General features: G+C 38.2%; 5 protein-coding genes across 15 annotated transcripts; 4 read left to right on the forward strand and 1 right to left on the reverse strand.

The window, feature by feature from the left end:
* The first annotated feature begins 4,539 nt into the window (after window positions 1-4,539).
* On the forward strand, window positions 4,540-34,580 carry POLI (DNA polymerase iota). Of its 5 annotated transcripts, none has more exons than XM_027576589.2 (10): window positions 4,540-4,765; window positions 6,335-6,445; window positions 8,833-8,997; window positions 12,005-12,157; window positions 14,407-14,643; window positions 15,795-15,973; window positions 17,541-17,632; window positions 19,839-19,969; window positions 25,859-26,064; window positions 28,087-34,580. In XM_027576589.2, exons 1-10 carry the CDS (start codon window positions 4,657-4,659, stop codon window positions 28,903-28,905), a joined length of 2,202 nt encoding a protein of 733 aa, XP_027432390.1. In that variant the 5' UTR covers window positions 4,540-4,656; the 3' UTR covers window positions 28,906-34,580. The 5 variants fall into 5 exon arrangements, with proteins under 5 accessions (XP_027432390.1, XP_027432389.1, XP_027432394.1 ...); XM_027576588.2 differs by having other exon boundaries at window positions 4,540-4,695; XM_035723944.1 differs by lacking the exon at window positions 4,540-4,765 and adding an exon at window positions 4,827-4,976.
* Window positions 34,581-43,599: 9,019 nt separating this feature from the next.
* On the reverse strand, window positions 43,600-62,777 carry STARD6 (StAR related lipid transfer domain containing 6). Its single transcript, XM_027575382.1, is given in 10 exon segments — window positions 43,600-43,666; window positions 43,668-43,796; window positions 47,939-47,999; window positions 50,102-50,124; window positions 50,692-50,813; window positions 53,482-53,514; window positions 53,725-53,815; window positions 60,145-60,194; window positions 60,365-60,454; window positions 62,739-62,777. Coding segments are annotated over 10 exon segments (705 nt in total).
* A 700-nt stretch (window positions 62,778-63,477) lies between these two features.
* C14H18orf54 (chromosome 14 C18orf54 homolog) lies at window positions 63,478-89,681 on the forward strand. 5 transcript variants are annotated; one of them, XR_003517025.2, is made up of 10 exons: window positions 63,478-63,684; window positions 64,338-64,434; window positions 66,304-66,629; window positions 67,685-68,470; window positions 68,792-68,942; window positions 72,143-72,245; window positions 78,179-78,310; window positions 80,201-80,271; window positions 86,101-86,224; window positions 88,953-89,681. XR_003517025.2 is itself a non-coding variant. In XM_027576716.2 (9 exons), the coding sequence occupies exons 3-9, from the start codon at window positions 66,347-66,349 to the stop codon at window positions 86,171-86,173; spliced, it is 1,599 nt and encodes a 532-aa protein (XP_027432517.2). In that variant the 5' UTR covers window positions 63,478-63,684; window positions 64,338-64,434; window positions 66,304-66,346; the 3' UTR covers window positions 86,174-89,681. The 5 variants fall into 5 exon arrangements, 4 of the variants coding, with proteins under 4 accessions (XP_027432517.2, XP_027432518.2, XP_027432520.2 ...); XM_027576716.2 differs by having other exon boundaries at window positions 86,101-89,681; XM_027576717.2 differs by lacking the exon at window positions 86,101-86,224.
* A 19,576-nt stretch (window positions 89,682-109,257) lies between these two features.
* LOC113912782 lies at window positions 109,258-122,098 on the forward strand. Of its 3 annotated transcripts, XM_027576501.1 has the most exons (9): window positions 109,258-109,411; window positions 110,612-110,845; window positions 111,347-111,553; window positions 114,650-114,880; window positions 115,976-116,129; window positions 118,254-118,363; window positions 119,155-119,268; window positions 120,708-120,854; window positions 121,719-122,098. In XM_027576501.1, exons 1-9 carry the CDS (start codon window positions 109,328-109,330, stop codon window positions 121,851-121,853), a joined length of 1,416 nt encoding a protein of 471 aa, XP_027432302.1. In that variant the 5' UTR covers window positions 109,258-109,327; the 3' UTR covers window positions 121,854-122,098. The 3 variants fall into 3 exon arrangements, with proteins under 3 accessions (XP_027432302.1, XP_027432303.1, XP_027432304.1); XM_027576502.1 differs by lacking the exon at window positions 119,155-119,268; XM_027576503.1 differs by lacking the exon at window positions 110,612-110,845.
* A 4,848-nt stretch (window positions 122,099-126,946) lies between these two features.
* LOC113912746 (L-lactate dehydrogenase A chain-like) lies at window positions 126,947-137,198 on the forward strand. Its single transcript, XM_027576408.2, has 3 exons — window positions 126,947-127,006; window positions 128,876-128,939; window positions 135,958-137,198. The coding sequence occupies exon 3, from the start codon at window positions 136,072-136,074 to the stop codon at window positions 137,068-137,070; it is 999 nt and encodes a 332-aa protein (XP_027432209.1). The 5' UTR covers window positions 126,947-127,006; window positions 128,876-128,939; window positions 135,958-136,071; the 3' UTR covers window positions 137,071-137,198.
* The last annotated feature ends 6,981 nt before the right edge of the window (window positions 137,199-144,179 follow it).

The following is a 144,179-nucleotide window of genomic DNA, read 5'->3' on the forward strand; positions in this document are numbered from 1 at the left end:
CCCTCTTTAATACCCATCACCAGGCTAACCCATCCCCTCACCCCCCTCCCCTCTAGAACCCTCAGTTTGTTTTTCAGAGTCCATCGTCTCCCCCTCCGACTTACTCCCCTTCATTCTTCCCCTCATGCTATCTTCTTTTTTTTTTTATTATAAAGGTTTTTCTGTGTCATTTGTTCTGACAATGCATCTCACAATGGTTTTTGTGGTTTGGTAAAGAAATAGATGCAGAAATATATTTGTGAAATAAAAAAATAGCCTAAGTTGTGCTTTATGAAAAGACTATTAAGGCATGGTTATCTCTGAGCACCCAAATTATGAATTATTATGGATTATTTCCATTTTCTTCTTACCTCCTTTCTATAGTTTATAATAATCCTGAATACCTTATAATAATCCTGAATTACCTTTGCAATCAGAAAAAGGGTTTCTTTTTTTAAAAAAATTGTTACATGAAAGTTATGTGTCTATAAATATAGCATAGTAAACCTGATCTATTTCAATCTGCTTGCACTTTCTATATGACATCCAGTAGTTCTCTTTCCCTCAGTGGCTGAAATTTGCAGACTTTATTTACAAGCTGGAACCCAATGACTTGTAGTGTGATCACATTGGTCCCCATCTGTCTCCAAAATGACAAAGCAAGGTCCATTGAGCACAACCTGACAAGCAATGTTTTAAATGTCATTACTAAAACAACTATGCAGGCTTTTCATCAGACTTCTACAGAACCACAAAGAAAGGTCAAAGCAAAGAGAAGCTGACTGTTAGAAAAACTCCAGCCTCTTACACCTCTCATAGCCACAGTCACATGGTATGAAGCAAATATTTTTAGGTTACACGGAGAAAATTTGAAACTGCAACTTTGGTGTGCAATGGGATATGCAAAGAGAGACAGAGAGAGAAGAGGGTTTCTTCATGATGAGTAAAGTTTTCGTGCAAAGGGTTTGAGATCCTTGGATGAAAGTTGTTAAGTAAATACTGCATGACATGCACATTGTACAACAGCGTGTCATAATTATAGTTTTCTTTCAACCATCTGAAGCCTTTCTGTGTTTTCTGGTTTTAGCTTCTAAGCCTTATGAATTATTTCTGACTCATCAGCCTTTCACCCTAGGGGCAACTACCAAGCTCCATAAAAATATGGATATTTTTCTTAAATCTCTTTTCTGGCAAATGCATTTGTTTTTAGCCTCAGAATGTAAATTCCCAAAATGAAAAGCGACTAAGTAATACTTCTCTCCCTCTCTTATATCTTCCTTTCTCTAAAAATGTCGATTTGTAATTAAAAGCACATATCTGAAGACCAGTTCTTCATTATAATTGGGGACCTGAAGCTGAAGAGACAGTTGGGAGCAGGATGGTATGAAAGCTACTACTAGGTCAGCGTGCCCACCTCTGGTCAGCCCAACTGACACTTTGGGCTGGATAATTCTTTATTGTGAAAGGCTGCCCTGTGCATTGTAGGATGTTCAACAATATCGCTGGCCTCTACACAACAGATGCCAGTAGAGCAGAGCTCCAACTCCCCAGACGTGGTCACCAAAAGTATGTCCAAGATATTACCAAATATCTCCTAGCAGACAAAATCAGTCCCAATTGAGAACCACTGCACTGGGCCAAAAACCCTACAAAACCAAACCCTTAGTGCTTTTTCCAATTCAAAGTGCTCCTTTGACCTCAGAGTCAACCTCTACCTACCTAGCTACCTACCAACATAAAATACAGACACTCAAACACCTTCACACTTTTCATGTCAAAGCCCTTGAACGTTGTCTAGAGTTTTTCCTCTGAGCCTTACGTGACTAATTTGGCTAGGAGAAGAGAAGCACTGGTAACTTTCCCACCCTTCACTGACATGGGTGTTCACGCTTTTAATGTTCATGGTGTTTTTAAGTGACATGGGTGTTCATGTCACTTTTAATGTTCATGGTGTCTTGACTACTGAAGCTGTAAATGTCCGCAGATTGTTTTTTTAATCTGCTAGTCACACTGCAACCCCATGCTCCCCCCATGAATATTGTTTCAACCATAATTTTATTTAATTGTTTATTTTGCCTTGTAATTCTCTCATTTCATCCTTAAATATGCAATTATGATCTAGGCTCAATATATTTATTTCCTGAAATTATCCTAGATTAGAATGGGTTAATTAAAACCAAAGAAGGGATTTATAGAATTAAAAAAAGGACTTCCTAATTCATTCCACAACAAAGCAACACATAGTACTCATATAAACTGTATTTTTACGCCTCTTAGTATATTCAAGGGATGTTTATTCTCCCTACTTCAAGTTATCTGATGCTTGAAGCACCAAGGAAAAGGGACAGAGGGAGTGATTTCCTCTATGGAAGAAACATTAATAAATTCTTCTCTATGGAAAACTCTTGATAAGTGGATTTACCATCACTGGATTCATAATCATGAGTAAGCACCTTAGTCTCTGCTGGCCTGTTTCATTTTTAGTAAAATGAGAATGATGATACCTACCCTCCAGGGCATGTTGAATGAGATCATCTATTTTAAGCTTTTAAAGACTTTTTATTTTTTTAAATTATTTATTTATTTATCTATCTATTTATTTATTTATTTATGCATTTATGCATTTATGCATTTATTTGACAGAGAGACACAGGGAGAGAAGCAACACAAGCAGGGGTACTGGGAGAGGGAGAAGCAGGCTTCCCACGGAGCAGGGAGCCCGATGCCGGGCTTGATCCCAGGACCCTGGGACCATGACCCAAGCCAAAGGCAGACTGAGTCACCCAGGCGCCCCTGTTTTAAGCTTTTAGCCCTGTGCCTGACATACAGGTGTTTTATTGTCATTTCTGTGCTACTTCCCTCCTTTGTTCCTAGCACCAGCTAAATAATTTATGAGATTCAGTGCAAAATAAAAAATGAGTGCTCCCTTGCTCAAAAATTAAGAATTTCAAGATGACCACAGCAAAACATTAAACCAAGTGAGGGGCCCTTCCAAGAGAGGGGCTTTCTTTGTTACTGCGTCAGCTGTACACTCATAGAGCCAGCCTTGCTTGCTCCCCTAGGGTTTTCAAGTTCCGTTTGTCTATTCTTTTAAATTAAAAGCCCCTCTTCAATTTGACAATTGACAGGGAAATAAATGTAACTAACCAAATAGGGCTTGACTGTGTGTGTTGTTTTTCAATGCTTGCTCACTTTTACTCAAGCTGTTGAATGTTAGTGGGCCTCGAGCTGTTACAAAGGAGCTATTAATCTGCCATGGCATTTCAGGCGTTTGTACCATTCTCAAAATGGAGGAATTAAAAAAAAATACCTTAGTTGTCTATAAGAAATTCGACCCTTGATGATAGCCCAAGAGGCACTTAGTGTCCAAAGAAGCCACTTAGTTGAAAAGCTCTTTATCCAGAGTTATCAAATAGCATTCACAAAGAAAGCAGCATAGCTCTAAATATTTTAGATCCTAGCCTGGAGACTTTTAGAGACCTGGTCCAGATGTCTAAGAGTAAAATACCCAAAGAGGAAGACTTGGTCTCCAAACTGTGCCCCAGTTCTGCAGGTTATTCCTTCTTTAAGGATGCAGCAGCATGTCCTATAAAGGGTTTGTCAAGGTTTTCACATCCTACTTGTAAGAACAGATTCCTGTATAAAGAAAAAATATGTGTGTGACTGTGTATAAATACATAGATACACCGAGAAATGTCCAAATTTCCTCTATTGGAACACACACACATACACACACACACACAGGCACACAAGCATCTTAACAGAAGGCAAAGAGAATTAACATTTACTGAGCACCTTCTATGTGCCAGGTGTTTTACGTAAATGAGAACACTAAAGTATATGTTAGTTCTCATTCTTTCATTCAATCTCAGGACACTGAAAACAACTCCCTCCCCGCCCCCCACCCCCCGTGTGGAAACTGAAGCTTAGAGCAGTTTTGCAACCTGCCCAAAGTCATACAGTTAGCAAGTTGGAGGGTCTGGACTGGAAATTTTATCTGATTCCAAAACGCATATATCACATCCCTCTTGACCTTAGATGATTAAGAATTCAGGGGTCTAATCTGTCACAGTGTCTTTTAATCAAACAACAAATGAAATGCAACATATTTTAACATACTTGCTAATCATATTAGTTTACATGGCCGCCTTGCTCTTACCATAATTCCCACTCTTTCTCCCACCCTCCATCACCATAAATCGTTCAGTGTCTAAGGGTTACCAATTTCGCTAACAGTTATCGGGAGAACAGGCTGGCCTCTTTGTAAAGATAAAAAGTTAAAATTTGTGGTCTGGGACTAACTCCAAAGATCTAAAAAAAAAAAGAAAAGAAGAAAAAGAAAGCTGTCTGGGACTCCAGTCCCTCACTTCCGGCCTTGACAGGGCGAGAATGAACCCCAGCACGTGAGACCAGAGGATTCCTAGCAGGCGCGACCCTCCGAGCAACTGCCTGGTCGGCCCGGACTGCGCAGGCGTGAAGGCCGAAGGGGCTGGGGGCGGTCGGCTCGCGGTTTCCCTGGAGACCGGGCGGAAGCGGCCGGAAGCTGCGCTGCGGTTGGCCACGGCGGAATGGAGCAGCTGGGGGTGGAGCCCGCGGAGGAAGCTGGCCGCGACGAGGAAGAGGACGCAGCTCAGGCCATGGAGCGGGTGGAGGCGGGGGAGGCAGGCTGCTCGCCTGATGCGCCCGGGCCTGAGGAGCCCGGCGGCCTCACTTGGTGTAAATGAGAAGGGCGGGGCGGACGGAGGCCAGGGGCGGACGGAGGCCAGGGGCGGCGGCGGCCTTCGGGGTGCGACTGTCCCCGCCTCGCTCTGTTCTTTCGTTTTTTCCGGCTTGGTAGAGAGAGCTGGCCTCCGCTACCGGGTGTTTTATTGCCAAGATCCCGAAAGGGTTGGCTTTGCTTAATAGGACTAGGGTGGGTGTGTCAGTTAATGATAGTCGAAGGTGCATTTGTGCGACCCCAAACCGTCCGGTGAAGGCGGAAGAGGCGCCCGGGCGGTGTAAGGTTGCAGAAGTAGAGAACCTTGTCGCCCACTTGGCAGAGGTTGGGACTCAGGCTGGGCTCGCAACCGGACGAGGCACATCTGTAGTGGCCGCCTCTCCGTGACCCTGTTTCAGCCTCTGGGCTCTACCTTGTACCGCCCAAACCCAGGGCCTGGGGCCAAGGCTCCAATTCCGGGCCTCCCCTTCCCCCTTTAACTTGTAAATTTTGGAATAATTTTAGACTTACAGAAGTTGCAGAAACGCCTTTCCCTAATATTAATGTCTTCTATGATTGTAGTACAGGTCGAAACTGAGAAGTGAACACTGGCATAATGCTATTTTTTTAAAGATTTTATTTATTTATTTGAGAGAGAGAGAATGAGAGATAGCACGAGAGGGAAGAGGGTCAGAGGGAGAAGCTGACTCCCTGCTGAGCCGGGAGCCCGATGCGGGACTCGATCCCGGGACTCCAGGATCATGACCCGAGCCGAAGGCAGTCGCCCAACCAACTGAGCCACCCAGGCGCCCTGGCATAATGCTATTAACTAAAGTAAAAACGTTACTCAGATTTTACCAGTATTTTCCATTAAAATTTTTGTTCCAGTATCCAGACCAGAATACCACATTGCATTTATCCTTCCTTGGTTTTGACTGGTTATGAGCTGGAATCTCCTCTTATCCCCCTTCCCTCCCCACCCCTGACGAGCTACTTTTTTAAAATTCAAGAAATATTTACTCGTTCTTCTAATTTAGTGAGTATTTATTGGTAGTCTGTGATATGCCAGGCACTCTTCTAGGTATTTGGGATTCAGTACAGAACTAGATAATCCTTTTCTCATATGGGCACTAAATACAGTCCACTGGGACCCACAGGTCTGGCTTCTGCCCTTTTGTGTTTACGATTATTATTATTTTTTAATTTAAGAACATGCCACTTAGAATAATTTTTAGTTGGTTGAAATCAGTGTTTAAACTTTCCTACCCCCCTTTCCTACCCCCTAGTGTTTAAACTTTCCTACCCCCTTAGATGTTCTAAGAACATCTAAATGTTCTTAGAAACTTCCAAGTGATAGGATTACCTTTTGCATCTTCCATTATTGATCAAGATTTTTTGCCTCAAAGTTATTACTAGCCTGAGAAAAATAGAGTGCACAAAGAAATACTAAGTAAACAGGACTGAGGACCCTACTGTAGATGGAGTTTCTCTCATGTCTATAACTTTTAGATGCCTTGACACATGAATCCAGGAAAAAAAAAATCTATTCTTCTTTCTCAGTTACCATATTTTAAGGAACTGCCAATTGCTCAGAGATGATAAGCAGTCTGAATGTATTTTTCTGTTTCTTTGCATATTTTGCATTGGTTCATGGTCAAGTGGTTCCAGAAGGAAGTTCTTCATCCAGAGTCATAGTACACGTGGATCTGGATTGCTTTTATGCACAGGTAGAAATGATTTCAAATCCGGAACTGAAGGGCAAACCTTTAGGTAATTTTGGACATTAATAATAAATTTTCATTTTGTATAAGAGTATTAGCTATTCCTTTATGTTGATTATATTCTGATTTATTAACCATATTTAAGATTTTGGAAGCAGTTCTCAAGGTACTTTATAGACAGTAAACTTTGCTTCACTACCAGGTGTAAAACTTATAAGCCTTATTTAATAAATGGTGAATTTTATACAACTAGTATAGCCAGCGAACACATGAACGGAAAGACCATAATAAACTTTTAATCTTGTTCTCAGTGGTTGAAATTTTATAATCCTCTTATCACAAAAAAAAGTCATTACATTCTAATGGAAGTTTTCATCTGTCCTCTCCACTTTTGAAATTAACTCTTGGATTGTGTAACATATGACAAAAAGGTTGGATTTTGAATAGACCCCTAAATACTTAAGGCATATTGAGTGTAAGTTTTCCATAAATAATAAGTATCTTTTTAAATAAAAGGCAAAGAGAAATTTTATGTTGAAGATTTACTTATTAATATGTTGGCTTATTTTAACATTTTTATTATATGTATATCTTAAATTGGAAAAGTCATTTAAATTTCCAAATTTTCTTTTATGCACGTAGTGAGAGTTTATCTTTTTTTTTTTTTAAAGATTTTATTTATTTATTTGAGAGAGAATGAGAGAGAGAGAGCATGAGAGGGGGGAGGGTCAAAGGGAGAAGCAGACTCTCTGTCGAGCAGGGAGCCCTATGCGGGACTCATCCCGGGGGATCATGACCTGAGCCGAAGGCAGTCGCTTAACCAACTGAGCCACCCAGGCACCCAAGAGTTTATCTTTTAGTATAAGCATAAAGAGCAACTCTGGTTCACCTGCTGCTAACCTCTTGTGCCTCATTTGGTTTTGATAAATCCCAGTTCAACCCAGCCTAGTTGATTTACTGAAGAAGAACAAAGGGATGACTAGTTTTTGGTATGCCAATATCAGTCTAGGATCTTTAGATTTCCCATGGGTGTCAAGGAGTTAGGATTAGAGGATATAAGTTTTCTCCTAAAGGCATTTGTAATTAGTAGCACTATAACACAAGATGCTATGTAGATAATGCTCAATAAAAAAGTATTGTATAATTAAGACACAGGAATGAATGATTATCTGGAAGGGAGAAATGTGATGTTGAAAGTTTCTGGGAGAAAGCAGAAGTAGTCTTTCAGTTATGCTTAACAAATGTGTGAGTGTTTAAGTTGGGCTGGTGACATATAATGGTGAGTCCATATAATTTAATTCTGTATTAAAAGACTGCTTTTTTAGTTGAGGAAGTTACCAATCCTATTTTCTATATAGTTCACTGATTAATCTTAAATTACGACTTTTGACCTAGAGATTCTATTTTGGGGCATAATCTGATATATCACAAATCTTTATGTGAAATAACATTACTTTGCCGTGTTTATAATATCAACATTTTAGAAACCTATGTCTTACATTGGTGGAATGGACATAATCCTTTTTTTTCTTCTATATGTTTGTATTTTACATTTAGATGACCATTACTTTTATAGTGATAAGTGGTCAACTTGTGTAAAGAGAAAATTAATTTCAGCAATCTTAAGCCACCACTAGTAAGCTAGAGTTTTCAGTCTGTAGATGATCATAATTTAATCATTTTTGATAAGGAGGAGGCTCACTAATGATGGCTGACTAATATTTTCTACAAATTACTGTGAAGAACAGTTCAATAATTACATTTATCGGGGGGAGATCTTTAATAATAACTATAGGTTAGCACTTGTAACAGAACATTGCTTTATATTCATTGGAAAGTTTTTCTAGCAGAAACCAGTAATTAATTGTACTCAGTTATTTTCATCTGCTTTATTTTTCTGGTGAAACATGGCCTAGACTTTATACAGAGAGAGTTAATTCAACATAAATTAATCTGGTTTGTATTGTCTGAAAAAAAAATCCTAGAAGTATCTTTTCACTGAAGACTCCAGAGAATATACTGATTTATAATAATTTTTGTTAAATTTCATAGAACCTTGATGAATGGAGGCTGTGCTTTTTTTTTTTTTTAAAGATTTTATTTATTTATTTGACAGAGACTCAGTAAGAGAGGGAACACAAGCAGGGGGAGTGGGAGAGGGAGAAGCAGGCTTCCCGCAGAGCAGGGAACCCGATGCAGGGCGGGGCTCGATCCCAGGACCCTGGGATCATGACCTGAGCCGAAGGCAGACGCTTAATGACGGAGCCACCCAGGCGCCCCTGGAGGCTATGCTTTTCAAATGAATAGAGCTTTTTATTCTTAATCAAAATAGATAGCATTACAATTTACAATTATAATATGGAATTAGTAAATTTTATTTTAAAATGTTTCTTTAATCTTGCTCACTTTTCTCATAAAATATTTGCTATTTTATAGGAGTTCAGCAGAAATATTTGGTGGTTACCTGTAACTATGAAGCTAGGAAACTTGGAGTTAAGAAACTTATGAATGTCAGAGATGCAAAAGAAAAATGTCCACAGCTGGTATTAGTTAATGGAGAAGATTTGACTCGTTACAGAGAGATGTCATATAAGGTTACAGGTACAGATCATGGACAATATACTTTCATCATTAATTTGTATATAGGATGCTCATTTACTACATGAAACTTTTAATTAGTAAAATGCCATAAATCACACCCTTTTTGCTAATAACTTTTATTTTGGATCTTGCCTGCTTTTAAAAACATCTTATATAAGAGGATGGCTTTATATGAGTAATGTTGACCAAAAAAACGTATAGTTGGAAGAAATTTGAAGTCTCTTGTGACTGGTGTTTATATGTGAGAAAAATGTGTTAAATGTGAGAAAAAATGTAAACAAGATTTGGAAGCAAAATGGAAAGATATACAAGAGATAAATGCAAGAAAGTAAACGATTTTTTTTATTTTATTTTAAATTTAAACAACAAGTTTAAATGAATTATGAGGAAATATCTGTACTCTGATGCACTAGTAGTTGGGAGAGGCTTCTGTAATGTTTGATTAACATAATTAAAAACTAGATTTGTTAAGAACTATTAGCAGAAATAATGGGTATATTAAATTTTTCTTGGATTGTGTATGTGTGTGTGTATATATGTATATGTATATATATATACATGTATGTATATATATACAATTAAAAACTAGATTTGTTAAGAACTATCAGCAGAAATAATGGGTATATTAAATTTTTCTTGGATTGTGTATGTGTATATATATATGTATATGTATATATATATGTGTGTGTATACATACATATACACACACACACAGACTAAATATTATAGTATAGATAAACTCTTCCCTATTAAGGTTTGGGTTTGAATCTTAGAGTTTTAGTAAATTACAGGAAAAATGAAAACACATTTATACTGGTATATTGCAAATATATATAATTAAAAAAGTATAAGAATCAAAGAATCAACTGTTTATCTTTTCTGCTTTGTTTTTGCTTCTTTTTTAATTGTAGCAGTTTTCAGATGAAAGTGTTAAATATAATACCCAAAGCCCTTACAAGTTTACAAGAAAAAGATACTTAAGAAAAATGGATGAAAGATATGAATAGGCAGTTGACAAAAAGAACAAACCCAGTGTCCACAATTATGTGGAAAAAGAATACTCAAATTAATCAATAGCTAAGGAAATTTGAAGTAGATATTATTTTATGTCCATCATACTTGCAAAAAATAATGTGAAAGTAGGAACAAAATATACATTTACAAAAGTGATATAGAAACATTTTTTGAAATTAGAGATAGTATATTTTTTAACCCTGTGATACTACTGCTGGGAATTTATTCAATAGGAATAAAATAATGAGAACATATGTACAAAAATATTTCTTGTGGCATGGTTCATAAATGATAAAAATATGAAATAAAAACAAGTGTTCATCAGGATGAGAATGGCTAAATAAGACTTCTCTGTGATGGAATATTATATAGCCATTAAAAAGAATGCATTGGTGCTATACTGTTTGACTCAGAGAGATATGCCTTGTTGAGTAAAAGGCAAGATGCAAAAACATGTCATATTGTTCCATATGTGTAAAACAATGGCCCAAACCCCTTCCTTTACACATATATATATGCCTGTATATAAATAGGAAGGGAAACATGAAAGTATGTATACTAGGTTTTTAACATTAATTAACTTCTGGAGAGAGCATGGTGAAATGGGAGAAGGGAGAAGAAGGGGTAGCCAAGCAAAGATAAGACTATACTCTGAAAATATCACTTGTGCATACATGCAAAATTGTATGTGTCTGAATATTAAGAAGTTAATCTTTACACAGAAGAGGTTATACATACAGTTGTTCCTCTTGGTGATCTCTCATATCCTTCATACCAGCTCTTCCTCATTCTTTTTAATGCCTGCATAGTACTACATTGTATTTTGTTCCATACTCATTTAACCAGTCCTTTAGTGATATGAAGACAGTGTGTCCCACTTTATTCCTGTTATCCCTACATAATTATTAAAGCACTTTTCATTCAAAAAATGTCTTATGTTGGATGATAAATTACATGGTTTCCTGATAGTGATGGATTAATTTGGCTATTACTTACTTTTTGCTCTTCCAAATATATGCTTCAGTAGACATTTTCATATAGAAATTTTGGCATACTTTTATGAAGATATCCATGACATAAGTTCTTAGAGCTTAATTTCTAGGTCAAAGTGACTTTTCTTTTTGATTTAGTAATAATTGGAAGTTTGTGGGGTTTTTGTTTTTTTTTTAAGATTTTATTTATTTATTTGACAGAGAGAGACACAGCGAGAGAGGAAACACAAGCAGGGGGAGTGAGAGAGGGAGAAGCAGGCTTCCTGCTGAGCAGGGAGCCCGATGCGCGGCTCGATCCAGGACCCTGGAATCATGACCTGCCGAAGGCAGACGCTTAATGACTGAGCCACCCAGGTGCCCCAATAATTGGAAGTTCTGTTTATATTTTTGAGAGAGAGAGAGCACATGCACGCAGTAGTGGGGGGAACGGCAGAGGGAGAGGCAGACTAGACTCCCTGTTGAATGTGGAGACTGACGCTGGATCCCAGGACCCTGAGATCATGACCCGAGCCAGAGTCAGATGCTTAATCCACTGAGCCACCCAGATGCCCCGGAAGTTTTACATTTTATTTGTTTTGTCTTTTTAAGACTTGTGGAAAATACAGGTAGAGTGTATTATTACTTGTCTCTGCTTTTCTAGGCTGATTGTAATTTACTCTTTGGAACCACTGTTTCAAAATCATAATGAACTATAAGCATTGATATATAATGTACTACAGGTATAGAAATTATAGGTATAGGAGATTGAGCTAAATATATTGCTATAAGCATCTGTCCAGGGAATGTCATTTTGGACTTATTTTGTTGGAAAATATTGCCTTTACTCAAAATGTGGTATAGGAAAAAAATCCGGTTAATGGGGGACTTTATTAAAGATATTGTGGAACTGAATATATGTAAAGCCTTTAACATATGTGACATATTTTTCAGCATAAAATAGTTAAATCCACTTCAGTTATGACTTTAGTTAACATCTGTGTGCCAATATTATTTCAATTTAGAGTTGCTGGAAGAATTTAGTCCAGTTGTTGAGAGACTTGGATTTGATGAAAATTTTGTGGATCTAACAGAAATGGTTGAGAAGAGACTACAGCAGCTTCAAAGTGATGAACTTTCAGCACTGACTGGGTCGGGTCATGTATATAATAATCAGTGTAAGTGTATTCTTACTTTATTTAGTAACTCAAAGTACCAACATTTTTTAATGTTCCCTGAATTCAATGAGTTCAACGAGTTGACTTTATCTTTCTGAAAATTTTATGGCTTTTGTTGGAGGTATAGCCATATTTCAGTGACCTGTCTCAAATGACTAAAATTAGGTATTGCTGTTCCATATTAAGTAGGGAGAAAGTGAGATTTTGATGACATGTGTATGTAGCTCAGTGGTCCATGCACTTTTCATTTCTCTGACACAGTTTGTGTGTTACCATTTTTGAGAGCCATACTTCCTTAGGTCATCCTTTAGTTATAAGAGTTGCCTTAATAATATACTTTTTAGAATAATTTTTGCTTCTTCCAAAGCTGTCTTTAAGCAAAATTTTGAGGTAAACTAAATTTGTCCTTTGTTGCATCTTTTGCTTGTTCCTTTCTATTCCCCCAGGCATCACTCATGTTGCTCTTTAAGTTCCTGAGTTACCTCTGTGGAAGCTTGTCCAGGCCTACCTGCCATCTTTTGCAAACTCATATTCAGTCAGTTTGATAATCTTTGCCAACTATTAGCAAGAAAACAGAATGGTCCATCTCCTTCACATATTAAAATATAAATGACTGATGGAATTTCCAGAGATATTTGCTTTTGAAAATAAGCTTCAATAAGCCCCAGTGAATATCTTTTAGACTTTAAAACCTCTTGTAACTCTGCTGGTGACTTTCATATCATACCACATGGAAGACATGCTAGTCTGCTTTAGTATAAGATCTGCCCTGACCTTATTGGCCTAGGTCTCAGCATATGTGTCCTCTTAGCCTCCTTTTTTGAGAGCTAGTGATCGATCTCCAGTCTAGTTCTCTGCCATCCTGATGCTGAAGAAGAAAAGGGGTAGAGCTACAGTTCTCTTCTAGAAGAGGACACGAAGCTTTTCATGTGTCCTTTGGATCTGCTCTTTTGTCACTTATAGGGACTGACTAGAAGAAGGTTCTGTTTCTTTATAATTTTTAAAGCAAATTCAGTATTTGTTAGAACATAATACAGAGATCTAGGTTTTATATTCTAAAAAGAAAATGTCTGATTCTTCATGAATCCTTCCTCACAAGATAATGTTAAACAATTTTTTCAAACCTACAAAAAAGTTGAGTAGTACAGTGAGAACACTTATTATGCCATTCCTTGTAGATACACCCATTGTTATTTTCCTACATTTACTTTATCTTGCTTCCTCTTGATTGATTGGTTGGTTGATGAGCCATTTAAAAGTAAATTGCAGACATCATGACACTTCATCTGTAAATACTCCTGAGGATAAGGACAGTCTTATATAATTCTTTTTTTTTAAAGATTTTTATTTATTTGTCAGAGAGAGAGAGCATAAGCAGGGGGAGCAGCAGAGGGAGAGGGAGAAGCAGGCTCCTCACTGAGCAAGGAGCCCAATGGGGGACTTGATCCCAGGACCCTGGGATCATGACCTGAGCCGAAGGCAGACGCTTAACTGACTGAGCCACCCAGGCGTCCCAAGTCTCATATAATTCTAATACCATTTTCACCCCTAAGAAAATTTGTTTCTGTATAATTTCCCTACACTTTTCATAGAAGATCTCTTAAACTATGTACAGACTCAGAATTATTTACAGTAGCACATATAGCTAGTGTGTGTAAAGTTTAGATTCAGATCTTTAAAGCTGTAATGTTAGCTCTGTTATTAGCATAATACTTCTACTTTTATGCTTGCTTACAGTTAAACACAAGTAAAAGTTTTACTAGTGTCAGTAGGAATTTTTTTTATGAGACATCAGTTTTCATAATCTGTTAATCATTAAGCACTCCCAGGATGCATTCACTATCACAGGCACTTGGAATTCACTTTTGGAAGTTATTTACTTTACAGGATTCCTATGAAAAATGAGAGAGATGAATTAAATGGGTGACAGTATGGTGGTGGTCGCGGGGGGGTTGGATATAGGTTAAGCCCTGTGCCCTTTTTATTTATTTATTTATTTATTTAAAGATTTTTATTTATTTGACAGAGAGCAAGAAAGGGAACACAAGCAGGGGGAGTGGGAGAGGGAGAAGCAGGCCTCCCGATGCAGGGCTCGATCCTAGGACCCTGGGATCATGACCCGAGCTGAAGGCAGACATGTAACTACTGAGCCACCCAGGCGCCCCAGCCCTGTGCCCTTTTTAAACTCATTTGTAAAAAAGAAAATTAAAATTTTTGTGGTGACTTAATGATATTGGCTGTTTTTATAGATATAAACCTGCATGACATCGTGCACATCAGACTACTTGTTGGATCTCAGATTGCAGCAGAGATGCGGGAAGCCATGTATAATCAACTGGGTCTCACTGGCTGTGCTGGAGTGGCTTCTAATAAATTACTGGCAAAATTAGTTTCTGGTATTTTTAAACCAAATCAGCAAACAGTGTTATTACCCGAAAGTTCTCAAGTTCTCATTCAGAGCTTGAGCCATGTAAAGGAAATGCCTGGTAAGACGTTTATAGTTGAAAAATATACATTAGTTTTATTGTATTTCTTTAATTTTAAAAATTATAGATACATGTTATTAATTCTTAGAGTCTGTATACTTGGCTCTTGGAGAAAACCCAAAACCCTGATGTTCTCTAGAGGGAATCTGGATTAGGAAATCTATGAAAGTACTTTTCTAGTTTCACCTACTTTTTGTATAGTTTGACTATGATCGTGAAAGTTATAACCTGGAATCACAGTCCTTTATTTCCAATCCCTGCCTCATATTCTTTTTTTTTTTTTAAGATTTTATTTATTTATTTGACAGAGAGAGTGAGACAGTGAGTACAAGCAGGGGGAATGGCAGGCAGGGGAGAAGCAGGCTTCTCGCTGAGCGAGGAGCCCGATGTAGGGCTCGATCCTAGGACCCCGGGATCATGACCTGAGCCGAAGGCAGACGCTTAACCAAATGAGCCACCCAGGTGCCCCAATAAATAAATCTTAAAAAAAAAACATTTCTCCTCCCCATCCATTGCCTTTGATTTACTTCTTTTACTATACAGGAAGATCAAAATACTGTAAAATTAAATTTTTTTTAAATGAGAGAAATAAAGGGGCACTAAATTACCTGATCATCTCAGGTAAGGTGATAAAGTATGACTGAGTTTTAGTGCAAGAACTTTTGATAGTTTTGTTAATGAGTAGGTTTTTTTGTTTGTTTGCTTTCTGGTTCTTATATTTGGGATAGTAAATATTGCCAAATATGACTTGTGGATAAATGTGTGATATTATAGGTAGGAGTCAGGTTAGCTGATTAGCACATGCTAATTAATTTTGTTGCTGTAGTGACAGTCTTTCTTTGCATGAATAGTAACCCTTATTCTTGAATACTTCCAGAGTATTATGTAACAGGTGGTAAACATTTCATTTTATCAAGACAGCATTTATTGGTTGTCTCCATATTCATTATGTTGTACTAGGGTTGTGAGGTTTCCAAAGTGGTTCATTTAAGAGGCCCTGAGCAGAAGAAGGACAGCCTAATTTTCAATAAAATTTAGTCCTAGCAAAATATTCATCATGGAATTTAAGGATGTTTTTGGTATATCTCTATAATATTTTAATTAGCTTTAAGGAGAAAAACTACTGTAACACTGTATTTCTTTTTGTCTAGGTATTGGCTATAAAACTGCCAAACGTCTTGAAGCGCTGGGTATCAGTAGTGTGCTTGATCTTCAAACCTTTTCACCCAAAATATTAGAAAAGGAGTTAGGAATTTCAGTTGCTCAGCGTATCCAGAAGCTCAGTTTTGGAGAAGATAACTCACCTGTGACGCCCTCAGGACCACCTCAGGTACATGATAATGATATTTATTTTAATTGAGTACTGTTTGTCACTATTTGAGATAAAAATTTCTGGTTTTAGTATTATGTTCTTTTCTGATTTGCTTACTAGGTTAGTATATGATCTCTTTCCTATGAGAAGGCTAATTTATTAAGTTAGTAAATTTTTTTTTTAAGATTTTATTTTATTTATTTGACAGAGGGATAGAGAGAGCACAAGTAGGCAGAGCAGCAGGCAGAGGGAGAGGGAGAAGCAGGCTCTCCACTGAGCAGGGAGCCTGACATGCGGCTCGATCCCAGGACTCTGGGATCATGACCTGAGCCGAAGGCAGCTGCTTAACCATCTGAGCCACCCAGGTGCCCCAGGTTAGTAAATTTTTTTTAAGTAGGCTCCATGCTGGAGCTTGAACTCATGATTCTGAGATCAAGACCTGAGCTGAAATCAAGAGTTGGATGCTGGGGTGCCTGGGTGGCTCAGTCGTTAAGCATCTGCCTTTAGCTCGGGTCATGATCTCAGGGTCCTGGGATCGAGCCCCGCATTGGGCTCCCTGCTCTGCTAGGAGCGTGCTTTTTCCCTCTCCCACTCTCCCTGCTGGTATTCCCTCTCTCGCTGTGTCTCTCTCTGTCAAATAAATAAATCTTTAAAAAAAAGAGAGTTGGATGCGTAACTGACTGAGCCACCCAGCCGTCCCTAGATTAGTAAATATTTTTAAATTGGATCTAAGAAATAGTATTTCTGTCTCAAGTTAGCTACCTTGATTAAATATCATTTAATTTTAACAGCCTATATTGCATACATTTGGCAAAATATTTTAATTTTTAAGAAATATTGTTTGCCAATTAGTCTGATGATTTAGGAAATGGGGACAGGTATAATCACCTAGTCAACACTGATTGATTTTTTTTTCCTATGTGACAGGCACTTTACTAAGTGCTTTATATACCTTAGTCCATTTATCTTCACAACAAAGCTTCAAGGTAGCTATTTTTTGTTCTATTATTTGTTCATACCTTTTTCCCTCTCTCCTGTTCTTTTCTTAAAGATAAGATACTGTACTTTAGAAAGGTTAAATAATGTGTCCAAGGTTAAACTCAATTTCAAGTGCTAGGAGATTAAGAACCTCACTGTAATCGTAGAATAAAGCTTGGAGTTGGTACTAGAACTTTATAGTTTTGACTTTCAAATCTTTTTTTTTTCTAAAGATTTTATGTATTTATTTGAGAGAGAGAGAATGAGAGATAGAGAGCACGAGAGGGAAGAGGGTCAGAGGGAGAAGCAGACTCCCTGCTGAGCAGGGAGCCCGACATGGGACTCGATCCCGGGACTCCAGGATCATGACCTGAGCCAAAGGCAGTCGCTTAACCAACTGAGCCACCCAGGCGCCCCTAGTTTTGACTTTCTAGTGGAGTACAATAACTTGCAGATAAAAAAGAGTTAATATAAAAGTGAACTAAACGGCTCAAATTAAGCACGAGAGGGAAGTTAGTAAAGAATGTTTGAATATTTGGCATGCACACTCATAACTGGATATGCTTGTTTGGGTTTACAATAATACCTATTTGTGCTTCTTTGGTAGTCCTTTAGTGAGGAAGATTCATTTAAGAAATGTTCATCAGAAGTTGAAGCTAAAAATAAGATTGAAGAACTACTTGCCAGTCTTTTGAACAGGTGATTTTCCATTTTGCCATATCATTCTATACTGTATGAAATATATGGAAAGTATAGTTGATGTTCTGTCTTGGAACTTACAGACTAACTGGAGACTGAACAGTGTAAAGAGAGATCATTTATCATTGAGTTTCTCTACATTATAAACTATTGCAAAGATAGTAACAGGTGCTCTTAACTAAATTTAATTCATTTGTTCCCATTAGTCTTAATTTTGGTAACATTGTGGTTATACTGTGGCTCTTAAGCTGCTCATAGTTACCTAAGAGGGTGTTAAGGATATCTAGAATCTCTACACCTATAGATTTGTGATGATTGAGGATAGGAAATTATGAAGACACCAGTGATGGAGAAAGTAGAAGAACCTCATTATCTCCTTTGCCTCAGACTATGTAAAAGAAAATGGACTCAGACAAAGGAATAGGTCAGTGGGGCTGTGTGTGAGCAGTCAGAGTGTGGTGTGTGCAGGGCACTGGTCTGTAAGTACATGAACACGTCAGCTGGGATTATGAGTGTATGAATAGCATAGCGTAAACTGAGCAAGATGTTTAGTTTTCTGATGCTCCTTTACTGTCCTATATCTATTTCTCAGTGTTCCATAGAAGAGTATTATCTCTTTTCCTCCCATTTCTTTGATTACTCAAAATAAGGTGTCAAGGGTCTAACAGTTTTGAGTAGCTGTACTTCTGTAAATGAGTGTAAGATGGCTATGACTAGAGAAAAAGATTTTTAGATGACTAAGTCTCAGTAAACCGATGAGGTAAAATTTCCTACAGCTTTGCTCTCACATGCTCTGTGGTTCTCATGTCTTGCGCAGAGCCGTGCAGCTCATCGTTTGCTGTGTGCAACGGGGGCTTGCTGAATGACCCAGCTCCAGTGATGTAACTCAGGCTGGGCCTGTGAGTGTGCTTCTGAAACTGGGTCATCTGCTCTGCTTCAGCTAAATGTGAGACTACTATGAAATGCCTGGCCATTGGAAAGAGTTCTGCATGCAGAGAAACCACAATTTCATAGACTCTTATATTTGAAGCATCAACCCAGAAATGAGGCTAGGTGCTCTAAACCTGTAAATGACCAACTATGAACCATTTATCCTCATCTCTGCTTTCCATTCCCTTTCTACACCATGGCCCCTTATTTCAGTGACTGAGGTATAATACCATCAAAGTGACTGGCAAAAAGAAGATTGTGTTTGTGTGAATGTGTTTTCCCTCTAGTTTAAGCTTGCTTAGAATATAACCTTTTCCTAATATCTCTTAATTAGTTATAGGAACCAAGTAATACTCTTTAAATTGTATAATGACTTAATAGAGAAAGGTTAACTGGAAGATATTTAAACTAATAACATGTTTACAGGAACCACGTAAGATATTATCTTAGGCAGCAATCAAGACGTTTTGTGATAAAGCAATAAAGAAAAAAATCATTTATAAAAACCCAAATTTTCCAGTTCAAAATCTTCAATATGTTTAACAATGTACAATATTTTTATTTTGTGTTTGTGATTTTTTAATGCATTGCCATACATATAAAAAATAAAATATTACTTTAATGACATTCTAGTAATTAGATTTTCTGCTTTTTAAGTGAATTTTCTATCTTGTTAAAACTTTTGTTTTCAACACTGAAACCAAGACCATTTGAATGGAACACTTTTTAAGATGCCTGTACATGTACTACTTAAATATAGTGTATAATTGATCGTTCAAGCTATTACTCTTATTTGCCATATAATGGTGATATTACTGTTCTTTAGGTCTATTCAGGGAGTGCTTGTGGACAAAAGTTACCTCATTTAAAATTTTTTTTTCTTTTTGTAATCTTATTTTTTTTCCTGTGTAAAAAGAATCTGTCATTTTTCATGTTTTTGCCTCTGCCGGTGAAGGAGTCCCTTAGTTTCTTTAATTTCCTGCCGATTTTATATGTTGCTTTTAGTTATGTTTGGACTTGGATTATAAAATGACTTGTTATAATTATATCTTATTTCTGTTCTTTTCCTGATTGCACTCAATTCTGAATTTTACCTGAGACCTTACATTTAAGATTTTAGCACTTTGGTGCATAGATGTGGTGAAATTTCTTTGGGCTATTCAGAGACTTTTATTGCTTACTGCCTAGTCATCAACCATATTTATAATTGTTATGGTTACTAAATCTGATACCTCTATAGATAAAAAAAAAATCTCTCCTTTCTCTTTCCTTTTAGAGTATGCCAAGATGGAAGGAAGCCACATACAATCAGATTAATAATCCGTCGGTATTCATCTGAGAATCACTGTAGCCGTGAGAGTCGTCAGTGCCCTATTCCATCTCATGTGATTCAGAAGTTAGGGACAGGTATGGGCTAATTTTCTAATAAATTGAACTCTTTGACCTCTTTTTTTTTTTTTAATTTTTAAGATTTTATTTATTTGGGAGAGAGAAAGAGTGAGAGAGAGCATGAGAGGGGAGAGGGTCAGAGGGAGAAGCAGACTCCCCGCTGAGCTGGGAGCCCGATGGGGGACTTGATCCTGGGACTCCCGGATCATGACCTGAGCCAGAGGCAGTGGCCTAACCAGCTGAGCCACCCAGGTGCCTGACAGGTTGAACTCTTAAAAAAACAAACTTTGAATTAGAAATATGATCCAAAGATGGAGGATCTTCACAGGGAGTTAGTGAGCTATTAAATACCTTCATTCTATCAGGAATTTTTACAGGAAAACTTTGTTGTTGTTTAATAGAGAATGTATTTTATGGCACAAGATAACTTCTCTATGGGCATTTAGATTGTTTCCATTTTTTGGCTATTATGAAAAATGGTGCTATGAATATTTGTATGCAAGTCATTGGGCAGATATATGTTTTTGTTTATCTTGGGTGGATTACAAAAAGTGGAATTGCTGGGTTATATGGTAAGTTGAACTTTAAGAAACTACCAAACTTTTTCCCAAAGTGAGTATAACCATTTACATTCTTACCAAGAATGTATGAGGGTTCCGGGCTTTCATATTCTCTTTCACACTTAATATTGTCAGTTTACTTTATTATCGTCATTCTTGTGGCCTTGCAGTGGTATTTCATTGTGTTTGTGTTTTTTTTTTCTCTTTTATGGATAATGCTTTTGGTGTCTTATTTAAAAATTCTTTGCCTAACTCAAAGGTCACAGATATTTCCTCCTGTGTTTTCTTTTAGAAATTTATAGTTTTAAGCTTTACACTTGATCTAATTTGAGTAAATTTTTGTGTATGGTGTAAGATAAGAGGCTTAGTTCATTCTTTTGTATGTGGATATCCAGTTGTTCCAACAGAATTTGTTAAACAGATTATTCTTTCTTGAATTGTCATGGCACCTTTGTCAAAAACTAATTGACTCTAAAGAAGTTTACTTCTTGATTTTCTTATTTCATTGATTTATGTGGTTATCCTTATATCAGTTCCACCCTATCTGATACTTTGTTATAAGTTTTGAAATTAAATAGTGTAAGTTCTCCAGCTTTGTTCTATTTTGAATTTGTTTGGCTATTCATGGTCCTGGGCTTTTGTTTATAGGAAGATTTTAAAATAGGAATTTGATTTTTTATTTATTGTAAGTTTATTCAAATTTTCTATTTATTTTGAATCAGTTTTGGTAACTTTTATCTTCTAGGAATGTATCCATTTCATTCAAGTTGTCTAGTTTGGTGGCATGAAGTTGTCAATATTGCCTTATTATCTTTCTAATTTTTGTAGGATCTATAGTGATGTCTCCTCTTTCATTCCTGATTTTGGTAATGCATGTATTCTCGTTTTTTCTTTATCATTCTAGCAAAGGTTTATCTGAGTGAGGCCTCACTCAAAGGTTTTATTGATCTTTTTCTAAGAGCCAACTTTTGGTGTCATTGATTTTTCTGTTGTTTTTCTACTTTCTATTTCATTTATTTCTGCTCTGTCTTTAATTTATTTCTGCTTGCTTTAGTTTAATTTGTCCTTTTCCCTCTGGTTTGTTAAGATGGAAGCTTATATTATTTGTTTTATACTTATTTTCTAATAATTCAAGTTTAAAGTGATACATTTCCTTTTATTGGTGCTTTAGCTGTATTCCATAGCATTTGTTGTTATTTCCTTTTCATTAAGGTCAAAATCGTTTCTAATATCCCTTGTGATTTCTTCTTTGACCCCTAAGCTCATTTAGAAATTTGTTGTTTAATTTCCAAATATTTGATGATTTCCCAAATTTCATTCTGTTGTTGATTTCTACTTTAATTTCATGTTGATCAGAGAACATATTTTGAGTAATTTCAGGCTGTCTAGATTTATTGAGTGTAATTTTATTGTCTAGCATATGGTCTATCCTGGAAAATGCACCAGTTATGTTTGAAAAGAAGAGTTGAGCATCACTATCACACCATTCTACCTAACTAAAATTTATGAAAGACTCCAATATAGCATTTTTGAATGGCACTTTGTCTGGATATAGAATTCTTGACTGTAGGGGCACCTGGCTGGCTCTGTCATTAAGCGTCTGCCTTCGGCTCAGGTCATGATCCCAGGGTCCTGGGATTGAGCCCCGCATTGGGCTCCCTGCTCCGCAGGAAGCCTACTTCTCCCTCTCCCACTCCCCCTGCTTGTGTTCCCTCTCTCGCTGTGTCTCTCTCTGTCAAGTAAATAAATAAAATCTTTAAAAAAAAAAAAAGAATTCTTGACTCTTTTTCTTTCCCTACTTTGAATATACCATTCTGTTGTCTTCTGGTTTCCATTATTTATGATGAGGAGTCAGCTCTTAATAGTTTTATCAGTCTCCTACCAATCAGGAGAGAATAACCACACAAAAATTTAAATAGAGAAAGTTCCACAGAATTATTAAACCATGTTAGAGGAGTGACTATAAAAGTATAAAGAGGACTCTTAAGGGGTACCCAACGGCTGAGGAAAAGCACCCAAGGAAGGACAAACTTAGAAAGGAGATTCCCTCTACCCCTTAAGGAGAAGGTGTGGTTGTAGAACAGTGGGTGGTGGAGAAATCTTTTGAATTACCTGGCCCAGAGCTGGTCCATAGTTATTGGACAAAGAGAAAAACCATCCTCTGATCTGTGGGTGAGCTGAGGCTGGTTGGTGGGCACACAGAAGGAGTTGGGATGTTGGGAACTTGCTCATTGTTGAGGCAGTGTATGGGTTGGAGCATGCAGTGTTCGTATTGGGAAGACTTCTGTTAACAACCCTTTAGGATGCAGGTAAGCTGAGGCTGGTGGGTGGTTGTGCTGAAGGTATCTGTATTCTGCTAGTGTAAAGGTGGAAAGTATGGTGCCTGCATAGGAAGACCTGGAGGAAACAACCTCGTGAGATAGAGGCAAGTCAAGGCTATTAGGTGGGTGTGCAGAATGAGTGGGGTCACTGTCCTGGTATGTATGGTGTTTAAGTTGGTAGTGCCATGGTACAGAGTCACTAAGCTCAAGCTGGGGCTCGAGGTTGCTGAGGGACTGAGTGTTCCACATGTATGTGGTATAGAAAGTACTCTTAGGTGTCCCCACACATGTACTACAAACAAACCATGTAATGGGAGAAAGCAAAATTAAATAACTGTACATTGGAAATTAATGGAACCAGGAACCAGGTTCCTGGACCAGGAAGAGAATCTTCCTGGTCTTCCAGTGTTCTTTAATGACAAGGTGTAACGTCATATTCAATGTGAAAAATTTTAGAGTGCAATGCATTATCACAGAGCAGGTACTGAAGGGTGAATTTGGAGCTGAGTTGTACTGCACTATAATGATAGTTGTATTGTTATTCTCTTTTATTGATGAGTCATTTGTCTCTGTCTTTGTCTTTCATCAGTTTGACCATGATGTGTCTAAGTGTGGAATCTTTGTGTTTATCTTTCTCTGGATTTATTGAAGTTCTTGATTCTGTAGATTAATTTTTTAATGAAATTTGGGGAGTTTTAGGCTCTTATTTCTTCAAATAGTCTTTCTTGCCCCTTTTTTCCCCTCATCTCCTCTGGGATCTCATTTCACATATGTTGGTATGCTTGATAATAACCTAAAGGTGTGTGCAATTCTGTTCATTTTTCTTCAGTCTTTTTTCTCTTCTTTTTAGATTGGATAATTTTTTTTAAAGGATTTTTTTTTTTTAAATAATCTTTACACCCAACATGGGGCTTGAACTTACAACCCTGAAATCAAGAGTCGCATGTTCTACCGACTGAGCCGGCTAGGCACCCAAAGATTGGATAATTTCTATTGAGCTGTCTTCAAGTTCTCTTGATTCAGCTGTCATCTCAAAGCTGGCATTGCCCATCTAGTGATTTTATTTGTTTATTTTGTTTACTGTACTTTTTAACTCTAGACTTTCCATTTGGTTTGTTTGTATGAGTCTGTTTCCTTACGAGATTCTTCTCTTTTGGTAGTTGTTACCATTTCAGTTATTTTTTATTTTTACTTTTTCTAAGATTTATTTATTTATTTATTTGAGGTATAAATAAATATAGAAACAGGAAGCCTGCTTCTCCCTGTGCTTGAGAGAGAGAGGGAGTGAGATGGGGAGAGGGGCAGAGGGAATCTTCAAGCAGACTCCCTGGTGAGTGTGGAGCCGAATGCAGGCTTGATCCCACCACCCATAAGATCATGACCTGAGCCAAAACCAAGTCAGATGCTTAACTGACTGAACCACTTACGCACCCCTCATATTTTACTTTAATTATTTAAAATGGTTTTCTTTAATTCTTTTTTTTTTTAAGATTTTGTTTTTTATTTGAGAGAGAGAGACAGAGCACACATGCATGAGTGGGGAAAGGGACAGAGGGAGAGAGAGAGAAGCAGACTCCCTGCTGAGTGTGGAGCCTGACTCAGGTCTCAATCTCAGGATCCTGAGATCACGACCTGTACTGAAATCAAGAGTTGGAGGCTTAACCCACTGAGCCACCAAGGTGTCCTGTTAATTTTTTGAACATATCTATAGTAGCAACTTTGAAGTCTGCTAAATCCAACTCAAAGTCAATTTCTATTGACTGCTGTTTCCTCCTCACTAGACTCACACTCCTGTTTCTTCATGTATTATAATATTTTATTGAAAAGTGGACATTTTAGATAATGTATTTTAGCAACTCTGGATTTGAATTTTCTTCTTGTGGGCTTTTTTTTTTCTTTCTTTTCCTTTTCTAACCTGCCTGAACTTAAGCTGCAGAATCTACGTCCCCTGTGATGTGTAGCCTCTGATTTCTCTGCTTAGCTTTCTTTTTTTTTTTAATTTTAATTTAAATTTTTTATTTTGGCTTCCTTACCCCTGTGTCTGCATAGTTTAGTGGTTAGCCGATGACTGGTCAAAGCTTTTGCTCAAATGCTAGAGCCTGAAAGGCTTGTGCCTTCTGTCAATAGATAAGTGCATGGGTTGGAGAGTGCTTTCAGAATTTAGGCCATTTTCAACTCTGCCTTGGCTTTTATTTTCTGTAGCCTTCTTGCATCGTCCATGTATGCTTGCTGCCATTCCCGTCCGCGATGTGTAGAGAGCTTGGGCCTTCTATCCCCTCCCCTCCATGTGTGTGCAGTCTCCCAGTCAGCTGGGGTTGTGAGGAGAGCTTATCCAGTCCCTCTATGGTTCTCTCATTTCCAGATCTCCTGCTTAAATTTATGGCTCATCCACTGATTTTTTACTCACTCCAGCCACAACTGCAACCTCAGACTAGAGAGCTGTGTGATTTCTCCAGTTGTTTCCTACCAAGTTTATTCACTTTACTGCAAACACTGCTGGGTATGGGCTTTTGCCCTCTGCCTCAAATCAAGTCTGTCCTTTCTGACAGCAAAGCTACTGGCTCTCACAGCCAGCCTCACCCTGGCAGGACTACTGCATAGAGCAAGATATGAACAACCCCAGCGAGTAAGGCTGCTGTCTCCTCTTTTCTCATCTAAGTTCTACTAGCTGTTACAAATCAATGCTTCTCAATTTATTTGCCTTTGGTCCATTTTCAGATCCTCAAAATGGTTGTTCTTGACAATGTTTTCCAGTTTTATTATAGTTTTATGGGGAGATTTTCTGACCTGATCACACTCCCATAACTGGAAGCCCCATATTTCAAATCATTTGAAAACTTTACCTTATTTGGCATTTAGTATTAGTGTTGAGATTGTCATAGTGTAGTATATACTGTCAGGATGTCCCAGTGATATCTGTTGAGGATTTTAACTTCTTAATCTAAGCAATATAAATTAGATTAAGCTTTTAATATTAATTATGACATAATGTGCTTAGATACAGTCTTCTCAAACATTTTGTTTAGGAAATTGCGATGTGATGACCCCAATGGTTGATATACTTATGAAACTTTTTCGAAATATGGTGAATGTGAAGATGCCGTTTCATCTTACCCTTTTAAGTGTGTGCCTCTGCAACCTTAAAGCATTAAATACTGCTAAGAAAGGAACTATTGATTATTATTTAACACCATCATTATCAACAACTTCACGGTCTGGCAAGCGCAGTTTTGTAAGTACACTCTTGTTGGATTTATGTGGTTAAATTACAAATCTAAGTTTGTGTTTCATTGATATAATTTAGAGAGTCTTTTGGATGATATTGTTTGAATGACTTACTTGTGTATATTACCTCTCATGTTATGGTTGCTAGCCACAAGTGTACTGTACTGTGATCTAAGAAGAAAACAAGCATCACTGGATAAAAGAGAAAACCATTATGGAGGTTCCTTGTTTTGGAAGTGTTAAAGCATTTTATAGCAACAGGAATATGATGATTACCTAATAAATATGAAAATATTTCTAGATACTGGAAATAAAATCTTTTTGTCTTTTAATTTATATATAAGCTACCAGCATCCCCCCAATGTTTTTGTTAAAGTATTTAAATTTTCAGGGCGCCTGGGTGGCTCAGTTGGTTAAGCGTCTGCCTTCGGCTCAGGTCATGGGCCCAGGGTCCTGGGATTGAGCCCCGCATCAGGCTTCTTGCTCAGCAGGAAGCCTGCTTCTCCCTCTGCCTGCTGCTCCCCCTGCTTGTGCACCCTCGCTCTGTCGAATAAATAAATAAAATCTAAAAAAACAAAAAAAGTAAATTTTCTTGGTTTTGAAATTACATTGAATTTTGATAACAAGATTGATATATGACTACTCATTCTACAATTGTAGAAATTAAGAGTGTGGCAGTAAAGAAGCAGAGGCCGGTCATATTTCCAAGTGACTAAAACAAAACCTTATATTTATGGCCATCTAGCAAAACTCTAGTTACTAAATATGGGATGCTTTAAAAAAATAATCATATTTTACTAAATTGTGCTTGCCTACAATTAACTCTTAATTCAAAATGTTTTTATTATTTTCTTTGTTTTAATGTTTAATCAGTATAATTTCAGTAATATTTTCATTTACATTTCAGTTTAAAATGAGAACAGGATCCTGTTACAGAAATAGTGAATCAGTGCCCTCTTCAAATTACTTTTTTTCCTGTGGCCCTTTTTATTCCCTTTATTAACTGAAATTTAAAAAGGAGTTTACTTTTTACCTCTTATTTGGTAGAATCAGAATTATAAGTCTTTATAGTGGTATTAGAGAGGTAAACATAAGCGAAAGTACCTTGTACATGTCTGGCATACAGTAAATATAGTGTCCCAGATCTCTTCTCCTTTTACTTTTTTTTGCAGTTACTGTTGTGTTGATGTTTCCTGAGTTATATTTGATTGTGTATACATTTTCATGGTGCTTAAAACTAGAGGGGAAATTTAAGTGAAAAATTTACATAGAGGGTGCCTGGGTGGCTCAGTTGGTTAAGCGACTGCCTTCGTCTCAGGTCATGATCCTGGAGTCCCAGGATCGAGTCCCACATCAGGCTCCCTGCTCAGCAGGGAGTCTGCCTCTCCCTCTGACCTTCTTCCCTCTCATGTTCTTTCTCTACCATTCTCTCTCCTCTCAATAAAAATAAATAAAAATCTTAAAAAAAATTACATAGAAAAATTATGCAAATTAGAACTGAAGGTGTTTTTAAATTTTTATTTTATGTAGATATAAACAATATTATATCTTCATTTTGATGTTGAGATTTTACCATAGAAATATATTTTTTTCTTTCTGTTAAATGTTACACTTCAGAATAGGGATTTTGAGAAAACCAGCCCTTGATGCTCTAACATACATATTTTTTAGATACCCGTAGGTGAATCATTTACTTTTCTAGGTTACCATTCCTTTATTCACAGAACTGTAAATTTGAAAACACAATTGCTAAGGTACTTTCTAAGTTTCCAAACACTTATCTATCTTCTGGCTCAGTGCTAAGATGGAAGGAAATTTCTCCCTAGAATTGTGAATAAAGATGCACACAATAGTGTGACTAATTGTGGTGGGTTTATCATCTCTAGTTGTTTGGAACTGACCAAAAGGAATGAAATTATTGAGTAGGTTAGAAACATGTTGGTCAGATAATGGCTATAATACTCTTCATCAGCATGAATATTTAAAAGTAGCAGATATCTTAAATTACTCTGTTATTCTTGTGTTCTAGAAAATGAAAGACAGTCATATGGAGGATTTTTCCAAAGACAAAGAAACAAATTGGGATTTTCTACCATCTGGAAGAATTGAAAGTACAAGAACTGGGGAGGCTCCACTAGATACTCATTTTTCTAAAGACAAAGACAGTGATGAATTCCCACTCTGCTCACTTCCTGAAGGTATTGACCAAGAAGTCTTTAAGCAGCTTCCAGTAGATATTCAAGAAGAAATCCTTTCTGGAAAATCTGGAGAAAAAGTTCAAGGCAAAGGAAGTTTGAGTTGTCCATTACATGCCTCTAGGGGAGTATTATCTTTCTTTACTACAAAACAAATGCAAGATAGTCCCTTAAATCCTACAGATCATTTATCCAATAGTAAACAGATATCATCTGTGTCTCCCTGTGAACCAGGAACATCAGGTTTAAATAGCAGTAGTTCCTCTTCTCCGTCTAGCCAAAAGGATTATTCACATTATGTAGACAGTAGATTAAAAGATGAACGAATGAATCAAGGACCTAAACAATCTCAAGGATTTCATTTTTCAAATACAAACCCTGCCGTATCTATTTTCCATTCATTTCCAAATTTGCAGAGTGAGCGACTGTTCTCCAAAAACCGCACTACAGATAGCCATAAGGAATCAACAGTGACAGTCTCTCATCATGAAAGACTTACAGAAAATAAAGAGCAAGATTCTAGTGATGAGAAAATTACTTTTCCTTCTGACATTGATCCTGAAGTTTTCTATGAACTACCAGAAGAGGTACAAAAAGAGCTGTTGGCCGACTGGAAGAGAGCAGGGTCAGATTTGCCCACTGTGCAGAAATAAGCATGGTCAGAAAAAAGGTCTAGAAAGCAAAGGAAAAGCCATTGTTCTCAGATTTAGCAGTTTATTAAGCTCCTCTAAATTAAACACTAATAGATATTCAATAATGTAGAAATCCAATATAAAATGTTCTCGATAAAAGCAAGTGTAGTTATGGGAAGTAAATTCTGGCACAAAGCATAAAAATATTCATAACAGAAGAAATAATGTAAAATTATCTTCTTATTTCTAAAGCTATTTTGTATTGCTTTTCAATAAAAAGAATATCATGGTTAGTATTAGTACATTTCCCATAAATTGGGGAGGGGGGAAGGGGGAGAGATATACACCTATGTGTAAAAAATAGACTAGCCAAATCATTGCTATGACATAGCAAAGAATTTTTTTTCTGTGAAATATGGAATGGCCCAAGAAATTCAGCCCATTAGGAAACTTCCAAAAAAGAAATTCTACTGCCAACTACAAAATATTCAGGTATCTTTGACTGATGTACTATGTACCATTTAATAAGATGATTTTTAAATACCGAAGCAATGTATATCCAGTTCATGCTTCTGAGTACACGAGAATCTACTACAGTGTCTACATAGAAGGCACTCAGTAAATATTGAATGAATGGTGTGGCAGGGGCCAGGTGGGAAGTTGAGCAGGGGAGTGTACATGTTGTAGAAAACTAGAAGGAGCTCTCCATCCAGGTAGATTAAGGGAAGGATGGACACCAGAAAGGCAATGTGATAGGTTTTTAAGAATGCTAGATAATGGAAGAAGTCCATTTCCTTCTGGCTCATCTGTGTAGGGTTTTAAACTAATGATTAGATGTTTTTGCATCTTCTTATTTTTGGAGATGAGATTAAGGATGTCATATCCACAACAAATATGCACAATTACTAAATCAATAGGTGTTCTCTTTTTCCCATTGTTAATTGCCTTCCCCTTTTGCCTGCAAGGTTAAAAATTGGGTATAAGATTGTGGACATCTTATAATTTGCAAGACATAAGTTTCTAGAACACATCAAAGTATACCTCAGCACTGATTCGGAAGAGTCCTGTTCTCGAGTTTATGACCTTTGCAGATATAATCTAAAGAAAAAATGATAAAAATAAAATATACAAATGTGAATAAAGAGTAACGGAAAGATGCTTTCTTTTAGGTAAGAAGTTTTAACTTAGTTTTAGATTTTTTGAAATTTGAAAATTTCCTAACCAAGGATTTTTAACAGGGAGTTTGGGGTTATCAAAAACAATAACTTAGAGCAAGAACCTCAAAAGTTATTCATATGCAAATATTTAGTATTCTGGATCAAGGACTATGGAATTTTCTACATGTAGTATACTGGTAAGATTGTTAACCTGATAAAAAGGATATATTACTTTTTTAGATAATACATTTAAAAAATTTTTCAAATAATCCTTGTATTATTTTAGCCAGAAATTATTAAGCAACTAGAAAGGTTTTAAAAAAAAAAGTTAAGAGTAAAACAGTTTTTGCCAGTTTAAAAAGAGAATAAAATAGTAGTTAAAGTACACTCTCTGAAGTGAGAATGCTGTGGGGATTATCGAAGCATTGTTACTCATTCTGTGGCTTTAAGTTAGCCTTTCAATATCTTAGTGCCTCTGCATTCTGACTTTCTAGTTTATCTTTTATTTCTGTCTCCTTTTAATCCTTGTTTTTGTTTTTCCTTTGGTGTTCTACAGATTTACTATGATGTTTGGAGATGTGAATTTCCTTTTTATCCTCAATATATGCTGGCTTCCCATTTCTTTCAATTTATGTTAGTTCTGTAAAACATTTGGCCACTAGTTCTTCAAATATTGCTTTTGTATTCTTTTAGGACTCTGCACAAATTATGGACTTTCCCTTAATCTCATGGTTTTTGTCATCTTGTTTATCTGCTGCATTTTGGTTATTTTCATCAGCTCTGTCTCTTGTTCATTAATTTGTTTTTCAGCATTGTCTGATCTACTGTTTAAAACACTAATGATGGTTTTAATTTTAATAATTATATTTTTCATTTGATTCTTTTTCTAATCTTCCCATTTATTCATTATAGCCTTTTATAAGTCCGTTTCTAATTTTTAAAAACTCATGTTATATTCTATTTTTGATCATTTCAATATTTTAATTCTTTATAAGTAAGTTTTTGGATATTGTCATGTACCTGTCGATTAGCCTGTTTCCTTGAGTGTGTAGCTGAGTTTAGTCTGTGGGAAGACAAAGCACCAAAATTGTGCATACTTCCCTTCAGATATGATTTGCATTTGCTTCCAGTGAGTCAGTATGAACCCATTTGGTATCACTGTAGCCCCCTGAAGGGTCCTTCATGAATGCAGTTGTCTTAGTTTGTCTTATTTTCAGCTCCCTGACCTTGCTACTGTCCCAAGGTTTTGTCTCCAAAAGTGATTTGCAGGCATTTGCTGTCAGGGTGAATCCCACCTTTCAAGAAAGTTTGCTTTTTGCCTGATGCTTCCTGATCCTTTCCTGCTTTTGTTTCAGCTCAGTTTTTTCCCCCTGTGATTGTAGGGGATTTGGGCCTGGAGATTTCCCTTATATAGTTCAACCGACAATGAATTAAAAAATCTGTTTTCTACGGAATCTAGTATTTTGTATTGAAGGAACTCTTAAGAGTATTTGTCCCTTCATAGTGCAGAAGTGCAAATCTATTTGGATTTATTTTTTCCATATTGTTTGTGCTTTCTGTTTTTCTCTTTTTCTATGCTATGCTTCTTTCCCATCTTTTTTCTCATCTTGTTTTTGTATTACTTGAATTTTTAAAATATATTTTCCTTTGATTTGAAATGTAAACATTCTAAGTATTCTTGATTACCCTTAGAAATTAAACATGCCTAACATCCAAAAATGGTAAATATATGTACCTTCTTCCAAACAACATAAAGATATTAAAATATGTTAAACTTTTTTAAAAGATTTTATTTATTTGAGAGAGAGAGAGAGAGCACATGAGAGGGGGGAGGGTCAGAGGGAGAAACAGACTCCCCGCGCAGCAGGGAGCCCGATGCGGGACTCGATCTTGGGACTCTAGGATCATGACCTGAGCCGAAGGCCGTCACTTAACCAACTGAGCCACCCAGGCGCCCTAAAATATGTTAATTTTAATTCCTCTAGTTCTTTATTAACCTCCAAATTGGATATTATTAGTATTTTATAGAGTTAATGTTTAGATTTATGAGCATGATTATCTTTTTTTCCCGCTCACCTTCTTTACTTGCATCTCATACATTCATTCCTTCAAAGTAGAATTCACTTTCTGAAATTATGTCTTTAAAACTGTGGATTTTGAGCTGACTTCTTTGGACTGTTTTAAGATATTCCCTTTTATCTTTGGAGATCTGCAATTTTTATTATATGTCTAGCTACAGACTTCTTTTTATCATGGTTGGGATTTAGGTGTTTTGTGAATCTGCAGGTATATGCCTTCATCAAATCTGGATTAATTTCAATATTTAAAAATATTTTTTTGTGAAATTTATATGCAGAAAAGTGCATAAGTAAGTTAATGGATGATTATAAGCAACAACTATGTAACTCGGTCAAGAAATAAAACATATCAAGTGATCGGGAAAGTCCAGAGGTTTTTTTGTTTGTTTGTTTTTGGTTATGTAACAACTCAAGGGGTTCACTGTTGGGGGTTGAACATCACATTGAACACAACCCAAGGAAATGTTGAAAGCAAAGAACTTTTTATTGCTTGTTACAAGTAAGAAGACAGGAAGGTAGCTCCCCAAGAACTGTCTCACCATGTGGTTGTGCGGGAAGCTCTTATTCAGTGTGAAGGTGGGAGCAGGGAGCTTGCACAGGCACTTTGGTTCAATTGCTCATGCCTAGCCTGTCGAGGGGCTAGTGCATACACGGTATGTTCAAAAAATGTCAGAAAACTCCACCCATAGAAGGAGATCTTGGTAGTATAATGAGCTAAATGTAACAACTCAGGGGGGCTTCTGCCCTGGTCCTCGGCTCTGGTCCAGCTCAATAGCTCAGATATGGGGCTCTCAGGTGAGACACACCTAGCAAGGGGCTATCAGGTGAAACAGTTGAGCTTCTACTTGGCTGGAACTGTTGGTTCTGCAAAATGAAATACATTCCTTCCCTGCTTTTGTCCCTTCCCCCACCTCCCTTCTGAGAGCTTTCAGCTCTCTTTGAGTAACTTTCTGTTGCATCCTAGGTAACAGTTGTTTTTAAATTTAGATATAATTGACATACTATCTCAGGGGTACAATATAATCATTCGATATTTGTATATATTGTAAAATGATCACCACAGTAAGTCTAGGATCTGTCACCATTCTTAGTTACAAAAATTTTTTTTCCTTGTGATGAGAACTTTTAAAGATCTAAGGAAGTCCAGAGTTTTTCTTAGGGTATCATCATGTTGGGAGGGTTTAGTAAATCATTGACCTTGTGGTTAAACTCAGTCTCCAATTCCCCAGGGCTCCTACCCTCCCAGGATGTCAGGATGGCTCAAAGTTTCAACATTCTAATCATGTGGTGGTCTTTTTGGTGTGGGCTCTTGCCATCCTAAGCCTTCCTGTTGGCATAAACTAGGCCCCCACACCCCCCCCCCCGCCCCATGAGTCACCTCATTAGCATATACCATGATGAATAAAAAACACACGTTGGGAAATTCTAAGGGTTTTAGGAGCTCCATGCCAGGACAAAGACCAGATAAATTCTGCAGAATATTTTGAAATAAGTCTTGAGATATTTTATGACCCCAAAAGTGCCCTATCTTAGTAAATGTAATGTGTGCACTTGAATGTGTGTTTTGCTGTTGGATAGGATATTGTATAAATGTCAATTAGCTTTATTTAGTTCGTGTTCAAGTCTTCTGTATCCTTACTGATATTTTTGTATATTAATTTTTGAGAGGAGAATATTCAAATCTCCAACTATGATTATAAAGGTATCTTTTTCTCCTTGCAGTTTTTTATCAAGTTTTGCTTCATGTTATTTGAAGACACATTCAGGGCTATTATGTTTTGTGGAATTGACCCCTTTTCATTCTGAAATGACCTGCTCTGAAAACCAGTTTCTTCATAAGACCCACTATAGCTTTTGTAAAAAGTAATGTTAGACTAGTATCTTCCCCCATCCTTTTAACCTATTTGTATGTTTATGTAAAAAATGATGTTTTGGGGGGGTTATACAACAAATAGTTGGGTCTTGCTTTTTCGCTCAGTCTGATATCTTTGCCTTTTAATTGAGGTTTTTGACCATTCATATTAACATGGTGACTGATACAGTTTATTTAAATCTACCAGTCTGCTATTTATTTTCTATTTTTCCCCGTGTGTTCTTTGTCCCCCCCCCTTTTTTTCCCCTCTTCAGACTTTTACTGGGATTGAGTTTTTTTTTTTTATCGTTCTTTCATCTCCTTTATTGGCTTGTTACCTATAAACTCTTTGCTTTGCTATCTTAATGGTTGCTTTAGGGTTGATATTATATATCTCTAACTACTACTTTATGTTTAGGGGCCTTAAACCCCTTATGTACTTACTTCCATTTCTCCCCAACTGGCCTTTGTGCTATCGTTGCTATACATTTTACTCCTCCATACATTGTAACCTCATATATATTTTTTATTATTTTTATTTTTGCTTTATATAATCAAATTTTAAAGATTTTTTTTCTTTGTCTTAGAGCATGCATGTGGGCGGAGAGAGGGAAGAGGGACAGAGGGGGGGAGGGAGAAGGAAAGGGAGAGAATCTCAAGCAGACTCCACACTGAGCATGGAGCCCAAAATGGGGCACAGTCTCATAACCCTAAGCTCATGACCTGAGCTGAAACCAAGAGTTGGACACTTAACTGACTGAGCCACCCAGGCACCCCTATACAATCAAATTTTAAAAAAAGATTTAAAAATAGGGGGAAAATGCTGTTAAATATACCCACATTTCTGGTGCTCCTCATTTCTTTGTAGATCCATATTTCCATCTTGTATCTTTTTTTTCCCTGCCTGTTAGACTTTCTTTAACATATTTTTGTAGTGCAAGTTTGCTGGACACGAATTCTTTCAGCATTCTTATAGCTTATGTCTTATGTTTTTATTTTACCTTTATTTTTTTGAAGATAGTTTTGCTGGGTATAGAATTCTAAGTTGTATGTGTTTTTTTGTTTTGTTTTTTTTTTTATGGGGGAAGGTGGGGTCTGGTTGCCTTTAAGGTTTTCTCTTTATTACTGGTTTTAAGAAATTTGATTACGATATTCTTTGGTATAGTTTTATTCATGTTTGTTGTGCTAAGTATTTGTCAAGTCTTTGGAATCTGTTCGTTTATAGTTTTTGCCAAATTTGGAAAAATTTCAACTATTGTTCATTCAGATATTTTTATGCCTCCCACTCTCTTCTTTGGGGACTTGAATGAGATATTTCCATTCAAGTTGTTCAATAGCCCACCGATACTCAGTTAATTATTTTTTTCAGTCTTTTTTCTCTCTCTCTTAACTTTTGATTAGTTTTCATTGCTCTGTCAAGTTCACTAATTATTTCTTACATAGTTTGTCAGCTGTTACTTCTATTCACTATGGTTTTCATGTCAGACATTTTATTTCTTTGGATATCTGATTTGGATTGTTTTTGTATCTTCCATGTCTGTACTTTTAATATCCTCAGTTTTTCCTCTACCCTCTTGAATATGTGGAATATTAATATTAACTTAATTGTTTTAAGGTCTTTTCCTACTAATTGATACCTGTGTCATATTTGCAACTATTTCTGTTCATTTGCTTTTCTCCTCATTATGGCTCATACTTTTCTGCTATATGTATGCTTGGTAATTTTTTTTAAATGAAGTATTTTTTTAAGATTTTTAAAATTTGAGAGAGAGCACAAGCTGGGGGGGAGGGGGAGAGGGAGAGGCAGACTCCCTGCTGAGCAGGGAGCCCCACGTGGGGCTTGATCCCAGGACCCTGAGATCATGACCTGAGCCACCCAGGCACCCCATAAATTGTTTTGCAGTAGTTGTGAATTTTGCCATGTTGAGTAATTGGTGTTTTTGCTTTTCTGTAAATATTCATGAGTTTGGTTCTTGGTTACTTTAATGGGCTATTTTATTAGGTGCAACCAGAGCAGCAATTAGTCTAGGGACAATGTAGGGATAAGATAGGGATATGTTTTTCAGTTAGTTTTTACCCACTTCTCTACCAAGTGATGTTAGCATCACATTGGTAATGTAGCACAAGTCCTTTGGGGGAAAATTAGATTTTATCAGTTAGATGTAGTCCCGTGATTTTTGAAAGGTGAAAAATGTAACAAAATTTACACAGTGAAGGTGAGATGGAGTCCTGCCTATTTTGACTATTGTCTGCTGACAAGTAAGGCTGTGCAAACATGAGTCATTTTTGTAATGATATCGCTCAGTTTGTTCTCCAGTTTTCTGGAGATAGAATTGTTATGGAGATGGTGACTGGACTCTTTGTTCCAATGCCCAGTCACCAATTCATAGATGTCAAGAAGTATTTGCGGAAGTAAAAGTAATGATTTCCTGATGTTTGAATTACAGCTGTAATATATGTTCTTACACATCATATTTCCAATGTAGACTTAGAGATAGTAGCTGTTCTGGTAGGATGCCTCCCTAGTATTCTGGGAGACATCCCTTGGCCGAGAACCTCCCCTTCCAACTTTTCCAACAATGATCTAGGTAGCAATTTAGCTGTATTAAATCCAACCCTTTCTACTTAAAATACCTAGATTGTTTCTTTATTGTTTCTAGAATGATAAAGTTCTATTTCATTTTTTAAAATTTATTTATTTTGATAGGGAGAGACACAGCGAGAGAGGGAACACAGGCAGGGGGAGTGGGAGAGGAAGAAGCAGGCTTCCCACGGAGCCGGAGGCCTGAGGCGGAGCTCAATCCCAGGACCCTGGGATCATGACATGAGCCGAAGGCAGACGCTTAACAACTGAGCCACCCAGGTGCCCCTCTATTTCGTTTTCTTAAAAACTACTTAAACCTTTTCTTATACTCTGTATTAAACCAGTTTATTAGTCCTGTCTTTATTTTACTTGTTTTAAACATAGTCATGTTAATTCTGTATTAGGTAAAACAAATGTTTGAATTCTTTGGTGGAGGACTCTTAATTCTTTGTCTTATTATTTCTTCTGACAATTTATTCATGCTGGTCTTTTTTCTCAGGTATTCTATGATTTTGGATTATGGGCTTATACTTGTTGGACTTTATTTGTGGGACTCCTATAAGGTCTGGATACCGATGTGCCCCTCCAAAAAATATATACACTTGTTTCTGCCAGCCCTTTGGGAAACCATAATTTTGGACCATTTTAATTTCTCATCTGTACAATTTAACCCTAGATCTGGACAGACTGTGGGCATGATTTTGCAGGCAGAGGATACTTCTACCTTTTCCCCTAAACCCATTCATTTGTCTTTTATTTTATGGTTGGATTATTTTTCCTAATTCACCATTTTACTGAGAGGGTAGTCCTGTGAGGTTCCTGGGCTATCTCATCCCAGTTACCTGCCTTGCATGGGTCCAAGTTTTTGTCCTTTGTCTATAAACTTAGATTTATTTTGTTTTCTTATTTGCCACATTTCTCTCTTTTGCATACTATTTCCACTTGTAAATAAATGATTGAGTTGTGTGGAATTCACTCTCATTTGTTATCTCACAGTGTTACCTGTACTGTCTTTTTTTTTTTTTTTTTGGAACAGATAGATATAATCTCCATACATAACCTTGTTCTATAAAGTTGATTGACATTAACAACAATGTCTTAAAAGAGTTCTGCTTTTGATATATAAAGGTGAAGCTCTCATAATTTGGTGATATTTGGGTATCCTTTCTTTCCTAAATTGTATTTATTATATATTAGGTATATTAAAAATTTAAGATATTGAAAAAATATTTTTAAAATATGCTACAATACTTTGGGATAACTGTAAACTTCTTTCAAATGTTTTGGTCAGGAAGATGGAACTTCTGTAGATATTTTAGGCAAGAAGATTTAATATAGTAAGACGCTTACAAAATCATTGCATTGCTAAAGGAGTGGGTTCTGGGCTTGGCCTCTAGAATCACATCTGAGAACTAGACAGAACCAGTCCACCAGGTAAGCTGTCTCGTTTGAAGCCATTGGCAAAACTATGAATTCAAGGAGCTGAAATAAATAGGCTGTCACCACTGCCACTGCTTGACATCTGGAAGGCTGGAGAATAGTTACCTACAATTGTGTCCCAGTGATCAGGAACAAGAAATCAAGAAGATGCTGCTGCCTCTGTCACTGACACACCCACCTTTTGGCACAGAAGAATCTGGCAGGTGGACACTGGAACACAGAAGAAAAGTCTCACTTGTCAGTTGTCCTTGCTGGCCAGCAGAAACAACAACAACAAAAAAAATAGGAAAAATGGCCTCTGCCTAACTCAACTCTCACAAGACTTCATCCAATGGGTGTAACCTAATTTGCAACCAAAGACTAGGTGCAGTCAACTCCTGGGATGCCTGGTTTTTTTTAGCTTTCCATCCTCTTTAATTAGAAGCAAGGTAGAATGAAGGTGAGCAAGCCAATATACAGAATCTGTCAGTTATGTGTGTGTGTCTGTGTGTTCATGTGCATATATATGTATATAATATATATGTACAGAATAGCAATTTATATATAAATTATATATATTATATAATTACTATTGAATATACAATTATAATATATAATTTATAGTATATACATATGTAATAAATTGTATAGTTATATAAATTATTTTATGTATAATTATATAAATTATATGTATAATTATATGCATATTTTATGTACATGTAATTATACATGCCAATGTATGTAAATATAATGCAATAATTATATATGTGTATATAATATATATTATAAAATATATAATATAAATTACTATTGAATTTTTAAAAAGTGGTTACTACAATATGTTTGTGTCATAGTGGTAATTTTTTTATATCATATTACAAACCTGAACTGTGATAAAATTCATCCTGCAGTTGATTTATCTGAACCAAACTTATGTGGATACAGATATATTGAAGTAGAAAAACCTGAGAAGTTGATAGAATATTTAGACTTAGCCAGATTATAGTATTCTAATTAAGTGTCATCAGCTTTTTTGATATAACACTCTAGCAGTAAAAAGAATGGGGAGCCATACACTTCCAGTTTCTGTATTATTTAACTAGGGATACCAAAGTTTAGCTTTAGTCTTGGTATTTGGCCAAATTCATTTATTTGGTTTTTGGGCAGTTGAATAATCAACTACTTTAGCATCATTTGTGGCTTTACTGAAATTGTGCATGAAATTACCGTATGATTATATAGGTTGCCATCATATCTAATCATAACATGTTAATGATTCTAGTCATAAAAATAAGTCATATTTAGATTTATTTTTAGCATCTGAGTATTGAATTTCAAATATAAAGTAAGCTTTCCAGATATAACCAAAAAAAATCTCGTGAGCTTCCTCTTGCAATTCCATCAGAGTATAAATTTGTAATTGTTATTGCAAAGTAAAATGTTGCAGTAAATGATGAGTATGAAAACTGCTAATTTTACATAGAAAACAATTTTCAAATTATTGAATAGGGAAAGAGATTGATAATTAGAAGATGGGGGGTGTGTATGTATACAGTATACACACTGGTTTATTACTTAGCCATAAAAAAAGCACTAAATCTTGCCATTTGTGAAAACATGGACAGACCTAGAGGGTATTATGCTAAGTGAAATGAGTCAGGCAGAGAAAGACTAGTACCATATGATTTCATTTATAGTGGAAACTGAAAAATAAAACGAAGAAAACAGACTCATAGATATAGAGAACAAACTGGTGGTTGCCAGAGGGGAGGGAGTTGGGGAATGAGTGAAATAGGTGAAGGGGCTTAAGAGGTACCAACTTCCAGTTAGAAAATAAGTCACAGAGAAGAAAAGTACAGCATAGGGAATATAGTCAATAATATTGTAATAATGTAAGGTGACAGATGGTGACTACACTTATGGTGGGCACTGAGTAATGTATAGAATTGTTGAATCACTATATTGCATTACCTGAAACTTATATAACCTCATATGTCAACTGTACTTCAATAATAAATATTTTAAAAGATTGAATTAATGTGGATATTGAGAGGTGCAATTATTCAATAACTTTATGATGAACATATATTCTTTTTTTTTTTTAAAGATTTTATTTATTTATTTGAGAGAGAGAATGAGAGATAGAAAGCACGAGAAGGAAGAGGGTCAGAGGGAGAAGCAGACTCCCTGCCGAGCAGGGAGCCCGATGCGGGACTCGATCCTGGGACTCCAGGATCATGACCTGAGCCGAAGGCAGTCGCTTAACCAACTGAGCCACCCAGGCGCCCAACATATATTCTTTTTTAAAAAAGATTTTATTTATTTGATAGAGACAGCGAGAGCAGCCATCTAGGTGCCCCTAACCACACATTTTTTTGTTGACTCAAAAAGAATGTATGTTCAGGCGCCTGGGTGGCTCAGTCGTTGAGCGTCTGCCTTCGGCTCTGGTCATGGTCCCAGGATCCTGGGATCGAGCCCTGCATCGGGCTCCCTGCTTGGTGGGAAGCCTGCTTCTCGCTCTCCCGTTCCCCCTGCTTGTGTTCCCTCTCTCGCTGTGTCTCTGTCAAATAAATAAATAAAATCTTTTAAAAAATGTGGTTATTTGTGTTGTGGCATTATTTGAGTAATAGATTACAGCTACCCAAGTTGGTACTGAAGGTCGGGAGCTGTACAACAAAAACCTGAAGTATATGCTGTTGGCTTTTGGACAGTAGCAAGGTGAGAAAACTGTTCACTGAGGCTGGAGTAATGGTGAGGAAACTGCTTTATTAAGAAGCTGTTATGATGCATTTGATAAAACAGCTCTTTTTGCTATCTTAGAAAACAGAAAATCTAATGAACTTTGGCTTTGGGCAAGGACGTCTCCAGGAAAAATGAAGAAAGTGCCACCTGGTGGTTTTCAGCTGCATAGGCTAAAGTACTCCTACAAGAAGAGCTGAGCGAAGGAGGAAGGAGAAAGGGAGGAAACTGTTGTCTTATTTCCAGCCAGCTCCGCTAGCTAAGTCTCAAAGTAAGACATGGGCACACATCAAACATCAAATCAAGATTGTGACCATCAGATATTTTGATAAGACCTCTGAGTTAAGGTGGTACTGAGTAGATCTTCTCAGGTGGACAAAAGCCAAGGGCGTGGTCCCACAGAAGCCAGATCCAAAAGTAGCAGTAAGAAAATCTAAAGAAGCATATATTGCTACCAATTATAGGTACGGCTTTTGGGTGTGTGATGGACCACAACCAGACAAGAAAGCTCAAAAATTTTAAAGAAAGTGGTACTAGCAAAAACAGCAACTGCTTGGGCTAAACTAAAAGGTGATCCCGCTATAAAGATGTCTCTTGGCCCTTGGCTGTCTTTGGCAGGAAGCAGCTTGAGAAAGTCACTCAGCTGCTACCAAGGCTGGGAAAGAGGGACATGACATCTCAGATAGTATAACCAAAAGCTGTGGAGAGCAGTGAGTCAGGGAGCAACTCCCAGGATGCAATTAGAGATTAGGCTCCAATCAGGAAACATTTCCCCGTTGCCAGAGAGGTGGGCCCGGGAGGTGATCAGAATTGTTAGGAACCAGCGACTATATGCTTCCATTTCTTCCCCCTGTCCAGCGAACTATTTATTGTGGTTATTCTATTCTCTTTTAATTATTATAGTGTGTGTGTGTGTGTGTGTGTGTGTGTGTGTGTGTGTGTAGGCAGATGGGCATTGTCATCTTGTCATTTTATTTCATAGATCTCTGGATCAAGAGGAGCTGCATCTGGACCTGACATATATCATGAAATCCTAGGCTTGAGGGCTGATGCTGTGATTGTATGAGAACTTCGGGGTTCCTGGGATGAGTGAATGTATTTTGCATGTGGAAGGGATGTGGTTATGGCCAGAGAGTGAGTGAACTGTCCTAGAACAGTTTCGTTAACGGTCTCACTTCTCCACCTCTCGTATTCATACTCTGTTACCATCTGCCTCTACAGTTTCACTAAAAGGTCAGATTTAATTTCTTTGCTTATTGATTACAAGTTTGGCCATGTGACTTGCTTTGCCAATGGGATGTTAGACTTGAAAAAACACAATGTTTCCACTTCCTCCCTTTGCCTTCATCATTAGAACATGCCTGGGCTAGGCTGCTGGAGGATGAGAGGAAGCACAGCCCAGCTTTCCAGTTGTCCATCCTTTTTCAGAAGACTTAAAATCAATTGCTGGGCCTGTGAGGCAGCCCAGCTGATACCAGCCTAAATTACCCACAGACTTAACAGATAAATAAAGGTAACAGTTATATGCCCCTGAGGTTTTGTGATTGTCTATTATACATTATTATTGTGGTAATTGGTAGTCATAATAATTTCTTATAATATACTTGATGAATCCTCTTCATCACAAAATATACAAAGAAAGTGTTAGGGAAAAAAGTGGTAGTGAAAACATACTTTCTTCTGACCCATTAAATCCCAAAACAACCTTTAAATGGAGGATAAAATTTAAAACAACTTATTAAAATGATTATTATAGACTGCCACTTGAACTTGTGTGTTTTATAGTATCAAATATGTATAGTGTCTGCAGGTTTAGTCTAGTAGCTGACAACACTGAGAAATTATTTTTCCCTGCACTCTATCAAACTTTAAAGTGTTGACTTCTAAATTCTTAAAACAAAATTGTAATATTTTTGGATAAACCTCAGATTTATCCTTATATCCCAGTTCATTTTATGATGGTGATAATAGAAACTGGTCAAAAAATTATTTTTTTATTGAAGAATAATTGACATATAATATTGTGTTAGTTTCAGATGTGTAACAGTGATTTGACATTTATATACATTATGAAATACCACAATAAGTCTAGTTACTACCTGTCACCATACAAAGTTGTTACAATATTATTGACTATATTCCCTATGCTGTACATTACATCTCCATGTCTTATTTTATAATTGGGAGATTATACATACTCTTAATTCCCTTAATGTATTTTGTCCATTCCTCCATGTCCTCTGCTCTGGCAAGCATCAATTTGTTCTCTGTATCTATGCATCCGTTTCTGTTTTGTTTGTTCATTTGTTTTTTTCCCCTTAGATTCCACATATAAGTGAAATCATATGGCATTTGTCTTTGTCTGACTTATTTCACTTAGCATATTACCCTCTAGGTCCATCCATGTTGTTACAAAAGTCAGGATTTCATGCCCCCCCTTTTTTTGGCTGAGTAATATTCCATTGTATATATACATACCACATCTTCTTTTTTTTAATATTTTATTTATTTATTTGAGAGAGAGAATGAGATAGAGCACGAGAGGGGGGAGGGTCAGAGGGAGAAGCAGACTCCCTGTGGGACTCGATCCCGGGACTCCAGGATCATGACCTGAGCCGAAGGCAGTCACTTAACCAACTGAGCCACCCAGGCGCCCAAATAAATAAATATCTTAAAAAAAAAAAGAACATTTGTTATTAACATCATCCTTATATGAGATTAAAAACTATATTTAATGCTGTTCTCTTGTACAACTATGAGTTCTTACTTCCACAGAATGCCTTCAGTAATTTGTACAAGGATACAGTCTAGAATAGTGTAACAGTATTTATGCATACTGACTTGGAAGTAAACTGCAGTAACTGCCACACATGCTCTTCTATGGCCTCACTCCTTTAGGAATGATGAGTGACCACTATGATGGTATCCACGTCCTACTGGAGCTGAGTGGCTGCATTCCATCCTTTGCATTGAGGACGAAGCTTACTAAGTTGGAAGGCATGGTTGCTTCAATTATTGATGGGGACAATTTTCCTCTCATTTCTGTCTGGATAAACATCACTAGTTTGGAATGTGCTGGGTTCCTGTAAACAAAGGAAGAGTTAAAAAATATAAAGATTTTTAGATTTATCTATTGAATTTATAACTTTATAGAAAGCAGGATTCTTGTCTCATTCACCATGGATTCCCTCCAAAGTGCTGATGATAGACAAACAGTTACTGAAGGAAGGGGGGAAGGAAGGGTACAAAAAAAGGGCAGAGTGATTTGCACTCATAAACATTTTACATAGAAATATTAAGTAGTCAGACTATACGTTACAGTCTTCAGTCAGCTTTTCCTTTTTGCCATTTTGTTAACTTTTTTAAATTACAAAAGTAATGTATGCTTATAAAAATTTAAACAATACAGAATTTTCATAATTATCCTGTTCCCCAGAGCTAATCACTATTTACACTTTCGTCTGTATCTTCTCAGACTATTGTCTATGTATATACAAAGATAGCATACATATATGTATACCTACCCCACACGTTTTTTAAAAAATAAGATAACCTTTTTCTGCAACTAGCTTTCTTTTCCCTCTTAGAAGAATATCATGCACTTCTTTCTGTTGATACATACATATCTGCTTGTTTTTCATGACTGTATTATAATTATAGTATTTCATTCTCTATGTAATCAATCCTTTATTGATTATCATTTGGGTTTTTTCCTCACTTTTTGCTACTATAAATAAAGCTGCAATAAAACATCTTTGTAATGTATCCATTTGCACTTCTACAAATACATGGAATTTCTAGGTCAAAGGTTTTGTGCATTTAATATTTTGAAATATTCTTTCCAAATGACATTAGGAGGACTGTAGCATTTTATATTCTAACCCAGTAATCTTCAAACTGGAGTATGTGAAGACTTTCCAAAGGGTATGAGAGAATGAATAACATTTAAAGGAATAAATTTACAAATCTCTAACTTCCATATGTACCTTTTCCCTAGACTGATCTGAGTCCATCTCTGATGGAAATGTAGGCTTCTCCTTTTCCACTAGCCTGTTCATATCATCCTTCTGTTGCTTTACAGAACAAAGGTACTGTCATCTTCCCTGAATACTATGGTACTTTAGCATACTGGCATATAAAAAAGTGGTACTCTGGCATATAAAAAAGTGAATGACAGAAAGTGAATGACTAGTGATTGGGTAATAAATCCTTACCAAGTCATGTCGTCAATTCTTTGCTTTCAATAGAATTTAAGGATCTAACTTAGTTGTCAGCTGATAGGTCATTAAAAATAGTTTTTGAGGGGCGCCTGGGTGGCTCAGTTGGTTAAGCGACTGCCTTCGGCTCAGGTCATGATCCTGGAGTCCCAGGATCGAGTCCCGCATCGGGCTCCCTGCTCGGCAGGGAGTCTGCTTCTCCCTCTGACCCTATCCCCTCTGATGTGCTCTCTCTCTCTCATTCTCTCTCTCTCTCAAATAAATAAATAAAATCTTAAAAAAAATAAATAAATAAAAATAGTTTTTGATTATAGGTCACTATGTAATTTATGGTACATAACACAAAAGAATTCAAGGCATTTAATGAAAGTCCTGGAATTACACTCTTTTCATTTTAACCCATTTATTTATGCAAACATTTTCTCAGTGCTTACATTCATAAAAATGCAAAGTAGAGTAGACAATAGTAAGTGCTATCTCATTTTATTAGTGTTATCAATACACAGTTAAATGAGTTGTAATTGTTAGAAGCATGGACTCTGGAACCAGTTTGCACTGGTTTGAAGCTGAGCTTTGCTATTACCTATGTTTAACCTCGAGAAAATTACTTAATCTCTCTGGACTTCCATTTTCTTTCTGCAAAATGGAGATAGTAGTACCTACTTCACGAGGTTATTGGGAGGACCAAATGAATCAATATATGTAAATTGTTTATAAAGTTCCTGGCACAAAGTAAGTGCTATTTAAGTTTTGCTAATAATAAAAGGTGTGTTTTCATTAAGTTTGCTTTTATATTTAGTAGTTATGTAACATTTGGTAATATATTTTTTATTTTGATCATGTAATAATAATTTAATCTAGTACACACATATATTTTGTAACATTTAGATACTTAAGGTCACAGGAAATAAAATGGATTTTTAAAATTAAACACTTAATTTTTCAAAGAAGAATGACAGGGTGATTAATAAAAGAATAAAAGAATTCAAACCATAAAATATATTCTATTAGGACTAAATTATATGGGGGAAAAAGTAAGAACGTGGGAGCAAGGAGAAAATCAATGACGTAAATTTCTGACTGTTAGAGGTTGTATGTATTTTGAAATTGATAGTTATGGTAGGTTTCCAGTTATTATGGTATTCAGAGTTTATTGGATATGTTTACAAGAATGATACAACACTTTTTTTAGAGTGTCAATATTTAGAGTGCTGAAAATTGCACCCTCTTAATCCTATGAAAAATTTTAATATTAATTTAAAAATGTGCAAGGCAAAGTACAGTTTTACAAAATTCTTTTGGGGGGTATGAAGACCACTCTTCCAACAAACCCTGTGTCCATTTTCTTATACTCTTGTCTATGGAGTTTAGACTATTTTCACAGTGCCTCAGGCAGCTAGATTGAGAATATTCACTAGCTTTTGAAAAGGTCTTAAAGTTTGCTAGGGCTTTAAATGCTTCAGAAGACCTTTCCAGTATTTACTAAACAGTACCTTTACTACTGATAATAAATTTTATAAGTTTACTATATGACTTGTTTACAAATGTTGGCTGCCCAAAAATGTTGTGCTGCATGGAAAGAGAAGATACAAAAGAGTCACTTTTTTGTCAGTACCTTTCTCTGAGACTATGGATGAGACTGTATCTTTTCCTCTAACAGGATGCTAAGCAGAGTTCCCACCCTAGATGGGATGTCTAGATCAGAGCTTTTGTCCCATGTTTTTTGCAGTGGAAAGGGAAAGTTGACAAGATGCAGGAAGGAGACTTAGCCTGTGAAACACACATCAGAATGTGTGGCTTCCCAACTACGTCCCTGCCAACCATTGATTTATCCAACTGATCTGAAGCAGTAATCCTTCCCTTGTTTTGATTTCTCCTGCTGTGGAGAATAAAGTCTTGACCATAGATTCAAAATTGACAGGTGGGTGGAAAGACCACCATTGTTACCATCTGCACCAATGATCCTGTCCATTAATGTACATAATTGTGAATTTCAGTTCTCTAATTCAGTAGAGAAAACATTAAGGAATACAGTCTAAAATGTAATTTTATTTTGACTTTCTTCACGTTTTTTTTTTTCCTCCTCTGATTGAGAGGTTTTTATCTGGCCAATATAAAATTTTACATGTTTTTATGTGCCAATATCTTTTACTTGTATAATATCATTTAGCAAAAACTAAAACTTAAAGAATTTGTGAAATGATATACATTGAATTAATGTACATACACTTACAAAATATGTGTATTTTATGTTACCATTTATCCCTAGGCTGGTTACTTATAGGCAGTGACTACTCTGATTTCTCTAGCTCTTTCCAAATGTACCTATTGTAGGTCTCATTCTGCAGGTATTTGTAGGTAGTCCGCTGGAAAGAATTCATTTAGGGTAAAGCATTCATTGCTGATAAATGTGAGCGTATTATAATTCTAGGGAAATGTATTTTTAATTTACAAAAAGTCCTTAATAATTCACAGAAGTAACTCAAATGGAGAAATAGAAATCATCAGGTTCAGACCCACTGGGGATGAGGGGATGGAGGGAATGTGTATGTGTGACTAGCCCCAGAGACCTCAAAGCATACTTTTTAGGGGATTGTCCATTCTGATGATGAAAATACTTATAAAATTTTTTTTAAAGGTTTCTTTTTTCTTTTCTTTTTTTTTAAAGATTTTATTTATTTTATTTGAGAGAGAGAGAGAGCACATGGGGGAGGAGGGTCAGAGGGAGAAGCAGACTCCCTGCTGAGCAGGGAGCCCGATGCGGGACTCGATCCCGGGACTCCAGGATCATGACCTGAGCTGAAGGCAGTCGCTTAACCAACTGAGCCACCCAGGCACCCAATACTTATAAAATTTTTTAAATTGCATTTAGGTTAGGGGCAATTTTTTTCCCCTAACAGTACGCTAGCACACACTCCTACCAGTGAGTTAGGAACCCTTTAGTAGAAATGACAAATTGAACTAAAAAACTTGTTAAAATAAAATAAACAAAAGCAAGTAACACTTACTCTTGCAGAGGAGAACATATATAGCCACAAATTTTGAAAATTTGAAAATTTGAAAATTCCTCTCAAATTTTCTCATGCTATTATCTCTAAAGATGCTGTTACCCTTTACATACAAGAAAAAGTATTAAAAGTATCATTTAATTACTTTCTGAGATTTCGAGCAAAAGAAGAAATCACAAAGGAAAAGACTATTTCATTAGGATAGTGGGTTTATAAGATTTTTTTTGGTTAATCATTTATTATTTCTTAGAGATTAGATCCTTTTTAATCTACTTATTTTTTAAGTTTTTATTTGAATTCCAGTTAGTTAACATACAGTGGATTATTAGTTTCAGGTGTACAATATATGTGATTCAACATTTACGTACAACATGTTCATCATTTTTTTTAAAGGTTTCTTTTTTTTAAGATTTTATTTATTTGAGAGAGAGAATGAGATAGAGAGCATGAGAGGGGAGAGGGTCAGAGGGAGAAGCAGACTCCCTGCTGAGCAGGGAGCCCAATGCGGGACTCGATCCCTGGACTCCAGGATCATGACCTGAGCCGAAGGCAGCCGCTCAACCAACTGAGCCACCCAGGCACCCAACATGTTCATCATTTTCTAAATAAAATATTTGACATGGTTATTTTGTCTATCAATAAAGATAGTTTTTTTTTTAAAAGATTTTATTTATTTGACACAGAGAGACATAGCACGAGAGAAAACACAAGCAGGGAGAGCGGGAGACGGAGAAGCAGGCTTCCCGAGGAGCAGGGAGCCCGACGTGGGGCTCGATCCCAGGATCCTGGGATCCTGACCTGAGCTGAAGGCAGACGCTTAACGACTGAGCCACCCAGGCACCCCAATAAAGATAGTTTAAATGCTCTTTTCTGCCAGAGCACCTGGTGGCCTAGCTGGTTAAGCATCCAGCTCAGGTCGTGATCTCAGGTCCTGGGATCGAGCCCTGGGTCGGGCTCCATGTCCAGCGTGGAGGCAGCTTGGGATTTTCTCTCCCCTCCCCCTGCCCTCTCTCTGTAACATAAATAAATAAATCTTAAAAAAAAAAAGCTCTCTTCTGCCAATTCACTGTACCTAATTCAAAGTATAATTACAAATCAGTAGAGTTTGTTTTAGGAATTATGCAGCATAACTATATTGTATGTGAATGTAAAAGGGAAGTGATTTGATTATGATTGTTTATGATAATTATATAGACTCTAAAAATATTTTTTTAAATATATTTGTTTTTTCTGTGCAACAGAGCCTAATGTGTTGGCATAGAGGTACTGCCAGAGGTGATTTTAAGACATTTTTTCTCTGTTTAAAATATGGAGATTATCCTTGTCTTTCTTTAAAATCTTTTGTTGTTGTTATATTCCACAAACAGGTTTGGGTCTTTTGTGAGGCATATGGTATGATAGCACAGATTTTGGAAACTCAGAAGACTTGAGTTTTAATTCTGGTTCAGGTGCATATTAGCTATGTAACTTAATTTCTGTGAACTTTAGTTTCCTCATTGGTGAAATAATGCACACAAAATACTTAGCTCAAAGCAAGCTGCGTAGTAAGTTAAACAACAAAGGGAACATTAAGAAGAAAACTCAGTATTCATCAAAAATTCATTTAAAGAAAACTGCTTAAAGCAGATTTAGTATTGATCACTGGGTGATTGAGTACTACTACTATTTGTTGATTTTAACTTCGATAATTCTTTTTTACTTTCCCTCTGACCACTAAAAATGAGGTTGAAGTGGTCTGCTTCAAAATACAGAAAATAACAGACCTATAATCCAGACATGCAGTATTTTGTGCTGTAGATGGTGAATAAAATTTTATGTACTCTCATTTAAGAAGGAGACAACTGTATGAAACTGTAAGAGACGCCTACAGAGAAGCACTGAATCTCAGGCCTTGGTGGCATGCTGCAACAGAACTGTGTTTAAGTGAGTGCTGTTAGCAGAACGATGACGCAGTCTGGACTCTGAAACTTGAGTCCTACAGGCAAAGCAGAGCAAATGAAACCTTGCTGGAAAATAATAATTAGCAGCACTTAACTGTCCTATCCCCAAGAAGTTTACGATAGAGAAGGCTATTCAGATAGGAATGGTGAGATTAAATTGAAATCTGGAGAAAAACAGGGCTCTAGGCCACTGTCCTACCAAAGTCCCTTCACTAGGAGTTACTACATTTATCTGAGTCCAAAGATCTTTGTGGTATGAACTGGTATGTTTTAAGTGAATAAAGCAAGTTAGGAAATAATTATACATTTGCATTTTACATAGTGATACATTTTTGGGGGGGCTAAGGATATATCAAAACCTTCAATTTCTAAAAGAAATATAAGCACATTTATATAAAGACTAATCCAATGGAAATTTCTTACAGAATTTTATCAGTTCCAGAATATGCCCATTCTACACGATTCAAATATAACATTATATATCCAAAGATTAACTTTGTGTCTTAGTAGTTTTAAAATATATGCTGTGAGGTTTTTGCAAGTATCTGTCTCTACCCAGGGCTACTTGGTATAAGCTGCAAAAAGGCCAAGCAAGAGATGCCATAATTATTGACTGATGTAAATGGCACCTCCAGTGTTGGGTAAAATGTCAGGATTCTTTGTCTATATTATACATATGTTTATCAGTCTCACTAAATAAATAAAAAAATAAAAATTAATTGAAAACACAGTAACTTCCAAACTGTGGGTTAAAGGAAAACACATTTATTAATGTCTTATGCTAATTCCAAAATGTGGGCAAAATGTTTCAACTTACAACTGATAATATCCATATTCCCTTCGTAGTGCTCGAGGTACACTAAGTCGATAAAGTCTCGGGGGGAAATTGAGCCCATGGCGAAACTTGGTGTAATGGTATGACATATCAATGTGTCCTGGAACAAATCAAACCATAAAGATTGCAACAGTTATTTGATATTTATTCTTTGTATCACTTCCCAAAGAATTTCACTGCATAAGTTTAGCTACTATTTGGAAAAAGCAGGGCTTTGAAGTTATAAGAAGTTATCATCTTGCATTTTCAGTGTTAAAGAATCATTAGATATATAAGTGCAAGGTAACAAAAGCAAAATTAAGCCAATGGGACTACATCAAACTAAAAAGCTCTGCACAGCAAAGGAAACCATAAATAAAATGAAAAGGCAATGTACAGAATGGGAGAAAGTAATTTGTAAATCATACATCTGGTAAGGAATTATTGTAAGTGTAGAAAATTCAGAATGGAATCTTGTTGTCATCTATTCTTTGAATTTTTATTTTTTTATTATTTTTTAAAGATTTATTCATTTGACAGAGAGAGACACAGGGAGAGAGGGAACACAAGCAGGGGGAGTGGGAGAGGGAGAAGCAGGCTTCCCACTGAGCAGGGAGCCCGATGCAGGGCTCGATCCCAGGACCCTGGGATCATGACCTGAGCCGAAGGCAGAAGCTTAATGACTGAGCCACCCAGGTGCCCCTACTCTGAATTTTTAGTTGAAGACATTGAAGCCTAAGAGATTAAATCACATGCAAACTAGAGATAAGTACAGAACTAGAACCCATGTTCCTGATTCCCAGGACAGTACTATTTCTACCGGTTCACACTGGCTAGGTAATATATTCTGAAAAATACATTGGTTTAGCACCCTGGTGCCTCAGGTCCTGCCTCTGCCTGCACCCTGTCTTGACCTCCCCATGTGGCTCCTGGAGGTGTGCCGTGTACTTTTTCCAGGACTTGTGAGTAATAAACTTCTCTATTTCAATTTCTCTTGTGGTCTTTTGTTGAAATGTGGCTCGCCATCTGGCACCCTGTGCTCCATTTAACAAATGCCAATTTAACAAAGTTGGAATAGTCCTCCTCTCCCAGGCTGTGACTAAGGATTAATGAACTGCTGTTGATCTCATTTGTCTAGTGTGGGATGTCATGTGTTTGATCACCCCCTATAACCCTAGAGCAGAAATCCCTCCCTCATTAATGGGCGTGAATGAATCAGTTAAAACACATCCCTGGAGATGCATACTATGAACATTCATAGGTAGGTAAAATATTCTTACAGTGTAATGCTACTCAGAGATATGTAGTATATTGGAAAGGGCACAGAATTTGGAATTAGGAGATCAAGTGTTAAGTCATGGTTCTACCACATACTGGCTGTGGTGTCCCTGGGCAAATCACATAATTGCTCTGAATCTGTTGCTAGGTTTTTTTGATGCCAAATATAGTATTCTTTCCATTATTACAGTTGACTTGCATAATAGCAGAAATATATGATGTATGAATGGAACTGTATAATCAGTCATGAAAGAAACAGTCCAATGTTTGAATTTTCATTTCTGATGGACTATGTTTCTCAAACTGAATGTTTAAATCCCAAGAGGGTAATGGAAAGGTGTTTTTTGTGGATAGGAACTTCAGAACCTTTCTACAAAATGAAACATTTACTTTCCTGGGCTTTTTTCTACAACCTCTCCCCACTCCCAAGCTTTAAATTCAATTTAATAAAAGGAGGCAAAGGTAACCTACAGAATTCTAAGTAAATGATAAGGTGATGGCAGATATGTGGGACATTTGTTTTGATGTGTGGAATGTGGCTTGGAGACACAAAGGACCAAAGACCTGGAATTTTGCAAAAGCAATTGTTTGTGAAAATCATAAAAATTTGCTTTATGACTCAATTTTTCAAAACAGCTTATTTTTTTTAAAGATTTTTTATTTATTTATTGAGAGAGAGAGAGAATGTTAGAGAGAGAGCATGAGAGGGAAGGAGGTCAGAGGGAGAGGCAGACTCCCCGCCGAGCAGGGAGCCCGATGTGGGACTCGATCCCGGGACTCCAGGATCATGGACCTGAGCTGAAGGCAGTCGCTTAACCAACTGAGTCACCCAGGCGCCCCAAAGTATAGCATTCTTAATAAATAAGAGGTCTATAGTGTGCTGCCCTGATTCTCTCTTAAATTCGGTCTTTTCTCTCACCTCTATGACTTCTTAAACTTTCTACTCTAATTACTTGTATTTTCCTTTTCTCTGTTTTTATACTCCCTCTTCATCTATTTATTTGAGATAATATATTTGAAAGCAAGTCTAAAACTACAACCATCTATATAATGTGATTCCATACTGTATCCTTTCTCTTAAAAAAAGTTACATGCTGTTTGCTCTTAAGTCCCTACAGTATGTGTCTGCATTATTCCTGTTATCTAATGTATTATAACTAAGATAAATCTACTGACTTCCTAGCAACAAGGGATGCTTAATCTTTTTTTCCACCTAATGGAGGAGGTGAATAAAGTTCAAACCCCTCAAGACCAAAGACACACATCTGCAAGAGTTAGCTAGATTCAGAATGTGCTAAGTCTTTACAAGAGAATCAAGCTAATCGGAATTAAACTTTTCACTAATAATGAGGGAAGTTTTAAGACTTTTATGAAGATTTCAATTCTAGCCTATAAAATATGAAGTATCTATATCATATTGTCTACATCACACAGGTTTAATATACTTAAATCACTAATAAAACTAAAAATATATTGATACAGTAAAAGTCCACTATCATACAGCAAATTACTGAATCAATCTTGTGTACCATATTATACACTTTCTTTTTTTTTTTAAGATTTTATTTATTTATTTGAAAGAGAGAGAATGAGAGGTAGAGAGCACGAGAGGGAAGAGCGTCAGAGGGAGAAGCAGACTCCCTGCTGAGCAGGGAGCCCAATGTGGGACTCGATCCCAGGACTCCAGGATCATGACCTGAGCCGCAGGCAGTCGCTTAACCAACTGAGCCACCCAGGTGCCCCATATTATACACTTTCAATGATTTATCCCATGCAACTGTTTTCAGGTTTGTAGAGGAAATCAGTTTAGTTGTTGATTCTGGAATTATTCCTTCAACACGATATCTGCAGTTAACAAAACAGAGAAAATCAAAATTTAACAAGTTTCATCTAAGCTCAAAATATAATGCTATCATAGCATAAAGTAGGTTAATTTAGCAAATAACAGGAAAGAACACTTGAAAGTAATATCAGCAATTCAAAACACTAATATTCAATTGGAAGTAGCCAGGTTTATTTAAATAAGCACTGGCATAACTAACATAAGTTATTTCAAAATGTATTTTTCTACAAATCTTGTTTATACTGTTCTATAGTTGTCTTTTTAGAGGGGGCTACTTTCTTTTAGGATTTTTCTAAAATCTTTTTCATAAATATTTACCTGCCATATTTATCATAAGCCAAATGTAATTGATGAGAAGTTTGTGTGGTTACACATTCAGTATCTTTTTTTTTTTTTTAAGATTTTATTTATTTATTTGACAGAGAGAGAGAGACACAGTGAGAGGGAACACAAGCAGGGAGAGTGAGAGAGGGAGAAGCAGGCTTCCCGCTGAGCAGGGAGCCTGATGTGGGGCTCGATCCCAGGACCCTGGGATCATGACTTGAGCCAAAGATAGACGCTTAACCAACTGAGCCACCCAGGCGCCCCACACATTCAGTATCTTCTAGACCCAATTCTTAATTTAAGGATGTAATGTGTCTAAAGCAGTGGTCAGCAAATTTTTCAGGCCAGATGGTAAATAATTCAGGCTTTGCAGGCCACATGATCTATGTTGCAACTCTTCAACTTTGCTAGGGTAGCAGTAAAGTAGCCATAGACAATATATAATGAATGAGCATGTCTGTGTTATAATTGAACCTTATTCACAGACAGTGACTTTTGAATTTCATTTATTTTTTATTTTATTTATTTATTTTTAATTTTTTTTAAAGATTTTATTTATTTATTTAATTGACAGAGAGAGAGAGAGAGAGATACAGCGAGAGAGGGAACACAAGCAGGGGGAGTGGGAGAGGGAGAAGCAGGCTTCCCGCCGAGCAGGGAGCCCGACGTGGGGCTCGATCCCAGGACCCTGGGATCATGACCTGAGCCGAAGGCAGATGCTTAACCAACTGAGCCACCCAGGCGCCCCTCTTTTTTATTTTTTTAAAGATTTTATTTATTTATTTGACAGAGAGATAGACAGAAGAGCACAAGCAGAGGGAATGGCAGAGGGAGAGGGAGAAGCAGGCTCCGCACTGAGCAGGAAGCCTGATGCAGGACTTGACCCCAGGACCCTGGGATCATGACCTGAGTCGAAGACAGATGCTCAACCATCTGAGCCACCCAGGCGCTCTGAATTTCATTTATTTTTAACATGTCAGGATTTGGCCAAGTAACTAACCTTTGTGTTTGTCCATCACTTAAATTAGATGTGGTTATCCATCAATGGAATTAAGACAAGATGAGTAAACTGGATTAAAACTCACTATTTAGCAGAAGGTTGGTCAATAAAAATGAAGTCTGAATAGTATTGGCTGTACTCTTCTCCCTGTTAATGATTCTTTCCAAACCGAGGGGATAGGTTTAAGTAAAATCAAAATTAAAAAAAAAAAACTCTAAAAAGTTAAAAGTCCTAGGGGAAGTGAGATAAAAACCAAATACTATTATTAGTCTAAATAATTGTCATATTTATGAATGGTTCTTCCTCTAAAACTTTGTTTTTATGATTTGGCAAATAAATAAGGAATTCATTAGACTATTTCTTTGTATGTTAATTTCTCTTTAAAAGCTCAGTTAGTCCTTAATTTTCTTTATGAGATATCTTCAAATTTCCTTACTATGTAATGTTTCCTTCCTTCAGATCTACAAAGTTTTTAAGAGTTTATTATTAAGCTCTGAATAAGATAGTGAGAAAACAACCTGAATAATTATCAGGTCCTATGAAAAAGAAGTCAGATATAACACAGTTAAAATTTAAGTACAAAACTGTGAAGAGATTTGTATCTACTACCATGGATTTTTTTTTTATTAATCTGTTCTCTCTCTTTAATTATACTATAAACTTTGAGGATAAAACTTTTTTTTTTAAAGATTTTATTTATTTTGACAGAGAGAAAGAGAGAGTACAATCAGGGGGAGTGGCAGGCAGAGGGAGAGGGAGAAGCAGGCTCCCTCAGCAGGAAGCCCTATGTGGGGCTCGATCCCAGAACTCTGGGATCATGACCTGAGCTGAAGGCAGACGCTTAACTGTCTGAGCCACCCAGGAGTCCCATGGATAAAACCTTTTTGTATTTCTAACTAATATATACAGATCTTCCTTGATTTACGATGAGGTTACACTGAGATAAACCATCATAAGTTGAGAGTATCTTAAATTGAAAATGCATTTAATACACCTAACATCATAGCTTAGCCTCGCCTGCGGTAATCTGACACAAAGCCTATTTTATAAGAAAATGTTGACTATCTCATGTGATTTAGGGAAAGGTCCCTAATATACATATAAGTTTATCAACATTTGAGGATTTGTGATTTTTCCCTATCTACTATTTAGGACAGGGTTTGGCAACCTATGGTCTATAGGTCAAGTCTAGCCTACTTCCTGTTTTTGTCATTAGTTTTACTGAAACACAGCCATACTTATTCATTAATGTATTGTCTGTCTACTAATGTTAGTGCCCTTGTGCTATAATGGCACAAAAATTTGTCTATTTATGTATTGTGTTTCTATGCTATAATGGCTGAGCTAAGTAGTTGTAACAGAGACCGTAGGAGCTGCAAAGCCTAAAATATTTACTTACTCTCTACCCCTGGTTTAGGCTGTCTACTCAGTGGCTGATTTGTTTATTTTCCAATCATTTGTAAAGGTGAGAAAAGTATAAGTTACAGGTATTATATGGCTACAAGGCAGAAATTACTTATTTTGCTTTTTGGAAGATTATAAAACATAGATAAAGTGGTGTCTTGGGCAGAGGGTAGGCTACTAGTCAAAAATTACCTTATCTTAATTCACTAATTGGAGGTATATTAGTGGCTTTTAAAAATATGTAAATATTAAGCCTCTCTGAAAACACAAAACATTTGTGTGTCTTGAGTACTTGAGCCTATCACTCAATAAGCAATTTAGTATCTACTGTGTTCAAGGCTCTCCAGAGATACCAATTTTGTCACACTTGAATCTAAGAACTATATTCTTATATCTACTGATCGTTAAGATGAACAGTTCATTAGATATTTTACTATGATCTATAATGAAGCTTTTTTCTCATTATACATGAAATGATCTCAGGTCAAATTCAAAATATTTTAACTATTTTCTCTTGTCTTTTACAGTTTCTGACAAACTGTGGCTGGTATATGGAATAACTGATAGATCGGAATACATTGTTACACTTTTTACAGACCATACATTTCATGAAGCTATGAGGCAGCAATGGAAACCTTTTAGTATGTGTGGATTTGTATCAACATACTAATTTTAATGTCTCCAAATCACTTTATAGCCTTTTATGATTTTTGTGAATGAATGCCAAAAGAGTAACCAGAAGGATGGGGGGGGGAGAAAAATAATGTAAAGTGCCTATTTTGGCACACTAGAATTGCAAATTTGGGGAAGCATCTGTAAGATGATGAAATAGTCACAGGCTTTTAGTGATCATATTTTTGTCATATCCTATGTGATATTAGAATTGGGGGTGGGACTTCCAGAGTAGCTGTGTGAGGATTTTAGTAAACCCTCCTCCATAGTGAAATAACTGATGAAATGACTTTAAGAAACAACAATTTAAATTCTCTAGAAAATGACCTAAGGACATTCAGGAAATGGAGAAACATTCATTCAAGAAAGCCTACTAAATCTAGGTAAGAAAAGTAAGAGTCTGTACCAAATGAGCCACAATCAACTTCTAGGCAACACCTCCTCACCCCTGAAAGCCAAGAGGACCTCCCTCTCCCCACTAACTCCCAGTCTGGGCTACGGTTTCATCCTAGGAGGGGCGGGACACTGACATCTCTCATTCTTGCACCCCCCAGCTCATGCTACATACTCTATGCCCAGCAGGCACTGCTGAGAAGACTGGGGCTTCATTATCCCCACCCAGAGTTTACTGATAGGGTGAGAACTCTGTCCAATGCAGTGTATACTGGGGCTTATTTCCCCTCCCCCCTACAAGAGGGGCAAGCTGAAGTCACGGTACCATTTCTCCCCAATGCCACCCTCACATCCCCTTCCTCCTCATGGATGGAGGTGTCACTCAGCTCCAGTAATAGTGCATAGGTTCTGCTCAGGGGCAAAGGCAAGACAAAATGAGCTGGCAGCATCTCGGCTGTGGCTGAGAAAATAGATTTCATTTGGAACAAAATGTGGAGAAATTTTTGAAAAAAAAATACTTTGTTAGTGAACAATTAGAAGAATTACATGGAACTAATGCAAAAGCACAAGAAGACCAGCCAGAAGTAGGGAGAGATACAGTTAGATGAACAACATAAGATCACACTCATCTCTGGCAGGGGGGTTCAGGTGTGGAAGGCTGTGTATATGCAGTAGACTGCCCTGGCTCAGAGCAAATAGAGTGGATATCTTATGTTGTATCTATTCAAGATATTAGAATGGAGGTATGAGGATGCTTTTACTCAGAGCCATCAGAGCAGATGCACTAGGCCGCCCCTATTAGAGTAATTAGAATGGATGTACTAGGATACCCCTACTCAGAGCAATCAGAGTGGATGTATAGGCTGCCCCTATTCAGAGCAATCAGAGTGCATGTACTAGACTGCTCCTACCTACAGAAGAGGGGATGTACTTGGCTGCCCCTACTCAGAGCAAACAAAAGAGGTATACTAGGCTGCTCCTACCCAGAGAAATCAGAGTGCATGTACTAGGCTGCTCCCATCAGAAGTAATTAGATTGTATGTTCTAGGCTGCCCAGCCTCAGAGCAATAAGAGTTTATGTACAAGGCTTCCCTTTCTCAGGAGCAGTAAGAAGGGATGGACGAATTGCACCTACTCAGAGCAATCAGAATGGATGTACTAAGATGCCCCTATTAGAAGTTACCAGATTGTATGTCCTAGGTTGCCCCATACAGAGCAATCAGGAGGATGTACTGGGCTGCCTCTAATTAAATCAATCACAAGGGTGTTATACTAGGTTGCCCCTACTCTGAGCAATCAGATTAGATGTACTAGGCTCTATGCAGAACAATCAGAGTGTATACACTAGGATGTCCCTACTCAGAGCATTCTGATTGCATGTATCAGGCTGCCACTACTATGGAACAATCAGAGTTAATGTGAAAGACTGCCCACTCATAATAATTATACTGGATGTGCCAGACTGCTCTTATTCAGGAATAATCATACTAGATGTACTAGGTTGCCCCTACTCAGAACAATCATATTGGATGTACTAGGCTGCCCCTCACAGAAGCATTCAATGCAAGATATGGGTTGGTGACTTACAAGCATTTTCCAAACTGAAAACGTCAACAGAGAGCTGAAGTCTTACTGGCTTAAGAGACTGAAATATAACCTCTGACACATAATATATTCTGACCACCTTAAAATAAAATCATACTCTCTGCTGCTGTTCTGGAAGAATGTCTGTATGCCCACGACTGTTCCCTCTGAGGAGTGATTGGTTACAGAACTTCCAAGCTAGCTGTCCCTGGCTAAGTGCAGGACAAAATCATAAAACTGCTGAATTGTGAAAACAGTCTGTAAGCCATGCACAGATCTAACTGTAACGGGTAAAAATTTTACTAGTTTGGGGGTCTTAAGCACAACTTGTGATCAATAAACAGCTTATGTTAACCCCTCCTATAGGCTAAAAGATAAAAACAAGGAAAAAAGTGATTTTGATAACATACAATGATCTATTTGCATTAATGTGATATCATGAGCAATGAATGAACTCTTAAGATTAAAAATGTCAGCACAATTTCTCTCAGTGTAGTTATATTTGAAATAACGGGATCCTCAAAAGTATCCTCAAAAGCAGCTTTCAGAAAACATTACATATATCAGCAAGAGAAGTAAATTGGGGAAATAAATTTTATTTTTTAGTGGTTCATTTAATGGAAAGGTGAAATGTTTGAAAGGCCACAAAACACTACTGTGATCAAGAAAATACCAATCTGCTTTTATAGTAATTATTTCTTGAGGTAGAAATTTCCTATCTTAATGAATTATTCACTTGACTTTTTTTCCTGATTGTCGTCAAGTTTGAAAATGATTAGGTGGTACATAACTGCTCTAATTTATTAATATCACATTTCAACCCAGTGACTTTATAATTAATTTCTATTTCCTGATCACTAACAAGCAATGTTATAGCTAATGAACCAGCACTGAATTCTAGATACATCAATGCCACTGAATTCAAAACAACTATCAAAAGGAAATTGTACTCACAGATTTCCATGGAATTTTTTAGAAGCCTTGCTGGAAACAGTTATCTTTTTCTCAAAGGGGAATAAAAATCCAGAAATAAATTAGCTGTCAAATACAGAAAAAAAAATACAAACAAGAAGTAAAAATATATTTTTTGGTCATAAAAAATATTTTTGGAAGTCTTTTTGAATCACTTCTCATTAAAAAAAACTCTTGAAACATATTTAACTTATTTTCTTACTGAAGTCTAAACCACTTTCCAGCCTGATGTGTCTTGACTGTATTCTAAAACTTCTTGAGCAGTTTCTTGGGCAAGTGCCTTATAGTCCCTCTACCTGCAAAGTTGTAAAAACAGACAACTGGTAAAAATATAACTATACAAAACAATTTTTAAATGCTCTATTACATTTTAATACTATTTCTACAGTATCTGTTACATAATAATGAACAATAGCTACTTATTTTTTGTTAAGTTTTTACTTAATAATTGCTAAGTGTATGAATGCATGAATTCCTTCTTCCTTCTTCATAATCATTCAAATGAGAAAATGTGGTATAGTACAAAGAGTAGGCTTTGGACTCAAAGAGACCTGGGTCAAATCCTGTCTCTGCCACTAGTTGTGAACCACATTATTCAATATTTCCATTTTTCCATTTTCTGGGATAATAACTAACTCTGTAGAATTAATGTGAGCATGAAATGAGATAATGCATTTAAATGTCCTCGCCCATTGCCTGGCACGTAATAGTTATTCAATAAATCATTAATATTTCCAACAGCTTAATCATGCTTCCTTTCTCTTGTAAAGCATCATAATCTGTTAATCATGTGTTTTTGGGAATTAGTCTTTTTAAAGTGAGGGCAATGGGACTAAATGATCTGACATTTGGCTTCCTCTCCAAAGGCAACTCCTACCTGTCTTCTCTTCCACCTCAGCTCCAATCATATTGACTTGGCTGTTCCTCAAATACAACCAAGCATCTTCCTACCTCAGGATCTTTGTACTTGCTTTTCCCTCTGCTTGTAACATTCTTCCCAAATATGAATGACAGATTCCTCTTCATTGGTGTCTTTGTTTAAATGTTTCCTCTTGAGACAGGATCAAGTTCAAATCAATTCAATATGAACATATTTATGGAACCCTTTACTAGTGATTAGGTACTGTAGTAGGTGTGGCAAAAACAGTTGAGTAAGATACTATTTCTGTTCTGAATGGGTTCAAGAAACTGGAGTCTCGTTGGTCCTTTGGTTCATTATCTAGTTTTCATTTAGGGTGGTTTTATGGTGGAAGGAATATGACAACACACAGCTGGATTCAAATCTTAACTTTGCCACTCACCACACACTATATTATTTTGAATAAATTGCTCAACCTTTGAACTTCAGTTTTTACATGTATAGATTGGGGATGGTAATACCTATCTCATGGGGTCATTATAAGGATTAAGTGAGTTAATAAATGCAAAAGTGATTGAAACAGTGTGGGACCCCTTCTCGATGATCAGAAACATTAGTTTCTTTTCTTGAAATGACATTTAAATCTACCTTTTAAAAAACTCTCCAAAGAGCTGCCTCAATAAAACTTCTTAAAGTTTAATTATCAGAACCATGTCTTAATTAGCTCTCGCTTAAAGCTCTAAGTTGGATCATAAATCCACTTTCCCTTGTTTAGTTCTCCAGCAAGGCATAACACCTAGTTGACATCTATATTTGAAAAGCTTTAGAAAAACCATTACAACTCCTTTTTCCTAGTAGACGTTTGGTTTCCTTACCTTTCCTAATAGATCTAGTCCAGAATTTTAATAATTATTGGGACTCTTCTCCAAATCCTTGTGGAGATCTCCATATCCCTTAACCTGTGAAGGAACAAAGGAAAATTATTTTAATCCATGAATTAAGTCAATATATTTGATCACTTCCTTTACATTTTCTCCATGTCTTTTGTTTTTACTTTATGTCCTCATTAGGAAACATTTGCTATATATGCGAAAGCAAAAGGCAGTAAGAGAAATGTTAATAATCGTGTTTATGAAAAGAACCTTTAAGAAATTATCTTAGAGAAGGACAGGTTAAAAAAACATTCAGGTGGAATGTAAATAAAGATGTCTAACATTTTTAGCTCATGCCATTAACAATCCTTGGCTAGTCCCTGACCTGTGCTTGTCCCAGCACATATAACTCAGTTCTTTATTTCCAATCAGCAACATGCTTGATATTGAGTGATCTAGAAAAGGCACCAATTACTGGAACATAGCACTAGAGTATAAATTCCTGCAGGGACTTCCACTCATTTTCAAATCCCTAGCACTTACTGCCACAATAAATATGTTTAATTGAGCCACTTAACTGAATTTTATGGCTTGTGGACTTTTTCATTTGCTAAGAAAAAAGGAAAGGCTAAGTTTAGTGCGCCAGAGAGGGTGAAAAGAGAACAAAGAGCAAGACTACAGTTGCATTACCTGGTGATGTAACATCGGATGAACTGGAAACATATTCAGGTGGAGTAATGGTCAGGGATATCTTCACCCAGAGTCAGTGGAAAATAAACATAAACCAATATTGAGATGGCATCTTTTTTTGATACACCACTTGGTTGAAACTGGATTCTTCGCACCTCATAGCCTGTCCCAGCCTCGTAGACAGAGTCACACATGTTGTTAGTGGGTCTTTACATCTGTTTGTATAATCTCCCTTTCTCTGGGCTGCCTGACTGGGTCCCCAAATCCGTGCTGGGTCACTGCCATTCTTCCCTGGGAATCAAGGTCCCCAAGGAATTTGTTAAATCCCATTCCTGGCCAAACTCCCTCCTCCAATCCCGCATCTGCTCTGAGAGTGAGGGGCTGGCAGCCAGACCAGAAGGCCCGGGCGCAGGGATGCGATGTGGAAGGCACTGAGGAGAGAGGGAAGGATGTTGTCTGGGGAGCTGCCCCTCCAACCCCGGCTGGAGGTGGTGTCTTTTATAACGGGAGGGGGTGCTCCGAAAGCGGAGAGGCCGAAGTCAACATGGCAGCCGCCAGCGCCCCCGAGTCTCCTTCCCCACCTCATCCCCTCACACACGCCCGGGGAGCCCGCAGTGGGAAGCTCAGCCTGTCGTCAGCGCCGAGTGGCCCCAAAGAGCGTTGACGGAGGTGGGGAGGGCATGCGGGGCAGCGACGCAGACGCAATCCGGAGACCCCCCCTCTCCACCTCCACCCCAGAAAGATGTGGAGGGAGAAACTACATTTCCCAGCATGGAGTGCTACCAAACGCCCCGCGGCACCCTCTTTCCCCCGCGGCCCCCGCCCCTCGCCCCGCTGCCCCCGCCCCTCGCCCCGCTGCCCCAGGCGCAGAGCGCCACGCATGCGCACCGCAAGCCAGCGCCATGTTGGATCAGTTTGAAAGCGAGCGCGGGCGTCGCGCACCGCAGTGACGGCGGAGCAGGCTTCGAGCAAGCGGAGCCTGAGGCGGGGCCGTGTCCGGGTCGGGGATCCTTTGTCGCGTCTTCCGTCCGGTAACAGGCGCGGGCTTTTGGTGGAGAGTTGTGGACGTGTGCGTTTTTATCTCTTTTGGAGCCTTGGTCGGTGAGTTCGGCCGGAAAACGTGGTGTATTTTCAAGAGGCGCCCCATCCTTTGACAGCCCGAGGGAGAGGCTAGAAAAAGAGTGGCGTGGAGGGAAGAGGAAGGTGTCTCCTGAGGGAAGGCGCGAGCGGACCTTCCCCGTAGGAAGAGAACATCTTCATCGGGAGGCTCCCGAGCGGGGGAGGGTCCCGGACGAGACGGAGGGGCATTTGGAGACTGGAGGCGTCAATTGAAGAGGGCGGGGTGGGAGGGGGCTTGGGCTTTAGGGACTGTCACCTCGGAAAAACTCCGTCAGCCCACGGGGGAGCTCACGCGTGCTGCTTAATAAATGGTTTCTGGGTGGAAGTACCTAACTGACGCCTGTGTCTGTTACTGCCGGGGGTGCTGCAATCCCGAAGGGTGGGTGTTTCCTAGGTAAGGGCGGAAGGGTTGAACCCCAACGCGCGAGGTGGGGAAAAGATGCTCTCGTGCAGGGGCGCCAGCGATCTTCGCTTTCCGGCTTCATTAATTCTTCTCTTTCTGTCGTAGAATAAACAAATAAATGTTCGGTTTCAAAACATAAATCACAGAGCTGTTGTTTCTAGGAAGTTGTTGCTTTCCTGTGAGCTGTACCCATTGTTTATTTAACACTGAACATTGTGTTTTTGAATCAAAGGTAGTTGAAATTTTTTGCCGTTCGTTTTAACATTTTATTCTTCGGAATGATGGATTTCCTTTTGGCGATAGGAACGGAAGTGTTTACGGAAGAAATGGTAAGATACATTGGATTTGTTTCCAAATAATCCTATGGAGGAAGTGGAGAGAAGTGGGTGGATAAAAGTTGGGGTATGTTGGTAATTGTTTGAAGAAGGATGATGGGTGCGTAGGGTTTTATTAAACCATTCGTTCTACTTTTGTATACTTTTGGAAGCTTTCCACAATAAAAATTCATTGTGGATTTTCTTTCTGCCTCCTGTGAATTAAAATAAATGTTATTACCCACTTATTGAGAACTGTAATCCAACAGCTTTATCTTTTAGAGGTTTGTTTTTGTTTTTAAAATAAGATTGGTGACCTGTACTGTGTTGGAACAAGGGAGAAAATGTTTGGTCAAGCAGTTATTCACTTGAGAAAATTTAGACATCGTTAGTGAAAGGGGTAAAGAGCAAAGCTGACTTAGTCTAGCCATTCTCTAGAGATTTACCAACATCACAGCATTCAGGGAAATCAAAGAGGCTCAATAACCGTTATCCTGTGTTCTGCTGCTTCCGCTGACTGCTGTCAGCTCTCTTGCCAAGGCAGTGCATGCTCAAAAGCTGAGGCAGGAAGATGTTTTACTCTGTCTTGAAATGGAAAACTTTCAGTATTTTAAAGTCAAATTTGATAGTTATTAAGATTACATTAAAAGTTACATTAAAAGTTGTTATAACTTAAACATTCCCAAAATTATAGCCCAAAGTTAAACGTATTGACTTTATAACATTATAGGGTGTATTAAGTCCTAGACATTAATTTTTCATTTTTAATACAGAAGATCCATTTCCACTGATTTAATTTTTTTAAAAGAATGTCACATCATGTACTGAAGTCTTGTTATTTTTTAGTTTTTCAAATGTAGATCCTATTACTATCTTAAGGTAGACAGGAATTCTCTCAATTTTAGTAATGGAAAAACATTAAGATGAATATGTTGTCAATTTCCAAATTATCTAAGTCTCTTTTAAAAGAGAGGGTGAATCTGTTTAACATAAGTGGAAATGGTAAGGTACTGCCATAAATGGTGAGAAAATGATTAGCAATGTTGTTTTAGGAAAAAGCATTTTGCTAGCTCAGTAAACTTGGTACTTTATTTCTTTATACTAAATATTGTAAATTATTTTGTTCTTGAGTTTTCCTGGCGGGAAGGGTTGGCTAAAGTTACATATTGGCATTTACAACATTGAAAGTGGATATTCTTTTCTATTGTTTCTTCTTGTTTCTAATACCTCATTTGATGCCTTTAAAAACTTATTGAGTACCTACTATCTGTAATGCATGATAGTAGGCTTATGAAATGAAAAATATTCTGTATAGGAGAATGTTAGGTATTGTGATATCATAGACTCTATCCCCATAAGAAAGACCATACCTCAGGGGTGCCTGGGTGGCTCAGTCGTTAAGTGTCTGCCTTCGGCTCAGGTCATGGTCCCAGGGTCCTGGGATCGAGCCCATGTCGGGCTCCCTGCTCTGCGGGAAGCCCGCTTCTCCCTCTCCCACTCCCCCTGCTTGTGTTCCCTCTCTCGCTGTGTCTCTCTCTCTGTCAAATAAATAAATAAAATCTTTAAAAAAAGAAAGACTGTACCTCAGAAGTTTTTAGGGCTTAAAAGTAGTGAGGACTCTTCCCCAAGTACTATTCTCAGATAATTATGTATACAAAATTTCAGGAACATAGTAGGTACTCAATAAATGTCTCTAAGTCAATAATGAAGGAATTTACGGTAATTACAATAATAGAAAATCTACAATGTGCATTGCCTTAAAAGGATGATAGAAATGGATTTTATTTAAAGAAGATTATAAAAAGTTTACATGTTTAGTACTTTCTCTCTGTATGACTGTTATTCCTTTTAATGGAACCATAACCTATTGTTTTTGTATTACAGTTTTTAAGAGAAGTGAATAGAAATAAGCCATTTTGAGGAAGCCATGGCAAAATCAATTACAAAACACAGAGTTTGTTCTCGGCAATCTTCGGTATCTTCTCTGTTAGCAAGCTACAGCCTGAGTGGTAGTAATTCCTCTAATTCTGATGGCTCGTTTCAGTATAAGGATAAACTGTATAGTTCTGCATCTCAGGCTCTACAGGCCTATATTGATGATTTTGATTTAAACCAAATGTATCCTGGTGCAAGCACTGGAAAGATTAACATTGAAAGATGTTCCGCTAATATGCCAGAATTCTCCAACTATATTTATAAACCAAAGAATGGTATGCTTTTATTTTTTATTTATATTTTTATTTATTTATTTATTTAGTCTACTGATTTAAAGCATTTGAGAGATGTAGCCTTGAAAAACTAGAGACTTTTTTTTGTTGTTCCTTTGGGGTAAAAATGACCTTATAATATTGAGGTCTTGATATTTTTCTTAAATGATTCTGTAATTCTCTGGTTCTCAGGAATTTTCAGCTAAAGGCTTCTTGTGACCTTGGAGGGAAGGTGATGAATGTAACTAATAACAGCAGGTGGTTGATCCTAAACCCTTAAGTCATTTTATTATAGCATAATGGAAACAGCATTGACGTGGTGGTTCTAGGTTTCATTAACTAGCTTAATGACTTTAAACAAACTTGTCTTTCTGAGTTTATACTTGATTAATCCCAGCTGACAGAATAAGACTCTTATTAGTCTTCCTGATCTGTATTCTTTGGGACAATAATATGTTAAGAGTTTTTCCTTGATAAGGCTTCCACAAAGACAAGTTTGGAAAATGCAACTGTTGATAACCCAGGTAACACTTTACTAAGTACTTATGGAATGGCCCTAGTATGGAAAAAATTTGCATTCAACTCTTAGAAGTATGTGGGCACTGTATTCTGGAAGAGTATTAGAACGGATGTTCTCTGTGTTAATGCTGTTGCAGGTTTAGTAGGCAGAAAGCAAAGTATTTTTCCACCTAGTTTAATAGCATATTTTTCTCCTAAGTTGCAGCCAGTGTTGAGTGACCAATATTAATGTGAGTGTATTAGTGCATCAGGTATGTCTAGATGAAAAAAGTTGAAGAAACAGTAAATTAAAAGGGAAAATTTAGGAGTTTGAGAGAAAAGTGTAGAACTTAGTTAAAGTAAATTGGAGAGATGGGAGGAAAAAGCACATTGTATTTCATCAACCTATACCTTTTATACTTCCAGTCAAAGTTTTAGTGAAGATAAAGGGAAGCAGCAAAAATGATTCTTAAATTCTTAATTCTATTTACTGTTGAATATTGTGAAGTATTGTTATATGTAATATAGGAAAATAAACAGAACTATGCTTTGTTTTTCAGCTTTTGAAAATCTTGATCCCAAAAAATGCTCCTCTTCATCCTGTAGAAGAAAGACTGTTAATGACATAGACTCCATTAGCCTAACAACTGATGATCTATTAAAACTTCCAGCAGATGGATCATTTTCTTTAACTTGCATTGGATCATGTCACCGAATTAGCAAGAAAAACAAGAAATGCATTCGAAGACTGAGTTCATCGGATACTGAAAAGAATCAAAATTTTCAAGAACCTTCTACTCCCATGTGCAAAGATAACTTAGTTACTCCTGTTGTATACACAAATATAAATGGAAAGCAACGTGGTAGGCTAAAAAACCCAAAACTTGTGAATAAGACTAATAAGTGGGTTTCTGAACCATCTTTATCATTTTTCAAGAAGTTGTCTTTCAAAGACAGTTCAGAACACAAACTTGAAAAGAATTACCCAAGATGGCTCACTAGCCAGAAATCTGACCTTAATGTTTCAGGAATAACTAGTCTACCTGATTTCACATACCCAGTCTGGCTCCACCATCAAGACTTGCTACCTGATACAAATAGTCAAAGGATTTCTAAAATATTTAAAGAAGATCAGTGTTCCCCTACACATAGTTACCAGGCACAAAGAACTTCTCGACTTATGAATAAATTAGATAGTTTTGAATATTCTTTTGAACCCTCAAACATTTCAGACTCCTTGAGTGATGATAAAGGATTAATTAATGAATATAAATGTGATTCTGAACATAGCCAGTGTCAGTGTGAGAATCCAGTTCTCCCAGGACAAACCAAAAAGCCATTCAGTGGTAATTGTTTTGTTTTGTTTTTAAGAACCAAAGGAAGTGCTATAAATTTGACCTAATGTCTAGGAGCTTTTATGCTATATTCTTGATGTAATGATCAGATGATAAATCTTTTGAACACTTATGGTCTTCATTTACATAGCATTTTGTGCCTAGGAAATGTCTTTTCTCTCCTTTTCTTCTTTGAAATGTCATATTAAAAAAGTTTATTGTTACAGTTATGTGTATATTCCAAATTATCTAAATTCTTATTTGTTGCCTTTGAAATTTTGCTGTGTTTTGTATTTATTTTTTCTCTTGAATTAATTTGATCTTTTAAATTAGGTGACAAAATTGAATTGCTTATCCTGAAGGCCAAGAGAAATCTAGAGCATTGTACTAAAGAGTTACCGAAGTCTACAAAGAAGGATGATAGTCCTTGTTCATTAGATAAACTTGAAGCAGAAAGATCATGGGAAAATATTCCTGTTACTTTGTACGTAAGTTACGATGGAAAAACTTCTTAGTTTTCCAAATGAAAAATGTTATGTGAACAGCTGATTTATTTTTTAAGTAATTCAATGATAATTAATAATGACTTGTATAGAACATTGCTTTGTGTTGTTTCTTTAAATTGCATTTTTCAGTTGTTACCACAAGATGGTGTAATGTTTCATAACCTTAGGCACATTCTATAACTTTTGCCTTTGTTACATGTTTCTTGTGTTGCACTATGAAATACTGATTGATGTTTAATATGAAGAACCATAGCCCGAAGCAACTATTTTGCAGTTTGAGGATATGAAATTCTTGTTATTTTCTTTTTACTTTAAGTTTTTTCTCCTTCTATATTCTTTCCATAAATGGAGCTATGCAGTTATCCATTTCTTTTCATTTACATTTTACTTTCTCTTAGTTATTTTCCTTAAACAGTGGTGCAATTTTTGGTATGGTCTGTGGTATAAATTTTTGTAGTTTCTAAGATTATTTTCATCTGTGTGCTTAACCTTCCTATGACATAGCTTCTCAGAATAATTTAAATAGTGTTTACGTAGAAACCTATGAATGTGAGTGTGGAGTAAGAATTAAGCTTAGGTAGGAAAACTTTTTTCCTTAGGGATATTATTACATCTGAACTCTTCAGAAATGCATTCTTGGTAACCCGATATCCTGCCTTAGGCTCTGATAATTTATCATCTTCTGTTGTCTAAACTTTCATTCTGTTGTAGTCTGTTACAGACAGAGTCTGTTAATTCCTGTATCCATTTTTTTTTTTATCACTTCTCAGTTGAACATCTTATTTTTTTGAATGTGGGCACTGAATATAATTCTGGTTAGGAATCCCAGCTCTGTGACTTCTTTGCTGACACCTTGTACAAGTTATACTTCCGCTTTTTACAAATTACTACAGCTTTGTACAAATTCTATGTACAAGTTACTTCTACCTTGTATAAGACCTTATATAAGTTCTTCTTCTACGTGGGGTTGCTGTGAGAATTCGTTTGATTAGAAAATATATACAAGGTACTTAGAACAATTTCTGACTTATGATGAACTCTCTTGTAATTGTTAATAGTGGTGATGATTATCCAGAATATTTTTTTTCCATATTTAGCTTCATTTCTCAATTGTTGGTTCAATAGTATCTTTATTTTTTAAAACTTGGGTTAATAACTAGCTCACTTAATTCTTAAACTTATTTTCTAATTTCTTATTTAGTTGGTCTTTGTGAAGTACCATAACTATAATACTTTGCTTTCACTTGCAACCAAAATGGGTGAGCAGATAGTATAAGAGGTATTTAAGAGTAAAATTTTTGAATGCATGTAGTGTATTATGTAATTAGATAATATAATTTACGCTTGTATGATTATTACAATCATTGGTTTGGCCCAGTATCTTGTGTATAGAAGTTGGCTTCTGGAAGATTGAATTCATATTATGATGGGTATGTTTGTACATAAAATGAATGATGGACTGTGAGGAGAAGGAATTAGACCTGACCTCAGTGTGATGTTGACAACTTATTGTCAATCTATCATCAAAACAAAAATTGACTAGGAAGTACTCAAGGTAGTGTACTAGAAGGTAGAACACAACCACAATCAGATAATTACTTTTTTTGTTTGTTTATTTAACATTTTTATAATGGGAAATTTCAAAGAAATACAAAAGTAGAAAAATAGTATAATGAATCCCTATGTACCCCACACTCATCTTCAGTAATCTGGTAAACGCTTTTTGATGGTAGTGGATGGATGTGCAAACTCCTTTGGTAAAGAATGGGCAAAAAGACTACTTGGGAACAAGAAAAGCTCATAGTAAGTTACATATCGAATGAGTCAATAATGAGGTACTGTTAATTACTAAGAAAAATTAGAATTGTGACATTTAAATGTTAGAGAAAGATTCTTAGGTATCTGAGCACTTGAGTTAGAAACATATTTTATTTTTTTTATTTTTTAAAAGATTATTTATTTATTTGTCAGATTGAGAGAGAAAGAGAGAGAGCGAGCACACACAAGCAGGGGGAGCGGCAAGCAGGGAGAGAGCAGGCTCCCTGCTGAGCAAGGAGCCCTATGTGAGACTCCATCCCAGGACCCTGGGATCATGACCTGAGCCAAAGGCAGACGTTTAACTAACTGAGCCACCCAGGCGTCCCTAGAAACATATTTTATATTGACATATAAATAAGAGAGAGAATGATTTTATTTATTCTCTGTGACTAATAGAATTTGTTTTGGGAAAATTCTGACTTGCTTGGGTTGCCCTTTGCTCTACTATCCCTTGAAACATCAAGAAATAGGGGCACCTGGGTGACTCAGTCCTTAAGCATCTGCCTTCAGCTCAGGTCCTGATCCCAGGGTCCTGGGATCGAGCCCTGCTTCGGGCTCCCTGCTCCGCGGGAAGCCTGCTTCTCCCTCTTCCACTCCCCCTGCTTGTGTTCCCTTCTCTCGCTGTGTCTCTCTCTGTCAAATAAATAAATAAAATCTTAAAAAAAAAAAAAAAGAAACATCAAGAAATATACTAATATTTATTGAGCATCTATTACATGTTCCAGGTACGTAGAGTTAATTTATGCAGTACTTCTGTAAGATAAGTGAGACTACAAATGTAAAACTGAAATTTAGATAAATAAATTACATATAATCACATAGTGAGTGGGATTGGGATTGGAACTCCGGAATTTTAATTTCAAAATTGATCTTTTTCCCACTGTAATCTGTCCTCTTTGTTAATGCCAGTTCTGGAGGGCAAGTCCTATTGCTTTGACATGGAAGAGCATGTAACTGCCATTCCAGTAGAAACTCATGTATTTGTGGGGGTTTTTAACTATCATTGGGTGACAAACCATGTCTATTTGGAAAAATGTACTGCTTATTTCAAACAAACAAGATTTTGGAATATAGCCTGTAGTTGAAGGCTTATTTATTTAGTTAAAGACTAATGTTTTTACTTTCTTCATAGTTTTTCCTTAAAGCTTTAAAAGGAGAAACAAGGAGATAGGGAAAGTTAGATTCTGGTATCAGTTTAGAGAGCAGATGAGGGAATTACAAAGCAAAATCAATATGAATCATATCTATAATGGTTGTTTCTTGGTGACTATTTTTGTTTAAATGATAACCATTCAGTTATACACTAAGTTTTATGAATTGGGAACTTAATTACTTTCTTGTATCCTTAAATCCTATTTAGCAAATCTCCTGTTCCTGTTAATTCTGATGATAGTCCTCAACAAACTTCAAGGGCAAAGTGTGCTAAAGGGTTCCTTGAAGATTTTTTAAATAATGATAATCAGGTGGGTGAGGTTAAATCTTTTTAACTTACTAAAAGAGGATTTTTTAACTTATTAAAAGAGGATTTATGACTAATACACAGATTTTAATTTGAGATGTTAAAAAACAAAACCTCATTCGAATTCCCTCTTTTTTTTTTTTTTTTAAAGATTTATTTATTTATTTGAGGAAGAGAGAGAGACAGAGAATACAAGCAGGGGGAAAGGCAGAGGCAGAGGGAGAGGGAGAAGCAGACTCTCCGCTGAGCTGGGAGCCTGATATGGGGCTTGATCCCAGGATCTGAAGATCATGACCTGAGCCGAAGGCAGATGCTTAACCAATCTGAGCCACCCAGGCGCCCAAATTCCTGCTTTTTCAACACAAGTGCATTAAACCATCACTCCTAGAATTATTGATAATTTTGTTTAAGTATTCTAAAGTAGAGGGACCTGGGATTGAACTCTACAGAGAGCTTAAATTATCATGGTTTTTTTGTTTTGTTTTTTGGGGCAATATATAAAGCTTATCATTCTAAGAGTAAGTTATATTTTCCCATACAGTGGTTGATTATTGAGAGTTGTGTTGCTGAGAGAAAATTATAAATCTCTATAATTTAAGATAGGAAAATTATCCAATTTTACAAAATCAGCATATGTGCATCTTGCAAGTAACCCTAAAATAAAGTATAAATATGTATATGTGCACATAAGAAATTATATATCATTTGACATAGAAACATAGCCATGGCTGTTAAATATTGAAATCATACTTTTGGGGTCTTAAAATATGGAAGATTTGAGAGGTTAAACACTCAAAGATTAGCTGAAAATTTAATAAAATGAATTCCTTCTGTGAAATTTACTAGAGAAAGTAGAGGCTGTCAGAATATGTTTGACCTTAGAACTTTGTGTAAGATACTATAGCAGATATTGGGTAAGTGAAGCTTAATTATAAAAAAACAATTTTTTTTTTAAAGATTTGACAGAGACAGTGAGAGAGGGAATACAAACAGGGGGAGTGGGAGAGGAAGAAACAGGCTTCCCGCAGAGCAGGGAGCCAGATGTGGGGCTCCATCCCAGGACCCTGGGATCATGACCTGAGCCGAAGGCAGATGCTTAACAACTGAGCCACCCAGGCACCCCTATCAAATATTTCTTTGGCAAATATTTGAATAGTAAGCACTTTTTTAGGAACTGTATCCCCAGTAGTGAATAAGAGGAAATCCTTGTGTCTTGTATTTTTTATTCCAATTAGAAAACTAAACAAAAATATTGTATGTGATATATAAGGGAATACTGTAAATATTGTGAAGAAAAACTAGTTGGGATAGAAAAATAAGGGTATAATTTTAGCTAGGGTAGTTAAGAATGACCTCTAATGAGGGGCGCCTGGGTGACTCGGTTGGGCGACTGCCTTCGGCTCAGGTCATGATCCTGGAGTCTCTGGATCGAGTCCCGCGTCGGGCTCCCTGCTCGGCGGGGAGTCTGCTTCTCCCTCTGACCCTCCCCCGCCTCGTGTGCTCTCTCTCTCTCTCATTCTCTCTGTCTCAAATAAATGAATAAAATCTTAAAAAAAAAAAAAAATGACCTCTAATGAGCTGATATTTGAGCAAAAATCTAAAATGAGTGAATAAGCCAAATATACATGGGGAAATAACTTTACATGTAGAGGTAATAGTAAGTGCAGAAACTGCAAGGCAGAATTGTATTTGGCATGTTCAAGGAATATTAGAGTCCATTAGTGTAGCTCAATCAGAATGAACAAGGGAAAGGATGGAAAGAGGTAAGATGGAGAGGTAACCAGGAACCAGATCATGTAGGGTCTTATAAGTGATGGAATGAAGATTTTATGTTTTATTTAGGTGAGATGAGAAGTCACTGGAGGGTTTTGAGTGTAGGAATGAAGTGATCAGATCTACATTTTAAAATATAAAATGGCAGCTGTGTGGAGCACAGACTTAGAAGGAGCTGGTGAAGGAGCAGGGAACCCAGTTAGGAAACTTTTGTAGTCTTTCTGGATAGGATTGGCATAGGGTGGGTACATTGGAGGTAGTCAGAAATGGGTAGACTTTGGCATGTATTTTGAAGGTAGACCTAGTAGGATGGAGATACAATTCAAAGAATGAATCCAAGATGTTTGAGTCAAGCAGCTAAAAGATTGGGTGGTCGCATTTACTTAGGTAAAGAGCACTGGTAGAGGAACAGATTTGCAGAGGTTCTTTTAAGTTTGAGATGCATGAGTGTTAAATACTAACCAGCTGGTTCCTTTTCCCCTGCCAGTACACACACAATCTCACTACACTACCAGGTTGTTTTGTTTTTGTTTTTGTTTTTTAAAGATTTTTATTTATTTATTTGACAGAGAGAGTCAGTGAGAGCAGGAACACAAGCAGAGGGAGTGGGAGAGGGAGAAGCACACTCCCCGCCAAGCAGGGAGCCCGATGTTAGGCTTGATCCCAGGACCCTGGGATCATGACCTGAGCCGAAGGCAGATGCTTAACAACTGAGCCACCCAGGCTCCCCTGTTTTATTTTATTTATTTTTAAAAATTTTTTATTGTTATGTTCATCACCATACATTGCATCATTAGTTTTTGATGTCCCCTGTTTTATTTTTAATAATTTTAGATGTGAAGGAAGTTCTCATCACCTTTCTTTCAGCTTCCCTAATGTTATCATCTCACATACCATACTATAATGATCACAAACAAGGAATTAAGATAGGTACAATTCTGTTACCTAAACTACAGACCTTATTCTGATTTCACTAGTTTTTCTACCAATGTCCTGTTCCAGGGTCCAGCATTGTGTTTGGTTGTCATGTCTCTTTAATCTCGCTCAGTCTGTGACAATTCCTCAGTCTATCCTTGTCTGTCATGACCTTGACACTTTTTAAAGAGTACTTGTTCGTTGGTTATTTTGTAGATAGTTCCTCAGTTTGGGTTTGTCTGAAGTTTTCTCATGATTAGAATGAGGTTATGCTTTTGGAAGAATGTGACAGAAATCGTGCTATGCCCTTCTCAGTGCATGATACCAGAGGGTTCACGATATACTGATATTGATTTACTGACATGTGTCTTAGTTGGGGTACTGTAATAAATATGCCATAGACCTGGTGGCTTAAACAACAAACATTTATTTCTCACAGTTACGGAGGGTGAGAAGTCCAAGATCAAGGTATATCTAGTGAGGTCCTGCTTCCTAGTTTGCAGATGGCCATCTTCTCCATAAGATCTCCCATGCCAGAGAACAGGGAAGAAGCCAGCTCTCTTGTGTCTCTTCTTAGGAGGGCACTAATCCCATTCATGAGGGCTCCACCCTTGTGACCTAATTACCTCACAAAAGTCCTTTCTCCAGATACCATCACATTGGGATTAGGCTTCAACATAAGAATTTTAGGGGGACACAAACATTCAGTCCATAACAATGTGTTAATATAATAATATATGAAATTATAATATATTAATACTTGTGATGTTAACCTTGAACACTACAGTGTCTACTGTCTCTCCCTTTAGTAAAATTACAGTTTCCCCTTGTAATTAATAAATATGGGGACATACTTGGACACTGTGCAAATAGTCTCAAAATTTCACTAATTTTAGCATCCATTGGTGGATCTTCTTTTAATTGAAATCTTGTAGAATGAAGAACTGTTCCTTCTCCTCCCCATATATTAGTTAAACTATTTATATTAATAGGGACTCATAAATAGATATTCTAAGTTTTTAATAAAATGTTGTTACTTTGTTGCTCAAATTGTTCCAGTTTTGGCCATAAGGAGTTTCTTCAGGTTGGCCCTGTGTCCTTTTGACATGTCCTCATCCTTTTTTGGAGCACTTGTCTGTGGGGCCATGTTTTTTTAATTGGAAAATGGCATTTAGAAACAAAGATCTGGGCACTAGTTATGCTTATTGCTACTGGGAGATTATTCCTTCTAGACTTTCTCAGCAGGCAGGTCTATGAAACATGTATGATTACTAATCCACACATGCACATCTATATTTCTATATCTGTATATTTTATATGTATGTATAAAATCATGAGTTCATACTGATACCTCTGACTCCAGTCCACTCCTTCAGGGTTTGTTTTAGCCTTTCCTGTTCCTTATTTGTAACTTCTTTCCACTGGTGAGAATCCCGTCTATTATCCATAATCCCTTAACTGTTTGTATATTCTTAGCATAAACATACTTTGGCAATTGTTAATCCATATGCCTGTAAGAAACAAATTTACTAACTAGATCACATTATTTATGTATAGTTCTTTTTATCTTAGCCTTACGATATCCAGTCAAAGTACTGCTTTCCAAAGTTACCTTGGTTAATTATTTCTTCCCAACACCTTTCATTGTGGTCATATTGTTTAGTTGTAATTCTCTTAGGTGGTTCACTTTTATTGTATGTATTGAGTTTAAACCACATCCTATTTCGTTTAAATTATTTGTTTTTTTAATATGTGAAACATTACTATAGTTCTGAGAGAGCTATATAAAAAGATATACTCCAAGACATTCACTACCAGGTTTTATTTTTTTATTTTTTATTTTTTTAAAATTTTATTTATTTGAGAGACAGAGTGTGAGAGAGAGAGAGAGAGCACAAGAGGGGGTAGGGTCAGAGGGAGAAGCAGACTCCCTGATGAGCAGGGAGCCTGATGCAGGATTCGATCCCTGGACTCCAGGATCATGACCTGAGCCAAAGGCAGTCGCTTAACCAACTGAGCCACCCAGGCGCCCTCACTACCAGGTTTTAATGATGAGTCTCAGGACAAATTCTATCAGACATACCAACATTTATTAAATATTCATTAGTGAATGGCACAAACAGTTCATATAATCTGTTTCTCGTAGTTTTCTTTTTGGAACTCTGATCACTAGTTTGCATGAAAAATTCACTCCAGAGGCAGTCTTTTGTAACCCTTATGGTTGGCATCAGGCAGCCAGAAATTCTTCTAAGTCAGTGGCTGGATGGAGGTAATTTAGAGATAATGCTTCAGGTGCTGTCTACAAGAGTCAGGAGTATAAGGCTAATTGGACCTTTTTTTTTTTAAGATTTATTTATTTTTATTTGAGAGAGAGAGGGGAGGGGCAGAGGGAGAGGGAAGGAAGAGAATCCCAAGCTGACTCCCTGACGCAGGGCTCCATCCCATGACCCAGAGATCATGACCTGAGCCAAAAACAAGAGTTGGACGCTCAACCAACTGAGCCACCCAAGTGCCCCAAGGCTAATTGGATCCTTAAGCCCTGTTTATTTTTCTTTATGTTTAAAAATCTGGTGAAATATATATAACATAATATTGAAGATGTATGTAATATGGAAGATGTAAAAATAAGAGTTTGGTAAGAAGACTTTAAAAAAGAAGTTTAAAAATATCCCTCACAGATTCTCTTAAAAGAATCCTGACCGCCTTACGTAGTGCTGTTGCCCTTGAACGCAAGTAAGATCAGTGATAATTGAGGTATGCGTGTTTTTTAGGTAGCAAGGAATGTGTGGCCAATGAATAAGTGAAAAACTAGCATTCTCTGTGTGAAAACATACTTAAAAGTGTTTAGAGAATGCCGTATTTCAAATTCTAGTCCCTGTTCCGCTGATAAACAGCTTCATTTACATATCCAAAAAGAGCATGTTGGCCTACCTGAGCTCTGAAGATCTTTCAGTTCTAAAAAAATCTATGATTTTAAAATGTATAAATGAATGTATTGCGAATGTGAAGGTGTACTGTTCATTTGAAAAGAGCAGAGACTAGAAAGAATATTGCCTAACTTTAATAATGGTTGTCTGTAAGTAACTTCATCTGGGGACTGGATAAGGGGAGGTGTTGAGTTACAATTTTGATTTTTCAAAACACATTGTACGGTTTGAATTTTTGCACTAATTTTATATTGGGGGAAAATAATAAAAAATATAACTTTTTCCTCCCTGAATTGCTTGGTTTCATCTGTTTTAACCTCAGAGCTGTACCCTTTCTGGAGGGAAACATCATGGTCCTGTTGAAGCACTGAAACAAATGTTATTTAATCTTCAAGCAGTACAAGAAAGTTTTAATCAGAATAAAACAGCAGAACTGAAAGAAGAGATTAAGCAAGTAAGCACAGACTTGATTTATGAATTGAGATCTGCGAATGTGAATTGAGATCTATGAAGATATGATTTCTTCCTAGATCTTTTTCAGCTTGACCACTATAGTTATATGTTAATAAGCATGCCACATAACACATGTTGTAGAGTTGTGCTAATTGTTATTTTTTCAGAAATTAACTTAATTATAATACTATTAGATTTCTGTAGTTGTGTGTACCCCTGAATGGGTTGTTCTATTTAGTTTATGGTTGTAAATACAACATCTTATTTAGATCTTACAACATTACAACTATAATATGGAAGGATTGTAGGAGTTTGTTTTTTTTTTTAAAAGATTTTATTTATTTATTTGACAGAGAGAGACACAGCAAGAGAGGGAACACAAGCAGGGAGAGTGGGAGAGGGAGAAGCAGGCTTCCCGCGGAGCAGGGAGCCCAATGCGGGGCTTGATCCCAGGACCCTGGGATCATGACCTGAGCCGAAGGCAGACGCTTAACAACTGAGCCACCCAGGCACCCTGTAGGATATAAATATTTATATTTATGTACCTATAAAATTATTGGTATAATCCAACTTTTTGTATTTATATTTGGGGAGGCCTGTGAAACCTTTTCAACCTTAGACTTCTCCACATAACCTTTGTCTTCTGAAATTTTGTTTGGTTACCATGAGTTTGGCTCTTCTTAAAGCTGATGTAAAATTTTATTTTAAAACCATTATGTTTTTGTGTACTTCCTAGGAACTTGGAAATCTCTTAGTGCTTTGGGCTACTGTTCTGTAGGGATTGAATTTTCTTCACAGTAGTATAGTGTTTACAGAGAGTTTATATTCTCCTAAATCCAATTTTGCATTCTAATTCTGCCACTTAACTAGCAAGTGCAATATTTGTACAAATCACTTAATCTCTTTAGTTTCAGCTTCCTCTTCTGTAAAATGAGGTTGAGAAGATAAATTGAGATAAACTATGTGAAGTACTTATTATATAGTACTTGACACCTGATAAAAAATAGCTGGTAAATACTTAATAAATATTTTTATTGTCATTGTTTTATTTTATTCTTATTCAGTAGAGCTTTATGAAATTCAGTTTTAATTACATATGAATGGATCAGCTCTTAGGAACTATATTACTTAAGTCTTGTCTATACATTTTAATGATTATTACATTAACATATAGAGTGTATTCCATCCTTTTTTAGACATCATTGAGACATAACCTTGTTCTTACAGTTATAATTTCAAGTCAAAGTTTTATTTTTATTGGACATACATTTAGAAGTGTACATGAAAGGGGCGCCTGGGTGGCTCAGATGGTTGGGCGTCTGCCTTCAGCTCAGGTCATGATCCTAGGGGCCTGGGATTGAGCCCCGCATTGGGCTCCCTGCTCCGCAGGGAGTCTGCTTCTCCTCCTCCCTCTGCTTCTCCCGCTGCTCATGCTCTCTTTCTCTGTACAAATGAATAAATAAAAAAATCTTTAAAAAAAAAGTGTACATGAAAGATGAATCTAAGTTATATTTTTAGAATAAAGAGAAAATACTTATTTTTAAAAAGATTTTATTTATTTGACAGAGAGAGCGAGTGAGAGCACAACAGGGAGGGGAGCAGTGGGAGAGGGAGAAGCAGGTCTCCCCTGTGCAGGGAGCCCAACGCAGGGTTTGATCCCAGGACCTGGGATCATGACCTGAGCTGAAGGTGGATGCTTAACTGACTGAGCCACCCAGGCACCCCTAGAATAAAGAGAAAATATGTAATGCTTCACTGAAAATTATTTGCTAGAATTATTTCCTTGGAAATGCAGACAATATTTTTTATTCTTATTCACATATTAAATAGTATTTTAGTTATTAGTTACATAATATTTTCAATATCTTTTTATATTTGGTGTTTTTAATAGGTTTCAGAAGATAATTTCTCTAAATTACAGTTGAAGGAAAGTATGGTTCCTATTACTAGGTCACTTCAAAAGTAAGTATTCCCTACTAATTTCTGAATATATTATGGATACAAATCCATTTAGCCATTCCTTTGAAATCAGAAGATTATAGGAGGAATTAAGTAGTTCTAAGAATAGATATACTTGGTATATTTAAGCTTCATGGAACAATGTTTAATCCTGAAGTTTTCTCTTAAACTTGCGTTATTTTCTATTAAAATGTTCTTAGGATCTAATGAGATAACCTTAGACACCTAAGTATAATGGATGTGAGTGGCTTAAAGAGATTCTCTTTTCATTTCTGACTAATAGCAACAATTTGAGATAGTATTGGTATGGATATCATGGAAGAACAACTTGTTCATGAAATGTGTTTTTATGTATTCCCTCTAGAATAAATATAATCATAAATGTGTCATTATTTGACATAATCTCCACAGAAACCTAAAGTGGACATAATGTCCTGGATATAAAAATAGGTCTAAATGCCATAAAGGTGTTAATCTACTATTTCCTTAGTTACATTATCTTAAGTAAAAATGTGGAGAGAATACAAATGTTTCCTATGGTCATGGTATTGGCAGAGGGAATGGTCTTTATTTATGGGTTTGGTTGTGTGAATATGAAGTACCCTCAGAAGATGGAATACTGAACTTTAGGACATGCTAAGATTGAAATTTTTTACTTTAGTGACATCATTTCACTTGGCTATCAGTGGGGCTAAACAAATATTGTCTAGCTTTTGTCCTTTCAGAATTTGCTGAGGATTTGGTTTTCTAAGGAAGTGGCGGAAAAGTGAAACACTAGACATGTAAAATTAGGACTCTAATTGCCATGATATGTATGTGTATGTGTGTGTATACACACACACATATTTTTTTGTTTCCATGGTTTAAAAATATATGTATGTATGATTTTTCCCCCTCTACTTAGAATCTCCTGGGTGGAAATAATGCCTCTTTCTTTATAGCTTGCCACAGTACTTGGGTATAGTGTTCCTATCCAATAGGAGTCAGTGAATAATGATAATAACTAACATTTATTGAACACTTACCAAGTGTCAGTGTTCTTAGTGCTTTTGAATGTAATTCATGTGATCTTTACAACCCTATGAGGTTAAGTACTATCATTATTTTCATAATTCAGATCAGGTAATAAAGATCAAGTAATAAAGTAACTTGTCCAAAGTGACATAGCTAATGAGAGGTAGCAGTGGGATTCAAACCAAATAGTCTGATTCTATAGCCTGTGTTCCTAACACTCCTCTTATTAATGATAGTGGTACATTATCCATTTAGACTAGTGCAGGGCCTCAGTTGGTTGTCTAGGAATAAAGACCTCATTCTGCTTCAAAATTTAAAGTAGATGACCTCAAGCTTTTTGTGTTTCTTAAAAGCATTTATTCATTTATTTAAACAAATTTTTTAAAAAGATTTTATTTATTTGAGAGAGAGAGAGAGCAGGAGAAAACATGAGAAAGCACAAGCAGGGGGGAGGGTCAGAGGGACAGGGAGAAGCAGACTTCCTGCTGAACAGGGAGCCCAACTTGGGCCTTGATCCCAGGACCCTGGGATCATGATCTGAGCCAAAGGCAGATGCTTAACTGACTGAGCCACCCCGGCGCCCTTCTTAAAAGCATATTTATTGAACTTGTGTCACAGACTTAAATGTGTTTTCTGAGTTAAAGTACATAGCCTGGAAGATGTTTTTCTTGGTGAAGATGAACACTGGGCCATAAGTAATTAAATGGCCACAAAAATTGATATTATAGGTGCTTTTACTATTAGCTAAAAGAATTTTTTTTTCATAGTAGTAACTTTTTTCTAGCTTCGACAACCAATAATCTTGCCTACATATAGAATGCCATTTTCAGAGAGTAAGATTCATGTTTTGTTAGATGGCTTTTAGCTGTTGGTTCTGATGGATTATCTGGGGCAATCTTAATTTGGCTTTTACTTACATTTCAAAGGTATTAGTGAGGCATTTGTACTGTTATGAAGTAAGTTCAAACCTTTAAAAGTATGTAAGTACATGTTTTCATTATTTTTAATTTGTAGATTATTTTAAGGACAATTTGAAATTCAAATTGTTCTGGTTAGGTTTATAGTCATCTTTCCATAATTCAAAATAAACAGACTCAGCTTCTTCAAAAGTTGCAGATTGTACCTTGGGTGCTTTAATGACCTTTCCTGGGATGAAAAGTCCGATTATGTCTCTCCCCACCCCTCAGATAATAGTTTTTGTTTTTAACAGTTTGATTGCTAACCAGTTTTAAAATGTCTTTCATTAGCCTTAGGAAATGCCAAGCTCTTAGTATGGTTCTGTTTACTTTGTTGGACACTCAATTTTCTTATATTCTTCCATTAGAAATAACTGCTCTCTGGGAAGACTCATTAGACCTGAAGTATAAATGGTTGAGTAGCTTAAAATGTTATTTTTTTCAGAGGGATTTTGCTTTTAGTAGGAATCTAAATTGTAATTGTTTTGTATCCCTATAATGCTTATCTTTGTCTTATGTATTTACATAATAGGAACTCAATAAAAACTTATTAACTAAAACGTCCATAAGAGAAATTTGTCATCTTAGCAAATGAAAAAATTGTAGTTTTTGAGCAGGGGCCTTTTCTAGAATCTTGTATTTCATGTAAGCCACCAGCTACTCTGCCCAGGCTGGCTGTGAAGAATGAGCAATAGTATGTTGCTCATATGCTATAAAGGTGAGCAGTAGGAGATGATTGCAAAATCATCAGTCATCCAAAAATAATTTGTGTTGGCTTTGGATTTGTTGTTTTATATATAATTTGGAAATGGATGTGTAAGATTTTATAGTTCTCAGTACTAAAGGCCATGCTGTGAAGACTTAATGATAGCTAGAAAAGTTGTCCTGTTTCTCAGTTCTCTTTTCTTGCTCAATTTTCTGGTCCTCATTCTATACTAGAAATAGAATTACCTCTCAGATTTGCAAAACATGATCCTAGAGCAAAGATTTTTCTTTTATTCTAATGTACTTTACTAAAACCTAGGGAGTGGTCGGTAGTTTGTTCAGTTGGTGCTGGATACTAGGCTGAATATAGGCCGGTAAACAGTATTTAAGAACAGCCAGTATAGCAGTACTAATAGGAAACCAGATGCAAGATATCAGTAAGTTAAAATATAGTTAAATTGCCTTCATATAATTAGCCTGTTACTGAGTTTCTGTGGGTTGATTTCTATTTATTTATGCTCATTGATAGATACTTTTTCATAATAAGACATGAGTTTTTTTATTTCAGTTTTTAAGGTGAATGACTATTCAGTGTTTTATGTAACATAACTCTTAAATTGATATTTTCCTCATTAGCTTGCTTTTTCACCTTTTTGGAGAAGAAACTCAGGAATAATTTCCTCCTATAATTTTATTCTGCGCTTGTCCCTACACATAATAGCAAATCACTTTTGATAGCCTCTTCTCTAAGTAGATTGATTGTCTTATTCTTAGCTGGGCAGATAAAAGTTAAATGAAAGGAACTGCTAGCTGATTGTATAGGGGGACTGAAGATTTCGCATTTCTGCTTAGCTTTTTTTTTCATTCCCATCATACTACACCCCTCCCTTTCCTTCCCATCATTCTCCTTTCTCCCTAACATTGTTTTTTTAAAGACATGAAATAGGACTAGAAAGGAAGCCAGATATATTGAGTTATAGTTATGAAAATGTTAGAATAAATTTCTAATTAGTAATACGTGCTTCTTTGTTAATGCATTTAAATAAGACATTTAAAATACAGGTAAGTTAAAATTCATTTTATAAAAACATATTATATGAAGGCCTTTTACATAACTTGAATAAAAGCATTAAACCGTGCTGTGGTCTTTTATTTACCTTTCACAATGTTGATCAGCAAACAGAGAAAGGGAATATTGGAAAGCATCAATGTCTGGATCACCAGTGATGTCATATGAACTGGGTCACCAGTTATATATATGAACTTTTGGACTGTAGGCAGAAAGACTTAGAATACATATATTTTAGCAATGGGGTTAATAATTAATGTAATTTTGTAACTATTATATACAACTGTTGTAATTTTTAAGTAGTGGTGAATATCAAAACTGTTTTGAGATACCTGCAATGACTACAGTGTGATAGAAAAATATCTCTAATTTCTGTGGCATATGAGGTCACCGATTTTGGTCTGTTGCTTACACTCATAATGGAAGGAAGTGCTAATTTACAGGTAGCATTTAGTGAAAATAAAGATGAGGATTTTTTCCCGCATCCAATTTTGTCAACCGTCTAAATCCAAGGGATCTGTGGCCCTCAGAGTTGTAAACAGTGAGATAAGACGCTAGCTGCTTACCCCTCCCTCCCTTTCTTCTCTCCTTCCCTCCTTCCCTGCTTCCTTCCTTCCTTCCTTTTTATAAGATTTTATTTTTAAGCACTCTCTATACCCAGTGTGGGACTTGAACTCACAACCCCAAGATCAAGAGTCTCACGCTCCACTGACTGAACCAGCCAGGTGCCCCTCTTTTGAATCATAGGTTGCTAAATAATAAGCCTGAAAAGAAAAAGATAGATGTAAGTCCAAAGTATATTCATAGACTATCTTCTTTCTCATAAATGTGTGTCTCTAGAAAGAAAGTGATTTTTTAGGTAAAGAGTTATTACTATAGGATGTAGAAATGATAGAGTCTAATTAATTTTACCTCTGATTGCATAGTAACTTTGGGTGATTTATTGTCATTTAGTTAATGAAGATGAGAATCTCAAAAATTAATTGAAATTGCCAAAAGGGTGGCAAAATCCAGATTCTTACTACATTTGAGTAAGTGTCCAAGAAGTAGAGTACAGGGAAATAGATATAATGCAGTAATTAACAGTACTAGTTTCTTCCATCTTCATATCCTGGGTCAAGTGGAAGATGTATTTTATTTAATATAAGTTTATCAAACCTGTGTTAGAGACCGTAAAAATAGGGTACTGTAGTCACCACCTTTCAACTCAATTTAGAAATTACTAACAGATTATTGTACATCATAATTGTTACATTATTTGTTTTTGTTGGTCTCTTATTTATCAGAGATCTGAAAAATGGTTGATTGACATTTTCTGGGTGGTCTTTAAGGATCTGAATGAGTAATAGGGGAGAGGAAAAAGGAAGAGTATTTTTTAGAGGAAGATAAAAGAGGTATTTTTTATAAAAAAGATAGAGGAAGATCTAAAAAAGATATTTTTAGAGGAAGACTGGAAAGTTAAGGGCCTCTTTTTTCTTGGTTTGTTTGAGGGATGATTAAATTTTCTCCACTGAGACCTGACCTATAATCTTAGCTTTATTTTAGAGAAAAAATCTGGTTGTTTGTTTAATACCACATAATTGTCATTTGTTTCCCCTTATCCTCAATAAAAATGAGTTTTCCTCAACTGTAACTGATCCTTCAGTGCTATTTTTTAAATTTTAGCTATTCTCAATGTACATCTTAATGAATGTACTTTTTTCTTAAATGATATAAACAGTATTCCAAAAGAAAAGGTATAATTTCACAGAGCTATTGTGAAAATGATTTTGTTAAGTGTGACACAAATAAAACCTATTATTATTAAACTTTGTGGCAAACTTTCAAAAAAAAATCCTGTGAATGTCAAAAATATATTTTTTAAAGTAAATGTTTATAAAATTTAAATGAATTATTTTAGCCCTCAGTTATTCAGATCTCAAGGTTTTATAAAGAAAAATTCTAAATATTTGACACTGACTCTATAATTCATTTCTCATATACTAATTTTGAAGTTAATAAACAGTGTAATCACCATTTGTTGCTGTCTGCATTGTCTGTTCAGTCCTTAATATTGGTTTATAATATGTTTTATACTTTTTAATGAAGGGCTTTGCACCATTTATCTCGCCTGAGAGACCTGGTTGATGATACCAGTGGGAAACAGTCGCCGAAAATGTGAAGAGGAAAATAAAACGGTCCAACCAATAAATAGTCATCACAGAACAAAGATGTATTTTTTTTCCTGTTCCTTAAACTGACAAAGAAATTATAAGCCATACATTATTCTGTGATTGGTTCAAGTATTATATATTTTTTAAAAAACAAACTTGAAAATGTGCATAGGTTTTATGACCTATCCTCATTTAATGCCAAAATACCAGAATGTGAACTGGAAGGACCCATACTGTGTCCTACAGTCTGACTTTGGTCTTCAGGCCAGCAAATGTCCAATATTCAAAGGTGGATGATGTCTGTTATTGAAGCTTATATGCACTTAATCTTCTTGAGCATCCTCATCATTTTATCATCTAGTTCTAGATTATTAAGAAACTCTTCCTTCTTTCTATCCAAAATCTCTTAAGTAGACATTTTGATACAATTAGCATCTACATTTAAGTAGGCTAGAGGAATATCAAAATTGTTCTCATGTATCTTATCCATATAGAAGTATGTTGCTTTTAATTTTTATAAATATTTAAGATACGTTGTATTTGCAGATAACATTACTTTAATAATGGGATGATACAGTGCTAAAAGGAATGTTTTATGTTGTGAAATCCAAAAGAAAAACTCATTTAATTAATGCTTTGATTTTGATTCTGTGTTAAGATAATTTTGATATCACTTGATGGTTTACAAAACATTTTTTGGGAGTATATTTGATAATTTAATATTTTGATATTATTTCCCAAATTTTAGTTTTGAGGTTAGCTCAAACTAGTAAAAATTATGAGATCAGTGACCAATTGCTGTATGCAATTTGTTAAGTAAACTTAAAATGAATGTGGAAAATCCAAAAGCAACTCTGTATTATAAAGCTGTTTTGTAAGAGCTGAACTTTCTTTAAAACAATCTGTAAAGTTTGTCTCTAGCTGGAACTCAACAGAGCTGTATAATTTTGCATTTTCTACCAAGTAAACTTCTAATAAACAAGAAAGCATCTTTACCAACAAAACTAGGAATTAAATCATAAAGCATATTTTAAAAGCCTGTTGAAATGAAAGAACATGAGTGTTTGTATACAAATAGTACAAATTAGCATTGCCCAAATCGCAGCCCCTTTGCTAGGTAGCTTTACTGTCAAATAGGAGTTTCTAAGTACATTGTGTTGAAGATTTTTGTTTTTCCCCTCAAGTTTAAAGCACTATGTAAGAGCTTTGCTATAGAACTTACATGTCAAAAACTATAGAGTGATCCCTGTCATTTTTTTTCTTGGCCAGTGAGTCAGAGTTACCACCGTACAATTGTTTTTGCCCAGTTTGAGAGTCACTTGCCATTAAGTTTGTTTTGTTTACTCCTTTATTTCTGCTACCAACATTCTATTTTCTGATTATTGTTTTCTGCTTCAAAACATAGTTTGCATATAATCAAAGTATTACTTTGATGATGAAAGTATGGATGGCTGTCAAAAATGCAGATTTTAAGTAGGTGAACATGAGGTGGATCTGGGTTGATCATGTTCCAGGCTTAGCCAAATCCACTGATTCTATAGAAGGCAGAGAAAATAAATACATCAGATAATAAACTTCTAGTTGCGTATATGTTGATCAGACTTAGTATTTAGTATGCCTAAAAAGTATTTCCAAAGGTATTATGCTGTAATGACTGAACAGCACTGATTTGGTTAGTGCTGTCATTTGCAAGAAAATATCTCCAATGCTAAATAAGATAAGCCTTCTAAATTTTTATTATAGCTAGTATTTTAAGAAACTTGATTATACTTATTAAAGGAGTATTTTCCTTTTGTGTTAAATATGGAAGCTTAGTCATTTACCTAAAAAGGGAATTAATTTTATTGAAACAATTCCAACTTTTTAATAAAAGAAATGTATGAGAGTCAACTAAGAAAAAAATTTTTTTTAAGATTTTATTTATTTGACAGTGAGAGAGGGAACACAAACGGGGGAGTGGGAGAGGGAGAAGCAGGTTTCCCACTGAGCAGAGCCCAGTGCGGCTTGATCCCAGGACGCTGGGACCATGACCTGAGCCGAAGGCAGACACTTAACGACTGAGCCACCCAGACGCCCCTCAACTAAGAAAAAGCTAAATGATAAATGTTCATGAAATTGTCTAAAGAATTGATTTAATTACATGTTAAATATTTCAGTATTTTTTATTTTGAGTTTTCCAGGGGTAAAAGGGTGACAACAGTATTGAGACTGCTGAGTTGGAAATTAAAAGCAGACAATGGTAACAAAAGTTTTAAAAATTGCAGTGAGAATATAAATTTTTATCAACCCCTTTCTTTTAGGTATATTTAAAAATATTAGGTAGAAAAGGAATTTTAAAAAGACATTTCAAATTTTTAGTTAAATATGAAAAAAATTTAACAAACCTAGTTCCAAAATTTTTTGAGATCAAAGGATAAAGGTGTGAGGAGTATATGAAGACTCAAAACTCAACTGTATGTTCTTTATTATCAGTAGGAACTTTACATTCAGTATTTCTGTGTTAGCATATATCAACTTCATAGAGATTTCTGACCAAGTCAAGGAACACTGTCTTGGGTTTGTTTGGGTTATATGTCTCTCTAGTTTTGTTATTTCTTGTTGAAATTTATAAATGTGGATTTTTTTTTGGTGTTATATTTAATGTTTAGGATAACATCTTATTAAATTACATACAGTTCTGCCAAATTTTTTTTTAAAGATAAGTCATGACAATATTTTCCCCCTTATGTTTTGAATACATGAAATCACTTATGGATTTGAATTTTTGTTTCATCTTTCCTGTTCCAGTGTTAACTGTGTCTTAAAACCTATTTGGTGGCTATGAAGAAGTGAACTTGCCAAAAGGCAAGTATCATGAAAAGAGACAAAAGAAGCAAAAGGCAAATAAAATTGATAATTTCTGAGCAACTGAAGTGTCTTCAAATGTGAAAGATTGTATCATTCTATTCCATGTATCAACTGGATGTTTTATACATGGTTATGTGTCCTGTTGGGTTGTAGTGCCTATCATATAATGATTGGTGCAAAACTAGGCCTAAACCTGAACATATATTCAGGTTGTATTGTTACATTTTTTTCCCCATGACATTTGAAATTATTCCTTTCCTATTTCTCTGTTTTATTTCTTCATTTTCACCTGTGACTAAGATCATTTTCCTTTTTTGAGCAAAGGTATCTTTGCGTTTTACCCTCCCAGTTTGTTCTGCATTGTCCTTAACTCTAGACCAAACTTGTATTAACAGCTTTTCTCACAATGTAGCAACTTTTCTAACAATGTAACAAATACAACAGCTTCTATCCATCCTTCATTACCTTAACTAAGAGGAGCCTGTTTGCCTCCTAACAACCTATTTCAACCTTAAACATTCCTTCCCCTCACCTTCAGCCCTTGCATTGAAGACAGGCTGACTGGTCTTTGCAAGACACTGTTGTAATACCACCACTGTAACATTACTAATTTATTTCAGAAATTCACTGCAGTTAGGGCGCCTGGGTGGCTCAGTCGTTAAGCGTCTGCCTTCGGCTCAGGTCATGGTCTCAGGGTCCTGGGATCGAGTCCCACATTGGGCTCCCTGCTCCATGGGAGGCCTGCTTCTCCCTCTCCCACTCCCCCTGCTTGTGTTCTTGCTCTCGCTGTCTCTGTCAAATAAATAAATAAAATCTTAAAAAAAAAATTTGCTGCAGTTAAATTGCTTTACTCATATTCTCCCAGACTTTCTACATATATTCTCACCTTTGTGCATATTATTTCCTAGACTTGAAACAGTTTTCTTTCATTCTGGTTATGTAAAGCTTACTCTATCATTTAAAGTTCTGACTGAATGTTGTACTTTCTTTTCCACATATTCTAACATTTTTTCCAGACTTGATAGGTTGGCTTTCCTTTTTCCTTACCCATCACTCATTTAGCTATTATATTTCTTGTTCTTGTATTGAACAGTGTTTCTTTACCACATTGTATCTCCAGAGGAGAAAATGTCTCAAAAGTTGGAGGATTGATTTTTATCTACTTTATGATATCACCTCTTGCATTACATTGTATAACTAGGAACATGTAAACTTAAAATGAATGATGATTTTAAGCCTAGTTCTCTCTATTAGATTGTAGGCTTAAGAAAGGAGAAACCGTATTTTTTATGTGATGTTCTGCAAATCCTTAAAATGAGGTAAATTAAACCTATTTGTTTTTTGATGTTGCTGCCACTGTTTATCAAATAGGATCAACATGTTTAAGTATTTTGGATGACATATCTATAAGCCTAACCTTTTGAACCCTCAAAGCTAAGATTTTTTAGTTTTTATATATTTTGCATTTCATCAGATATACAAGTTATTTTACAGATTTAGGACCTCATCTGGGAAAAACTTTCAGTGGCTGATTTTCATTGTATTGCTTCTTTGAGCCTGCTTGGTGGGAAAGTATCAGTCTGGGTCCAATCTAGAAAGAGAAGCCACCTAGTGATTATAACAGGGAAGTTTAATATAAAAAAAGTTTTTAAAAAAATGTTATTTGACAGAGAGAGTGAGAGCACAAATGGGGAACAGCAGAGGGAGAGGTAAATACAGGCTCCCTGGCTGATCAGGGAGCCCAATGGGGGGCTCGATCCCAGGGTCCTGGGATCATGACCTGAGCTGAAGATAGACAATCTGAGCCACCCAGGCGCCCCTTTAAAAAAGTTTTAAACTGTGGCAAAAGAAAAAAGACATATGAGAATTCTATATGGTAACCCAGAGCTGAGGGAGGGTACTGAAGGAAGAGGTACCTGGATACCTCTTGGAAGTAAGGGGCCTAAGATTTGGGTTCAGGCCTGCCTTAAGAAGGGGTAGCTGCAGCCCACTGGATGGCAGAGTTTACTGGTTTACCTAGACCAGAGTTGGTCTTTAGTCACTAGGCTACTAGGAAAACACCCTCCAAGATTCAGGGAAGCTGTAGCTAGTTACTGAGTGTGTGAGCACACAGAGACAGGGAGACATCTCAAGTGTTGGCGGGACATCTGGAACATGAGGTGTTTGTGTTGGAAGGGTTGAAGGAAGGTGATCATCAGCCTGGCCCAGGTCTGTGAGTGCCAAGGAGAACCATATATTCTGAGATTGTGACTAGGGAAGAGCATCACCAGATGTCTTCATACCTACCTTGTTTACTGATGGAGCAGCTGCCAGAAAGCAGTGGGAGAGGCACTTCAGGGTGAATATGGAGCTGAGAGATTGTAAATTGATAGATTCTGTAAAGGTTTTGGTGGGAGAGAACATACAGAAAATATAAAATGCCTCACCTGTTCACCTCTGCTTTCCCTGTTTTGCAATGTCTTACATAGCCTATTCAAACCAAGAACTGGGCATAAAAGTAAGGTAGCAAAAATGTCAGGTTGTTTAGAAAAAAACAGGCAAAATGAGAAAACTTGGGCCAAGGTTTTAAACATCTATCTTTTTTAATTTTTTATTTTATTTTATTTTTTTAAAATGTTTTATTTATTTATTCATGAGAGGCAGAGAGAGAGAGAGGCAGAGGGAGAAGCAGGCTCACACAGAGCAGGGAGCCTGATGCGGGACTCGATCCCAGGACCCTGGGATCATGACCTGAGCCAAAGGCAGACACTTAACCGACTGAACCACCCAGTCATCCCAATAAATCTTTAAAAAAAGATAGATGTTGGGCGCCTGGGTGGCTCAGATGGTTAAGCGTCTGCCTTTGGCTCAGGTCATGATCTCAGTTTCCTGGGATTGAGTCCTGCATCAGGCTCCTTGCTCAGCGGGGAGCCTGCTTTTCCTTCTGCCTGTTGCTCCCCCTGCTTGTGCTCTCTCTCTCTCTGACAAAATCTTTAAAAAGTATATTTATTTTAGAGATAGTGTAGGGCGGAGGGGCAGAGGGAGAGGGAGAGAATCTTAAGCAGAATCCATGCTGAGTGTTGAGCCTGACGTGGGACTTGATCTCACAAACCTGAGATCACGACCCGAACCTAAACTAAGTTGGACGTTTAACTGACTGCACCACCCAGGCACCCCTAAACATCTAATGAATTTAATAACTATAAAATAGTTCTGAACTGGAGGTCTGGGACTATTCTAAGTATTCTGGAATTACATGAATTATACTCTTAAATCAGAATGTCAGAGACAGGAATTAGAGTACATTCCTTCTATTAGTTTTCATCAAGGTAGCCACATAGCTTTTATATGAACTTTTCTGGAAATGGGGAGTTTCCTGCAATTGGAATGCTTTATTTTATAGTATATTCTTGCTTCAGTTAAATCACTTTTTGCTTTTCTGTGTCTTCTACATATTGCTTTTAATTTTGCCACTCAAGACAGTCTCACATGCACATTTCAGTCTTCCAGGTACTGAAATCAACAAGAGTAATGCTCTTTCCATCTTTCAGACTAAGTGTTTCTAATTTCTAAAGTATTTCTTTGGACAAAGTTTTGTTTATTCATGGTTTCAGTTTTTGGATGTTCTCTAGCTTTTAATATTTTGTTGTTTAAAAGCCTGTATTTTGGGGCACCTAGGTGGCTTAGTTGTTAAGCGTCTGCCTTTGGCTCAGGTCATGATCCCAGGGTCCTGGGATCGAGCCCTGCATTGGGTTCCCTGCTCAGCGGGCAGCCTGCTTCTCCCTCTCCCACTCCCCCTGCTTGTGTTCCCTCTCTCGCTGTGTCTCTCTCTGTCAAATAAATAAAATCTTAAAAAAAATAAAAAATAAAAGCCTATATTTTACAAATCATACAGAGCCCTACTTAATATAAACTAGAGTATAGGGCACCTCTCGTGCTCTCTCTCTTTATCTCTCTCAAATAAATAAAATCTTTAAAAAAAACAAAAAATCGAGTATATGCTCTATTTATTTTTAAAAAATTGAGTTACAACATTTTCATGTGTGCAACATAATGATTTGATATTTGTGTATGTTGTGAAATGTTCGCAATAAGTCTAGTTAACATCCATCCACTTTTTTTCTTTATTTTTTTAGAATTTTAAGTCCAGTAGAGTTAACATACAGTGTTATCTTAGTTTCTGGGGTATGATACAGTGATTCAACAATTCCGTCAGTTGGTGCTCATCCAGACAAGTGCACCCCTTAATCCCCATCACCTACTTCACCCATCCTGCCACCCACCTCCCCTCTGGTGATATCAGTTTGTTCTCTACAGTTAAAAGTCTCTTTCTTGGTTTCTCTCTTGTTTTCACTTTATTTTTTCTTCTCCTCCTTTGGCTAATTTTTAAAAAAGGTTTATTGAAGTATAATTGGCAAAACATTTAAAGTGTATGTTGTGATGATTTGATATACATACGCATGGTGAAGAGTCCCCCGCCCCCCGCCCGTCTATTTATTACATCCACCATCTCATATTTATCTTTTTTTTTTTCTTTTTGGTGAGTTTTTCTGTTGTGGCACCGATATGCAAGATGTAAAGGGTAGAATGGGGACTCTACATTGGATTCTTTAATAATGTGTTACTCCATCCAGCTAGCATTTATTTGGCTCCTGGCACTGTGCAAGATGTGCGTGGAGGTGGATGGAGGAGGGGAGGGATGGGTGGGAGACGTGATGGTGAATAAGGAGGCATGACTCTACCTCGAGGAACTCAAGGGTGGAAAGATATAAATGGGCACAATTACACCACAACCAGTAAGTATTGTTTCAGGGAAATGAAGTTGGAGAAACTGCTATAAAGGCACAGAAGATGGAGCAGCTAAGTGGCCTGGAAAAGATCAGGAATAATTTCACTCATGAGGGAAATGGAGCTGATCTAAAAATGAAGAAGTTTGCCGTGAGAGAAATTGGGTGGACGGGTATTCTAGGCAGAGGGTAATAATGTGCAAAGACTTGAGTGGTAAAATGGTCCGATTCAGAATTCATTGACTCGCACGGGTATGCTGTGGAAGAACAGTGGAAGAATCCTGCACGATAGTATCAAGCTTAGGATCCGCCATTTATTAGCTCTTCATTGTGAATGAGGCACTTGACTTTGCCTGAGTCTTTTTTGTTTTCCCTCCCATTTGTAACAGCTACTTTGTAGTTTTGAGGATTGAATGGTGTAAGTTATGCCTGGCACATATGACGCAGTGAATACTAGCTGGTTATGTGGTGATACCTCTAGTTGGTGAGAGGCACTAGGAATAAGACATAGGACTGCTTCTACCTTTGTGCCTCCCTGTTTTATTCTCCATACTATTGCAAGGCTTATACTTTTCTTTCTTTTATTTTTTTAAGGTTTTATTTATTTACTTGACAGAGACACAGCGAGAGAGGGAACACAGCAGGGGGAGTGGGAGAGGGAGAAGCAGGCTTCCCGCCGAGCAGGGAGCCCGATGCGGGACTCGATCCCAGGACCCCGGGATCATGACCTGAGCCGAAGGCAGACGCCCAATGACTGAGGCACCCAGGTGCCCTATAAGGCTTATTCTTTTAAAAACATGTCTGCGATGTACCTCTTCTCAAAATTTCCAGTGGCTTCTCATCTCAGAGTAAATGTGAAGTTTCTACCATAGCCTAAGAAGTCCTATGTAATGTGCCAACACCTCTCCCTTCACTCCCAAAACAACATTTCCTACCACTGGATTTGCTCTCTGATTCAGCCACATTGGTCTTGCTGTTCTCAAAGAACTACAGATATGCTTCTGTCCCCAGGCTGTTGCACTGTATATTCTTAATTTGGGCAGTCTTTCCTGAAATACGGCATGATTCCCTCAGATGTATGCTCAAATATCATTTTATCAGAAAGGCCTACCCTAATCCCCACCACTCCCTTATGCCACTATTTTTGCCCCTCTACTCCTACTTTATTTTCCTTAAAGTTGAGGGCAGAGACTGTTTTTTAATTCACTGTTTTCTTTCCAACAACTAGAATTATGTCTAGCATTAATTTAAAGTGATATATAAATATTTTGTTCTCTGAGGCTGAGAGAGTGGCCTGGGCACCATCTAAGACCCAGCTAAGAATTTTGGATTTTATCCTGCAGGCAAAAGGAAGGTAACCAATGTTTTTGATGCAGCCTAAAGTGAATGTTAATCTTTTGTGTTAGTCCCTACATTGATTTGTGGTTGCAAATTGAATTTTTCCAAATACTAAAACCAATTATTTTCCTTCTTTCCAGTAATTAGTCCTTAAAATCTGATACCATGGCATAAATGCATTATGTTAGAAATTTCTTTAGATAGTTAAAATCAGAATGCAGGCTTTATTTAGTTTTTGTTCAGAGGTATATAGCGACTTTTACTGCAGCTACTATGATGTTTTAGTGTAAAGTTCTCAGAATATAGGTTTCCTTTTTTACAACGTTTAGAGGTCTGTTGATTTGTCTTAGGCTGCAGTAGTAAATGCTATTAAATTTACTGAATAATTTACTTGTGTTTTTGGACAAGAGATAAGAGAAATGAGCATAAAGAAGTCTTTTGGAAGGGGACTCAGAAGCTCTGATGACAGAGCAGAATATTGTGCATAACTTGTCTCACCCAGGGCTAGAAGGAACATGATGCCCCTGACTAATAATTCAGCACCACTTAAAATCATTTAAATCTTCAATATTTTGAGAGAGACTTAGGGGAAATATGAAGAATTTTATTCATAAACAGCCTTACTTATTTCATTATTACAAGTTAAAGCTTGTAATATGTTACTAAAAATGAGCAATTTGGGGGCATCTGGGTGGCTCAGTCAAGTGTCTGCCTTCGGCTCAGGTCATGGTTCCAGGGTCCTGGGATCGAGCCCCGCATCTGGGCTCCCTGCTCAGTGGGAAGCCTGCTTCTCCCTCTCCCCCTGCTTGTGTTCCCTCTCTCGCTCTCTTTCTCTGTCAAATAAAATCTTTTTAAAAAAATGAGCAAGTTGTAGCAAATGTTTTCCAAATTTTCTGCTGTAGTTCTTGGCTTTTTGTGTGTGAACATGTAGTTTTCTTAAGACAGTTTAAAATTTAAAAGTTTTTCGTCCCTTGCCCCCACCCCCCTGCCCTTATTGGCTGGGGTGCCGTGGGCACGTTGTAGTTTTAAGTTCAATTTATAAAACAGAGTTAATGGTACCTGCCTTACACAGTATTAAACGAAGTAATACTTGTAAAACGCTTGCTTAGTACAGTGCCTCACACATAGTAAGTGTCCAGTGTCAGATATTATTGGTAAATATAATTATTTCAGAATTTCAGCTGATCATGATTATTGCCTTGTAGCTGCCTTTGTGTGGATATTTTGTAGAAATAGATAAGGCTCAGTGTTAGTAGTAAGGGCGGCTTAAAATTTTTTCCCACTAGAGGGCACTGTGTTCTTTGACGATGACAAGATTACGAAACTGCCTGATTGGTTTACTGCCCCTAACGTGGTTTTGAGCTCCAACCCCTGGCATTCATTCTCCAGTTACAACTCTCAAAGACTGTGCTAGAGTATGTTAAGAAATGATCTTTCTGGGGCGCCTGGGTGGCTCAGTTGGTTAAGCAGCTGCCTTCGGCTCGGGTCATGATCCCAGGGTCCTGGGATAGAGCTCGCGTCGGGCTCCCTGCTCAGCGGGAAGCCTGCTTCTCCCTCTCCCTCTGCTGCTCCCCCTGCTTGTGCTCTCTATCTCTATCAAATAAAATCTTAAAAAGAAAAAAATGATCTTTCTTATCTTCCCCTTCCTTCCCACTTCAAGGTATAACTTTTTTTTCTTTTCTTTTTCTTCTTCCTTCTCCTTCTCCTCCTCCTCTTCTTCCTCTTCTTCTTCTTCTTCTTCAAGAAACATCTTTCTCCATTCTGTAAACTGGATGTATTCTTTAGATGTAAGACATTATGATTCAGACTCTGACCGTCTTCTCTTCAGCATATGTTAGCCCCAGGGTTCCTGGTAGAACACTAACGGACATGCATCGTACCAGGTCTCTTCCTTGTCACCCTACCTAGAATTGCATAATGGAGGAGTGTTTGAGACTTGGCACATGCTTTTGCTGTTGTAAAGGGGTGACCCTTGAAAGAAAAATTGGTTTTGGGTCTTCAGCAAGACATAGGCTTGACATCATGAACTGGGAGTGGAGGTCCAAAGGAAGTACCCTTGTAACTTACTGTCCTTGAAGCCTCTTCCCTCTGCATATGGTTAAAGCACATTCAGCGGGTTGACTGAACCAGTGACCATAGCTTCCCCAACATCTCTTCATTTCAAGTCAGGGAGAAAAGAGGAGAGGTGAAGTGGGGAAGGAGAAAGAAGGTGGAAAGGGGCAACAAAAAGTGAAATACAAAGTTTGGTGACATCACTATTTTGAACAGATCCTGCTTAGGTTAATCTTTTCATGGATTAGTAGAAATTTCTGATTGCTGCCTGGTGTCTGTGTCTGCAAAGTAACTTTGCAGGGGATGATATAACATCCACATCCTAGCCTGCATGTGACTTACCGTTTTCTCCCTTGTTTCCATCTGTATACAGTGGGATGTCAATGTGAAGGGCCTCCACTTAGCGATGGCAACAGAAGGGAGCCCCTAAACATGAAAGGGTGAGTCAGGTATAGAGATAAAGGACAAGGAGGAGAGTGGAGGATCTGCCAGGATGACGGGAGTGCTAGGGATTTCTCTAATGCCCAGTGGGAATAGTGGGGGGAGGAGCTCCCCTTTGAGTCATCTGGGGTCCTGAAGTATAAAGTCCTGTTAGGAGCTGGAGTCCCTCTAGCCCAGTTTTAGGTTCTAGAAATGTCTAGATTTCATAGCATATGTTTTTCATAGCATTCTCTGTGACCCACCGTGTCAGATTCAAATGAAAAAGTCCGAATTTAGCATTAACTGCATAGCGGGGGCTTCTCTGGCTGTTGGAAGACCTCACTTGTCAAGAATGACCTAAACCAGGGCATTGGTTCAATAGTTCAAACAGTATCTCATCCAAGAACCATACATTCTGACCTCAGCTGAAAAGGGTACCCCCAATAAATGGTGATTAACTGATTCTTATCAGATAGCTTTCTAGATGATGAGAAATAACTGTGTTCTAGAGCAGGGGTGGACAAACTATGATGCACAGGTCAAGTTTTAGCCTGCTGCTGGCCTTTGTACAGTCCACAGGCTAAGAATGTTTTTTACATTTATAAATGATTGAATAAAATTTAAAAGATGTATTTTATGATAGAAATAAAAGAATACAATCTACATCAACATTACTAGACTAAGTACTCATCACAATAGTTCTAATTCACAGAAAAGCAACAGTCAAATTAGAAAAAAAATTTTGTAATAACCACAGCAGAATTTCTTCACAAAAATCAAAAATGAAAATGGGGTTGAAGCCACGGTGTTTTAAATGGCTTATTTGTTAGCCTAATAAGGGAAACTTATTTATTGATAGTGGGTTAGTTAAATTGTGATTGATTACAGCAACTGAAGGGATGTGTCCAGAGAAAATAAACTTAAGACTGTTAGCCTTTTGGGGAGAATAGTTGACCAAAGAGTTGATGACTTTAGGAGCAATATCAATAGTAAATTAAAAATCAGGGCAAATGTGGGGCACCTGAGTGACTCAGTTGGTTGTGTCCAACTCTTGATTTCTGCTCAGGTCATGATCTCAGGGTCATGAGATGGAGCCCCATGTTGGCTCTGGGGTGGGCGTGAACCTGCTTAAGATTCTCCCTCTCCCTTCTCTCTCTCTCTGCCCCCTCAAAAAACAAAAAAATTAGGGCAAATGATTTTAATGGTTTTTCTTGATGAGTCCAAAAGATGAAACAGATACTAAGTTGCTTTTTATTCCAGAAGTCAATGCTGAGTTTGAAGTGACAAAAGAATTAGCCTCTATGAATAGTCTAATGTGTTACAACTAAAGGAGGAATATTTCAAAGAAACTGAGAATAACTAATCATGATAGTTAAATATGAAATGGAATCTGCTAAGATGTATTACAACTTACAATAATTAAAAAGATGTGTGAAGCAGGAAGAAAAAGCGTAATAGTACAAATCTACAAATCTTGTGAAAATGTAAGATGTCTAAAGCTTATTTTGGTTATTATTCATTAGCAGGTGCTTTGCAGAAAGTATTTGGGTCTACCATTTGTTACTGAAGCAGCAATGTTAGTGGTACACTTTCTTTGCTCTTGTGGACTTAACCTTGATCAGTTCTGTGAATTTTTGTCAGAAATTGAAGCTAAATCTTCTCTCTTGCTCCGCCACACATGAGTTTGATGGCTCCGCAGTGGTAAAGTTTTCTTGTGATTTTTTTTGATCGTAGGGCCGAAATTGAAATTTTTCTTTTTTCCTTTTTTTTTTTAAGATTTTATTTATTTGAGAGGGAGAGAATGAGAGCACAAGCAAGGAGATGCAGGCAGAGGGAGAAGCAGGCTCCCCGCCAAGCAAGGAGCCCAATGTGGGACTCGATCCCAGGACCCTGGGATCATGACCTGAGCCAAAGGCCGATGCTTAACTGACTGAGCCACCCAGGCATGCCAAAATTTTTCTTAATGTGAAGAACCAGCTTCAAACATAATGGAACACCAAATGGCTTTGGAAGTTAGCCTTTGAGGCAGACTTCATAATGTTTCTTAATGAATTCAACCTAAAACTGCAAGGTGAAACATCAATTATATGCAAATCTTATACCATGGTAAAGTCATTTTGGTAACTCATGTCTGAATCTTAAGTAATGTCAAACACTTCCGGTTCTTTCAAATGTTAAAATACAGCAACTACAGATGTTGTTGGACTGTTTTTAGTAGTGACAGATCTCAGAATGTATACAGGAATTTACACAGATGTCTCTTATTTAGCTCATCATATTGCTATGCCATACCTGTTTTGTTATGTTTCATTTTTTAAAACTGTTCTGTATATGGTTTCATTGACCATTTAGATTTTCTCCTATTTAACAGTATTCTAGAAGGGTAAGACAGGGGGAGACTGATGTAGGCTGCGTGCATTGGTCACTAGTAGGTAATGGAATGTAAAAGATCATGTAAGAATGAGTCATTTATTTATTCATGTATGCCTACTAAATGCCCCAGGTATTATGCTAGGCTTTGATGATTATGTCTCTGCTCCATGTGGTCTATAATCTGGTAGTGGAAGCATTCATGTAACAGATAATTTAATCATTAACTGAAATGAGAACTTCAAATGAAACATACAGAATGTTCTGAGAATGTGTTATAGGGACACTTACCTAGTTCTGGGGGTGTTAGATTAGATAGAAGGGAGCAAGGAAATGGCACTCGGCAGGTGAGTGGTAAAGAACAGTGAACCACATTCAGAAGGCGCTTGCTGTATTTAAAGACATCAAGGGCCCACACAGACAGGAGATGAAATTGTAGCTATTGAAGATTTGTTGTTTTTAAAGAAATAATTTATACATTTTCTTCCAAAGCCTTGTGAATTAAAAGGAAAAAAAAAAAAAGAGGATCAAAATTTATGGGTTGTGTTAAAAAGAAAACCACAGGTCCAAAACAGTATCACTTAGATTAAGGCCCCAAGTCAGTAAACCAAGACTTAATACCTAAACTAACTGTAGTTTCAACCCCCCCAAGAATGTAACCTTGACCTAGTCATCATGGAATTTCCTGGTCAGTACAAGGAAAATTTACTGATAGACCCCTTGAGCTCCGCTTAAGAGGGCAACCTTGCCTAAACAATGCATTCCATGCTAATAAATTCCTTCTTTTTTATGCCCTCTCCCTGCCTTTGAAAACCTTTCTTTTGTTTAGCTCAGTGGAACTCTCCTGTATTTGCCAGATGGGGTGCTGCCCAATCATGAATCATTTAATAAAGCCAGTTAGATCTTCAAATTTACTCTGTTGAATTTTGTTTTTTAGTACTCATTTACCTGAAGAGTAAGAAAGACACAATTCATATTCCTTTCCTATAGGCACATAGCTTGGCACCAAAAAAAGCTGAACTTCCCTTTCCTAGGAAATTTTGATCACCTTCTTAAAATTGCTCCCTCCCACACCACACACTTCTGCTTCTCCCCTATTTTTTTCCCATAGCACTTACCATTTTCTAATGTGGAATGTAAATTACCACTTTTTTTTTTAAGATTTTATTTATTTATTTGACAGAGGGAGACACAGTGAGAGAGGGAACACAAGCAGGGTGGGTGGGAGAGGGAGAAGCAGGCTTCCTGCTGAGCAGGGAGCCCGATGCGGGGCTTGATCCCAGGACCCTGGGATCATGACCTGAGCTGAAGGCAGAAGCTTAATGACTGAGCCACCCAGGCGCCCCACTTTTTTTTTTTTTTTAAGTGTTTGTTCTGATTCTTCTAGAATGTAACCTGCACACAGGCAGGGACCTTTTGTCTTTTTCATTTACTGATATATCCCAAGCAACTAGAACAACACCTGGCACATATGGGGCATTTAGTTAATATTTGTTGAACGAATGCTTTTGAGCTGTTTTGGAGAGGAAAATTTTTTCTCTGCCCTTCAAGATTATTCTGGCTGGTCTAGGAATTAACATGAGGCAAATTAATAGGAGAAAATCAAACCAAAGTTTTTAATAACACATATACCTCCAGCATACATGGGAGAGACCCAGTAAAACTGAGTAACTCCCCATAATGACTGAAACCATCACCTTAAATACTGTCCTCAGCTAAAGACAAAAGAAGATGTTGGGGTGGGGGGGTCAGTTATGGGAGGTTACTAGGAAAAACACAGTAAATAAAGGTAAGATTGTTATGCAGATTTAATTCTATGCCTTCTCCTAGATAAGAGTTTCTAAAGATTGAGTCATTCCCCCCTTCCTGTCATAGCAAGGGTGAAATACCCTTACAAATGAGATTTCCCTTAGGAATGTAAATACCTTTTACAGAAGGGTAACATCAACTTGGTTTTCAGACTTTCTCTTATTTCTGCTATTTCTTAAAAATAACCAGCTTAAATTAACCAATATGCCAAAGAGGCAAAATTTGCTACCCTTCAGCTGTAATAAGTTTTCTAGAGTTGGACTCAGCTGATTTTGTTTTTCATATAATCACTCAGTGGCCTTCCTGGAGTTATCTTTCTCTGTTAATATTCTGTTAGATTGGCACTATAAATTACATATGAAGCAATTTATTTGGCAGAAAAATTGGAATGTTGAATATCTTGAATCATTATGTCAATGGAATCTTGAAAAAATGGGAGTGTTGGGAAGCTAGCAGTTTAATGCTGTTTTTCAAGATAATTATATCCTCAATTCAAGTAGGTAGAGCTAGACCGTTATAAGGCCATTTAATCTAGCCTTAATTTTATACACATGAGGGTCGCCTGGGTGGCTCAGTCGGTTAAGCGTCTGCCTTCAGCTCAGGTCATGATCCCAGGGTCCTGGGATCGAGCCCCTCATCGGGCTCCCTGCTCAGAGGGAAGCCTGCTTCTCCCTCTCCCACTCCCCCTGCTTGTGTTCCCTCTATCGCTGTGTCTCTCTCTGTCAAATAGATAAGTAAAAATCTTAAAAAAAAAAATCCTTAAAAAAATTTTATACACATGAGGAAACTGATTTAGCAAGGTTAGTCTAAGATCAGATTGTCATGTAGAGTTGAATAAATAGAATATTCTCATTTTCTTAACTTCATAAGTTCAGAGCTCATTCCCAGTGTTCTCTGACACTTATTGTAGAAGCTCATATGCACATAACACCTGGATGTTAGAGTTCTTCCTGAGAACATTCTGGAATGGATAATGGTGGGGTGTGGGAACAGGGGGAGTATGTATTGAGCCTTTTCCCACTAAGATCTGAACTTTAAATGTATGGCATTGATTTTAAGGATATAAAATATTTAAGGGGCGCCTGGGTGGCTCAGATGGTTAAGCGTCTGCCTTCGGCTTAGGTCATGATCCCAGGATCCTGGGATCGAGTCCCGCATCGGGCTCCCTGCTCCTTGGGAGCCTGCTTCTCCCTCTGCTTCTCTCTCTCTCTCCCTCTGTCTCTCATGAATGGATAAATAAAATCTTTAAAAAAAAAATTTAAAATAATTGTTTAAGTTTTGGGGCGCCTGGGTGGCTCAGTTGGTTAAGCCACTGCCTTCGGCTCAGGTCATGATCCTGGAGTCCCGGGATCGAGTCCCACATCGGGCTCCCTGCTCGGCGGGGAGTCTGCTTCTCCCTCTGACCCTCTTCCTTCTCGTGCTCTCTCTCATTCTCTCTCTCTCAAATAAATAAATAAAATCTTTAAAAAAAAAAAAAATAAAATAAAATAATTGTTTAAGTTTTATCTGTGGCGCCAGTAAGGTGATTACGTCATCTTATCAGGGTGCCATAAAACATTACATTTTCCCTGTTTGATTTTCCTTGTGCATTTGTTGGCTGGAATGAATCATTACATTGTAGAGTCCTTGAGGCAAAGGTCTATGTCATCTATGATTCTGGTAATCTCTGCAGTGTCTGGGATAGAATACATCCTCATATATCTCTGATATCCAGTGGTCATCTGAAAGTTGAACAATAGATGAGAAACATTTGCATAATGAAAGCATTGATCAATCTTGTTACTGGTAGAGATTTCAAAGGAAATAATCAGAAAGAATTGCCCAACACTGTCTTATCAGTCTTTTCCACCTGAATGATTATATAAGGCAGATAACTTAGAGATGGGGGAAGTTGGGGGAAATGTTCTTATTGGAACATAGCAGCACTGCCTTTTCTTCCCTCCTAGCATGGCATACAAGATCTAATTTGCCCAGTTAATTGAAGGAAAACAATATTCTTTTCTGATTGGATGTGTTCCAGGAAAATAAACTCAAGTTATTTAATGAAGAGTTGTATCTTAATGTATATTCAGTTTATCCCTTTATAGATATCACTTTTTAGATAGAGAGGTGGGAAAGGCAGAGAGAGGATCACAATCAGGCTCTAGCCCAGCACAGAGCCTGACACGGGGCAAGATCTCACCACCCACAGACCATGACTTGAGCTGAAATCAAGAGTTGGATGCCCAACTGACTGAGCCACCCAGATGCCCCTCTTTGATAGATATTGCAGTCAGCAGCACTTAGCACTTGCCAAATTTATTGTAGTATGCTCCTAGCCCTTGTGATGGAGATAAAAATTAAGAAAAAATAAACCTGGCAGCAAACCGTAGTGAAAATAAGGGCTTGAGAGTGTACAAATATGTTTGTCTTAGTTTGTGGTAAAAAATAGACTGCCCAGATGTATCCTGGTGCAATAGAAAAGGACTTTATTATTATTATTTTTAAGATTTTTATTCATTTGACAGAGAGACACAGCTAGAGAGGGAACACAAGCAGGGGGAGTGTGAGAGGGAGAAGCAGGTTTCCCGCGGAGCAGGGAGCCCAATGCGGGGCTCGAACCCAGGATCCTGGGATTATGACCTGAGCCAAAGGCAGATGCTTAACGACTGAGCCACCCAGGCACCCCTATTTTTTTATGCAAGAGTTTGAGATGGGAGTTCTTGGTTGGTAGGTGGTTTTATCTACACAGTAAACTGGGGACTTAGACTTCTTCCCTCTAGTGGCTCTGCCATCCCACAGGACATCTCTGCAACCAGCTGGTGAAAGGCAGAAAAGGTGTGATGGGGGCAAACATTTTTTTTTAAGTCTTAGCTTGGAAATGGCAAACAGCATTTCCACTCATATGTCATTGACTAAAACTCAGTTACATGGCCACATCTAACTGCAAGGTTGTTGGGAAATATAAAGTAGTCATGTGCCCCAGAAAGAGGTAATGGTTATTTTTCAGGATTTTCCTTCTTTCTCTCCCCCTTCCTTCCTTTCCTCTCTTCCACCTGCCCTCCCTCCTTCCTTCCTTCTTTTTTTCCTCTTCTTTTTTACTTTTTATTTTAAGATAATCAAAGACTTTAGACCTTGGAGTTGCGGATATTCCCTGAGTGGCTTTCTCCCAGCTTCTCCTTATAGTAGCATCTACATAACCATAGAACAATTTTCAAAATCCGGCATGATACTATTAACTAAACTACAGACCTTATTCAGATTTCACTAGTTTTTCCCTATAATGTCATTTTTCTGTTCCAGGATCCAATCCATTTAGTTGTTATGGTTCCTTAGTGTCTTGCAATTTATGACAGTTCTTGCCATTCCTTGCCTTTTATGACCTTGGCGCTTGTGAAGAATCAGTAATTACAGTCAGTAATTTTGTAAAATGTCACTCAATCTGGGTATGTTTGATGTTTTGTCATGATTAGACTGAGGGTTATGCATTATTGGGAAGGCTACCATAGACCAGAGGTAATCTGTCCTTCTTGGTACGTCATATCAGAGGGTACATGATGTCAGTAAGTATCACAGATGATGCTAACCTTATTCACTTGGCTAGGATAGTGCTCTCCAGGATTCTTCACTTGGAACTCACTATTTGTCCTTTTGTGTAATTATCAAGTGTTTGGGAGCGACACTTTAAGAATATACAAATATTCTGTTTTCCACTTAACCTTTCCACCAGTAATTTTAGCACGCATTGAGGGATCTTGCCTGCAGCAATTATTACTGTGGTCTTCTAATGCTGATTTCTATTTCCTACATTAAAAAATAGATTTTTGTTAGATATCTGATGGTTACTAATAGATATTAAGGATTCCCACCCTCTTCCCAGCACTGCCAATTTTGGAGATTAAAGTGACCATGGTTTAAATAATGTTAAATGTGGGAAGTTAAATTAGAAGAAGATGAAGGGGTTAAAAGAGAAGGGTTATACTGCTTCAGCTTTGTAGTGCTTAGGTATGGTCCAGGTAGGAAGCCCCTTGGAATGGCAGTAAGAAAAGCTGAGTCTTAGCTAAAGTTCTATTAGCTTTATAAGCAGATCTTTTTACTCTAATTTTCTAATTTTTAAAATAAGGACAATTTATAAATTATATAAGGAAACAGGTGAGGATGTAGTACTTTGAATTATTATGAAGGGTCTAGAGCATTTATGAAATCAAGTGTCCTATGCCATATTAAAATATAGGTATTATAGCAAGTCTACCTGTACTTATTAAAAAAGAATCAGGCAAACATTAATTGGGCATTTAGTGTGTGCAGGCACTGTGCTAAATGCTTTACATACATTAACTAGTTTATCCCCTCACACTTTAATGAAGGCAACTTTATTAGTCCCATTGTATAATTGAAGAACTTGAGGCACAGGGAGGTTAGACAGCTTGCCCCGGGTCACACAGCTAATAAGTGCAGAGTTAGGATTCAGACCTTGGTGGTCTTTGTACTCTTGACCATTCTGCTATAAACTTGTGTCCTGGTTGTAGCTATTGGCAGGACTGATGTTCACCTAGCACACATTCATCTGGTGGCCACACCAGCCAACTACTTCTCTTCTGACTGCTCAGTGTCTGTGCCCTTTGGATGGTTACATATTTGGGGGGATAATCCTGGCCACTGGTGAATAACAAATGTTTGTATCTCCTAATTGTTTCAATTGAGCAATTATTATATTTGACAGTGTAAGTGAATCTTGGGAAATATTTCAGGTATTTATGTTTGGAAGCACAATAGCTTAAACATTTTGAAGTCAAAACAAAAGTATTGAGCATGCATTTGTTCATTGTTCTTCCTAATTATGTGGCATTAACCCATGTTTGTCTTTGGCCACAATGTATAAGTAGTATGGCTCTTATTTAAAAGTGATTATTAGATGTGTGGTTAGGTGGGTCACAAAAATGTGGTGTTTGAAAAATGGGGTCACCAGTGTTCTATTCTTTATGAATGTCTGGCACTGGCTTGGTGATTTGGCTATTTGTAGACTGGTTCAATGAGCAGTTCTGCCTACTTCCTTTCCCACCTGCCAAGCATCTCTGGTCTAGTAGAAACTACCTCTCTTCTGAGGGTAATGTAAGTGGCTAGTATACCCACTACTGAGGGGTCTCTGGGCTGCACCACAGAGTTATATTCGTGTGTCTTTTTTTTGAGATTTTATTTATTTATTTGACAGAGAGAGAGACACAGCGAGAGAGGGAACACAAGCAGGGGGAGTGGGAGAGGGAGAAGCAGGCTTTCCACGGAGCAGGGAGCTGGATGCGGGGCTTGATCCCAGGCAGATGCTTAACAACTGAACCACTCAGGTGCCCCACATTCATGTGTCTTAAAATGATTTTGATAATACTCCTGCTTTCAGCTGTTTTGCTTCAATTCACCTTGAACTATTTACACGTATATAAAGGAATAAAGTTCCCCTATAGCAAATAGAAATAGGAAAATCTCTGGCTGAAAGTGAGAGAGCTGGACATTTGTTTTGGCTCTGCCAGTGACTTACTGTGTTACTTTGGGAAAAATACTTAGCCTCTCTGGCCCCTGTTTTCTTCTTTTTTAAAAAAAGATTTATTTTTTTATTTTAGAGAGCGAGAGAGCATGAGCAGGAAGGGCAGAGGGAGAGGGAGAGAGGCTCCACGTGGAGCTTGATGTGGACTCGATCCCAGGAAGGGCAGAGGGAGAGGGAGAGAGACTCCACGTGGAGCCTGATGTGGACTCGATCCCAGGACCCTGAGATCATGACCCTGAGATCATGACCCTGAGATCACGACCTGGGCTGAAACCAAGAGTCTGACGCTTAACCAACTGCACCACCCAGGCCCCCACCCTCTGTGTCCTTATCTGCAAAGATGAAAAGGACCTCATCCAGCTTCAGCATTCTTTCATTTAGTGCTGAAGTGAGTTTTCATATAGTTTGGTTGATGATTTGCTTCTCTTGCCATTTAAATAAATGCTAAATTTAGCTCCCACATAATGCTGGTGACAGAGGACAGTGTTTTCATACTTCTGAGAAAGAAAAATGGCAAAATATGAAGTGGTGTAAAACTTGCTTTGAAGATTCATATAGTACCACTTGCTGACAAGACCAAGGAAAAGTGGCATACTTTCATTTAGTCTTAGAGACCATTCACTGTAAAACATATCCCGTTTTCAGAGATGCTAAGGTGTGGAATATATTCCAGTTAACAAATGCACAGGGAACATCAAACAGGAAAAACATTGTATTTTATGGCACCCTGATAACAAGATGATGTCACCTTACTGGCCCCACAATTATTTTAAATATTTTATGACCTCAAAATCAGTGCCATTCATTTCAATTCCAGGTCTTGCTGGGGAAAGGCTAAACTGGCATGACACACTGCTGCGTCTTAGATTTGATGAGATGTGATAGGAAGGCCCCAGTGTCAGCTCTCCTTTGCTGCAGCATAGTGACCACCTGCAGCCTTGTCGGAACCTGAGCAGCCTAACCCAGACAGGGTCTACGTCTTTATCATATGTTCCGGAGCTGCTTCTAGACAAGCCAGAAATATGGACTTGAGGGGAACTGACTAACTGGGCCCACCTCATGAAGCCATGTTGGGACTCATTATGACTTCAGAGACGTCCCGTCTCAGACACAATCACTGTTTTCTCTCTCCTCCCGGGGCCTCGTGCACACTTCTGTCATAACACAGCACAGTCTTCGGTAATGGTTTCCTCTCCATTTCTCCTACTAGAGGCCATTCAACAGCCTCGTGCTGTTGCACAGGTGTGGTAGACAGTCTGGAATACAGTAGGCATTCAACCATGCTTACTGGAAGAAGACAGGAAGATAGAAAAGAAGGATGGATGATGCTTTGTGAATTACAGGTGTGGTTTTTAGGTGACACAGGCTACCACTTGTCCACCAGGAAATAGGATGCAAGTGAATTTTGAATGAAGATTTAACTTTCAGGTAACAAAATTATTCAAGAAAGCACATGGGAAAATCAGTCCATTGTTTAGAGGCAGGGCTGGTTTGGGTGAAAATAGATTGTACTAGACTAAGCACCCACCCTGAAACTCTATAGAGAACCAGTGTCATGAAAAATCTTCTGATAGTTGGTGCTTTGCTCTGATGCTAATATCATCTGGGCAGTCATTGCACCTCCATGCCTCAGTTTCCTCATCCACAAAATGGGAAGACTCAGAGTACCTGATTGAACCACTGTAAGAATTCAATCCCCACATACTATATGTGATTAGTACAGTGCCTGGCACACAGTGAAAGAAGGAAATAAATGTCACTTATCATTATCTGTGTATGCGTCATCAGTTAGCAAAGAGTTAAGGACCAATGGAAGTGTTTTATTGGTCTCTAGTTTGGCAATTCTTTTTAGGGGTTTTTCCGGGTTTTTTCCTTAAACGAAAATTATAGCTTCCTTATTTTGTTTCCTTAACTTTCAGCTCAATATAAGTACTCCCTTACTTCAGGGTTATCATTTTTCACCTCTCAGGGATCTTTCCATCAGTTAAAACTACATTTCCCCCCTTTTTCTTTTTCAGTGAATTGGCTGCTTCTTTTTGTGGATGGACAACTCAGCATTTGAAATGCATGAAGATGCAGCAAAGAATGCTTTTTCTATGGGGAAGATGACCACCATCTCCAGAATGGTAAGGTGGAGATTTATGTCTTGAGATTAGCTCCCCCCAACCCTTTATGCAGAGCTCAGGAAAGAATCCCTTTTTCAACCAGCTTTCTTCAAATGACCCTCTTTTGAAAGGTAGCATCTCTTGCTCTGACCATTTCTTGATTTGCTTTCTGTCTCATAAACTCTTAGCTCACATCTCTGTTAGCTCTGTAATGGTCCAACTTTTCATGAATTGTTGTTCACGGTATTAATGAATTGTTTATTGCTCAGTATAATATCCACATACAATGTTAAACTGAGAATGTTGATCAATGATTATGCTATACAAAATGTATCGTTTAAGAATGCTGACATACTAAAGTCTATGTTAGAGTTATTAGTAATCAAAGATATGCCTGCTCAGAGAGGAATTCAGAGGGCAGTGGACAGGAAACCATGACATTTGTACTTATGAATTCCATTTTAGTGGTCAAAGGACCACTAAATTGGTCCAAAGGTAAAGGTGTGTATTCTTTTGGTAGCTTTCAGTAATGTGGATTGTAACTCACAGAAATAATACTGTTGTTTGTAGAATTGTCTTTGTAATGTGAAACCAGGAAATAGTAACACAGAAATACATGGAAATATTGTGCTTGGAGTTGGAATAGATGTGCTTAGTAGGGTTAGTAGCTCAGACAGGTAATACACAGAAAGAGGGGGTTTAACGAAGCTATTTAAGTGAAGGAGGGAGGGAGAGAGAGGCTGAGATCTGTCAGGCCAGTTATTTACTGGTATGTTACGTTTCCCATCCTTATTACCGGTACGTGTGATTACTACATATGGACATTCTGGAACTAAAAATTTCTTAGAATCTAGTCTTTATAACCTCTTTCATTTTCAGGTGACTAGACTGGCAAATAGGGGCTAATTGGCTCCACTCGAATGCATTTTATATGCAAACTTAACTGGCTACTTAATTTTCTAGTAATTTATTCTGTGCCTCAGCTTTTCATATGCTTATTGTTTTCCTTATGTGTTTGAGTGTCAGCCAGGTATATGGAACACGTGTGAGTGTATGTTTGTATTTATTTACACTTATACTTACACATGTATTATTTTACTTAGTATATTTATCCCACAAAGGCATTTTTTGAGTAAAAAAAATATAAGCCAAATTGAGAAAGGAGGCAATTATTTTTAATGCATCAAGAGTAGAGAATAATGGCTTCATAATTTCTCTTAGGAGAAGAAGAGGCAGTGGTCACTGTTGAGCATTTTCCTGGTGTGTCTCTTGGCCTGTACCATCACCACAGCAGTAGGAGTACTGATACTTTCCTTGGTTTATGTTCACAACTCTCAGCCACATTCACACGTCCATCTAGGACTCGAAGCCCGGCCTCTGCAAACAACGGTTCCCATTGTGCAAAAAGCTGTTGATCCAAAATTCCAGTTTCTTAATCATTTGCCTAAATCCAAGGTATGAATCACACGTTTAGCAAAAAGAATCATCTTTTCTAATGGTGATTTCAAAACAAAGTTCCCATTGCCTGTTTACTAAGCGTTGTTCTCTCCTCATTGGAAGGCACCGACTGTGGGCCATCTAGATGAAGGGAGGTGAGAGCCAAGAGGAAGGGTTGGGTTGATATTGGCCCCAGGCAGAGATTTTCTTTCATAGATAGCTCTGAGTCAGCCCAGAGGGGAGGACTGGAGATAGACAAATGCAAAGCTCTCTATTCTCTTGTCAAGATAGGTGTTCTTTTCATGTCTGATGCGGACTAGACTGACAGTTCTGTAGGTATTCCTGCTGTCATTCCTGGAGTCTGGCGACCTATTCTTCCTCTTCCCTTCTGGGACTTCAGTCTTCACCTCCTTACCACTGCCTTTTCTGTTTTGCCTCCCTCTTACTCTGCAGGCCCCAGGGGCCTCCTGTTCCTCAGATGGCCTCCATGTTGACGGTTGCTTGTCTATGACGTTTCAGGTGTTTGAATTCCCTGGTGGTGCAATCCAGTGGGCCCGGTACAGGAACAATGTCAAAGACTACCTCAGCGTTGAAGAAGAGGCCTTTGGCAGCAGCTTGAACAGTCAGAGATCACAGATGACCCTGGGGACTCTGAGAATAAAAAGCAATGGCCTCCGGGCCCCTCACTGGCACTTCAATGCTAATGAACATGGCTACCTTGTACAGGTATAACAAGTTTGCCCGTGTTTAGTGCCTCAGTGTTTATGCTTTGTGTCCTCAAGCTATTATTTTAATTGTTGCAAAACCTACTTAACTAAGTGACAGACAACAGCCAGGCTTTGGTGGTGTATTCTATTAGGTTAGTGAGCAGTGCCCTGAAGCATTAACCTGTTTGTTGTAATTATTCTTGGCATCACTTTGAACTTCTTTCCTCAGTATGAAGTCATTTTTCATTTGCTATTGTTAAAATAAGATCACTGCTCCATCCTTTGAGCCAAAGCTAAAACTTGTAGCTCTGATCCAGTGATCAAAGAGATGGCAGCTTTCTTCTAAGGAAAAAATCAGTTTGCTGATGCTCAGCCTGGAGTCCCTAAGATCTGGCCAATTGGATGCCCTTTTGTGGTTCAGACTTTTTAGAATTGTCTGGGAGTCAAGTGAAAGAGAGCTGGAGGTGAAATGAGCGTTCTCACTTGAATTTCAAATAATTCATTAGTTCTAAAAAGTATTTATTGTTGCATTCTGTATTTCAGATACTGGGGGAGGGATAGTGACTAAACGCTCATGGCACTTTCAGTTTGGTCTTACCCTGGTGATCCTGTTAATAGATCAGCTGGTGTTATATGACATATTTCTGTTGGTGTTAATAAAACTCCTTTTTAATGCAATTCATTCAGTTTTAGAATTTACAACGGGAAGAGAGATTAGAGTTTCATCTGTCTGAGACCAAACACTTCTTATTTCTTATGAGAGAACAACGGCTCAGAAAGATTGGCTTTTCTAAAGATAAATTGTAGTTGTTCGCTGGCCTGGGACAAAGTCCATGTTTTCTGACATTTTGTCTTTTTCCACATATACAGAATATGTAAAAGAGGACTGTCTCGGGGCACCTGGCTGGTGCAGTCGGTTAAGTGTCCGACTCTTGGGTTTGGCTCAGGATGTGATCTCAGGGTGGTGAGATGGAACCCTGTGTCAGGTTCTGTGCTCAGTGTGGATTCTCTCTCCCTCTCCCTTGCCCCCCCTTCCCCCCGCCCCCCCCTCCCGGCTGCTCTGTCTTTCTCTCTCTCTCTCAAATAACTAAGTAAATCTTAAAAAAAGAACAAAAGAGGACAGTCTCCAAAAGGTTGGATTCCCGGGCTCCGGCTGAGTAGTGGCAGAGTAGTAGGAAGAAGGAAAGGCAGGTAAGGGGAAGGGGACCCTTAACAGCAAACCCCAAGTAGGGAAATTAGTCTGGAGCATGTTCTAGTAGATAACAGGCCTGGAATCCAGCTCAGTCTGGGGAGTGGTTCTGGAAGTCCAGAGAGAGTTTATAATCTGATCTTCTAAATGTGAGCTAGAAGGTTGTCAAAAGGTACTAACTTCCAGTTATAAAATAAATAAATCATGGGATGTAATATACAGCTTGGTGACTATAGTTAATAATACTGTATCGTAAATTTGAAAGTTGCTAAGAGAGTAGATCTTGAAAGTTCCCATCATAAGAAAATTTCCAACAAGGGTGATGGATGTTAAAACTAGACTGGTGGTGATCGTTTCACAATATATACAAGTATCAAATCTTCATGTTGTATGCCTGAAACTAATAGAATGTTTTGACTCAATTAGATCTTACTTACAAAAATATAAAAAAATTCAATTCAAAGGAAATACATGTGGCTAGAATATTGTTTAGGTCCCAGGAGAATTGTAGGATCACTCACGCACATGGTAAGGAACCAGTCAATAGAATGTGAAGGAAGTCTCTCTACTGCATACTCACCCATGGACATTGCTTTTGTTTCTGAGTTTCTTCGTGAAAGCCTAAGTAGGAGTGGCCCCGAGAGGAGCGGGGCAGCTGGGGTGGCCAGTGTGCATGGCCCTGCCGTTCATGTCCCACTGGGCTGGCTCTGCTGTCCGTCTGGAGTAGTTGGTACCTTGATATGAATAGATACAGACTTTTGCTGTTCTCTGCCTGTGGACTTGGAGAGAGCTCTTCAGGTTCACCTTCCCCTGTATCTTTAATACCCACCTGGAACTGAGTCGTACACGTCTGTGTTGTGTCTACACAGACATTGTAGATGTGTTGTGTGTAGATATAACAAAGACTTCTTGTGCATGCTTCCCTAATGACTGACTCTGGAAGAAATAATATTACCTTTTCTACTTTACAGAATACTACTACAGAAATGATTAGAGAATGAGAAAAATAATTCTGTATAAGTGGAATCAAAGGACGGTGTAGTATGGATTAAAAGTGGATTAAAAGTTCCCCCAGCCTCTGGCAACCACCATTCTAGCCTCTACTTCTAGATATTTTGACTAGAGAATTAAGTTTTAGGGTTCTTCATTGTGTCTATCATTAACAATACTGTATTGAACACTTAAACATTGAAGAGGGTAGGTCTCATGTTAAATGTTCTTACACAATTAAAAAAAGTGTGGACTTTGGATTTGGAGCTTAGGTCCAAATCCCAGCTTTGCCATTGACTAGCAGAGTAACCTTGGGAAAATTGAATATTCTCTCCAGATTCAGTTTCTCATCTATAAAATGAGGATAATAATAGTACTTGCTTCATAGGGTTGATACAAGGGATGACTGAGTTAAGTCAGGTAAAGTGCTTAGAAGAATATCTGGACACACAGTAAAAGCACCGTGTTATTACTTTTAGTATTATTATTAAAACTGGATGCAGACTTTTTATCTAGAAAATAATTTGCATCCATATACATACACATGGAAACATGGACATACACAAACATGCATGTCAGTGTGACCACCTGTGAACACACACACGTGTGCTTGTAGTCTTTTCAAACTCTAAAGGATGAAAGACCTCTAAATTCTCAATGGGGGCAATATTGCCCCCCTGAGGGGGGGTGTAAAAACTGGTCCTTAGAAGGTAAAAACGCCTTACTTTTTTTATGTGTAAAGCACAGATATGCATGTGGTACATAAGCACTATGTATATCCGGTATACCCAGATTTACATCTGCAGTGTTAAAATTTCATAGGATAGTGATTAGTAAAAAAAGACTAAAATGGTACCATATAAGAGACGTAATGAAAAAAGTTTGAGAAACATTGCTCTAAAGTGATGTTGTATGTGTTTTCTGTTTATGTTTCAGGGCTCGGCATGGATTGGGGTGGTTGATGATGGTGGTGTAGTTACTACATACAATGTTACAGGTGGCCAAGTGATCTTCTTCCCTAAAAATACTCTCCACTGGATAAAGAATGTGGGGAACGAAGACTGCTTTTTCTTGCTCTTCTTTTCCACACATGATGAACTTCAGACCCTGGATGTTGATGATGTGTTTTTTTCTGTACCTGAAGACATTGCTTCCAGGTCACTTAAGGTCTGTATCACTACTGAACACAAGTCCCTCCTTGAGGGTTTTCATTACATAGGCACAAAGAAAGCATGAGTATTTGTGTTTCTAGGGTAGCAGTCAGTAGGGTAAGAGTTGGGTAATGAGCTCAAGAACATAACTTGTATTCCTACTAAAGATATACAACTTGTTGAAATTGACTTAGCTTTTACTTTCCTTTATGAAGGACTTCTACAGGAAACTGTAATGAATTGGTAGAAAAGTTTTGATAGAGGTAATAAAAATTACTATAATTCACATCTCTGAAAAGATGTAAGCTCGGGGTGTCTGGGTGGCTCAGTCGGTTAAGCGTCTGCCTTCAGCTCAGGTCATGGTCCCAGGGTCCTGGGATCGAGTCCCACATTGAGCTCCCTGCTCTGCAGGAAGCCTGGTTCTCCCTCTCCCACTCCCCCTGCTTGTGTTCCCTCTCTCGCTGTGTCTCTGTCAAATAAAAAAAAATAAAATAAAAAAAAGACGTAAGCTCATTCAGAGAGAAGTTTGCTACAGATACATAATTGTGTTTTCCTAATGTAACGCAGAGAAGCCCATAGTTTTCCTGAAGGAAAGCTGCTTTTGTTTTTTCTAAGTAGTTCTATTATCATGGAGGGACTGCTCCTAGAGCTGAGTGTAGAGGGAGAGGGCCAGATGCAGATGCTGACAATACAAATAGGTGATCAGAACTGGTGATGGCCCGTGAGTGGCAACTGGAACGAGTTCTGTGGCAAATTTAGAAATCTATCTAGGGAGGTTTTGAGATTTACCCTGCAGCAGATCCTGATCTAATGTTACAGGGAGAAGTGGAAAAAAATGAGTCATTAGGAGAATTTTGGTAAATGTGAGAACCAGTGTATATTTTTGTAAGTTATAATGAGTATAAAATATCAACACATTTAAAGCCAAAATGCATTGAAAACTTGGGAGGATTTTCATGAATATCACAAGACTTAGGCTGGTTGAGGTCAGCTGCTTTGACTGGACCACTGAAAACCACTATGTTACCCTCTCCACAGCTATCTATCTTTCTATTACTAAAATTTGTAGAATGTTTCACAAATACCTTATATGATTTCTTCTGTGTTTCAGCCTGAAGGTGGAATTAATTTCATTAGAACATTCCAGAAGCAACAAGAGGATCAGGCGGTCAATCTTCCTCCCAACTTGGCAGAACTGGTTATAAATCCTAGTTATGTACAGTCTCCAGACAGTCTTGTGTGGAAATATTTTTATGACCTTAAAGGTATGGTATGTTATTTTGCAAAACCTTTATAGTTAAGTGTTTATATATGTGATTATATAGGTGTTGGATTGAGATGTAACATGTTTTTTTTTTTTTTTTTTATAATGGGTCACAGTCAAGATGAGTTTGAAAAAAACACATTTCTCTAAAGAATAGGAAATGAGAGAAAAGGAATGGAAGCAAAGGAGAATGTTGTTGGGGCTGGGGGTGCCTCAGGAGAAGAGGCTGATGAGAGAGGAGGGTCCAAGAATGCAGGTTTTAGAAGCCATGCTGATGACTTTATACTTTATTTATTTATTTTTTGTCCCTGAATGTGATTAGTTAAATTTTGTTTCTTTAAATTTTTTTATTGTTATGTTAATCACCATACATTACATCATTAGTTTCTGTTGTAGTGTTCCATGATTCATTGTTTGTGCATAACACCTAGTGTATACTTTATTTCGATGGGAGCATTTAAGGGATTTTAAATGGGAGATTTTAAATTAAGTTTTAAAGTTTAAATTAGGTTTTGCATTTATTTATTTATTTATTTAAGATTTTATTTGTCAGAGAGAGAGACAGCACAAGCAGGGGGAGGGGGAGAGGGAGAAGCAGGCTTCCCACCCAGCAGAGAACCGGATGCGGGACTTGATCCCAGGACCCTGGGATCATGACCCAAGCTGAAGGCAACTGCTTAACTGACTGAGCCACCCAGGTGTCCCTGTATTTATTTTTAAAAATTATTTTATTTATTTTATTGAAGTTAATTGACATAAAACATTAACTTTAGGTGTTCAACATAATGATCCAGTATTACTGCAAAAAGATCACTACAATAAGTCTAGTTAACGTCCATCACCATACATAGTTACAGAATTTTTTTTCTTGTAATGAGAACTTTTAAGATCTTAGCAACTTTCAAATATGCAGTACAATATTATTAACTATAGTTGCCATACTATACATTGCATCCCCAAGACTTATTTATTTTATAACTGGAAGTCTGTACCTTTTGACTCCTTTCACCACCTACTTTGCAGACACCTTACTCTCCGCCAATCTATTCTATTTATGAGCTTGTTTTTTGTTTTTAGATTCCACATATAAATGAGATCATATGGTATTTATCTTTCTCTGTCTGACTTATTTCCCTTAGCATAATGCCCTCAAGGTTCATCCATGTTGTCCCAAAAGGCAAGATCTCATCCTTTGTTATGGCTAGATAATATTCCATTGTATGTACATACCACATTTTCTTTTTTTTTTATTTATTTATTATTTATTTTGAGAGAGTGAGAATGAGAGAGAGAGAGAGAGAGGGAAAGTACATGAGAGGGGGGAGGGTCAGAGGGAGAAGCAGACTCCCTGCTGAGCAAGGAGCCCAATGCGGGACTCGATCCCGGGACTCCAGGATCATGACCTGAGCCGAAGGCAGTCGCTTAACCAACTGAGCCAGCCAGGCGCCCGTACATACCACATTTTCTTTAACCGTTTATCCATTGATGGCTGCTTATGTTGTTTCCATATCTTGGCTATTGTAAATCATGCTGCAGTGAATATGGGGGTGCAGATACCCTTTTAAGTTAGTGTTAGTTTTTTGAAGTGATGGCTGATCTAGCTGAATTGTGGATTGGAAGAGCATAGATGAGAGGCAAGGAGATGAGTCAGGGGGCTCTTGAAGACCCTCAAGTGAGGGATGATGGTGGCCTGCACTGTGGTAGTTTTGAGAGGGAAAGCATTGTTATGAAGCAGGAGAATTTAAAGAGGTAGGACTGATGGGACTGACCTACCTTAAAGAGGTCGGACTTGAGTGGACTGGTTTGAGGGTGAGGTAAAGATTGACATGTGGAATGATAGAGTGACTCTCAAGTTTTCTAGCAAGGTCCCCTGAATTGAATAGTCTGTGTTAAAGAGGTCACTCTATGTTGGAAATTTCAGAACTTGGAGGGCAGGACAGTATCTGACCGTATCAAGTCAGTATCTTAGGGGCATATAGGATCTGGTGGCAGTGATTCCTATCACATGTTTCCTGTGACTACAGAAGAGCTGATGTACCTTCGTGGGACTACATTTGGCTCTCCTTTTGTAGTACCATTTTGAATGAAGTATTTTATTTTGTTTTTAAAATTTCCTCTGACTCAGGTTCAAAAGAATATCAATTTCCAGGAGGAGTAATACAACTGGCACAATACTGGAAAAATGGAAGTGAACTAAGCAGCCATGAAAAAATTTTTAGTGAATTCCTGAATCAGGTAATTGAGGAAAAAAATTTTTTTTGAAGATTTTATTTATTTATTTGACAGAGAGAGACAGTGAGAGAGGGAACACAAGCAGGGGGAGTGGGGGAGGGAGAAGCAGGCTTCCCGCTGAGCAGGGAGCCCGATGCGGGGCTCGATCCCAGGACCCTGGGACCATGACCTGAGCCGAAGGCAGATGCTTAATCAACTGAGCCACCCAGGAGCCCCGAGAAAAAAAAATTTTTGATGATTATTAAGATTGATGAAATATAAGATTTAGATTGGATTCAGCCTTCTTTTGGAAAAAAGGAAAAGGAAAAATCTAGTCAAACATTACTTGATTTGATTAAGGGAAACTATTAATTAAGGCCACAGTGTGGATTTGGGAGCTTAACTTCTTGGCATGGATGGTTACATTAATGAAAAGACTGGATGCTTGTGAGATTTCTCTTTCATTTGTTTTCAAATGCCCAACTGGCTGCACTGCATAATGACTAAGAATGCAATGGTGCCGTCAGATTCCCTGATTCAAGTCCCAGGTCCGCCACTGCCGACCCTAAGTAAATTACTCAGCCAATCTATATTTCAAATTCATCACCTGCAAAAAAGGGGGGGAATAAGACTGCCAACCTTACAAGATTGTTATAAGGAACAAGAGACATAATAAATATAAGGGATAAAAAAAATTGTATGTTTTCAGTGAGGGCTGCAGAAAGATAAGTCATAATTAGGATTATGTGAATGGTTAAGTTGCTGAGTAGGATGTTTGCTAAATAACTGGATTTATTTCTTTTTCCTTTTTCAAGCATCAGAATGCTCTCACTTTGAGTACACTCAGAATTTATAACAATGGATTACGACAGCCACATTTTCATTTTAATGCAAATGAAATGGGATATGTAATAAGTGGATGTGCAAAGGTAATTTCTCCACAAACAGCTTTTTGAACTTTCCTTTTTAATGGAGAAAGAAGCAAACAGGAGGTTTTTCTTTGTTTTGATTCAGTTATTGGTAACATGGAAAGACTTGGTGTTAATGGCTTTCTGGATACAGTTTCCACAGAAAATACCATGCAGGCCATGCTAGATAGCTTCTAACTTTGCTATTAGCCTGAGAAAAGGCTAAGACCATGTCAGAAATGATAAAGAAGTTATCACATAGGGTGAAGGGTTTGAAACATTTAACATTTTCAGAGTCTCGCGTTTTTAGGTAATGCAAGGTTTGATGCATTGCCCTTTGGGGACTGTGACATCACTGTTTGCCCCTCAGTGTAATGTGAGTGGGGGTGGCTGGGGAGGTGTGGAGCTTCAGTAGGGTGGCCACGTATCCCTGTTTATGCAGGATCCTTCTGATGTACACTTGTCTTGGTGACAAGAAAAGCCACACTGAATAGCACGTTATGGTAGTGACTTGACCACAGTTCTTCTGGACTTTCACGGGGCTCCCTGGGCAAATCTCCAATGGCCTACCCAGGTCACCTGAACTACTAGCTTGTCCCTGTCTCCATCCGGACAGAAAGAACCAAACCAGACTGACTTGCACGTGTTAGGTCATGCATAGCAAAACTTTCGTTTTATGTTTTTAGAGGCCAAGGCTTGAATACACTGGAAAAGGGCACTGCAGTCACTCCCAAATTATGTTTCAAGGATAAGATTTTATTTTTGGTGTGCCTGTGTGCTCATGGGTGTGCATTTGTGTGCACATTTTGTTTCTGATCCCTTTAAGGGGGACGGTTAGGATGCTGCTGTCCTGGAAGGCTGAATTTCCCGGAGCAAGTCAAAAGGAGGGCAGGAGGGCGGTGAAACAGTGAGGTGTAAGCCTTCTGCCTGATTAGGGAATTTATGATCCTTAATTAGAACATAGTGATTGATGCTGTTTTTGCATGATGTTCCACAGTATTGAACTCACTAATGCATTTTGAGGAACATTTACTGAAATAGAGTGTCTTTTGACTTCTGTGGGGCTACGTCTCAGAAAGAAGATTTTATGTAAAAGATGGCCTCTATTTTCTGCTATTTACCCTCACTAAGAAGGCCTTTTATAACTATATGTTTTTATTCATCTGTTCTTCACTATTAATACATCTTTTTTTTTGAAGATTTTATTTATTTATTTGACAGAGAGAGACACAGCGAGAGAGGGAACACAAGCAGGGGGAGTGGGGGAGGGAGAAGCAGGCTTCCCGCGGAGCAGGGAGCCCGATGCAGGGCTCCATCCCAGGACCCTGGGATCATGACCTGAGCCGAAGGCAGACGCCCAACGACTGAGCCACCCCGGCGCCCCTATTAATACATCTTCTTAATAAATATTTGATTTTATTTGCTTAACTTCAACATAGTTTTTCCCTCTCCCTCTTTAGGTGGGCATTATTAATACTCAGGGTATCATAGAGTTTGATGTTCACATCGGAGATGTGGTATTTTTCCCCATTGGAACCCAACATTACATTAAGAGCTCATGTGATGAGGATTTGCTTTTCCTTCTTGCCTTCAGCACCGGAGACCAGGTGAGTATAAGACAGTTTTAGAGAGATTGCTGAGTACCTCTGATGTGCAGAATATCCCGCTAAGCAAGGTATCTGGACCACAGGAGGCCCTCAGTAGATGTGAGCTGAGTGAATAAATGAATGAACTGGCAGAACCTATGTGTGAAGAGAAGGAGAATCAAATAATCTTATATGGTTATAAAGGGACCGAATATATCACATTCTCTCCTAATTCCCCAAGTTCCGAACCAACTGAGAAACACACACACATGGACACATTGAGAGACAGAAACACACAGTGAGACAGATCCAGAGGGGCAAACTGAGACAGGCTGACTGAGAAGGAGAGTTAATGTCAGAGAGGAAAGAGCGTGACAGAGAGAGGGAGCAGGGGCCGATGGTCAGACGCAGCCGACTGGATAGCCTGGCCAGACAGGCAGAGATGATCAACCCAGTGGAGGGAGGCCTGTGTCTGGCTGTGGAGTAGGAGGACAGCGAAGTTTGCCTCTGTCATGTGCCACTGGGCATGGAGCTCTGAGAAGCCCTTTTGTGACTAGTCCCTGCGCACAGAAACACAGAGGGTCTTCACTCATCAAAGAGAACTCCCTTTCAGTAGGATAGACGTCCCTTCCAAAGAAAGTTTCCGATGCCTCAGCACCTCTAGCCATCAGTTGGACTTTCCTTATTCTCAGAATTGAAAAGGTGAGCCCGCCATGGCAAGGGAAGACAGGCATATGAGGTGACCTTTTGCAGGAATTCGTAGTGGCCATAAAGTTACACAGCCAAGAACCCTGCTGGCTTGCAAGCGCCTTGATGACCATAAGATCTGTGTAGGAATCTGAGTACTTTGGTGCTGATACATCTTGTTTTGGTTTCCACTGCCAGTTGCAAACCCTTGACATGGACGATTATCTCCAGGCCACAGCAGACCACATCCTGGCCCAACTTTTCTTCAAGGAGCAAAGTGAGTTTAAGAAGATCCCCAAATTCAAGGAGGACCAGGCAATCAACCTGCCGTAGATTTGCCGATGAGTTCATATTTATTTTTCCTTCTTCATTTGTTATTATTGTTTTTAAAGAAGGACCACTTTACTAATGAACCTGGAGCTCTTTACAGAGTAGAAGTGGGGAAAGCAGGTGCAAAACAGCCCTGTGAGCACATTTAGCTGACAGTGATGATAGGCAGCGTATGCATTTCAGTATCTTCTGTGTAGATGAGTAGATCTATGGAGGAGACCCAATAAATTAATGTATTTTTGTATTGATTTTAGTGTGTGTGTGTATATATTTGTTTATTTTCTTTTTGTTACTTCAAATTTTGTTACTCTAAATGAAAAGTCATTCTTTTTATGCATATAAGTAAATCTACTACCATGCGTGTATTTTTGTCATTCATCACTGTGAAGGGAAGTCAGCCTATGTATGTACGTACTGAGGCACTGGAATCCAGGTCCCTCAAACCTTGACTGGAGAGTTCAGTATAGAACCTGAGGCAGGAGATTCCTAATGCTTTTGTTGGTATGAAGTAACTTTTTACAGTGGCAAAATTTTCAAGGACTCACTCATTTTACTGGTTGTTTACTTACTGTATATTAGCTGAGAAAATATTCAGTGATGAACTAATTATAAATTCAGTACTTTCTTTGAATGTATTGGATTTCATTAATCACATCAGGAACTATTTACATTTGAGGAGTAGTCATGCCTATACTTGAGAAGCATGTGGTTTATTTAGTCCATTGGCAGTGCTGGATATGTATGTGGATTCAAGAACCGCTTGTCATCACTGGAAGCTGGTAGGGGCTGGTGGTCTCCAGGCTGGGGGTCATTGTCTCAAGTAGAAAAGAATTTGTTCAGATTCAATCTGTGCTGGGTTTTGTTTACAATTTATTTTAACAGGTATTTGGTACCCCTGCACTGTACTTGGGTCCTGCCGTTAGTTCCGGTTTATATGGGACTAATGGCAGTTGGTCCTATATAAAATTCTTGAGTCAGTGTAGCTAAGTTTTAATGCTTTTGACCACCACCACGCTTCAGATATTCCCCTGATACCCAGTGGAATTTTTAGATGTCTTAGGATGTTTGTTCCCAGGCTAAAAAGGTCTATAATGTTCCTTTCTCTCTGTGTCTCTGTTTTTATTTCTGTATCTTTCTGTTGACTACAAGTACAGAATTCAGTGAGAATCAGGAATAGCTCACTTCTAGCACGAGGAAGTAGCCATCTACATAATGTACCTAATCAGATAACATAAGGCCTGTTATCGCTTAGAACTACTGTGTATTACCTTATTGCCCTTTTCTGGGAGAGCCAGGCAAGATCAGAACTTGGTAGCAATGGGAGGTTTATGATGGCTGTGTTGTTTTGAAGAGACTTTATAGGGAATGAGTCACTGTCCAGGAGGAGGAACATAGTTGAGAAGATGCAGGGAACAGCACAAGGCAATAAGTATACGGAAAGAGAATGTCTAGATAGAGGGCAAGTAGTCATAAAAGGAAAACGGCAATGTGTGTAGACAGATTTTTTTTTTAAAGATTTTATTTATTTATTTGAGAGAGAGAGAATGAGAGATAGAGAGCACGAGAGGGAAGAGGGTCAGAGGGAGAAGCAGACTCCCTGCCGAGCGGGGAGCCCGATGTGGGACTCGATCCCGGGACTCCAGGATCATGACCTGAGCCGAAGGCAGTCGCTTAACCAACTGAGCCACCCAGGTGCCCTGTTTATAGACAGATTTTATCTATAAGTTTTATTTTACTTTAGGAACTGTTTTATATACTATAAACTAGTTCATAATCCATTCTCTTATATTAAGAAGTATTGTGTCAGGTTTTATTTAATAAAGATTTTATGCATCTTTGTATATTATTTTGCCATTGTAATTTTGAATGAAATCTGTTCTAATGGTTTTATGTAATTGAAGTATTATTGCTTTCCATGTACGCATCCATGAAATATGACTTAGGAATCCAATCCACTATGTATTTAAAAAAGAAAAATCTTAAAAATAAAAACAATCTAATGAAGACAATTCAATTGGAATATTGTTGGTATGTTATTTTATAGGGGGATGTATTCTTAACTTCTACTTTGTTGGTCTAATTTTAGTCCTTTATCCCTCCTTGGGATGCTGATTTCTAGTTTTCATATCATTTTATTCTCTAAGGTGACTTAGTCCACTTACACTCAAGTGCTTTTAAGCTTTTTTTTTAGGGCAGCTTTATTAATTACCAAATCAATAGATTAACGAGTGAATTGCTCAGTCAGACTGATTATCTGGCATCATTCAAGCAAAACCCAGACATTTGAAAACTTCTTTAAACCTAACCCACCTTAACCATTTTATATACACAGTCTATAATACAGACACACTTGATTCATTTGAAGTGGTGTCAGTGGTTCTTAACTGTTTTAAGAAATCTTTAAAAAGAACTTTCTTTTTTAACAGCACTTTGAATAACCAAATTGAATGAATTAATTTGAATAGAGGACCTACAGGTTAGGTAAACAACCCTGAATGTTCCTTATTGCTTCTAAATAGTGGAAGGTGGTTATAAAAAGTGTCTTTGTTCATACTCGCATCCTTCCCTATTGAAAAGCAATCAGGCTGCTTTTTATCACCCAGCTGATTAAGGAAAAGGAAAATAGTTAAATGTTACTATATAACTTGATTCCCATTGACTGTATTTTCTTCACATTTGAAAATGATTCCACAGTATATTATTGCTTTAAAAAACTAAAAAAGATCTTTATATATTTTGGATACTAACCCTTTATCGATTATGCCATTTACAAATATCCTTTCGCATTCTGTAGGTTGCCTTTTAGTTTTGTTGATTGTTTCCTTCACTGTGCAGAAGCTTTTTATTTTAATGTAGTCCCTATAGTTTATGTTTGCTTTTATTTCTCTTGCCTCAGGAGACCTACCTAGATATACTATATGTTGCTATAGCTGATGTGGAGACATACTGCCCGTGCTCTCTTCTAAGATTTTTATGGTTTCAGGTCTCATATTTAGGTCTTTAATCCATTTTGAATTTATTTTTGTGTATGGTGTAAAAAAGTCAATAGGTGATGGGGATTAAGGAGTGTACCTGTCGTGATGAGCACTTGGGTTTTTATGGAATTGCTGAATCACTATATTGTACACCTGAAACTAATATAACACTGTTTGTTAACTATACTGCAATTAAAAAACTAAAAAAGAAAGAAAGCCCCCCCCCAAAAAAAACCACAGTGATTTTGTGCTATAATTAGAAGTGACAGTGGTGTGTCCTCCACAGTCTGCACTCAGGTTAGCTTTATGAAACTGGTATGTTCATTTGGATCACTCTTCCTTTGAAAAGAAGAAGAAGAAGACACTTGAAAGTTCAGAACAGAACAGTGATGACTAATGAGATGAGAAACTGTTTTCGTCATTGCACTTACGTTGGAACTGTTTGGGAAAAAGAAGTTAAAGGATAGCTTAGAACCATGAAATCATAGAGTTGGTAAGGCCATGTGTCATTTGGTCTCATCGCTTTAGTTTGTAGAAATGGAAACTAAGTCCTGAGAAGGGTACTTTACCCAGGTTGCAACAAAGTCCAGAACTTTTAAGCACCCCCACTCCTCGTCCTGCGTAGTGTTTTTTTTGCTTACTATCTTCAAATGTATGAAAGATTCCTCCACATGAAGCAGAACTCTATATTAGAAAATGCACCATCTTCAAGTGGGAGAGATGGCTTCTGTCATCTACATATAGGCAGCCCCTGATTCTCCTTTATGGGCCTTCCACACACCGGATGCCCAGGTTCCAGCTACTTCCGTAAAGAGGTGGTCAGAGCCTCCTGAGATCAGAGGTCACTATCCTTATCTAGCCAGATACTCACTGCTTGTGTTTAATTTTAAAATTTTTATTCATTTTAAAATTTTACTAAAAATTTAAAAAATTGTGCTAGAATATGCAAAATGTAAAATTTACCATTGAGCCATGTTTTAAGTGTACCATTCAGTGGCATTAAGGACATTCACATGGTTGTGCAGTCATTACTACCATCCATCTCCAGAACTTTGTCATCATCCCAAACAGAAACTGTCCCCCTTAAACACTAACTCCCCATTCCTCTCTTCCTTCAGCTCCTGGTAATTAGTCTCCATGAATTTGTCTATTCTCAGGTACCTCATGTAGGTGGAATTATAAAATATTACTCAATACTAATTTTTATGAAATTCTTGCTCATTTTAAAAAAATTGTGCCTTTACCATGTGGTTAGCATTGTGGTAAGATATGCAAGAGACCCAGGATGTGGAGAATTTGAGTCCATCTTAGCTCTCATATTACCAGAGAGGGCAACATACAACCCCCTCGGTGATTCCCATTCCAGGAATTTGGTTCTTTGGTCCTCAAATTTCCACAACTCTCATAAAATTTCTTTTCCCCTACTTTTTTTTTTGTGTGGGTGGGGGAGGGTTTGAGGCTTCATTCTAGTCTCTGAAGTTTAAACATCCAGATAAGACTGTTTTGATCTGTGTGTGTGTGTGGGGGGGGGGGTGTTTAAATATTAACAAGAAACCCTAAATGGCCTCAACAGGTGTCTTTCATATCTCTTATCTTGGCTCAGTAATGCCCAGTTTCATCCTGTTGGCAATATATCTATCACTTTTATTTTAGCCTGATGCATTCAGCCTTTCCCTTGGTTCAGAGCGTGGAGTAGCTCACTCTGAGAGGAAGCAAGCTGTGATGTGCAGCCAACTGGGTTATTGTACCACACGGGCAGTGGTGAGGGGGCCCTGGGCTCACTCAATGGCAGACAAGGCACTAGTACACATCCAAAAGCCCTCTCTGGATGTCAGGACAATGAAAAGATTAAAAAAATTTAAATTATCACCCGAAAAAATTTGGAAAGCAATTAGTAACCATCGTTGTTATGTTTTTGTCTCTCTTTTCAGGAAATTGAGCAGCCAAGAGGCAGCGTTTTATTTATTTTTCATTTATTTATTTTTAAAAGATTTTACTTACTTATTTGAAAGAGAAAGAGAGTGTACGCAGGAGCAGAGGGGAGGGGCAGAGGGAGAGGGAGAAGCAGACTCCCCGCTGAGCAGGATCCCAGGATCCCGAGATCGATGATGTAAGAAAGAACGTTAGAGTTCGAAGCTGACGGCCAAGAAAGAATACTTGAGATGTCTTTGGTGTAAAAAGGTGATTTTATTAAAGCCCGGGGACAGGACCCATGGGTAGAAAGAGCTGCACTGGGGTCCTGAGGAGTGGCCCATTATGTACCTTGAAGTTGGGAGGGGATTAGGGATAGCATAAGTTCTTAAGGAATTTGGAAGCAAGGTTTCTAGGACCTTGAGGGGGCTAGCTATTGTTGGGAAAAGGTCATTTATTACCATCTAATTGTAATAAAACCTTAGTCATGAGACCCTTCCGATGTATATCAGTGGGCCATATGCTTGGGGGGTGATTGCCAACATGTATCTTGGGGGTTTAGAGATAAAGGAAATTTCTTATTTCTTTTTTTATTTTTTATTTATTCATTTGAGAGATAGAATGAGAGAGAGAGAGCATGAGAAGGGGGAGGGTCAGAGGGAGAAGCAGACTCCCTGCTGAGCAGGGAGCCCAATGCGGGACTCGATCCCGGGACTCCAGGATCATGACCTGAGCCGAAGGCATTCGCTTAACCAACTGAGCCACCCAGGCGCCCGATAAAGGAAATTTCTAAAGGAATTTTTATGTGTTAAAGTAGACTTACAGGATCCTGGGGTGGGGGTGGGGGGGGCTAGGATTGCCTTTTGCCCTTAGCTAAATGTCAACATCGAGGCAGTTGAGTCCCTAGAGTAATGTCACTCTGCCTGTTTCAAGGACTTGTCAATGGGCTCTAGGTAGTAAGGAAATTTAATAGTTTTTCTACTGCCTCTGTTTCCCATATCAGCAGATGCTCAACTGACTGAGCCACCCAGGTGCCCAAAGAGGCAGGGTTTTAAATTTGTTTTTGTTTTGGTATTAAGGATGCAGTGTACTGTAGGTGTTAGTACCATAAAGAATAAATTAAGTGGAAAATAGAACAATTATTAGTATTCCTGAGTATTAGCACTGTTCAGACAATATTGTCCTTGGAGGTGTTTGTCTCTGTTCATAAGTAGTTATAGATGGTAAAAGTTGGGGGAAGAACATTCCTGTTATCCAGGAAGAGTTGTCCTTTCAAATATACCTTCTCCTATCTTGTAAAGTAAGCCATTGGAGATGGGTTTACAGGTTTATAGTACAGAGCCCCCACTTGGCCTGGGTGAGGGAAAAAATTCTTAACATACAGACAGCTAATAGGACAGAGAGAAGCGGGAACACACAAAAGGGAAAAGTATGAGTTTAGTGATTTTTTTTTTTTTAATTTCCTGACTTGATCAAGGGCTGGAGCATAAGTCTTGAGCTTTCTTCCAATGAGTTATCTTGAATGTTTCCCATAGAGTATTTGCTTTTGGATGGAATAATTTTCTAATCCGCCATGGTCTACTTCAGCCCATATTTTTAGGTGCCACCCCTTAGGTTTTTAACTTTGAACTTTAAATATAGCACACATGGAGAAAACTGTACACATCCTAAGTTTACAGCTTGATGGATTTCTGCAAACTGAGCATGCCCATCCAAATAGCAGCTCAATCAAGTGCTCTAGTGGTGTCTAGTCATTGGCTCCAGTATGGTAAAATTATTTGTGCCTGTTTTAGGAGTTTATGTAAATGGAATCATACTCTTTGTGCTTTTTGGTACCTGACTTCTTTTGCTCAACTGTATATTTTGTGAAACTCATTCATGTTGTGGCTCCTCTCCTTAAATTTTTTTTTTTAATATATTTATTTGTCAGAGAGAGAGAGAAAGCGTAGCAGGTGAAGCAGCAGGCAGAGGGAGAAGCAGGCTCCCTGCTGAGCAAGGAGCCTGATGTGGGACTCGATCCCAGGACCCCGGGATCATGACCTAAGCCGAAGGCAGACGCTCAACCGACTAAGCCACCCAGGTGTCTCATCCTCTCCTTAATTTTTATGCTTCTTAATGTTTTCTTTCCTTTCTCTTTAGATAAACCCTTGGTTTTGATGTGTCACCTCCTTGATTCAGTGTTGACAGTCATGACCTGTACATAGTAAGTCAATCCTCACGGTGGCCTTTGATGGCTGAGGCTGTCCCTGCTCTTTCAGCTCTATATGGTTATCTGGAATGTAACTGTGCTCCAAGCAGCCTAAAGGCTGTATATCTCTAACTCATTAATCTGTGCCCGCTAGCTTATAGTTTGACTAATGGTAACCTCTTTGAGATTTCAGCAGAACACTGACCCTGGGGAAACAAGGAACCAGGGGTTCCCAGAAGATCAAACTTGACCATGCTAGAAAATAGCCAACGCTGACACCAGCTTGTGTGCTTGAGATCATGTGGAGAATGCTTCCCCTGCACATTGACCCTCCCCAGCTCCTTGGCCTCCCCCTGAAAAAACTCCTGCTTGCTCAGGGACTTTGGAGATGATCTTTGGACATTAGTCTACCATCTTCCCAGGTTGCTGACTTCCTGAATTAAGCAACCTTTCCTTTCCAACCAACACTTGTCTCTCTGAATATTGCCTTTGGATCCAAAAGCAGACGAATTTGGGTTTCAGTAACAGGAAGAACCCAGAGCTAAGAAGAGAGGAAGTCAGTATCAGTGAACTTTGCCCTGCAGCATCTTTTCCTTTAACATTCTTCTCCTCTCTCCAACCCATTCCGGTCCAGTTCTTCAGGTAGTGGGAGTGTGGTAGATGCCCATTACACCAGCTGGGTTAGATTTTATGGCAATGCTTTTTCACACAGGACTCACTTTCCTCTCTAATTAGGGAGGGAGCAGTGGAAGGATGTGGTCTAGGAACAGATTATCAGCTTTCATAAAGGAATGGCTTGTTTGGTAATTTGTTCATGATTTTTTTCCCTCTTCTGATGAGCTTGCCCATGAGAAATGAAATGATATTTATAAAATATATAAATAACTTTAACTTTTTTTTTGAGGGAGAGATTTAAATTGCATAAGCACACAACTTAGATGAAACAACGCAAGGGCTTTGATTCATTCAAGTTTGGGCAATTGATTTTTTAAAGATTTTTTTTCCAGGTCCCTTTGCAGAATGAAATTTATAATAGTAGCTCTGTAATTTTGTAGGTTATCTTTTTACTAAGTAGTAGTCAAATTCATTCATCTTCCTGTACCCTGCAGAGATAAAGCCAACAGCTGAGTTTGTCAACTTCAAACGCTAATGCAGTATCAAGAAAATCAATAGGATGTCTCACCACTCTTGCAACTTATTCTTCTGGCCTCAACGGCAGAGAATATTCCCTGGAAAGAAGGCAACTCAGATTTTTAAGTTACAGCAAAAGTGGTTATAAGCCATAGTATTTACAAGATAATTTTCTATCTCTTCTGGTACTTCTTTATATATGACAGTCAATATTTGCCGCACTGTGAGAAATTTAGGAGGAAGCAGAGTAATTAATGGTGGCTGTGATTTTAAATGCCAAGGGAGATACAGACACTCCTGTAACTCTGTAGTAACCGCAGGAAGGGGAGGCCGGGTGGTGTAATATGGTGCAAGGATTGGAGAATCCTCTTGGCAGGTCCCCTCTTCACATTCAGTGACACTGGCTGACTGTTTGGAAAAACCCCTCCAGAGACAATAGCTCATTTAGAAAGGTCCCTTGGGGCATGAGAAAAATTTTGACTTGCAGCATGAAATGTTGAAAATTCTCTATATGCAGGCATTAATAATTCCCCAAATACCACACATAAAGGTCAAATGGATTAGAAAATCCATTCTTTGAAGCCTTAAGAGGCAAAACATTGGTGAGAAATTTTAATTATTTTGGGACAGATGCTGGTAAGGGCAGCTTAATCTGAATGATGGGTTAGATGAAAGGCTGGGCTTCCAACCATCAGTGATACATCCACAATAGGAAATTCATATGAACTTGAATTACTATCTGAAGCCTTTCCCCAAAGTGCTTTTGTTTAAAGGAAAGAAAAACCTCATTCATTAAATGTCATGGGCCAGATTACTCTGTCACCTGCTATGGCATCTCCATAACCACCTGGAATGCCATAAGACTTGTTACTATGTTTTAGAGAAGTCCTGCTATGGTGATCCCACTTCCTTCACCAAAGGCCGCTTATGTGCTGCTGTACTCCTTGCCTTCCAGATCCTCACCAATGCTTGACCTCACCTTACCCTGGTGTGCAGGAAGGCTGTAAGAGAAAAAGACACCCTCAGAGCTGGGAAGGTACATTTAGATCAGCTAGTCCAGGCAGTCCAAGCTGTGTTCCTACAGCACTATAAGCAACCTCCATAAAATTGGGGCTTGGAGATGAGCAAGCCAAACTGGGGGTGCTCAGTGCCTCTACCAGCCTTCACACTGCCCTGCTTCAAACAAAACAGAAAAGGGTTTGAAACTCAATGACCTAGTCCAATCCCTGTCCTTTCCAGATAAGGAAATTGAGGCCCGAAGAGCTGACTCTCTAAATCCAAAGTGCACAAGAGCGGTGGGCATAAAATTGCTCTAGAAACAGATGATTTCTGGGAATCAGAAGCCCAGCTCTCACTTGTGGAGCAGGGCGTTAAAGGGCAACATAACTTTTTTTTTTTTAAACTTTTTATTTATTTATTCATGAGAGACAGAGAGAGAGAGAGAGAGAGAGAGAGAGAGAGAGAGAGAGAGAGAGAGAGGCAGAGGGAGAAGCAGGCTCCCAAGAAGCAGGGAGCCCGATGTGGGACTCGATCCCAGGACCCTGGGATCATGACCTGAGCCGAAGGCAGACGCTTAACCATCTGAGGCACCCAGGCGCCCAGGGCAACCTAACTTTTAAAGCTTTGGTTTCATTGAGAGATTTTGATCTTCCCAGCGATGTGCTTGATACCTTCTTTTGATTCTCTACGTTTTTGGAACACAGCCTTGGAGTGTTGAGCAGGTTGTTTCCGGAAGAAATTCAATGGCAACTTTCAGCTAGTACTTCTCATGCCAGTGTGAGGCCAAGCACAAGGTATTATGGTACTATGGTGAAGACTGTTTCCTGACTTTAGGCTCATCTTTAAAGTTTTTTTTTTTTTTAAGATTTTATTTATTTATTTGACAGAGAGAGCACAAGCAGGGGGAGCAGCAGAGGGAGAGAGAGAAGCAGGCCCCCTGCTGAGCAGGGAGCCCCACTCAGGGCTTGATCCCAGGATCCGGGGACTATGACCCCCTCCAAAGGCAGAGGCTCAACTGATTGAGGCACCCAGGCACCCCTAGGCTTACATACATTTATTTATTTATTTATTTATTTATTTATAAATGTTTTATTTATTTATTTATGAGAGTCAGAGAGAGAGAGAGGCAGAGGCAGAGGGAGAGGGAGAAGCAGGCTCCCTGCCTAGCAGGAAGCCCGATGCGGAACTCGATCCCAGGACCCTGGGATCATGACCTGAGCTGAAGGCAGAGGCTTAACCATTTGAGCCACCCAGGTGCCCCGATCCCTAGGCTTATCTTTAGTCCATAGCTCCCTTCCCACCTCACAGACAAGACGATGATGAAATGATAAACATGCCTAACCCATGCCTGGTGGTTCATGGATGACTTCTTCTTGACTTGTGACGGTGTTGGAGATCCTTGTTCTCACTCCTCCATCTGCCTAACCTCATCTCTCTCTTAGACCCTCCTGCCCCAACTCTAGACTCTAGTACACAACTGTCTACTTGACATTTCCACTTGCTTGTGTAATAAACGTCGCAGACTCAACATGACCAAAAGTGAATTTCTGATGGTCTCTCCCAAATCGATTCCACCTCAGCACTTTTCCTTACGGTTAATGGCAATCTTAACCTTCTGATTACTCTAGCCAAGACCTTCAGAGTCATCCTTGCCTCCTCTCTGTCTCATCCACTCTGCCAGCAAATCCTCGATCTGACCAGTTCTCACTACCTCCACTGTTACCTTTGGTCTGAGCAACTATCATTTCTCTCCTGTCTTGCTTCAGGAGCTTCCTAACTTGGCTTTCTTTCTGCCTTTCCATCCCATTTCAGTCTATTCTTAACAAAGTAGTCAAGAGTGGATCTACCTCTTCCAACACACCCCTCCAATTGCCAGACCCCAGACACAGCCCTTCAAGCCACACCCTTCCAGTCACGCCCCCTCCCCTCCCCCCCGCCCCTTCATGCCTCCTCTTCCATGGTCACCCCTCCACGCCTCTCCCCCTTACTCCTCTGGCCTTATCGCTACTACTTTTTCTCCTGGTCACTCCACTGCAGCCACATCAGCCTCTGGGCTGAGCCTCAAACTCCTTTGGCTTTGCTTCTGATTTGGGGCATTTGACTGCATGGATCACTCCAGCCAGATTTCCAACTCCCTCACATCTTCAGGATTTTGCCCAGAAGTCACTTTCTCAATAGTCATTCTAGCTAACATGCGAAAACCCCACACCTATCTCTCCCCACCCATTCTCGCATACGGATACGCAGGGGAGTATTTCTAAATGGGAAGACGCTGGAGGAAGCGCTCAGAACTCTCAGAACTCTCGCGAGAACTGTCGCCCGAACTGGGTGTCGGGAAAGCCCGTGGCTCCCTTCGCCCTGGCTTCTGGGCGGCCCGAGGCAGCGTGGGGACGTGAGCCAGCCGCAGGAGTCATCAGAGCCCTGGCCGCCTTCCTCAAAGAGTTGGGGAAGCCGAAAGGCCCTGAGCGGGTGGACACTGTCAAGCTGGGGGGGTGGGTGGGGTGCATAAGGCGCGGGCTTCTGGTCCTAAGAACTGCTTCCGCGCGGAGCTGCGTGCCCAGAGCAGCACCTGTCCCTCCCGGGTGATGCCGGCATGGGCTCGGTGACCTGGGTCTGCGGGGGACGACAGCGACACTGCGTCTTGCCCAGCCACTTCAGCCCAGGCTCCAAGCCCTGGAGGGGCTGGAAATGGTGGAAAAGAACCAAGATGGGGGGCCGCAAACGGACATCTGAAGGACAGGGAGAGCCAGACGGGATCGCCGGACAGGTAATAGCGGCATTAGAACAAGCGATGTGGGATTAGTAGATTGCCTCATTGGGGAAGGGCGCAGAGAATAGCTGGCGTCATACTTAAATTTTTCCCACCTATTACCAAACCCACCATCCAGAAGGATTCTACTAATCAACGTTCTCACCACCAGTGTGTTCTTTACTCCAAACTCTTTGAAAACACGGCATTATCATGAAAAAAATTCTCTGCCAGTCCCATAGGCCAAGAATTATATATTATTGTTTTAGTTTATATCTTTAATTACTATTAAGTATGAACATCTTTTTACATCTTTATGGATAATTTGTGATTTTTACTTCAGTGAATTGTCCTTTGTCTATATTTTTAAATTGTCAAATTATAAAAGCCGTTTCTTAGTAATAAACTTTAGACCCGATTTACTTTTTGCTTTTTTTTTTTTAAGATTTTATTTATTTGAGAGAGAGAAAGAGGGTGAGAGAGAGCATGAGCTGGGGGAAGGACAGAGGGACCAGCAGACTCCCACTGAGCGAGGAGCCTTTTGCCAGCTGGATCCCAGGACCCTGAGATTATGACCTGAGCCAGAGTCAGATGCTTAACCGACTGAACCACCCAGGAGCCCCAACTTTTTATGTTATTTTTTGGTGTTTTGCTGGTCATGAAAGTTTTAAATGTTTAGATAGTCAACTATGTCAACCTTTTCTTTTATGAGATAGAATTTGTTGTCTTGCTTAGAAAAGTGTCTCTCACCCCTTCTCATATGAATATTTATCCATATTTTCTTCTAAGTTTTCTATGATTTTTATCATTACATTGAAATGTTTCTGTAATCTGGAGTTCATTCGGGTTTAATATGTGGTAGCTTGCAAAAATGGCTGCAGTTCTCCACCCTTCTCAGCAGGTACCCCTCTCTATAATGCGGTATTGTAGTTCTGCCCAGGAGGAGGTGGAATCCGTTTCCCAACCTCTTCAGTCTGGGCTGGCCTTGTGACTCTCTGTGACCAATCGAACGGAGCAAGAGTGACCATGTGCCAGTTCCAAGACTAGACCTTAAGAGACGTTTCATGCTTCTGCTTGCTCTGTCAGCCACCTTGTGAGTAAGCCTGTGGGGTGAGGAGATGCATGGGGTCCTTTGCTTTCCATCACTCAAGCTGACAGCAGGCTGACTTCAGAGATGTAAGTGAGGTTCTTTTAGACCAGTTGGTCCCTAGCTAGGGTAACAGCAGAGTGGTAACTGACAGCAACAGACATATGCATGAGCCCAGCCAAGACCAGAAGAGCTCCTTTTCTGAGTGCAGCCTGAGCTGCTGACCCACGGAAAAGTGGACTAGATACACTGTTGTTTTTAAAGCCCCAAAGGTTTGGAGCTTTCCTTGTTAGGTAGCAAAAGGTAACTGATGCATGAGAAGGGAATCTCATTTTATTTATCCAGAGGTTAGCATGTGGTCTAACGTCGTCACTGAATAGTTCATCTGTCCTTCACTAATTTGTAATGTCACTTTTATTCCAAATATATTGTCTTGGTTCTGCCTCCAGGTTCTCCATTATATTCTATTGATTAGGCTGTCCTTTGTGTAATAGCCTTGCTCAGTGTGTTTAAATATCTCGAAGGATAGGTCTCACTTGGTTACTCTTTTTTCCTACAATTTTTAGCTATTGTTGTATTTTTATTCTTCCAGATGAACTTGGTATTATTTTTCCATATTCCGAATAAAATATGTTGGGCTTCTGATTGGAGTGGTATTAAACATATAACTTGAAAAGTATTGACATTCAGAAGATACTGAACTGCCTTATGTAGAAACACAATATTTTGAATCATTTAAGTCATATATATTTCAGAAGAATTTTATTGTTTTCCTCATGTAGCTTTCTCACATTTCGCTTTAAGTTGGTGTTTTTTATATTTTTAATTTTATATTAAATATAGGTTATTTTTTCATTATATTTTTTCTTTGATTATTTTTGATATTTAGGAAAACTGTTGATCTTGATGTATTAATTTTGTAACTGGCCACCTTCCTGAACTCCAATTATTTGAAAAAAAATATTTAAAGTTGGGTTTTTCAGCTATACAAATCATACTGCAACACTCACTAAATGAGTGAGTGACTCCTTTCCTGAGTCTTGTTTGTATTGTTGTCTTTAAATAAGACAGTACCTCTTGATGTCGGAGCTGCTGCCGCCGAGTCCGGATTCAACCTTGCGCGCCACTGATGCCCGCCTGCCCGACGTGCACTCCCGATTCCTTTTGGTTCTAAGTCCAAAATGGCAATTCTCAAAGATCAGCTGATTCAGAATCTTCTTAAGGAAGAACATAGCCCCCAGAATAAGATCACAGTTGTTGGGGTTGGTGCTATTGGCATGGCTTGTGCCATCAGTATCTTAATGAAGGACTTGGCAGACGAACTTGCTCTTGTTGATGTCATGGAAGACAAACTGAAGGGAGAGATGATGGATCTCCAGCACGGCAGCCTTTTCCTTAGAACACCAAAAATTGTCTCTGGCAAAGATTATAATGTGACTGCAAACTCCAAGCTGGTTATTATCACAGCTGGGGCACGTCAGCAAGAGGGAGAAAGCCGTCTTAATTTGGTCCAGCGTAACGTGAACATCTTTAAGTTCGTCATTCCTAATATCGTAAAATATAGCCCAAACTGCAAGTTGCTTGTCGTTTCCAATCCACTGGATATCTTGACCTATGTGGCTTGGAAGATAAGTGGCTTTCCCAAAAACCGTGTTATTGGAAGTGGTTGCAATCTGGATTCAGCCCGGTTCCGTTACCTAATGGGGGAAAGACTGGGAGTTCACCCATTAAGCTGTCACGGGTGGGTCTTTGGGGAGCATGGAGACTCCAGGGTGCCTGTATGGAGTGGAGTGAATGTTGCTGGTGTCTCTCTGAAGAATCTGCACCCTGACTTAGGCACTGATGCAGGTAAGGAACAGTGGAAAGAGGTTCACAAACAGGTGGTTGACAGTGCCTATGAGGTGATCAAACTGAAAGGCTACACCTCCTGGGCCATTGGACTGTCTGTGGCAGATCTGGCCGAAAGTATAATGAAGAATCCTAGGCGGGTGCATCCAATTTCCACCATGATTAAGGGTCTCTATGGAATTAAAGATGATGTCTTCCTTAGTGTCCCTTGCATCTTAGGACAGAATGGAATTTCAGATGTTGTGAAGGTGACTCTGACTTCTGAGGAGGAGGCCCGTTTGAAGAAGAGTGCAAATACACTTTGGGGGATCCAAAAGGAGCTGGAGTTTTAAAGTTTTCTAATGTACCACTTCACTGTCTAGACTATAGCAGGATTTTAGTTGGAGGTTGTGTATATTGTCCTTATTATCTGATGTTACTCAAGTAATATTAAAATGGCCTAAGAAAAAACGTCAGTTTCCTAAAGTTCCAAATAGGAATGGTTCACCAAACCCTGCAGCTGTATCCTGGTACTGGATGATACCTGTCTTTGTAGCCCTAAATTGGTTAACGTAAGTTAGCCCCACTGTCTCAGAGGCTCCACTGCCAGAGCTGCGGTTGCTCTGCACATCAGATGTGTGTTTACTGTGTGTTCTGTCACTTCGGGTTCCTTCCCCCAACACCCGACATGCCTAGTCCATCTTTTCCAGTCAGTCATGTTCTGGGATCCAATGTATAAATTCAATATTGCGTGTATTGTGCATAACTGTCCTAAAGGATCTTACTTTGTGTACCATGTATGTCAGAATATAGTGTACATGGCCATATAACGTAAAAAGACAATGCAGCCAACTAAGTCTCATACCAACTAAAATACCAAATAAATTTTGAATGGTGAAAAAAAAAAAAGACAGTACCTCTTTTGAGGGCAGAGTCCATGTTTGGTCTTTTATTCTTTCTCCCTTGATTTTCAGCACAGTGCCTTGCTTATTTATATGTGACGATAAACACATATTTAGTAATGCAAGGATCACACACTTACTGCTGACCTTCCCTGTGTCAGACATTGTACTAGGTAAGGGGTGTGTGAAGATTAAGAGGAGGTTCCCTAGCTTCAGGGCTCTTTTAGTCCATTTGTATTGTATGGGTTTTGGAATTAGATAGAACCAGGGCCAAACCCTGGCTTTGTGTCTTATCAGTGGTGGGACTTTAAAAAAAATGTATGTCACCTTTCTAAATTTCATTTTCTCTCCCTGAAAATCTGGAAGTTAATAGTAATGCTCCCATGAGTTTGTTGGGAAGATTGAAATAGTTTTGTAGAAAAGCATATTGAAGGAGTTCTGAGTAAATGAACAGAAATAGGAAATACAGGAAAAGCAGCCAAGGTATGGCGTGGGTGGGTGGGGGAGTATGGGCTCAGATTTGGACATGCTAAGTTGTAAGTACCTGTGGAACTCTAAATGGAGTTCTGTGTTTGGCAGTTGAATAGATCTGGAACTTGGAGAGATTTAAGTTTATGACTGTGCTACTTAGGTCCTTAATGTTTCAAGGACAAGAAAATCACTCTTGCCATTACAAAAAGGGTGTTTGGGGGGAGGTAGGGAGGACATGCATATGAAGCTAAACTGAAGGTGGAAAGCTACCACATGGAGGCAGCTCAAAGAGGAGGGAATTATCAGGAGAGGCAAGTGCCATGGAGTAGTCCAGGGAGCTTTGGGTGACAAAATGCACTGATGTCAGCATTCAGTGTCCTCTCAGGCACAGCTCCGCTGGAGGGGTGCCAGTGGAAGCCCGACTGCAGTCCAAGTGGGAGATGAGAAAGAGAAGAGCTCAGCAGGGAGGACAGAAGGAAGTGCATCGCTGTCCATTGGCTTGTGGCTGGTTCATCTTCATTGTTGGGGTTCAGATGTGTCTCTGGGAAAGTCTTCTGAAGGTGGCTACATCTGCAGCCTATTTCTAATAGGGCCTGAGATACCCCTTTGGCAGGTAGCTAACAGAACATAGCTACCAATGAGAGAGAGGATCTCCCCACTTCATGATGGAATGCAACAACACTGAGGATTCCAGAGAATGTAGAGCATCTCTGGCTTTTCAAGGCCTCTAGAACATCAGACCAGTGGATAAGGTGTTTATTAGCAGCATAGGCTATAGTGTGTGGCAAATGGGATAGTACCCAGCAGCAGAATCGTTGGTTCCAGGCATAACCATGACACCCAATGACAGTAGCGGTGGCTGGAGGATGCAGAGGTCCCTGGAAGAAATGACAAGTGCTTTCTAGAGGAGGCAGTTCCCACTGGGTGTGGTGGTGCCTTATGAAATGAGAGGAGATGGTGGCTGCGGCTCCTCATGACACCTGACTGGGCTTGCTTGTTAGTACATTTGAGACAGTCCTTGGGAATTCTCAGGAAATATGCAAGGGGGCTTTAAGGGGTTTAGAGTTCTATATGGCAGGTAAGTATAGGAGCCAGCAAAATATGGTATTGAGTTTTCCTGTGTTCCTTTGTATACCCATGAGCTAGGGTGTTCCCAAGGCAACATGGGTTGCCAGGTGAAGGAATTGTTCTTAAATAGGCCATAGGAGCCCTAGCAGAGTAAGACAGTTTACAACTGTCTCTGGGATTGTCTGTGCATTCTATTTTAGTGACACACACACGTTTCTGGGATTAAATAATCTGGGAAACTGGATTAAATAATACTGAATGGTGTTCTTTTTTCTTTTTAAGAGTTATTTATTTATTTTAGATTGTGTGTGTGAGAGCAAGTGAGCACATGAGCAGGGGGAGGGGCAGAGGCAGAGAATGAGAGAGAAAGAGAATCTCAAACTCCCTGCTAAGTGGGAAGGCTAATACAGGTCTCCATCTCAGGACCCTGAGATCATGACCTGAGCAGAAACCAAGAGTCAGGGGCTCAACCAACTGAGTTGCCCAGGCATCCCAGAATGGGTGTTCTTCTTCTTTTCTTTTCTTTTCTTTTTTTTTTTAAGATTTTATTTATTTATTTGACAGAGAGAGACATAGCAAGAGAGGGAACACAAGCAGGCGGAGTGGGAGAGGGAGAAGCAGGCTTCCCGCCGAGCAGGGAGCCCAGTGTGGGCCTCGATCCCAGGACCCTGGGATCATGACCTGAACCAAAGGCAGATGCTTAACGCCTGAGCCACCCAGGCGCCCCCCGAATGGGTGTTCTTAATAGACTCTTTCATTCAGGGTCTCTCATGTCCTGGTCTATTCAAGTCATATTCATTGAGCATCTACCAGTGGACGAGGTGAATACCACAGACATGGTCCCAGCAGTCTAGACAGGGAGACAATACAAATATAGATTGTGAATCTCTAGGGGGAAGGGTATTCAGCATTCCCCAAATTTATGGCATGAACCTCTTTAGGAGGAGCATGGATTAGCAGCTCTCACGTTCTATGGAGTGCAGCTTGGGTGCACGGTGCTGCATCAAAGGAAAAGAAGTGGGGAGGAAAGCTGCAAGGGTGTGGTATGGCTTTCTGGTCTCTAAGCAAAGGACATGAAACTAACAAATGAAAGATAAAGAAAGAAACAATATATACCATAGAAAATGTTTATAAATGAACAACAAATCTCAAATTGGGGTTAAGCGACAGGAAGGAGATTTTGAATTGCCCTACTCCTCCAGAGCCCTGAGAAGGACCTCTGTGTAAGAGCTGGGTTCACATTTGGTTAAGGACCGAGGGCCCTGTAATGCACAAAAGTCACACAGTGGCTGGTCCAGGTTCAAGGACTGTGAAAAATGACAACCAGTACTTGACTTAGGTAATTTTTACTTTGGTTTATTAGCACAGTACTTCTCTCTGTCTTGGTTTGTTTTTTGTTTTTTTGTTTTGTTTTTGCTTGTATTATCTCCAATTTGGAAATCTTTATCTCCTCTCTCACATTTATAGTTGATATTTAAAAACTTTTGATTTAAAAACTTTTTATCATAAGCTTAAATAGTTGTAAATGATGCAGTTATCAGATTATTGCATAATATATATGTGCTTCAAATATATTTTAGAAACTGCAGATTTAAGTTATCTATTCATAAAATATGCCTACCATGTAATTAATTGAAAGAAACCATTCCTTATTGCCAATCCAAATAGCCAAATCAGACTTTCTTTCTGACAAAGACTTTCTTTCTTAAAGTTTTCAATTCCATTCAAATACATTCCTATGACAGCCATCCCACTTCTGAATTCCCATCCTAAAGTAGAGAGAAGAAGAGCAAGAGATAGAAGACAAAGACTCGAGACTGCCTTCAGTGTGACACTGGATGAATAAGGCTTTACCTCCACTATTTCCTACCTTACTTGCTTTGATTTGTCCTCACAGGATTCTGTTTCAGCGGAGATATGTTCTCAGACTATGGTTTTAGTGACCTGGAAGTGTTTCAAACCTAGGACGGTGCTTTGGGGTAGGACTGGGGAAGGCTGTCTTTCCTTTGTGAGGAGGGAAAGGAGGACTGTCAAAGAGGAGGTGGCAGGAGGCCCTGTCCCACATCAGGGGCCTGTTAAGGTTTTTACTTTTAGGAAAAGACAAGGACATTTGGGAACTAGGATCCATGCCCATGTGTCCCCTGAAAGCCTTTCTGTGTCCCAGCTTACTTGTACCCGTTAAAAGACCACTACTGAACTGTGGTCCATAACCGAAAGCAATGGAGAGAAGGCACCTCTGATTAAGTTCACAGTCAGTGCAGAGGTAGGGGGCCTCTGTTCTTCCTCAGGGAGGCACTCTTAAATTCAAATCTCAAGTTCACGGTCTCCCAGCCCACTTGTGGGGATGGATCTGCAGGCTGAGGAACCTAGAGCTGGAGCCCATAGATATTTGTATCATTTTTGGCTTGGATTGGGAGGGAAGGGGGCCGTCATTAGCACTGCGGGTTGTCCTATCATAAAAGGGGGAAATTCTTATTGTGCCTGAGTTGCATTCTTCTTCCTTACCCTTCTCTCTATGTTATTGGGTCACTTCTACTTACCCTGACCCTCAGGTTTCAGTGCAGCGGGCCCATCTTACCTACATAATCCTCCTCTTGCTGAGCCCAACAGTCTCAAGGAGAGGAGTGCTACCTCCCTACCTTCAATCAGGGCCATCGTTGCCACAAGCGATCTAGTGCCCACATTCAATAAAACCTCCATGGTCCTTTCAGCTGTCAGAGTGCGCCTCTTTCTAGATACTCTTCTAGCTTCCTGCAGTCCCTCTTAAAATACTTGCAATGTTGACCTTTCTTCCCTAAGTTGTCCAGATGTTTTATTTTCATTGCCAGAGTGGGAACTCCTTGGGGGCAGAGTTTTGGTTTTTTTTTTCTTCCTCCATCTTCATTTTTGTTTTCTCTGTAGTACCAGGAATGGGGTATCACATACGGTAGGTACTCAACAAATACTAGTTAAATGAAAGAAATTGGAGATGACATAGTATAAATATATGAACTATGCCTTGATAAGAACAAGGCCACAACTATAAAATAAAATTCATATATGGACATCAAATTTACAACTGAGGTTTTTAGCAGTTATAGTGAATATTATTGGCTTATGCATTATTGACAAGGAAATTCATGGACTATGAGCAGGTGGCTCTGTATTTTTTTAATTAAGTTTTTATTTTAATTCCAGTATAGTTAACATACAGTGTTACTAGTTTCAGGTGTACAATATAGTGATTCAACAATTTTGATGGCATTTTTGTGGTTAGGATGTCAAGCCTGAAACCAGAAGTCTGAGGCTGGGACCACCCTGCCTCTGGGCAGCAGATGGAGCTCACACACCACCAGAGAAGGTTTTGCAAACTGTTAGTCTGAAGTTTGTGTTTACTGAAAGAGATAGCTGTGGCTCTACGAGAAATTCTGCAACAAATTGATTTCCTACAGACTTCTGGGCCATTGCTCTAGTTTCCAAATAAGGGTTTAATACCCATGCATGAAAACCTGATTGTAAAGCACCCAGCTCAGACTGTACTGAAGGCCAAATCCTATTTCTGTGAATGCAGTGACATTGTCTTTTCCTGTGTGGTCTTTGTGCCTTTTAAAAGGCTTCCTTACGGGGAAATGATATACACCAGAGAGAGGGTATTCAGGGTATTCTCAGAAATCACTGTTGACCTTCTGAGAAACCCGGGATGCAAGTGCTTTGGCAGATCACTTGTCCTGAGTGAGCAAGCCAGGGTTTCTTCATACACGGGATGAGGACACTGCCTCAGTGCTCAGATCTGTGGGGAGGTGAGTTTTTACTGTGTCTTGTCACCTCTCATCTCCTTACTCTGTGAAGCCGTTGTGCCATAACCCCTCTGCTGTTTTCTCTCCTCCATCATTAGTCTGCAGGGATGAAGTGATAAAAACAATGACAAAAAAATAGGCTCTGTCACTTTCCACCTGAGCTGGTGTCCTCTTTGAGCCTCAGTTTACTTATCTGTGAAATGAGGTTAACAATACATACTTGAAAAGGTTGTTTTTATAAGAATTGAACAAAATAACAAATATATGGCCAGTCATGGGCTTTCTTATACCTCTGAATAAGCAACAAATGCAGGCTAAGACTAACCAAGAATTTGAGTGTAAAATCTCCATGGGTTCATTTTCAGTCTCATTACTTCTGAGCCATCACGTTTGTTTCTCTTCAGTTGGGCTGGCTCTTTATGACATGATTGTTTTTCCATTCATTCTTTTATGGGACAGATATGTACTGAGCACCCAGTATGCTCCAGGCACTGTACTAGGTACTGCTGAGACTATGACAACAAGAACAAAATCCCTGACCTCATAGAATGTATATTTAAGTGGCAGAAATAAATAACAAGTAAACACATGGAATTACAAAGATTTACTATGAAGGAGACAAACAAGTGCCATGGTTTAAAAAAAAAAATCACAGTGAGGGGAGGGATATGTTAGGACGGTCAGGGAAGGCCTTTTAGGGGAGGCAGAATCCAAGGACAGAGGAGTGGAGTAGGCTAGGGGACAATCCGCGAACGCCTGCTGCGAGATTTTTATTTTTATTATCCTTAAATAGTAAATGCAACTATGCTTATGATAATATAATAATACTATCCTGTAACATCTTGCAGCCTGTGTTAACATATTTCTTTGGGAGACTGCATCAGGTGCATCGTTTTACCCAGGAGCTTTACTATCAGCCTGGTACACAGCGGGTGCCCGCTAAAAGCTTGTTGAATGAATAAATGGTTACAATGGCCCCTCACTGTAGGGAAGGCAGGTATTATTGCTCCATTTCAGGAATGTTTAATGACTTGTCCCTGGCCTTATGGGTCACAAGGGAGTCACAAGAACTAGAATCCTAAAATGTATATATGTATATTTTACTTTTACTCCAGTGTTCTCAGTTTTCACTCTTTGGAATTAAAGTCTCATCCTTATGTTTATGGAAGTTTTCCTCAATATACAAGAATGCTTAGGCAAGATACAGCTCATATATTTGACTAAAACCAGTATAATCTTGTAGGG

Source organism: Zalophus californianus, chromosome 14 (genome assembly GCF_009762305.2).
Source record: "Zalophus californianus isolate mZalCal1 chromosome 14, mZalCal1.pri.v2, whole genome shotgun sequence".
In the NCBI taxonomy this organism is placed as follows: Eukaryota; Metazoa; Chordata; class Mammalia; order Carnivora; family Otariidae; genus Zalophus; species Zalophus californianus.

What these genes read in the sequence shown, in the direction of transcription:
- LOC113912782 (XM_027576501.1), top strand. Translation starts at nt 109,328, where the DNA reads ATGGACAACTCAGCATTTGAAATGCATGAAGATGCAGCAAAGAATGCT. An exon ending in AACATGGCTACCTTGTACAG is followed by an intron (nt 111,554 to 114,649) that starts GTATAACAAGTT and finishes TTTATGTTTCAG; the next exon opens with GGCTCGGCATGGATTGGGGT. An exon ending in ATATTTTTATGACCTTAAAG is followed by an intron (nt 116,130 to 118,253) that starts GTATGGTATGTT and finishes CCTCTGACTCAG; the next exon opens with GTTCAAAAGAATATCAATTT.
- LOC113912746 (XM_027576408.2), top strand. Translation starts at nt 136,072, where the DNA reads ATGGCAATTCTCAAAGATCAGCTGATTCAGAATCTTCTTAAGGAAGAA.
- POLI (XM_027576588.2), top strand. Translation starts at nt 4,548, where the DNA reads ATGGAGCAGCTGGGGGTGGAGCCCGCGGAGGAAGCTGGCCGCGACGAG. An exon ending in GCCCGGCGGCCTCACTTGGT is followed by an intron (nt 4,696 to 6,334) that starts GTAAATGAGAAG and finishes TTCATGGTCAAG; the next exon opens with TGGTTCCAGAAGGAAGTTCT. An exon ending in CTTGCCAGTCTTTTGAACAG is followed by an intron (nt 17,633 to 19,838) that starts GTGATTTTCCAT and finishes CTTTCCTTTTAG; the next exon opens with AGTATGCCAAGATGGAAGGA.
- C14H18orf54 (XM_027576716.2), top strand. Translation starts at nt 66,347, where the DNA reads ATGGCAAAATCAATTACAAAACACAGAGTTTGTTCTCGGCAATCTTCG. An exon ending in TATTTATAAACCAAAGAATG is followed by an intron (nt 66,630 to 67,684) that starts GTATGCTTTTAT and finishes TTTGTTTTTCAG; the next exon opens with CTTTTGAAAATCTTGATCCC. An exon ending in TGAAAGAAGAGATTAAGCAA is followed by an intron (nt 78,311 to 80,200) that starts GTAAGCACAGAC and finishes TGTTTTTAATAG; the next exon opens with GTTTCAGAAGATAATTTCTC.